Source organism: Ictalurus punctatus, chromosome 7, assembly GCF_001660625.3.
Source record: "Ictalurus punctatus breed USDA103 chromosome 7, Coco_2.0, whole genome shotgun sequence".
NCBI classification, from domain to species: Eukaryota; Metazoa; Chordata; class Actinopteri; order Siluriformes; family Ictaluridae; genus Ictalurus; species Ictalurus punctatus.
This window is the reverse complement of record NC_030422.2, coordinates 31701381-31845559: the sequence shown is the minus strand read 5'-3', so window position 1 is coordinate 31845559 and position 144179 is coordinate 31701381. Positions and strand designations below refer to the sequence as shown.

Below are 144179 nucleotides of genomic sequence, written 5' to 3'. Positions count from 1 at the left end.
GACCAGTAGGAGGAACTTCTTTTTTCTGTCCCCTGAGTTTTACTAAGCCCAGTCTACTTGCAGCTTGTTTCTGTCTATTATTCAGTACTCTCCAGACTTGATTGTAACCATAACACTGGGGCTGCCTTGAAATGTTGGCTGGTTACTGCACTGTTCATACATGGCATCTAGGGTGGTAGTGCCAATTAACAGATGAATTTCACTGTTTGAATTGACATCTGGAACAACTAAAGCAATTGTAGGTATCTCTGGTTCTGAGTAAAGGAAATCTTTGGGGAACTTAGCGCAGACTTCAAGGTACTCCAAGCAAGGTACTAACAGACCATTTGCTCCTTCAACATCAAGCAATTGGTCAAGAGGGCAAATGGGTGGACCAGAAAGATAATTATTATAGAATGACTGTGCCTTAGTTTTGATCTGAGAATTTGTATCTAAAATAGTTGCTGTCAGTCCCAAATACTTGGACAACTGTAGTGCATTTTTCTCCAATAAGCTGCCACGGCAGCTTCCTAATCTGTTGGACAGTATGTCTTAACTGTACATTACTTGAATGTGGACATGAGCTACGCATGTCCTCTGTGTGTCCTGCAATACAGGCCTCAACAAGTTTAAATCATGTCATTCTAGTGCACCATTCTGCATGTACCAAGCATGCTGGTTTTCTCTAAGCTCCCTTTTCTTAGCTTGCACCAGTGTGGGGTTTGGTGCATTACTATAGAAGGAAGCAATATGGCCATCCTCACTGCACCTAAAACAATACCAAGGCTTTGGCTTTGAGGTGGAAGCAGGATTTTTTGTTAACTGCTTATTATCTTTTCTGTCGTCAACTGGCTTTGGTTTGTCACACTTAGGAACTTTTGCTTGATCAGCTTTCTCTTCTCTGAGGGCCAGAAGATTTGCATCTTTGGTTTGCAGTTTATCAATTTGCTTTTACAAAGGCTGTACTACCACTAAGGGAATGTAATCACTTTCAACAGGTAAGTCAAAGTTTGTCAAACATAGATTACATGCAGTCCTCTTCAGTGAGCAGCACGAGTAAGAATTCTGGGAAAGTTGGAAGGTTAAGTTTGCATCATTCAAGCTGGAGATTTGAAATTAGGGAATTATTCCAGCATCAACAAAATAATTTCAAAAGCTGTTTCTCTGATTCAGTGTCTGTAATGCCATTGCTTTGTACAAAAGAACTTAATCCTGTCTGAATATGATGTAGATAATCAGCTGGCTTTTCCCAAGCACTCTGATGATGATTGAGAAATGCAGCAAAAAGCTCATCCACATCTTAAACAGCAGCAAGGTGGAGTCAAGAAGGTCAAGATAAGCCTTGGGTGAAGCTAGAGGACCTAATGGTTTAATTATATTAGAAGCTGGAGGTGAAAGGCTTTTAATGATATTCCTCTTCACCTGTGCATCATTAGTCATGGGATCATTCAAGTAGAGAATGACTGTTCCATGCCCAGTAACATACTTGACTTTTGATGAGGAACTTTTTTTTTCCCAGTTTCATTTTTATTGAACATTTCTGCTGAAAATTTCTGCTGTACATTTCTACTGAACATTTCTGCTGAACATTTCGGCTGAACACTTCTGCTGAACTAAACATTTCTGCTGAACATTTCTGTTGAACATTTCTGCTGAAAATTTCTGCTGTACATTTCTACTGAACATTTCTGCTGAACATTTCGGCTGAACACTTCTGCTGAACTAAACATTTCTGCTGGACATTTCTGCTGAACTAAACATTTCTGCTGAACATTTCTGTTGAACATTTCTGCTGAACTAAACATTTCTGCTGGACATTTCTGCTGAACATTTCTTGTTGAACATTTCTGCTGAACTAAACATTTCTGCTGGACATTTCTGTTGAACATTTCTGCTGAACTAAACATTTCTGCTGGACATTTCTGCTGAACTAAACATTTCTGGTGAACATTTCTGCTGGACATTTCTGCTGAACTAAATATTTCTGCTGAACATTTCTGCTGAACACATCTACCAAACATGTCTGCTGAACATCACCTTTTCTCTTCTCTCCTCCCCTCCCTTTCCCGAATATTCCATTGAGAAGAAAACAAAAAACAAATTGAGCAACACACAGCAGTAAACATTCACAGGTTTTTAAAACCTTTTTTAAAAAAAAACAACTTGTCCATACAAACCCTCATTGTATACCTTATTCTCTCAAGTTTTAGAAAAAACATCACGTCCTTTAGCCACTGGGAGATAGATGGGTATTTAGCAGACTTCCAATGCAACAATAGGGAACGTCTTGGTATAAGGGATGTGAAAGCAATAACATCCTTTGGTATCGAGCTCAATGGAACTGAGGCATCCGGAATCCCAAATACAGCAATCAATGGGCAAGATTTTAAATCTACCCTGAGAATAATGGACATGATGGTAAAAAAAATAGACCAAAAACCATGGAGATCAGGGCAGAAGAAAAACATATGGCCAAGATGGCAGGGAGAGCCATGGCATTCATCACACTTGTCCTCTACGTCCGGATACATCACAGAAAGTCTCGACTTGGACAGATGGACTCTATTGAAAACTTTGAACTGTATAAGTCCAAGACGAGCACAAGAAGTGGTAGACTGTACCCTACCTATAGCATGTTCCCAACACTCCTCACTTATCTGTACTCCTAACTCTGTTTCCCACGCATTCTTAATTTTGTTACTCGACTCACTACCTAGCACCAGACTAAAATCATAAATCCTAGAAATCATTCCTCTCTGATGCGGATTGTTTGAAAACAAGCTTTCCCAAGGCTGTTCAGGAGGTGCAGAGGGGAAATCAGGAAAACATCTAGAAATGAAATTCCCAATTTGAAAATACTGAAAAAAATGCATCACAGGGAGCTCATAAGTGGATGCCAGATTGGCAAAGCCATCAAACACACCATCGGCATACAAATCTCTAACTTGTTTAATACCCTTGTCATACCATACTGAAAATGTGGAGTCCAAACACGATGGAGGAAATAGATGGTTGTTGACTAAAGGACCCAAAGAGGATGCACCTACAAATTTAAAGCGCCGTCTAAATTGATACCAAGTCATAAGTGTGTTGAGGACAACTAGATTATCAGTATATAGGGAGAGTTTTGTAGGTAAAGAGGAGTAAAGCAAAGCAGGTAAAGAGGATTCCCTGCAAGAAGATAGTTCCAATTTAGACCAAGAAGATCCAGGAGATTTAACCCAGTAGCAAAGTTTATGAATGTGCGCAGCCCAGTAATAGAATTGAAAATTGGGTAATGCAAGTCCTCCACTAAGTCTACATTTCTGCAATAAAGATTTACTAACCCTTGGTGGCTTACCTCCCCAAATAAATGTACTAATTATCTTATCCAATGATTCGAAGAATGATTTTGGCAAAGAAAGAGGCACTTGCTGGAACAAGAAAAGGAACTTCTGTAATATATTCATTTTGACGACACTGATCCTGCCAATTAGAGAAAGGGGTAAGTTACCCCAACTCTAAATGTTAGATTTAACCTTTGAGATAAGGGGAGTGAAATTAGCTGATAAAAGATTAGATAAAGAACGTGTCACGTTGATACCTAAGTATTTAAAACCTGACTGACTAAATCGAAACGGTAAATCTGACTGTTGGAGAGAAAATGCTGCAGTATTGACAGGAAAACAGTCACTTTTATCTAAATTTAATTTATAACCAGAGACAACAACGAAGGACTCCAGAACACCCAAGACAGCTGGCATAGAGGCAATAGGATCGGTTACATACAATAACAAATCATCAGCATATAGCAACAATTTGTATTCTACACCGTATCGAACTATTCCTTTAAACAAGGGAGAAGATTTTAGTACAATAGACAGCGGCTCGATAGCGACAGCAAAAAGCAGAGGTGATAAAGGACAGCCTTGGCGACACCCACGTCCGAGAGCAAAATAATCCGAATAAATATCGTTTGTCTGAACCCTGGCATTAGGGGATGAGTAAAGGAGGCGAATCCAAGAAATAAACTTATCCCCAAATCCAAACTTCCTCAAGACTGCAAATAAATACTCCCACTCAACCCTATCAAATGCTTTTTCAGCATCTAATGAAATCACAATCTCAGGGAGCACAGACGAATGCTTTGAATAAATTATATTAAAGAGTGTACGGGTATTAAAAAACAATTGACGCCTTTATAAAACCGTTCTGCTCTTCAGATATAATATAAGGGAGTACATTCTCTAAACGAGATGCCATTACTTTCGCCAACACCTTTACATGTGCATTAAGCAGAGACAGCGGTCTGTAAGAAGCGCAGGAGGATGGATCCTTACCCTCTTTAAGAAGCAGAGCTATCGTGGCTTGTGTCAGAGTTGGAGGCAAAGACTCACATTCCAAAGATTCGTTGAACATAGCCAAAAGCAATGGAGCTAATTTTGCAATAAACGTTTTAAAAAATTCAATTGGAAACCCGTCCGGGCCAGGAGCTTTGTTAGATTGCATAATTTTAACTGAAATTAAAATTTCTTCAAGCGAGAGTTGGGAGTCCAGTTGCATAGCAGTATTCGAATCAATAACAGGGGTACAAAGGTTTTGAAGAAATGCATTCACTTTAGTATTGTCTGTAGGAAATTCGGACTTATAAAGCGAAGAGTAAAACGATTTAAAAGTAGCATTAATTTCCATGGGGAGATTGCTCAACATTCTATTAGCAAATTCCACATCATCAAAGTTTGGAGCGTATACATTTACCAACAACACTTGTCTTTGCATCAGAGTACCAGCAGCTATAATATATCTACCGTTCACATCAGAAATAATGTTAGTGGACTCACCCAAGGCAGTGTAACCTTTGATGATCTTTAATACGTAGGTGCGTTTCCTGTAAAAATACTATATTGGAGTTTAAACGTTTCAAATGTGTAAAAACCTTAGATCTCTTGACAGGATTACCCATACTTCTGACGTTCCAACTAATAAATCTTAAAGGCGTGCCTGTCCCAGCTATGCTGGGATCCATATTACTAATAACCATTTAAATAAAGTAAACCATAGGAATATAAATAGTCAATTAGAGCCGAAGTGGGACCTCCCCCCACCCACCCCCCAACACACACCCATAGTCTCCATAAAACAAGGGAGATAGCAGTGTTTCCCACCAAGAGTTGTCCACAATGTGAAAACAAATCAAAGAGTAATCTGAACTAACAAACAAAATTACCTAAACAAAAAAAATCCAGTAAGAGAAAAAACCCATACTGAATTCAAGTCTGATAAATAGTCTGTGCACATTAACAAATATAATGTCCTTACCTTTTAAAGACTTGTAACAAATAATATAACAGTGTAGCACGTAAAGATGAGGAAATAACACTAATAAAATTAAATAAACAGAGACTCTAACCCGGCCAGAGCAACAAAACAGAGAAGCACATTAATACAGAAGTAGATTTAAGAGGAGTGAGTCCACATAATCTAGACGAAGTAATGCATCGACAATATCTTCAATAAGAATCCGAATTCTGTAGAGCTGGAAGGCCGAGTGCAAAAAAATAATAAAAGAAAAGAAAAAAATACTCCACTATATAGGTGATGCAGTTCACTCCGATATCAAGAGTTTAACATAGTCTCCTGCTTCCTCCGCTGAAATAAAGTCCTTCTGGACACCGTTATATGTAATGCAAAGCCAAGCTGGGTGAAGTATTCCATAGCGAGCGCCCTAAATATCACGAAGTTGACACCGAATCTTGTTAACTGCAGCCCAGGCCCGGGCTGTCTTGGCTGTGTAGTCAGGAAAAACGGATATGGTCAAATCCCTCACTTAAATCTGCTGAATCTCTCTCGCATGGCATAAAATGTCAACACAGTCACTGTGATAGTGGAATCTGCACACAATAGCTCGTGGTCGTTCACCAGGCCTGGGCTTCGGCTGAAGGGTCCGGTGGGACCGGTCCAAAACCAGCTCCTTCTCCAGACCAAACGTCTCTTTTATCAAGGCCGCTACAGCAGCAGTTGTAGATGTGTCAGCACCCTCTGGAACTCCCACTATCCTAACGCTATTGCGCCATGACCTCGACTCCAAATCCTCACATTTATTCTCTAATTGAGTCACGTTCGCAGTGAGAGACTCGATAGTAGTCTTCATATGAACTATGTCATTAGTGGTGAACTATGTCATTTATACTAGTTCACGAGGCAGAGAAGGTCCTTTAGAACCAAACACAGCTGATCAGTACAGAATCACAAATTCTACTTAGTTCATACCTCAAATTATCTTCAAATTGTCTATCACTCAACTTTGCTAATTGTTTCAGCTCAGATAGGTAAGCTTTAGTTGTTGTATTGCCACAGGTTGCGCTGTACATGCTTGCAATACTCTGAATACTATAAATACTTCAGGATCCCCATGACAAGGTCTTGGATAAGGTAATGGAAGAGCTTCTAAAGCTGTCATGGCAGAGCCATGTTCGAATTCAGCTATTGTCTGCGCACAATATGCGGACTGAATATCAGTTATTTCCACTGTTCGAGAGATGCTTCCATACTCATGCAAAAACTCAAAAACTTCATCAACAGCAGTGTTTCATAACCCACTTATCAGGACACAGTTGGATACTTTCAGATTCTCCTTAATTACTACATCCATGTTATCTATATACAATGAATTATATCAAGGCAACAACAAACTTTAGAAAGAAATACTATTTAAGGTAGATTGAAATTCAGTCTAGCTATGCACAATGTTGTTTCAGCACAACCACTGAAGAACTTCAAGATAATGTATATTTTTTTTAGATAATGGAAGGTTCCTGGAAAGTTTGGGTCTTCAATTTGAGCAACATTACAAACTCCTGGCTGGCTCACCAAATTTTATTGTTGGGTCCTGAACGAGTTAGGTTCATGTCTAGAAGACGCTTTTTTGCTGCACTGGAAAAGCAAAAGCACTTTGCATGGACTCCCAAAGGATGAGGATGTAAAGCGTCAGTGGTCAAAGTACATATTAAAAACGATACCACAGCAGTTCAACTCCGACCTTCGTTTGTGTTCCAGTCATTTCACTGATGACTGCTTCTCAAATCTAGCTGAAGTCAACACGGGATTTCCAAAACGATTATTAATTAAAGACAGGGCCGTACCTACTTTATTTGGACCATCTTGCGCTTCTGGATCACAACCTGTAAGTATGATTAATTATTTATGTATATATTTTCTACTGAGTGTTCGAAATGCATAATTTTATGTTATATACATGTACAGCCAGTGCACAGCTGTTAGCCTCTGCTAACTGGCTAACTCACGTTATTGCCAAACTACATATAAACTTACCACTGAGAAACATCCTGTTCTCATTCTCATGGTTGATCTTCCGATGCATCATTATCTCAAATTGGCAAGATAAAACCTATATTATTACAGATACATTAAACTCGGATATGGTAGTGGGCATTTCCTTTCTGACACTGTAAGTGGTAGACCAATCACAACAGACATCTGATCAATCAGAGCAGAGTAGGCTCTCTGAAAGGAGGAGTCTAGAGTGAATGGGTGCTTGAACGAGTTGTTTGTGACACTGGGGGAAAAAAAGGTAACGCTGCAATGTAAATTGTGAGAAAATTAAAATGTGTTTTGACCTTGGATGCATGTAAACCTATTGTATGAGACCTTTAAAACAAAATTAGGCACATTTAAAAACCATAATAATAGGTGCTCTTTAAACTAACTAGCATTCACTGAGATTCAACAAACATTTTCACATCTCCACAATTTGTCTTAAAAATTGGTCCTTGATGTTAAGTTTCTTTAATGATTAAATCAACTTTTTTACACTTAAAACATTGAATGCTGCTTAGTTTATCCAGCTTAGATCTTGCTTGTCAAGCTTCATTTCTCTATATCTCTCCCTGAACGCTCTCTCTCACAGACACACTCATGCACACACACACACACACATGCACACACACACACACACACACACACACACACACACACACACACACACACTCACAGACACACACACACACAAACGCCACGAGGGGGAAGGGAAGGCCACATTTCTAGCCAATGACAATTCCCTGTTTGAAATACGCAGCAATTGCTAGGCAGATCTTTAGGTTTTAGGCAATACAACAAAAATATTTTGGAGGTATCCTAATGAGAACATCTGTTGATTATTATTAGGGCTGTTGAGCAATTAAAAAAATAACTAATTAATTGTGATTTTCTTCTTAAGACTGAAGCTTTTAATAATGGATATTTCATTGTAAAATCATAGAATGAGTGTAGAATCAACACCAAGGAAATATATTTAAATTGCAATACTATTGTTTAATAGCATCTTTTTTAAATTCTCCTGTGAACCATATATATAGATATGACTTTATTAATCCCCCATAGAGGAAATTTAGGTCAACATAGCAGCATGAAGGAATATAAAAGAACATATATATATATATATATATATATATATATATATATATATATATATATATATATATATATATATATATATATATATATATATACATATATATATATATATATATATATACATATATATATATATATATATATATACATATATATATATATATATATATACATATATATATATATATATATATACATATATATATATATATATATATACATATATATATATATATATATATATATATATATATATATATATATATATATATATATATATATATATATATATATATATATATATATATATATATATATATATATATATATAGCACCAGTAATAGTAATATATTAGTGCCAGTAATAGTGTCTGTATCAGAGAATAAACTCCAGTGTTAAATTATTATAGTATTAATATTTACCCGCCCCATACATCGTGTAACAAACTGTGATTGGTCGTTTTACATGTCCATCAGATGGTCTCCTCCATTCTATGAAAGCTACAATGAGGCTCTTAAAGCCTATGAAGCAATATGCACCAATGGGCATTGGACAAAAATCAACTGGTCATGCGACATCACTACTTGTTTTTCAAAATTTATTTTCCAAATAGTGTTACTGGAAAATCTATACAGTTTCTACTAGTGTCACTTCTTTTATTTAGCTACTTCCCAACACTGCTGAAATTATTTATTTTAAATAATAGGACCTGTTTAAATTAAAACATGTCTAGAAGAATTGTAAAAAAACAAAACAAAAAACTATTAAACCAATACACTCAATAGTGTCATCACGAATGTCTATTCTGCTACTATACCTTAAGAGGTAGATGTAGGGTAAACACAATTTCCAAAAATACTAACAGAATTCACACATTTGCCACATTTGATCTCTCCCAAAACCAGTTTCCTAAATCTGTTAACAGCTCTAACAATATAAAAGTAATGTTAAACTTTTCATCTATAGCACTATGACAGTATGTTACACAATACATAAAACAGTTAATGTCAGAAATGTTCTGAACACAAAGTTACCTGTGATGATTTAAAATGAAGACTGAAAAAGTTTTAAACTGGAGATCATATCCTGCTGACAGGAAAGGAATTCTGATTAGAAAACGACTTTGCACTTAGCTTTCATTTCCCCAAAGTGACATCATGAGGCCACTCCCAGAGTTTGGCTTTTTCATGGCAAATTTCTAATACACATTCTTGCCATCAGATGGCAGACATTTGCCAATACAGTATAACCTTTATATGAGACCAGAGAATATTAACATCCTTTATAGGCCATAGTGATTTAATTTGCACTGTATAGCTAGCTAAGATTAACAGGTTTTATATATTGATCCTGTATTTAGTGTCAATACATTAAATCCAACAGGTGACTATAGAATTTTTAGGAACTGAAACTGAATTCTTTATTCACTTGGGGGTGACCACAGAATGACCTATAAATATTCTTTTAATATCTCCAAATCCGAAGCAGCACAAACTAAGCGTTTATCAGCACAAACCAGCACAAACGAAGCACAAACAAACGAGCCTATTTGAGTGATCTTGGAGCATGTGTGGGGCTGGTGACGTCACTTAAATGTCTAATATTTTAAAATGAAAGCAGCACAAACGAAACTTTTATCAACACAAACCAGCACAAACGAAGCACAAACGATTGAGACTATTTCGGGTTAATTTGGAGCATGTGGGGGGGCTGAGTGACCCCAGAATGACCTTTGAATATTCTTTTAATATCTCCTGACCCGAAGCAGCACAAACGAAAATGTTTACGGCACAAACCAGCACAAACGAAGCACAAACGATTGTGAATATTTTCCTGACTTTTGGTCGGGGGCCCAACTTCACGCACGTCCAAGACATCAGTTTTTGCCAGACCTTTTCCCACCACATCCAGTTTAAATGAAAAAATGAGCTTCTGCCTTTTACTGCATTGACTTACATTACATTACATTAAGTTGCTTGTCATTTTATCATCATGTATAATTCTAATGAAAGAAATGAGCAGCAATGGCTGGAACACTGTTGCTTTAAAGAGGATGCTTTCAAATGTGTGATCTATTTTGTTTATTTTGAACAGGAACATGTACAGGTTTGATCTTAGGGAGAAGAGCTTAGAAGAACAGAAAAAAACAGGATAATATCAGTCAGTTAACAATCCAATTCAGCTAATACAGTTAGAAATACATTTAGCAATACATTCTGCATTTAGATCTGCTTTTACCGCAAAATAATTTGGCAAGCCATTAAATAACATTCTTCTTTATTTACATGAAAGATGTTCACAAGAATTATAAGGTTAGTAAAAATGTAAGATCATTAATGTTGTTTAAGACATGTGTTAACTAAATGTTAACAGAGGTTTAAATCTAACAAAATATTAATAGACTAATTAACATAAATTATTGTCATGTAAAAGAGGCTGAGATGGATGCAATTGCAGATAACAGAGCTTTAATCTAAGACAGTTCAAGAAATCCAAAATACTACGCAGAAAAAGTCACACAACAGGCAGGGTTTAGACGATGAGGAAACAGGCTTAACTACTATAGGCAATTGCAAGAAACGTAAATCAAAAACTTAGCAAGGTCAAACCAGTACAATTAACAGGGGAAATAGGCCGCATCAGGTGCGTCCACAAAGAAAAAAACAAGACTATATTTTGCAAACTGTGGTTGACCGCAAGTTTCCTTTAAAGGATGCTTGTGTGTGTATGTGATTGTGAACAGGTGGGCTTAATCAAAAGTCTGAGACTGCGAACAAGACAGAGTGTGTGAGCTCTGGAAAGTGTTGTCCGGGGTGGCCATGTTTATAGTTTGCAATATGTGTTGGGAGTAGGCTGATTAGTTTGACCTGACAATGATCAGTGGTGGTGAGTTTTTACTACCATGATTACTGCAGGGGCTGAAGAATGGATAGATTTTCTTCATAAAAGTCTGACCAGTAAATGAGTAGATATGAGACATGGCTTCAATATCATAGAAGGAGACTAGGCCCTCCTCATAATCCACAAACACCCCCACCTTCTGAGGAGCCTGTTTCATGGTGATGTCACAGGCTGAAACTTCTGTTTCTTTCTACAGACACACACACCATTATCCATTTTCAGGACAGGCTGTTATCTCCCCCTTTCTCTTAGCAGCCTCTCGGGTCACTCCTAATTCCCACTCAGTCTTCCCTCTGACCTGCACCTCATAGTAAAATGTCCCTGAGGAGAATCCCTCCTTTCCCAGCACACAGACACAATGATTAAACCTCTCTGGGTTATCAGGGAGAATCTGTTGATCGTCTCCACATGTACCTCATTTCCTATCATGAAAAACATGATGAATCTGCTGAGCGCAAGGGATATTTCCCAACACAATGTGCACATGCTTATATTGTGACATGTTTTTGTTTTGGTCTTTTCTTTCTTTTCTTTTCTTCTTCCCGTTTATATACGATTCTAAGCCTGTTTCCCTGTGCCTGTGTAATAGTTGTTGTTTTTTTTTTTTAGCTTACTCCTGCCTATCATTGTGATTATGGATTTGCATGTTTTAATGTTATCTGCTTGTGTATTGAAACCTGCTGTTGATTATAAATACATTTTTCTTTGGAGAGTCCCTAATGATGCCTCTGAGTTTGCATGCTTGTTTTCTCTTTTTTTTTCCAGCAGCTTCTTTATTAGGAGCTTTCCACTGTGTAAACTCTTGTTACAATCTGCTTGTTATTCGCATAGGGGAGAAAATAAAAGCCTCTGTTTGGTGATGGTAGGTGAGGAATTGGGCCAGGTGACATGCCTCATTCTTGGTCACTTCACAACTTACCATTGGCTGCAGCTGGATACAGGTTTGTAGTTATGTAGTTCAAATTCATTTGATTTTATAGCTTTTATTATTTCCTAACAATAATCTTTACAAAACAAGCAAAACATATTTACAGGATGCTAGATGTAGATTCAGATCATTCCTGAACAAGCCAGAGACATCAAAGGTGTGGAAAAACTCCCTGAGATGACGTGAGAAGACACTTAAGAGCAGTGTTGTCCACAAAGAGCTGGTGTGGGTGAAGGTTTTCATTCCAATCAAGCAGGAGTCACACCTGAATACACCGGTTTAATCAGTTGAGCTTTGCTATTAACAGACTCAGGTGTGGCTTCTGCTTTTTTGGAATGAAAAAAATGCACCCACACCAGCCCTTTGCGGATAAACTTCCTTAAGAGGAACCAGACTCCTGAACATGTCATCTTCTGGGTGACAGCAAATAATAGGTTTATAAATCACTTACTCCCACAGCCCTTTATTCAAATCAAACAGTACTAAATGCCTTGAAAGTACATTCTGAAAGAACACATTGTGAACAGGAGTCTTGGAATAAGCACAGGTAATTCATTACACTTCGACACCTCTATAATATGAACTCAAACAATGTGTATTGAAAGGATGAGTATATTGTACGGTATCTCACAAAAGTGAGTACACCCCTCACATTTTTGTAAATATTTGATTATATCTATTCATGTGACAACACTGAAAAGAAATGACACTTTGCTACAATATAAAGTAGTGAGTGTACAGCTTGCATAGCACTGTAAATTTGCTGTCCCCTCAAAATAACTCAACACGCAGCCATTAATGTCTAAACCGCTGGCAACAAAAGTGAGTACACCCCTGAGTGAAAATGTCCAAATTGGGCCCAATTAGCCATTTTCCCCTCCCCGGTGTCATGTGACTTGTTAGTGTTACAAGGTCTCAGGTGTGAATGAGGAGCAGGTGTGTTAAATTTGGTGTCATCGCTCTCACACTCCCTCATACTGGTCACTGGAAGTTCAACATGGCACCTCATGGCAAAGAACTCTCTGAGGATCTGGAAAAAAAAAGAATTGTTGCTCTACATTAAGATGGCCTAGGCTATAAGAAGATTGCCAAGACTCTGACACTGAGCTGCAGCACGGTGGCCAAGACCATACAGCGGTTTAACAGGACAGGTTCCACTCAGAACAGGCCTCGCCATGGTCGACCAAAGAAGTTGAGTGCACGTGCTCAGCGTCATATCCAGAGGTTGTCTTTGGGAAATAGACGTATGAGTGCTGCCAGCATTGCTGGTTGAAGGGGTGGGGGGGTCAGCCTGTCAGTGCTCAGACCATACGCCACGCACTGCATCAAATTGGTCTGCATGGCTGGCGTCCCAGAAGGAAGCCTCTTCTAAAGATGATGCACAAGAAAGTCCGCAAACAGTTTGCTGAAGACAAGCAGACTAAGGACATGGATTACTGGAACCATGTCCTGTGGTCTGATGAGACCAAGATAATCTTATTTGGTTCAGATGGTGTCAAGCGTGTGTGGCAGCAACCAGGTGAGGAGTACAAAGTCAAGTGTGTCTTGCCTACAGTCAAGCATGGTGGTGGGAGTGTCATGGTCTGGGGCTGCATGAGTGCTGCCGGCACTGGGGAGCTACAGGTCATTGAGGGAACCATGAATGCCAACATGCTGTGTGACATACTGAAGCAGAGCATGATCCCCTCCCTTCGGAGACTGGGCCGCAGGGCAGTATTCCAGCATGATAACGAACCTAAACACACCTCCAAGACGACTAATGCCTTGCTAAAGAAGCTGAGGGTGAAAATGATGGACTGGCCAAGCATGTCTCCAGACCTAAACCCTATTGAGCATCTGTGGGTCATCCTCAAACGGAAGGTGGAGAAGTGCAAGGTCTAACATCCACCAGCTCCATGACGTCGTCATGGAGGAGTGGAAGAGGACTCCAGTGGCAACCTGTGAAGCTCTGGTGAACTCCATGCCCAAGAGTGTTAAGGCAGTGCTGGAAAATAATGGTGGCCACACAAAATATTGACACTTTTGGGCCCAATTTGGACATTTTCACTCAGGGGTGTACTCACTTTTGTTGCCAGCGGTTTAGACATTAATGGCTGTGTGTTGAGTTATTTTGAGGGGACAACAAATTTACACTGTTATACAAGCTGTACACTCACTACTTTACATTGTAGCAAAGTGTCATTTCTTCAGTGTTGTCACATGAAAAGATATCGTCAAATATTTACAACAATGTGAGGGGTGTACTCACTTTTGTGAAATACTGTAAATAACCACAGGAATGTCTTTATGAAGTTATGTACAAGTCTACAGTATGTATAAGATTATCGACTGAAGTAAGGCCTTGGACATGCAGTTCTTTAGGGTATCCATGCGGGACCATCCATAGCAGCAGAAATTGAGACAAGTGTAGAAAAAGATTTTTATAGGCTATAATAAATGCATGATAATTGTGATTCATTACATGTTTTACCAACTCTAGTCATGGAGGACAAATCAGGAATCATGATTATCACAATTTTGTGCATTTTGACAAGTTCATGTTTAAAACCTATTCTTGGACTTGAGTCAATGGGTAGATGATCAGTGGTGCTGAGTTTTCACCTCCTTCATTGAGACAGGGGCTGAAGAATGGATAGAGTTTCTCAGTGAACGACTGGCCAGTGAAAGAGTAGATATGCGATTTAGCTTCAACATCATAGAAGGAGATCAGACCCTCCTCATAATCCACAAACACCCCCACCTTCTGAGGAGCCTGTTTCAAGGAGAGAGGGATGGGAGGAGAGTCCAGAGCCTCATATTCAGTCTTATTATGCCAAGACACCGACCAAAATCCATTTTCAGGGCAGGCTGTAATTTCCCCCTTCCTATTAATAGACTCTCTAACAACTCCTAAATCCCACTTAGTCTTCCCTCTGACCTGCACCTCATAGTAAAATCTCCCTGAGGAGAATCCCTCCTTTCCCAGTACACAGATGCAACGATCAAACCTCTCTGGGTTATCAGGGAGCTTCTTTATTATGTTTTCACATGTGACCTCTTTGCCATCATTAGTTAGGGTAAGAGATGGATTTGCTGTGTCAGGATCCAGAGTCACATCCACTAAGATAAAGAAACACAATTTACACTTTTTTTTCCTGCTCCAGTATACAGTCTTTATACTTCTGTAGGCACACATAGCAAATAAATCCCACTGACCTGCATGTTGCTGCATTCTTTTTAGTTCTGTTTGTAAAAGAGAAACAAAGAATATTACTTGCTTTTATAATTTACCTACACTGTAAAACACTAAAAAAGAAAGTCCACCTGCTGCCTTAGAAACGTGACTAAACTCAACTTGAAGACAACCTTTGTTTCAACTCAAATAGTTACATTTTACAAGTTTTCCAAGTCAAGACAGAAAACCCTTTGTTCCTTAAGAATTGACTTATGAGTATATACTTACCAATATGGACAAACTTGTCCATTTCATCATTAAGTACTTCTTGTATTATTTTTCTCCTCAGAGTCTCCAGACTCAGATGAGAGTTAATTGTGACGTCAGTCCAGTCCTGGGTGTGTGGAGGGCTGCACAGTGACGGGTAAATCTACAGTACAGCAGGAGAGAGGAGAAATCCCTCAGCATGGGGACTGCTGTCCTGTCATGTGCTGCATTGCTATTGAGAAACAGAGGGACTCTGACCTGTAGGAGGTGGAGGTGATCCTCAGTGTGTGAGATCTGCTCCAGCTCAGTGTTTCTCCTCTTTAGCTCAGTGATTTCCTGCTCCAGCTCTTTAATCAACTCTTCAGCCTGCTTCTCTGCTGCTTTCTGCTTCTCCTCCATCGCCTTTGGCACCTCAGCTGCACTTCTCTTAATGCCGTGCATCAGTTTGCTGAAGATCTCCACACTGTCTTCTTTCTCCTTCTCTGTGTTTTTCTAAATGAAACAAATTAAATTTATATGCAATGATTCTTTTTTTTTTTTGCTCAATCAATGGATTTTTTGTAAATTTCTTTATAAACAGATTTTTGTGGAGAGTCCTCAAACAAATCTCTTCACGGTGTAGATAAAGTTTTATCAAACTTAACAAAAAAGGGAAAGAAATAAAATCTGATTAATGCAGTATCTAAATTAAATAAATGGTATTTATTATTCTTACATTGTAAAGTCCTTAGTAGCAACAATTCCATCCATCCATCTGTTTTCCCTACTGTTTATCCTACACAAGGTTGTATGGGAGCTTGAAGCCTATCCCAGCCAATCATCCTACAGGATATGTCTTTGGACAGGGGTGTCACGGTTTCCCCTTTAAGCAGCGCGCGGTAGAGCATGTGAGCGCGCGTGCACGAGCAAGGTGCGCGTGCACGAGCAAGGTGCGCGAGCACCTGCTTTTCGTTTATTGACAGTCGTGACATCGTGTACATTGAACACGTGCTTTTCTTATGTTTCTAACATTTTGATACGCTGGTTTCTCCGCTCCCAGTCCCTCGCTATTGTTCATGTTTCTTGTTTTGTATATCAACCCTGTAATTCCGTGACCACTACATTGTTTCCGGCCGTGCCCAGTTCATGCCTGTTTGCCGATCGCCTGACCTATGCATGTTTCTGGATTACATTTGTGGATTACGATTTGCATTTACCTTCCTGTGTCACTCATAAATAAAACCGTCAAACTGCAATTGCATCCATCCTTATCTTCGTTACGTCTCGAGACATGACAAGGGGGAGGAAGCCTGCGTACCCAGAGGAAACCCCTAAACACATGAAGGGATTTGGACCCCCAGCACTGGAGGGGCGAGGCAAATGTCTTTTATCCACTAAGCCACTGTGCCCCCACAACAATTCCTTGGTCATCAGCATCATTGTTGTGGAGCTAATCATTTTGGAACCAATGCACTGCTTTATGTTCTACTATGTGGGATTTTTTTTCAAAAGCCAGACTTTTAGCACTCTCTAGAAAATCTGATCAGTCTGAGTTTGAGACTAACACCGTTTTGGTCAAACGTTTTTAGATTCATGCACGTTATCATGGATATGCCATACATAATCAAACCCTTAGGAATGAAAAGAGAGATTATCAGAAAAGGCTTAACATGAAGAAATATTTTCTGACGAATATCTTCCGTAGCCTTATGATGGTCATAAAGAAAAACTTCTTGTGAAATAGGAAGTTATTAATTACCCAGCTTTCAACATTAACTGGTTCAAATTTGGTGTAGTTTTCTATACGTTTGCACATTAAAAATGTATTGTATCCACCTTTAGTGTGTATAATTTAATTGTGCCCATGATTTGTGTTTTAGTTGGTGAGGTATCAGTACATGGCTAGTACACATCCAGTTTAAGTGTGATGGTCAGGTTTCAGATACTTTTGGCCGTATACTCTACTGTATGTTTTAATATGAAGACTCACTTTATTGAGCTCTATAGAGTGTCTGATTTCTTCAATCTTCCTCAGTCGTTCCTGGATCATCTGCTGAACTACCCAGTGTAACATCCACAACTCAGTCTAGGAGAAAACAAATATACAGTAATGACTTTTTTTGCATATTTAAAATGCACATGTTCTAAATTCTAAATGTCTCTCACCTTATTATTTTCACTCTCCTCCTCTATAGGAACAGTGTTGTGAGTTTTGTGGTCTCCCTCAGTACAGAACTGACACACACACATCTGGTCGTCTCTACAGAACAGCTCCAGGGGTCTGTCATGTTTCTGGCAGATGTAGTCCTCCAGGTTCTCCACAGGCTCCATCAGTTTGTGCTTCATGAGTTTAGTTGTGGTTTTATGGAGCATCAGATGAATATTACAGTAGGAAACGCCACAGTGCAGACAGGACTTTAGAGCTTCCAGCTTCTCCTCAGTGCAGGAGTCGCACAGAACCTTTTTAGCCTTGAGGGGAACCTGCTTCTTAAATGCAGCAGCAAGTCCAGAGATGAATGTATTTACACGTAGTTCAGGTCTTTTAGGGAATTCCTCCTTACACACTGGACACTGGCAGTGTGAACTGCTGTCCCAGAACTCTTTGAGACAGATCATACAGAAGTTGTGTCCACATGGAGTAGAGACTGGATCAGTGAACACATCCAGACAGATGGAGCACTGGAGCTGATCTTCACATAGGACACTGCTGGAGGAAGCCATGACTGACACAGCAGACGGCGAGAGTGAGGTATTATTTAAGACCACAGAAAACATCCAACACTTAACACACACAAAGCTGTCGAACATTGATTTGCCACATTTGATCTCTCCCAAAACCAGTTTCCTAAATCTGTTAACAGCTCTAACAATATAAAAGTAATGTTAAACTTTTCATCTATAGCACTATGACAGTATGTTACACAATACATAAAACAGTTAATGTTAGAAATGTTCTGAACACAAAGTTACCTGTGATGATTTGTAAAGGAAGACTCAAAAAGTTTTAAACTGGAGATCGTGTCCTGCTGAAAGGGAAGTTATTCAGATTAGGAAACGACCTTGCACTTAGCTTTCATTTCCCCAAAGTGACATCATGAGGCCACTCCCAGAGTTTGGCTTTTTCATGGCACATTTCTAATACACAGTTTTGCCATCAGATGGCAGTCATTCGCCCATTACCCTTTGATTCTTATATGCAGTCTAAACTTTGTTATTTTTACAGGACTAACATGTAGGCCATAGCGTATGGCAACTTTTATATATAGATCCTGTATTTAGTCAAAAAATGGATTGCAACCGGTGTCTATCGTACAGTATTTGTAGGAACTGAAACTGAACATGCTGGAGTTTCATTTGCCTTTATTCTCAAGAAATCAGTTGTTGCCAGACCTTTTCCCACCACATCTAGCTTAAATAAAAGAGGTTTATTAAAGAGCTTCTGCCTTTTACTGCATTGACTTACATTACATTAAAGTTCTTGTCATTTTATTATCGTGTATAATTCGAATGAATGAAATGAGCAGCAATGGCTGGAACACTGTTGCTTTACAGAGAATACTTTCAAATGTGTGATCCGTTTTGTTTATTTTGAACAGGAACATGGACAGGTTTGATCTTACAGAGACCATATAAGAACAGAAAAAAAAGGATCATATCAGTTGGTTAACAATCCCGTTCAGCTAATACAGTTAGAAATACATTTAGCAATACATTCTGCATTCAGATCTGCTTTTACACCACCGAGGATTGTTAAACGATTTGGAAATCCATTAAATAACATTCATTTTATTTTTTATTAATATGAAAGATGTTCACAATAATTATAAAGTTAATAAACAGGTAAGATAATTAAAGTTTAAGGCATGGATTTACTAGACGATGTTAACAGATTTCAATTCAACAAATATTAGACTAATTAACAGGACAAATGATCAGTGGTGGTGAGTTTTTACTACCATGATTACTGCAGGGGCTGAAGAATGGATAGATTTTCTCAATAAAAGTCTGACCAGTAAATGAGTAGATATGAAACATGGCTTCAATATCATAGAAGGAGACCAGGCCCTCCTCATAATCCACAAACACCCCCACCTTCTGAGGAGCCGGTTTCATGGTGATGTGAATAACAGGAGAGTCACAGGCTGAGAATTCTGTTTCATTCTTCAGACACACACACCAGTATCCATCTTCAGGACAGGATGTTATCTCCCCCTTTCTCTTAGCATTCTCTCTAACCACTCCTAAATACCACTCAGTCTTTCCTCTGACCTGCACCTCATAGTAAAATCTCCCTGAGGAGAATCCCTCCTTTCCCAGCACACAGGGACAAAGATCAAACCTCTCTGGGTTATCAGGGAGATTCTGTTGATCGTCTCCACATGTACCTCGTTTCCTATCATCAGACAGGATAAGAAATGGATTTGCTGTATCAGGATCCAGAGTCACATCCACTGAGAGATGAAAAACACGATATACATTTACTGTAACAGTACACATTGTAATAGTGAATATTTATTCATGTGATCAGTGAAAACTCACCTTTATATTGCTGAAGTCCTTTTAGCTCTGTTTGGAAGAGAATAATCGACAATATTATATGCTGGTAGAATTAAATATGCAGTAATTAAATGCTTAAAATTACAATGTGGCACTAAAAACATTAACACCAAAATATACAAAGTATTCATTATGACCTGCCTAATATACTGTTGGTCCTTTGGCATGCTGCCAAAACATGACTCTACAAGACCTCTGTAGGTGTGCTGTGGTACCATGCACCAAAATGTTATCAGCAGATCCTTTAAGTCATGTAAGTTGCTAAGTGGAGCCGCTGCGGATCTGACTTGTTCTACCACATCCCGGAGATGCTTGATTGGATTGAGACATGGGGAATTTGGAGGCCAAAGCAACACCTTGAAGTGTTTGTGATGTTCCTCAAACCATTATTGAACAATGTGTGCAGTGTGGCAGGGCGCATTATCCCGCTGAAAGAGGCCACTGCCATAATATTGTGTACCTGGTCTAGACAACATTTAGGTAGGTACCATATGTCAAACTGATGTCCACCAGCTAAGCAATGCACACTCACCTGGCTGTCCATGTGACGTTAAAGAAAACAGGACTCGTCAGACCAGGTGACCTTCAAGGTCCATTTCCAGTGCTAACATGTTCCTATTGTAGGTGCTTTCGATGGTGTACAAGGGTCAGCATGGGCACTCTGAATAGTCTGCAGCTATGCAGTACCATACAAAGCAGGATATGATGCACTGTGTCGTGACACATTCCTCCTGTAACCATCATTAACATTTTGAGTACCACAGTAGCCTATCTTTTGGTTCAGACCAGACGAGGTAGCCTTCATTGCCCTCAAACATCAGTGAGTCTTGGGCACTCAGCACCCTGTCAGTAGCTACTGTACTCACCACTTCTGACTGGGAGCACTCCAAAAGTCTTGTCATTTCAGAGATGGACGATGGACCTCTGACCCAGTTGTCTGGCCATAATGATTTGGCCCTTGTCAAAGTCTCCTGCACCCAACACATCAACTACGAGAACTGACTGTTCACTGACCGTCTAATATATCCCAGACCTTGTCATGTGCCATTGTTATGAGATATTCACTTCATCTGTGAGTGCTCATAATGTTTTGGCTCATCATTGAACAAAAATATCTGTATATAATGCATTTTTGGTACTTGAATCTTGATGACTTCAACAGCACCACTCCATGGCTTTAAGTTTTATTTTTTTAACCTGTCCTTGACAAATTAGATTTTTTTAAATAGCAACTTAAGCAGGGAAAAGGAATAATGCACTAGCCTAGTTCTGCCTAATAGACCACTTTACCCAAACACAGATCATATGAAACACTAAATACTTACTGATCTCATCAATCTTGCCTACTTCCGTACTGAGCATCTCCTGAATCATTATTCTAATCAGAGACACCACAGTCAGATGACGGTTAATGCTGAAATCAGTCCAGTCCTGGGTGTGTGGAGGTATTCGGAGTGACGGGTAAATCTACAGTACAACAGGAGAGAGGAAAAAAAATCCCTCAGCATGGGGACTGCTGTTCTGTCATGTGCTGCATTGCTATTGAGAAACAGAGGGACTCTGACCTGTAGGAGGTGGAGGTGATCCTCGGTGTGTGAGAGCTGCTTCAGCTCAGTGTTTCTCCTCTTTAGCGCAGTGATTTCCTGCTCCAGCTCTTTAATCAACTCTTCAGCCTGCTTCTCTGCTGCTTTCTGCTTCTCCTCCATCACCTGAAGCAGCTCAGCCTGGCTTCTCTCAATGCAGCGCATAAGAGCACTGAAGATCTCCACACCGTCTGCTTTCTCTGTGATTTTCTAACAGGAGACCAATAAAATGAATTAAGAAGTTTATGCTTTAATTACCACTAAAATCTTATTTTACACTCACTTTATTGAGTTCTATAGATTTTTTGATTTCCTCAATTTTCCACAGACGGTCCTGGATCATCTTCTGTACTTCTGCTTGCATGAACCATGACTCAGTCTGTGAAAAAAAGACAGTCATACAAACATTACAGATTCTTCTATGGAAGTTTGATCATGTTTAATTAGTTCTCTAAATCTTTGTCACCTTCTTTGATCTAACTTCCACCTCTATAGGAACAGTGTTGTGAGTTTTGTGGTCTCCCTCAGTACAGAACTGACACACACACATCTGGTCATCTCTACAGAACAGCTCCAGGGGTCTCTCATGTTTCTGGCAGATGTAGTCCTCCAGGTTCTCCACAGGCTCCATCAGTTTGTGCTTCATGAGTTTAGGTGTGGTTTTATGGAGCATCAGATGAATATTACAGTAGGAAACGCCACAGTGCAGACAGGACTTTAGAGCTTCCAGCTTCTCCTCAGTGCAGGAGTCACACAGAACCTTTTTAGGTTTGAGGGGAACTTGCTTCTTAAACGGAGCAGCAAGTCCAGAGATGAATGTATTTACACGTAGTTCAGGTCTTTTAGGGAATTCCTCCTTACACACTGGACACTGGCAGTGTGAACTGCTGTCCCAGAACTCTTTGAGACAGATCATACAGAAGTTGTGTCCACATGGAGTAGAGACTGGATCAGTGAACACATCCAGACAGATGGAGCACTGGAGCTGATCTTCACACAGGACACTGCTGGAGGAAGCCATGACTGACACAGGAGACACCATGAGAGTGGATTTAGACCACAGATAACTTTACACATTATTCATGAAAATTATCCAGAACTAAAGCTCTCAGTGTCGTGCTGTTAGAGTAAAATATAACTTTCTCTGTGTGAGTAAACACATAAAATCCACTTGAACTGTGACAAACTCAGTGCACTTTGAGCAGTTAGTAAATGACAAAACAAACAATAGTTACTGATAGAAACAGGAAGTAGTAACTGAAATATACATTATAGTCATTCTGAAATATATATTAAAACCCTTTATATTATTTTTTTTACATTGTACGCTTGCATTTCCGGTATTTGTTCGACGCTGTTACTTACTCACAGAAGTGCTTTACTGTTTACTTTAAAATCATTTAGTCAGTATTTCACTTTTCCTGCTCACTTACAGTTTAGCTGCTGTGCTTTTAGTTCCTTGAAGAAAGACTGCAAAAGCTTCAAACTGGAGATTGTGTCCTGCTGAACAAGGACACGTTTTTACACTTTACTTTCGTTTCTCCTGAGTGACATCTTAAGCCAAGCCCCTGTTCTAGGGTATTTACTTGTTACGCAGTTACATATTTTGGCCACTAGATGGCAGACATTCACCGAATAAACTGCAGAGAACAATTTCCCTTTCCCATAGAGAACACAATCACACCAAACATATTCAGAAATGTGGATTATTTAAAGTCCTGTTTTTAACGTCTACCTGATCTGAATATCCTGTAAAATTATGTTTAATAATGTTTAATAATGCATATTAATGTATAATAATGCATAATATAGTATAATCATGTATACTAATGTTTAATAAAGTATAATAATGCTTAATAATGTATAGTGTTATTATTCATCTAAGTGAGCCGGAAATGGATGCAAATACAGAGAGTTTATAATGAAGAATCAGGCAGACAAATCCAAATCTTTAAGTAGGGGTGTAATCACAGCACAGGCAAGGTCAAATCATTTTCCCAACAGCCTTCTGGCTCGTCCACTTGATCTCTAGCAAACTGCAGATGGGCAGCAATGTTCTTTATGGAGAGCAGTGGCTTTCTCCTTGCAGTCCTGCCATGCACCATTGTTGTTCAGTGTTCTCCTGATGGTGGACACATGAAAAAGAACATTAGCCAATGTGAGAGAGGTCTTTACTTGCTCAGAAGTTACCCAGGGTTCCTTTGTGACCTCACAAACTACTGTGTTACTACAACAGAGAGTGCTACTGCACAGAGTTCAGTGATCCTGTCAGGATTACAGTGAGAGGTATGTCATGATTTTTCCCTTTTTCACCACAGGTCTGTTAGAAGGGATGAGAAAAAAAATATTGCTTAATTATTGTAATTCCTTGTTAATCCAGGATGTTGATCTTGAAATACATATGTTTTAAAAGTATTTGTCATTTGTGGCTGGTGCAAATGCAAAACATTAAAAAAGTTATTTAACAAAGAAAAAAAAAAACAGTTCAAGCTGTAACTTTACATTTTCCAACATGGGAAAGTCTTCAGGACAGAGGAGTTTATGATTTGCAGTTTCCTTGTAACATAACAAGCTGTGTGTTTGTTCTTTATTCATTAAAAGATTGAGAAAAAAGAGAGGGCTGGTGAGGGAATGACTGTTTATAGCTGCTATAATGTAAGTGAGAACAGGAACTAACTTGTTTACAGACATTCCACAACAATAAATGTAACTATAAACGGATGAAAAGTAAAATGTGTCATTCAGTAATAAATAAAATAATAATAATTATTGTCAAATTGCTGTGGTTTAAAAGGAATAAAACACACGATTACATGCTGTTATAGGAAAATAATCTGTACTTCAGGGTGGAAACAGTAACTCGGCTTCATAACACCTCCACATCACTCAGTATTTTTCTATAACAGTGTGAGACTGAGTGTTTTATTACTTACTTAAACTTTGTTAAAAGAAGGAAAAATACACAGAATACAGTACATCTGAAACCAGAAACTCCAATGTGTGAGAAATGTAAGAAATTATCTTCACTTCCTTACAGTCTAACAGCAAAACAAATTAAAAAACGACGGTCAAGCAAAACAGCAGCGTCACATGTAGCGTCTTCGGCTAGGGATTTGTCTTAGAGAAGATTTAGACTCAACTCCCCACTCTCACCTTAACACAAAGATCAGAGAGTCAAACTAAATCTACCAAGTCCCAAAGTGAAAAAGGGAGAGGTGCACTTACCATTGGGTTGAACAAACACCAGACACGAGGTTGTGTGATTACTCACAGGTAACGCGGCTCAATATACATACACATATACATCCATATACATATACATCAATATACATATACATATACATCCATATACATATACAGTGTCTCACAAAAGTGAGTACACCCCTCAGATTTTTGTAAATATTTGATTATAACTTTTAATGTGACAACACTGAAGAAATGACACTTTGCTACAATGTAAAGTAGTGAATGTACAGCTTGTATAACAGTTTTGTTTTTTTTGGTTTTTTTGCTGTCCCCTCAAAATAACTCAACACACAGCCATTAATGGTCTATGATCCTCTGTACCGCTGGTGCCGCCTCATTTAATCTAGTATTTTATATTTGTAGAATAATTTTAATTTGCAAAACTGTCTGTGTGGTTTGCCTAAGAGAGTGTCATATTTGTATTGTAGTATTGTGTGTTTAGTATTATTGTGTTATTGTGCGTGTTGTGTTTCAAGTTATGGGAGGGTCTCCGTCCAGCACGGTTCTTCCGTCTCCTGGCATGACAACAAGAGACTGCATTGAGACCGTGTTAGGCGGATTCTATACAGTTCCATATTTAGATTGTGTACACGGCTGGTCAGTTGCATGCGCGCCGCAGCTTCAAATTATTTCACTCCGTGGTTCCTTTGAGCCGCGGGTATTTGCTCAGATCAAACGAATGATGTATGACGGGGAAGGTGATCCGGATTGGGATTATGAGTATATGGCAAAATGTTATATGGGATGGCTTCGCCTACTCCCCTTATGGAATAAACATTATAATTTGAAAGACAAACTCCCTAAAACATTTCATGTGAATGATAAGACACCTCGCAGCACCACGTAGAACTAAAGTCTAAAGCCTAAATTTGCTCCGATTTCGAAGCAAAAACCCACTCATGATAAACCGCCCACACACACAGCGCGCGCGCGCTGTCCTCTCGTGCTCATCTCCCACTGACCGGTCCTGATTATCGTTTAGGCACATCATGTCATTATTGTAAGAAACCTGGCGACTGTCGTATTAAAAAACGAGATCAGCTGCAAAAGAGAGGTCGAGGTCCAATCAAACCATCAATCAGATACGTTTCCACCTCCAGCTCCTTCTTATTATCACAATCAATAGAGAGCCACAGAGCTCTTGTGACTCTTGTGTGTGCCGATCAAACTTACACGGAGCTCCAAATCATTCTTTTAATTTTAATTTGCATTCCGTGTGTTTCCCTGTTTGGAAAATGAATGAAAGTGTTTTGAATTCCATGATGACATTACTCCTAACTTTCCCAAACAGTAGCTGTTAAGTGTTTCTTTCTTGATTTTTAGTTGAAACTAGTTTTAGCATCAGCTTCCAGATAGGAGCTGTACCTGCAGTTCCTTGCTGCTATGAGCTGTTTATGTGTTGTTCGATTAGAACAATTTCAGGTATGCGTAGTCACTTTCAGTCGCTAGTTGCTCATTCACACTATTAGACTTTGTTTTGAATTAAAGAGGCATGCTCAGCTGTGAAGTACTCCCAACACAGTACTTGTGAACTAGTAAATGCGGAAGCGGAAGTGTCACCGCTCACGTGAAGCCCTCGTCATGTGAAGACCGAGCTCGTGTATCCACCGAACAAAGACATAACTCATCCTGCTAAGTAGCACTTTCTTCCTTTCTCCTATCTCTACCCCCTTTTCCCCTGCTGTTTATCTGTTTACACACTAACATGTGTCATCAGTTTATCCCTGTTATTTACCACTGGATCCATACAGAGAACACTGCAACACTCATTGTCCTGGCCTCCAACTTCAACTTCTCCCATAACTCACGCACCAGCAGATGAGGTGGTGGTACAGGTTTACTTCTCTCCAAAACATGGAAATTTACACTTCTCTCTCCCCCTTGCTGCAACACTTCCTTTGAATTTCATGCGGTTACAGTTACTGACCCTGCCAAAATGTACTTTCTTGTTGTTTATCGTCCTCCAGGTCAACTGGGCAAGTTTAATGGAGAGCTTGCCATGCTGCTGTCTACCAGTCCGGATGACGGACTTCCTCTTGTGGTCCTTGGTGACTTCAACACTCACCTAGCAAGCCACATGCAGCTGATTTTCTCACCCTCCTGCCCACAATTGACCTCAAGCGGTTCGCTACCACAGCAACTCACAATGCCGGCAAACAGCTCGAGCTCATGTAACCCTCAATTGTCCTCCTACTCACCTCTCTCAGAGACTCATGTCTCAAAACTCCTCCTCTCTAGCCATCCTACAACCCGTCCTCTAGGACCTATCCCTTCTCACCATCTTCAGTCCAGCTCTCCCGTGCTACTACCTGCACTCACACACATCTTTAACCCATCTCTCTCCACCAACACATACCCTACCTCATTTAAGCTGCTTAAAAAAACAACACTTAATTCTGCTGCTATTGACAATTACAGACCAGTCTCCCTCCTCCTGTTTCTGTCTAGAACCATTGAAAAAGCTGTTTTAGTTAACTCTCCACATTTTTCATACAGAACAACCTCCTGGACACCTAGCAGTCTGGCTGCAAGAGCAGTCACTCCTCAGAGACTGCTCTGCTTTCTCTCACTGAAGCCTTACGACAAGCAAGATCAGCCTCAAGATCATCTGTCCTCATCCTACTTTAACTCTCTGTTGCTTTCTACACTGCAAATCATCAGACCCTCCTGTCAACTCTCTCCAGCCCGGACATCACCGGAACGGCTCTGCGCTGGGTGGAATCCTATTTCTCAGGCAGATCCTTCAAGGTATTGTGGAGGGGGGGTGTATGTGAAACTCATACATGTGGGTCAGTTCTGGGTCCAGCTTTTCTATTTATACTACAACTAGCAGGCCTGTGATTGAGTCTCATGGCTTCTCATATCACTGCCATGTGTTACGAAACGGGACTGGAGGCGGATGCAGGTGCAGGTCTCACTCTTTATTAAACACAAAACTCAGGATTAAAGTAAACGCGGTCTTCACCGGGAAACGAGAACATTTGAGGCATGGAAAACAAACACAACTACTGATCCAAACAATACTAACAAGGATCAACCAAAGACGGTATAATACTGAGCGAAATGCTCAGTCACCCAGGCATTTAAATAAAGAACATCATTAACTCAAAGCATGGACACCTGGGGCAAATTAAAGTCACTTAACACAAAATGCTCAATCGGGAAGCGAGCGAACAAAAACAATGTCACGTGACTCATCAGGAGCCGAGCCAGTGCCCTCTGCTGGCCGTGACATAACACCATGCTTGTTACCTCAAAACTACACTATTGTAAGACAGTACTCCCAGGCCTCCCAGCCAGCTCAATCAAACTTCTTCAGATGATTCAGAATGATGCAGCAACATGCCTTGTGTTCAACCACCCAAAACGAACCCATACCCACCCCTCTTCATCTCCCTCCACTGGCTTCCTGTAGCTGCCTCCATCAAATTCAAGGCCTTGATGCTCACATACAAGACATTGGCTGGAAAAGCACCTCCCTACCTCAACAGTCTCTTTGGAGATTATGTTTCATCACACAACCTGCGTTCAGTTAACGATCAACACCTGGTCGTGCCTACTCAGTGATGCATGAAGACCCTTTCCAGCACCTCCAACCTGACTGTCCCTCACTGGTGGAAAGAACTTCCAACCTCAATCCAGACAGCAGAATCTGTCATTATGTTCAAAGACCAGCTAAAGACCCACCTCATCCATGAACACTTAACCCCCCCCCCCCCCAATAAAACAATCTTCTACTTCTATTGTCCTCCATTTTGATATAGTACTTTTCTTGTATTTCCTCATTTATAAGTCACTTTGGATAAAAGTGTCTACAAAATAAATAAAATGTAAATGTAATACAGTCTAAGTGTGGAACAGAAGGGAACAGGAGCTACGACATCTGTCTCAACTAAAATTTAAAGATTATATATTTACATCCCATCTCTCTCTCTCGCTCTCTCTCTCTCTCTCGCTCTGTGTGTGTGTGTGTTTGTGTGTGTGTGTGTGTGTGTGTGTGAACACAGGAAGCGTAGGGTCTGTAATTTTAGCTCTTGTGTTTCTGTGGACAGGGTGAAGTCTATGCTCATTTTTGTCCCCGTGCACCTTGCGTGTTTAAATTATTCTCAGGTCTGGTTTTTCCCTCTCTTAGTTTCTTGACTTACATCTCTTGCTTTTGCTTTGTTTAGTCTGTTTGCTCGCATGACCATTACCTGCTTCTCTCTCTCTCTCTCTCTCTCTCTCTCTCCCTCTCTCTCTCTCTCTCTCTCTCTCTCTCTCTCTCTCTGTAAGAACACAGGAAGTTGAAACTTTACCACACACCACTGCTCTGTCAGTCAGTCAGTCATTAGAGAGACAGGATGGAGTTCAGTCCACTCGCTGTGATGCTCTGTGAGTAAATGTTCTCTTTGTGTCTTCATTAGAGTGAGTGGTGGGGTATAAAGTTGTTCATCTGCAGTCTGAATGTCCTGAGTGATGAGCTTATTGTGTGATTAGGACATTGTGTGTACTTCAGCATGACTGCTCAGGTGGATCAGTGTATCCATATCTGTTATGAGAAGGGTTTAGTTTGATGTGTAACTACTCTCAGTAACTATGATAGTTCAACAGGTAAGAGTACAAGTAGAGCAAGTTTAAAACACAGGGTTTAAATAATCTAATGAGTGTAAACGAGTCTGTATTGTTGGAATCTGTAGCTGATCTTCTGTGTCCTGCTGTCATCTGCTGCTCAGTGACAACCTCTCATGATCATTTGATCTGCTAAAAGAAAATGACTGGATGGTGTTTGTACTTTCACCAATGGAAGTCAGGGTTGTGACTAACTGAAATGTCTTTAGCTGCTGTGGTGAGACTCTGGTGGTGTTTCCTGTGCCCAGAAAGGTTTAACAAAACCATGTTAGTGTTAACGAGACTTACTGAGAGAATGCCTTATAATCTACATTCCATTTTTGTTTCTATTATGGTCTGTTCAGGGAAACATCTCAGTACAGCAAGTTAAATCTAATGCACAATAATACCAAACTGATGCATGTTTTAATCACCATGACTGATTATGTACTTATTTAAAGTCTTTAAAACCACAGCAGACAATATGAAAGAAAGAAAATTAGCTTTGTGTACACACACAGGGCAGTGACAGTGTTATAGGCCTGAGAACAGAGCCGAGTTGCTGTTGTAACTTCTAGTTCAGTGATATGTGTTCAGCAGTGAAGGGGAGTAGGTGTGAAGCTGAATGTGAGAGAAAGTGTACACACCTTTAATAAAAATGTGTTTCTTTTTACACAAAATGATCGACTGCTGCTTTGACTCTACCAAAACACAGGTGTGTACAGACTGTTCTCAGTGTACATGAGCAGACTGAACGGTGATAAGATATATTTTAATCAGTTCTGTTTAAATCTATTACAGTGTAGATAAGGTCAGGATTAACATTATACCGCAGTTACCACTAGAGGGAGTCAAAGGCATTTTAGTTTTACTTTTCAATCACTGGCCTCCACATACTGAGTTATTTCCTGTAGCCTTCCTGTCAGCTCCAACTAGTCCCTTACAAAAAAACCCTACAGGAATCATGCAGGAATATTATGCAGATATCCTACAGGATTTTCAGCTCATTTCCAGGAATTCTATGAAGAAAAAAATATATATGCAGGAATTATACCCTCCGGGAATTATGTCCTGCACTCTCAGAAAGGATTGGTTAATATCCTACAGATCTTTGTGTTATTACTATTTAATTTTGTGTTAAATTATCCAATAAATGTGTTTTTTAAAAGGAAAAAAAGTACAGAAGAGTCAGGAAAACGTGTTAAATTATCGTCCAATCAAGTTGCGAACTGCGGTGCCGATGTCATCATCCAAATCTTAACTCGCCTCAAAGTGAATGTTCGCTGCTTTGACCTTTTGATTGTGACCACAGAGTCTGAGTCCTGAGACGAGGAAACTAAATGACCGCAGGTGTGGTGACAGGCCGGAGGCTGGCGCACGAAAGGGAAAGAGCGCTCCTCCCGCGACTGCCACTGTGGTGCTGAAGAGACAGCTCCGTTTCAGCACCACCAATGTTTTGGACAGCCGGAGGGTGCATAACTGCGAGGCGGGGCCGCTGACACACACACACACGGCTGGCGGCTGATGATCAGCGTGGCTGCCCTCCATCATCTAGCAGCCGACGGGAGAATATAAAACGGCCATCCTCCACTAGCAAAGGGAGAGAGGGCTCCCAAGGCATGCATGCTAATTTGTTGTGTGTTTCTTGCAGAAGATTCCAACACGACAGAAAACTTCACCCCTTGGCTGCACATGCGGCGTTTCCTGACTGCAGAACGGGATCCCAGCCGCTTGGTAAAACCACTTCACCCTACGGCATCACCTTTGCATCCACACCCTCTCAGACTTTAAATAAACTCTCCATGTTTGACTCTTAAACGGCCTCCTGTGTGTCTATGCTCTGCCCACCGCTGGCTAGGTTCCCTACAGTGGTGGAGGATGCGGGCTTGAGCACAGACCCACCCACATAAAAGAAAAAAAAAACAACCCACATTGGGAAAAAAAATGGATCCCTTGCTACAGCACCTCATGGAGACTAATCTCCAGCAGCAGGCTGTGAAGCAGCAGCTCACCCAAAGCCTGCAGATCACAACCCGTGAGATTCTGGCGCAGAAAACAATGACCCCTGCGGCCGCAACACCACTCCCTGACCCCGGCCGAGAAGCTCGGCGCCTTCTTCCACACCTGATCCCAGAAGGCGACATCGAGGCCTATCTAGAGGCCTTCGAATGGGTCACCCACCGAGAAGAAAGGCCACGCATCCTCTGCCTGCTGCTCTCCGGAGAAGCATGCATGGCGTACTACGACCTCTCTCCGGAGGACACAGCGGACTACAGAGAAGTGAAGAGGGACATCCTAGCATGGTGTGGCAAACCCACCACCAGGCGGCGGCGGAGTTCCATCGATGGAGCTACAGGCCTGGAGTCAAGCCACGTGGACAGATAGACACCCGCCTGTTCATCACCAAGAAGTGGCTCCAACCAGACCGAGGCGCCGAGGTTGCAGAGAAAGTGGCCATGGATCGGTTCCTGAGAACTCTACTTTCTCCCAAAATCCATCCAGAGTCATGAATACATACTGGTCATTGTGGTCTATGCCACCCGGTACCCTGAGGTGGTGTCACTACACAAAACCACATCTCACAACATCGCTAGAGAACTGGTGCTCCTGTTCAGCCATTTGGGGATCCCAAAGGACATACTGACAGACCAAGGTATGCCTTTTATGTCGAAACTAATGTCTGATCTGTGTCGGCTGTTGCAGGCAAAACACCTGAAGGCGTATGTCTACGACCCACAAACTGATGGGTTCGTCGAAAGGTTTAACCAAACCATGAAGCAGATGCTGCGCCAGGTGGTAGACGAGGAATGGAGGAACTGGGACCTTCTCCTGCCTTACGTCCTCTTCTCTGTCCGGGAGTGCCCCCAAGCATCCATGGGCTTCACACCCTTCGACATCCTCTTCGGATGGAGACCTTGAGGACTACTGGACGTGGCACGGGAAGCGTTTGAAAAACAGCCCTCCCCGTTCCGCTCAGTGATCAACTTCGTACAAGAGATGCAGGAGAAGATTGATCGAGTGGCCCCGATCATCCAGGAACATATGAGAGCTGCCCAGGAGGAACAGAAAAGAGTGTACAACCGCACAGCACAGCCACAGGAGTTCCAGCCTGGCGATCAGGTACTCCTGCTAGTGCCAAATAGCACCTGTAAGTTCCTACCAAGGCACATTTACAGTCCTCGAGAGGAAGGGCACCGTGAACTATCACCTGCAGCAGCCCGGTAGGTGAGCAGAGACAAAAACGTATCACCTGCTGAAGAAGTGGGTGGAGCCGGCCCCCATATTGTCTGCGTTCGCTGCTCAGACACAGATCACATCGAGGGCGTCTTGGTCCAGCAGGGGGAAGACCTCACCACCACACAAAGACAGAAGCTAACGGAGTTGGTGGGCCAGTTCACCGATTTCTTTTCTACCTCCCCAGGGATGAAGCAGCTGGTCCATCACAAGTTCAAGACCTGTCCAGGATTGGTGGTAAGACAGCGGCCCTATCGTGTCCCGGAGGCCCGCCGCAAGGCTATCGAGGAGGAGGTCGACCGGATGCTGCCGGACAGCATCATAGAGGAGTCCAACAGTCCCTGGTCCAGCCCCATCGTGGTCGTGCCAAAGCCCCACGGAAGTATGCGCCTCTGCAATGACTTCCGGAAGCTGAACCAGGTCTCAGAGTTTGACAGCTATCCCTGTCAAACTCTGGAAAGATTGGGGATGGCCTGGTTCATATCCACCCTGGACCTGACAAAAGGGTACTGGCAAGTAGAGCTGACCCCAGAGGCAAGACCGAAGACAGCCTTCAGCATGGCAAACGGCCACTGGCAGTACCGGTTTCTCCCCATCGGGCAATACGGAGCACCCGCAACATTCCAGCATCTGATAGACATTGTCCTGCGACCCCATCACCTTTGCACACACACACCCTCACGGACTTAAAATAAACTCTACATGTTTGACACTTGACACTGTGCTCTGCCCACCGCTGGCTAGGTTCCCTGAACAGGTAAGTTAGTGTCCATAACTATTTAGTGTTAATGCTGCTGAAAATGTCTAATGAATGTGTGATATTTAGGCAGGGAGCTCTTGAAAATGTATTCGTTGGAAAACAGTAACTCAGCGATTGAAGGTAAATGATCACTGAATCATTTACACAACCAATTTGATAAAACACTCGTGAACACTCGAGTCGTTCATGACTAAAACATGTCTTATTATCCTAAAATGAGCATGGTTACTGAAAGGAAATATCTTCTATCACGTACTCGTTTATATTATGAACTGCTATCAAATACCTATGATGAATGTAATCATTTAATTACCTCTTTAAATAAGCTGATCAACTGCTATCCTTGATTATATCATTATGTATTTCTGTGTCAACATGACACAGGACTTATTTTGCATTATGACTATGTAAACCACACTTTCTAAAAGTTAATAGAAGTTAATGGTAAAACAGGCTGGAAGGCATAACGGACGATCTGACAGGCATAATCTGACATTCCTGAGATCCGTGAAATCTAACAGCTGCATATTTACTAAAAGACTTCAGAAACTGTTTAAGCAGTGTGTTTTCCCCTCTCAAAACAGATAACATTGTAGACTACATAAGTGGCCATGATGACTTAGTGGTCAGCTTGTTTGCCTCACATCTACAGGTTGGGGGCTCAATTTCCACCAGGTTCTCTGGTTTCCTCCCCAAGTCCAAAGACATGTGTTTTAGGCTGATTGGCATTTCCAAATTGCCCATAGTGTGATTTTGCCCTGCGATGGGTTGGCACCACGTCCAGGGTGTCACCTGCCTTGTTCCTCTGGAGCTACAGGCTCCCTGAAACCCTGTGTAGTATAACTGTTACACAAAAGGGATGGATGGATTTAGACTACATAATACAGATTTTTTTTTAATTTACATGAAATAAGAGGTCCTGCAGGATAGTTTAAGTCTGTAGCAGTCCAGCAGTAATTATAAAATCCTGCAGGATTTTTCTCTTGTACAGCAAGTGTCCTGGACATTTCTGCATAATTCCGCTGAAGGCTCCATTCTAAAATAGGATTATCCTGCACAGTTTGTCAATGTGTCATGCAGGATTTTATTATTCCTGCAGGATACCAGCAAACCCTGTTGGGTTTTTGTAAGGGGTCTGGCCATTCATCCATTCATTTATAGTGCAAAATGTAACAGTCTTAATATGAAAAATATGGGAACAGGAGCTACAACATCAGTATCAACTAAAATGTAGATGTGACACATGCGCACATTCTCTCTCTCTCTCTCTCTCTCTCTCTCTCTCTCTCTCTCTCTCTCTCTCTCTCTCTCTCTCTCTCTCTCTCTCTCTGTGTGTGTGTGTGTGAGAGAGAGAGAACACAGGAAGTGTGAAGACTTTACCACACACCACTGCTCTGTCAGTCAGTCAGTCGTTAGAGAGACAGGATGGAGTTCAGTCCACTCGCTGTGATGCTCTGTGAGTAAATGTTCTCTTTGTGTCTTCATTAGAGTGAGTGGTGGGGTATAAAGTTGTTCATCTGCAGTCTGAATGTCCTGAGTGATGAGCTTATTGTGTGATTAGGACATTGTGTGTACTTCAGCATGACTGCTCAGGTGGATCAGTGTATCCATATCTGTTATGAGAAGGGTTTAGTTTGATGTGTAACTACTCTCAGTAACTATGATAGTTCAACAGATAAGAGTACAAGTAGAGCAAGTTTAAAACACAGGGTTTAAATAATCTAATGAGTGTAAACGAGTCTGTATTGTTGGAATCTGTAGCTGATCTTCTGTGTCCTGCTGTCATCTGCTGCTCAGTGACAACCTCTCATGATCATTTGATCTGCTAAAAGAAAATGACTGGATGGTGTTTGTACTTTCACCAATGGAAGTCAGGGTTGTGAATAACTGAAATGTCTTTAGCTGCTGTGGTGAGACTCTGGTGGTGTTTCCTGTGCACAGAAAGGTTTAACAAAACCATGTTAGTGTTAACTAGACTTACTGAGAAAATGCATTATAACCTATATTTCCATTTTTGTGAGTATTATGGTCTGTGCAGGGAAACATCTCAGTACAGCAAGTTAAATCTAATGCACAATAATACCAAACTGATGCACAGCACAAAAAAATATGATCACTAATCATTATTTTCCTATCTGTGTTAAAAATAAGAGAATAACTGCAGAAACAAACACTTCTCATTAGTCCTGTACTCACACAGAGCAGTGACGGTGTTAGAGGCCTGAGAGCAGAGACCAGTTCACGCATGTGGTTTATTTTCTATTTTAATGTAAATATTTAAATGTGATTCAGTTTCAGCCATGAAGAAGGGGAGGAGGTGTGAAGGTAGATGTGTGAAACAAAAACTAACACTTGAATTTTTATATGGTTTTATAACCCTTCATAACACTTTTGATATGGTGGCAAATTTAACTCCACTGACACTCACTGAGCTCTTTTAAAGACAAAAGTTGGCCAAACTGAAAATCACCATTTAAAGCGAGAGTCTCCACAGCAGGGCCAGTTGGAGACAAAATGACTATCCAGAATGATAAGATTTCTGAACATACCCTCACTGGCCACTTTAATAGGAACAGTATGCAGTTACTGGAACACTATGCTATTACTATCACTGGGTCTATTATATTATTACTATACTGTTACTATACTCTGCTGAGTGAAAGGTCATAAAAGAATTCATGACGTTACATATGTCCATTCTCTTTCTCTCTGTAAGAACCAGGAAGTGGTCAAGCTTTAACACACACCACTGCTCTGTCAGTCACTCAGTCATTAGAGAGACATGATGGTAGGTAAGAGTAACAAGTAGAGCAAGTTTAAAACACAGGGTTTACACACTAATACCTTTTTTTTTTTTTTTAATAATCACTAATCATGATGTACATATCTGTGTTAAAAAATAATACAATGCAAAAAATGTACAGAAACAAACACTTCTCATTAATCCTGTACTCACACAGAGCAGTGACAGCGTTAGAGGCCTGAGAGCAGAGACCAGATCACGTGAGCGGTTTATTTTCTATTTTTATGTAGTGGTGCAAATTCAGTCATGAAGGGGGGGGTGTGTGTGTGTGTGTGTGTGTGTGTGTGTGTGAATTTGCGCACTCTACCTGTTGCTTGTGGATTGAATTGTGCTGACAATTGTAAGTGCCCACATAATTTCCTTGCCCTCTGGAGCCGACTTGAGGAGCAGAGATGAGGCTGGGGCTGGTTCACCAGGGTCATTAGGCAAGGCCCAGGCTTGTGAAGTTGAGTTGTCAGCTTTAGACTGGGGCTTGACTTGGTGGGTTGTCTCGTGTGCCTTTCTTGAGCCTTTCTGGAGCATGGAGGCAGAACGACGTCCTCAGCTGAGCAGGAAAATAGACTGATGTCCTCAGCGGCATGGGAAAGTGGAGGGATGTTTGTAGAGAAGCCTGGCGTCGTGATGTCCGAGGGAGAGTAGGGAAGCAAAGAGGAGCTCTTGGCTGCATCGGGAGGCAGAGAAATGTCCTCAGCTGAACAGGACGTGGCTTAAGTCTCTTTGACCTTGGACAGAGATGCGGCCATCTCTTCGACCTCAGACTGGAACTTGGTGTAGAAGGTCACCTCATCGACCTCAGACAGTAACATGGCTTGGGAGGCCGTCTCATTGAACTCATGCTGGTGCTCTGGAAATGAGGCTGGCTCGTAGGTCTCAGGTTGGAGCTCTGGGAAGGAGGTAGCCACGTTGGCCTCCAGCTGGATCTCGGCCAGTGAGACCACCTCGTGGGTCTCAGGTTGGAGCTCTAGTAGTTGGTGATTGTAGAGATGCACCGATGTATTGGCTGATAAGCAGTATCATTGGGTTACCGCCCCCTCTACTAGCACTGCTCGTTCTGAATTAAAGGGCCAGTACACCGCTGAAAGATTTCAATGAAAATGAGTTGTAAAAAGGTATATATTGGTATATATTACACAGAAAAATATTTGTAGAGTAGTATATTTCATATGTAGTTAATGTTAATGAGTTAATATCATCAAAAAATGTTTATATTAGGCCTATATATTACCAGTTTGATGTTCAGCGATGAAGTAGAAATGCTTTTGTTTGTGGTGAGTGAATGTGAGACTGTCAGGAGGTTTTTTTTAGAATTCAGTCAATGTTAATATGAATTAATAACATTCAATAAGTTGAGAAATCTTACTTTAATCTTCAGAATTGTGTTCATGTGTTAATGTTAATTAGAGTAATGTGTTATCTGTTTATGAGACCAGTTACTGTGAAACAACTTGTTGAAATGGAGAGAAAAAAGTTTTTATTTGCATTTCCTTCAGAATTGTGGAAGTTATTATTATTCATTTAAAAGAAGACATAAAAGGCAGAACAATCGGTTATCGGTTATCGTATCGGCCGATATCACTCTGAATAATCGCTTATCGGTATCGGCTGAGAAATTTAGTTTCGGTGCGTCTCTAATAACCACTTTTGAATATGAGATTGAATGTGATTGGTTAATTCTGAATACAGCCACATCCCCAATTATAAAAGGGTGTGCACACTTATGCAACCAGGCTATTGTAACTTTTTACAATTTTTTCCCTAAAATGCTTCTGATTTAGTTTTCCACTTAAATTTGATACATTGTAATTTCACATTGAGGGTGGGAAAAGGTCTGATATGATTTATCTTAGTTGCATTTTTATATCACAAAAACCTGCCATTTTAAGGGGGGTGTGTAGGGTCCACTGTGTGTGTACATAATTGACATTAAATCATGAACAATACTAAACATTCCCCTTTTCATCCAGTATTATAAAGCCTTTTAGACATGGATATACAAATATATTTTTCTGTGCAATATATATATATATATATATATATATATATATATATATATATATATATATATATATATATAGTCAACTTATCTTCATTTAAATGTTTCAACGGTGTACTGGCACTTTAATTGAATGCGAAAAAAGAAAATTTTTACTCAATGCAAAATCTCCCGCTTCACTGCTGCAGCGTCCGGTGTAAGATTTTAGCAGTGACCATCGGATATTTTTAAACTATCAGCCAATGTCCCATATCTGGAAAAATAGCCTTTATTGGCCGATACAAGTGAATGGCCTCGCAGGTTCATTCATGCGACTGGCCTCACAAAAAACTCATGCAGGTTGCGGGTGTACTCTGGACTCCCAAACTCCTTTATCAATAGTCCCACAAACTGAGTTACATTGTAAAGACCCTTGGATTTGGTATGGGCCAGATGCTTGGCCAACAAGCCGGGACATTATGAACCCCAGCCACTGCTTCTGGTCAGACTTTGGGTGCGCCAGGCTCAAAAAAATGTAATTGGCAGTCAAACAGAAAATACTCAGGGTAGCCGAAAAATCCATCATAAGGATCTGGGGGATCCGTGGCAACCCAGTGAGGTAGCTTGACAGAATTGAGTCTTGGTAGGGTGTTCTTTATTACCTCGGCATGATGTCACCTTCGCTTTCCTGCTGTTTCCATGTTATCAGTGAAGTATTGTGTCACGTAATGTAGGAGCAGGACAGAAGCAAGTGCAGGTATCGCAGTTTAATGGAACAAGAATTCCAAAGAATAAGGCAGAAGACAATAATCATGAACATGCAGAGATCAGGCAAACAGCACAAACAGGGCAGGGCAACGAGACGAAGTCATAAACGTGAGCAAAGTCAAAACACCAGAATAAACAGACATAATAGAAGGTTTGGTAACGACAGAGACAAGGCAACTGAGCGTACACTTCTCAAAGACTAAGTGTTTGAACAGTCTCTATTATAGTGTGGTGTGATGTTGATTGTGATCAGGAACAGGTGTGTGTGATTAGTCCTTATGAGAAGGTGACGTGTCTGTGTGTTACATTGGGAAGTGTAGTCCTCTTTGGCCATGTTTGTAGTTGTTGGTGCATTCTGGGAAATGGAGTCACTGGTTTGCTGTGATATGACATTAACCAGGATTAACAGGATTCATCAAATTTCCATCTCAAGAACCATGCAGAAGAAAAAGCGAGGCATTTTTCATTTTTCTCGGCCTTTGTATGAGGACACAAATATTTCACACTTTTTTTTCCCTGATGTACAGACATTATCCACTCCTTAATCCTCGTTTCCTCTCCCAATCTGTAATATTTTTCTAAAATTTATTAGGGACTGTCTGTAACGTTCCTAAAGAAGCATTTATTTTCTGACACATCCTTTGAATTTTTTATTATGTTTTAAAATGGGTCCGTACTTGGTTTCATTTGCTTTTCGCAGAAGACCATGGCAAAGATTGAGCACTTCATGTAAAATTTGTAAAATCTCTTTTCCCACAAGATATAATGCAATCTTTACCAACCTGTCAATTCAGAGAATTCAGAACTGTTTATTTCATGTATTTATTTGTTTTTGTTTTGCTGCTGTTCAATTTGTAAAATATTAAACTCAGGTTAGGGTTAGGGTTAATTTTTGGATGTCTAAGAGAATATTTTTTATCTCCAAGATGAGATCAGTATGACCCTTAAACTGTGACTGTCCACTTTTGAGTGTGTTGGAGAGAAAGAGGAAAGAAGATCAGATACAAAGTCTGTATGTACTAAAAGAGAAGTTAATGATATTATATACACTTCTATCTTTTTATCCTTGTCGTGTGATCTGACTGTAAGAACACAGGAATTAAAGAGACTTTAACACACACCACTGCTCTGTCAGTCAGTCAGTCGTTAGAGAGACAGGATGGAGTTCAGTCCACTCGCTGTGATGCTCTGTGAGTAAATGTTCTCTTTGTGTCTTCATTAGAGTGAGTGGTGGGGTATAAAGTTGTTCATCTGCAGTCTGAATGTTCTGAGTGATGAGCTTATTGTGTGATTAGTACATGTGCAGAATGTTACAGTGTGCAGTCTGTTGGTTTTATGTCCCAGAGCTAAGTTTTTCACACTTCAATAAAGTTAAATAAAGGGGGAAAACACTTTAATGAGCAGAATAGTGACCTTTAAGTTATTGTAGTTTTTGTTTATTTATTATTAAGAGAGCTTAGAATGTATTTCTTACAGATGGTAGTTTAGATTTCCTGAATAAGATTTAATCTTGTGGGTTCGGTGTCTAAAATGTGCTGTTTTCATTAATACACTGAATATTTTCCATTTTTACATCATGTTCTGTTTCTGTTCCCTTTTTAGTGCTGATTTCACTTATACCAGTGGCCCATGCTCAAGGTGATTTATATATAGTTTATCCTTTATACTGTGTTTATAATTTATTTGTTTTGGGGCTGAAAATCTGTGCACAATTGATTGTCACAATCAAATGTGTTGATTTATGTACATTCTATTTGAAAAGCAGTAAAATACACAGAGAACCCAAATGATGCCCTGTCTGTTTTTTTGTTCTTGAAAACAATTTGCGCTCCCTTCTGATCTCTCCCCTGTGGAGAAGCAGTGTTTTAAATCATGTAAATGATGTACATGATTAGGTTCAATGAATAGGAAAGTGTATTTTCACACATATCTACTGTAATCTACCTCATCAGACAGTGATTTATCAGGAAGATGTTACTCGTGCCCCAGTAAAAAGGGTCTTGAGACGCCCCTGAATAGTTTTACACTGATTAAATGCCTTAACATACTGAATATAAAACAGAACACGTTTAATGACAGCAGCACATGGTAACAACTGACATAAATAATGCTAAATAAAATGTCCCATGATGCCCCTGATTTCTTAATAGTAAGTAGGTTACACATATCAGTATCAACCAGTAATAATAAACATGTACTCGTACTCTGTCTAAATAAATTAAATGTACACGTGGGATTAGTTTATGTAAGGTTTATTAACAACAGAATGTTTTATAGGGAGGCCTAAAGCTGTGGTGTTCATAACGCCTGATACACATGTGTTCATTGGAGAGACAGTTACTCTCAGATGTGACGTACAGGGAGGAGGAGACACTCAGTGGACATACAACTGGTATAAGAATAACGGCAGACTTTATGCACCTAGAAATAGATTCTACACAGACAACACAATGCAGGAGATCAGAACCGATTCTGTTGTATACTCTGACCGTGGTATCTACACCTGCATTGGAGTTATCATTGGAGGACAGAGGAGTGACTCTCAGAGCTCAGAGATCAGTGATGCTGTTACACTGACTGTATCAGGTGAGTCTGTGGGTGTTTTTTATTTCTTATTTAATATATTAACATTATTTTTTCGGGTTTAGATTTTGATCTGTCAGTAACTGAGACCCTGTTTGTTTAATGTTGACTTTCACTTCCCTGTCTAGTACACACAGATCTCTTTCACAGGAACCATCATCATGATGGCGAGGAGGAGGTGGGAACCGGCTGAACGTAAACATGAACTTTAAAAATAAACAAAACTGAAACATAACATAAACAAAAACTGAACTCAAACACAACGTGCACGTGCGTCTCTCTCCCTCTCTGGTGCTTCCAGCTGCTCCTTTATCGCTCTCTCCCACTGATTGGACAACTCAGTGCAAGGCGTGCGATCTTGCAGCCTGGCCCCTCCCTCCTCCTCGTCACACTATCCAAAATGTTTAATAAAAATCTTTTTTCTTATGAAGACTTGTAGTCCTTAACACGCAGTAATTTCCCTCTCTTACTATAATACTTTGTTAGAAGCACATGAAATATGTTCATTACATAAAATCCTTAATATTTAATACATATTTTAACCTACAGAGGCCGCCATTACGAGACATGCGCACTGCACTCTGAGTCGATGATGTGAAATGGTTGCACTTGAGCACTTAAAAGAATTAGCTGCTAGCCTCCGCAGCAGGAAAAGAACTCCACACTGTGCTGCTTTTGGCTGTAATTTTCTAGTTCTTGTGTTCTGTGATACAGGGGATATCTGTAAATATAATCAAACCCTTAAGCATCTTGTTAGTGAGTTTTTTCTGTCAATTCTCATAACGTAAAGCTCGTGTAAAATTAGCCTAAAACGCCTAGCCAAGACATACCCAAAGTAAAATTAAAGCAGTTCTTGAACCATTTGGAGTACATGATCGCCTGACCTGTGCCTGTGTTCTGTTCGCTGATTTTCGTTCATAATTTGGATTTGTCTGCCGGTCCTTTAAATGAAGCGCCTTTAACTGCACTTGCATCTGTCTCTACTTGCCATATGTGACAGATGGACTGAATTGAAAATGATCATTAATGTTTCTCAGCTAGATCATTATGTTTAGATACGGAAGGCCTGTAGATATTTTTTGGGAAAAAGTCCTCTGTCATGATCTTACTGTAGGAAGTTACCAATTTTTAAGATGGTGCTGCAGGATTTGTGCAGGATCCATCAAATTCAATCCAAAATCAGAAAATAGTGTTTAAGACTTCAATCTAATCATGATTTTAGTTAAATGGAAAATATACTGAATACCAGCCGGGTAAGAACACGTACGAAAACGTCTTGTATTAAATGTTAAATCTAAATGTTTGTTTTAGACACAAAGCATATGTTAAAGCACAGTGAATCTACTGCTTATGTTATAAAGAGAAAAGCAGTTCTGACTTCTTCATCATTTCATACCAACAGAACAAACCACACCGACTGTGAGAGTGAATCCTCAGAGCTCCGTCTACACTGGAGACACCATCACTCTGACCTGTGAGCTGCAGTCGACTGGATGGGAGATTCAATGGTATAAAAATAATCAGCAGTTACAGCCTTGGAGCACTGAACACATATACACACTCAAAGTGACAGACAATAATGAAGGAGAAACAGAGTACAAGTGTCACGCATGCAGGAGAAACTACAACTACAACTGCTACTACACACAGCGCAGTGATCCTGTCAGGATTACAGTGAGAGGTATGTCATGATTTTTCCCTTTTTCACCACAGGTCTTTTAGAAGGGATGAGAAAAAAAATATTGCTTAATTATTGTAATTCCTCGTTATTCCAGAATGTTCAAAATAATCTTGAAATACATATGTTTTAAAAGTATTTGTCATTTGTGGCTGCTGCAAATGCAAAACATTAAAAACATGTTATTTAACAAAGAAAAAAAAAACAGTTCAAGCTGTAACTTTACATTTTCCAACATGGGAAAGTCTTCAGGGCAGAGGAGTTTATGATTTGCAGTTTCCCTGTAACATGACAAACTGTGTGTTTGTTCTTTATTAATTAAAAGTGTGAGAGAAAAAAGAGAGGGCTGGTGAGGGAACGACTGTTCATAGCTGCTATAATGTAAGTGAGAACAGGAACTAACTTGTTTACAGACATTCCACAACAATAAATACAACTAGAAATGTATGAAAAGTACAATGTGTCAGTCATTAATAATAATAATAATAAAATCATTGTCAAATTGCTGTGGTTTAAAAGGAATAAAACACACCAGGACATGCTGTTATAGGAAGATAATCTGTACTTCAGGGTGGAAACAGTAACTCGGCTTCATAACACCTCCACATCACTCAGTATATTTCTATTACAGTGTGAGACTGAGTGATTTATTACTTACTTAAACTTTGTTAAAAGAAGGAAAAACACACAGAATACAGTACGTCTGAAACAAGAAACTCCAATGTGTGAGAAATGTAAGAAATTATCTTCACTTCCACTGGACTGGAGTATAACTGAATATAAAGGGTTTAATTATAGTGTGTTGCTGTTGTGTGTTGCTTGGCAACCATTCTGCTAAATAGTGCTGAAGAACTACATTTCTAGGCAGAAGAAAGATTATTTGATATCAGTTAATTATTGTATTTTGTGTTGCTGTTTGATTATGTTATGAAACCTTGTCAGGTATATGTAGTAACCATTTTCTAAAAGCAGTAAGTCCCACAAGGCCATGGCTTACAGTGATTTTAGAACAGCTAAAGCCTGATTTGCATGGTGCAGAGAAAAACCTTTTGATCGGAGACAAATCGGCAAGCAATCGGCAGTCGATTGTAATGTGTGACCTACGACACATCAAAGAGGCTCGCCGAAACATCGCCGATGCATCACCGACGCCAGACATATATTTGGCATGGTAAATATCTGGAGCTGTCGGGTGACTCCACATCCTGTGGGGTGAAAACTGTCGGCACAGGCAGTGATTATGGTGATGACCTACAGACAATGAGAGAGCAAGGCATGGGGTGAGGTCACAGTGTGGAAGGGAAACCCGTGAGTGCTAATCCATTCTTCATCCACTTTCTTTCTCTTATCCTTTTTGGGGTTTCTTCTGCACAAATCATCACATAAACAGCTCGCAACTCTTGCTTCTGTCCTACGTCCATCTTCAAATAAACAACTCCTGTTTCACGAGTGGCTTTCATGTCATATATCCGTGTCCCTTCTCGCGTGTGTTTTCATGACAAAACGTAGTTTGGACACCAGATAGAGTCGTCAGGTGACAGTCGTTGTCAGATCCTGTAGTGTGTGACCCTCTGTTCCCGACCAATCACGTAGTGTGAACACCACAATGACAAGTCATGTAGTCTGAACAGCACAGCGATCTGCTGACGGTGAAAGTCGTGTAGTGTGAACTAGCCTTTAGCTGTCCTAAAATCACTGCAAACCACGGCCTCATGGGACTTAGTGCTTTAGTGCACAGTAGGTCTGAAACCAGAAATCTCCAGTGTGTGAGAAATGTAAGAAATAATCTTCACTTCCTTACAGTCTAAACTCAACATACTGTAATTAAATAGAATAATAATTAGTTACGAATACTATATATGGAAATATCTTGTAAATATAACATGGTGACGTGTGTAATTAAACACCTGAACTACACAAACTATTTAAAAATTTTACAGTTTAAGCACAAATTAACAGTAAATAAAAACATAAAATAATACACAAATCCTGCCCCATGCTGTAATCTTAATTATGAAAATAATTTTTCATTTCAGTTAATCTTTGAAAATGTGAACAAATTGTGTGAGAGTCATACTGAAACTGTTTCACTAATGAAGACTGGGTTTCTGTGCGGAAGTGTGTATTTATTAATAGTAAACGTGACTATGTAATTTAGAGATATAGTAACACTCATCTAACTACACAGTATTCATATTTTATCCATAGTTAGTGTTTGTAACCATTACTCACCCCTTAGTTGGTCTTTTGTAGTTAAACAGGGCTGTAAAATAAAGTGTTTCTGTAAGAAATTATACTTAATTATAGTTATACTGAGTGAGTGTGTGAGGGATTTATGGGGACGCATGAAAATGTGCAATTAGACATTCATGATAAAGTTCTTACAGTGAATTAAATAAATCTATGAAAAAGAAAGTTTAGTATTTCCTGTGTAACAGAGAGAGCAAGGGCAGTACTGAGTGTATCTCCACAGAGCTGGCTATTACAGTTGGAACATCTTGCATCAAATGTTAAATCTAAATGTTTGTTTTAGACACAAAGCATATGTTAAAGCACAGTGAATCTACTGCTTATGTTGTATAGAGAAAAACAGTTCTGACTCCTTCATCATTTCATACCAACAGAAAAACCCACACCGACTGTGAGAGTGAATCCTCAGAGCTCCGTCTACACTGGAGACACCATCACTCTGACCTGTGAGCTGCAGTCGACTGGATGGGAGATTCAGTGGTATAAAAATAATCAGCAGTTACAGCTTCTGAACAGTGAAGAAGCAAACACACTTAAAATGACAGTCGATAATGCAGGAGAAACAGAGTACAAGTGTCGCGCATACAGGAGAAACTACGAGAGAGGGTACTACTACGGCTACTACTACTACTACCACTACTACTGCACAGAGATCAGTGATCCTGTCAAGATTACAGTGAGAGGTATGTCATGATTTTTTTCCCTTTTCAGCACAGGTTTGTTAGAAGGTGTAAGAAAATACATTTCTTAATTATTGTAATTCCTTGTTATTCTAGAATGTTCAAATGATCTTTAAATACAAATGTTTTAAAAGTATTTGTCATTTGTGGCTGGTGAGATCCAATGCAAAAAACTAAGAAAAATAAAGAGGTAAAGCTATAACTTTAAGATTTCCATCATGGGAAAGTCTTCAGGACAGAGGAGTTTATGACTTGCAGTTTTCCTGTAACATGACAAGCTGCATTTTTACATCACTCAGTATTTTTCTATAACAGTGTGAGACTGAGTGTTTTATTACTTACTTAAACTTTGTTAAAAGAAGGAAAAACACACAGAATACAGTACGTCTGAAACCAGAAACTCCAATGTGTGAGAAATGTAAGAAATTATCTTCACTTCCTTACAGTCTAAACACAACATACTATATTAAATAGAATAATAAGTAGTGACAAATACTATACATGGAAATATCTTGTAAATAATTATAACATGGTTACATGTGTGTAACTAAACACCTGAACTACACAAACTGTTGTAAAGTAATTTTTTTAACCACAAATTTACAGTAATTAAAAATATAAAATAGTACACAAATCCTGCCCCATGCTGTAATCTTAATTATAATCTTTCATTTTAATTAATCTTTGAAAATTTGTAAAAATTATTGTGGGTGTGAGTCATACTGAAACTGTTCTGAAGTCTGTTTTGAAGGTTTTTGTGGGAAAATGTGTATTTATAAATAGTAAACATGACTATGTAATTTAGAGATATAGTTACACTCCTCTAACTACACATTATTCATATTTTATCCATAGTTAGTGTTTGTAACTATTACTCACTCCTTAGTTGGTCTTTTGTAGTTAAACAGGGCTGTAAAATAAAGTGTTTCTGAAAGAAACCATGACAGCTGACAAATTATTTTGGAAATCACACAAAACATCACCGAGTGTTTTTTTTTTTTTTTTTTTTTTTTTTTTTTGTTGTTTGCACAACCCTGTTTCTTTCTTCTACCGGTGACAGAATCACAAATGTGTCAGGGCAATGATAATCATTATTCCCATAACGACTACAGCCTACACTGTCCCGTACAGTTTAACTGGATCTATATGTGGTGTTTAAAATACAAATAAACATTTAAGAGTTAATATTAATAGATCTCAAAGCATATAAAAAATAAACAATTTATTTGTAAATTAGCTAATAGAGTTGATAAAAGCAAACTGCTGCATTCACTATTCCACTATTCCTACATCATCATTATACACTCATGACAAAAAAAATCATCATGTACAATTAGACATTCATGAAAATCTTCTTACTGTGTATTAAATAAATGTAGATAAAATGTTTTGTATTTCCTGTTTACAGAGAGACCAGGGGCAGTACTGAGTGTATCTCCACAGAGCTGGCTGACTGAAGGAGACTCAGTGACTCTAAGCTGTGAGATTACAGACTCCTCTACAGACTGGACATTCAGCTGGTACACAGCTGTTCCCTACAGAGACGACTTAACTCAAATAAAACATAATCATGGCTATATCATGTATGTGGAGCTCCTCTCAGACAGCAGCAGAGGATCTGGAGGCAACTACACTCTCAGTCCTGCTGCTCTTAATCACACAGGAGTTTATATGTGCAGAGGAGAGAGAGGAGAACCAGCCTTTCACACACAGTACAGCAATCCACAGACACTATGGATCACTGGTGAGGAAAATAACAGTGGGTTTAGGTTAAATATAAAGGTGTGAGTGTGTGAATGTAAGAAGAGATTCATGCAACATTTATTTATTAATATGTATAAGGAAGTTAAAGCATGCTGAGTGCTGGTAGAATTTCCCCCTTTGTGACATTGGTGAAAAAAGCCATGTGCTGTGTTTGTGTGCTGTCTCCGTCCCTCATCTAGTCAATGGTTTATTTTCCTGGAAACAAAGAGGACTAAGGAGATGATTAAGGATTGAGGATCTATGGGCAGGAGGATTTTATTATAAAAGCCAGAAAGCCAGAACAGGTCAAAGAGATGTGACTGAATATACAAAGAACATGTTAATAAGAAGCACAATATTCTGGGGTTGTTTTGTTTGTTTGTTTGTTTTCAGAAAGCTTGCCAGAAAGACAAGACCATGCCTGCTTCAGGTTTAAACATGAATACAAACACAGATATGGCTATTAGGAGAAATACACAGTTGCAGATACAGATGATGTCATTATGTTACACTGTTAGTGAACACAATACAAATAGCAGAGCTGTAAAACAGGCAAGGGTCAAACACAGTAAAGTACAATATAAGAGAGCAGAGGGAAAATCCAAAAGAGTAATCAAAAGCAAAGGGTCTAAACACAGCAATGGCAATCACAAATTAAACATGGCTCTGAACTTTACATTGTGTAAATGCATGTGCTGGCCTAATGTAATCTACAGTGAGGAAGAGACCTGGAGGTGATGTGCTAGAGCTAGGCTAATACCGAGATGATGGTGATGTCTGGTGGTCATGTGATGTTGATGTGATGCCCTGATCATGTGCACCTATTCCTAGTTTCACCTCAAACTCGTTCTGTATTTATTCCCTCTGTGTTGTTCTGTGTCTTTGCTGATTTTTGTTCCTTTGCAGCAGCTGAAGGACTTTCCTGTGTTCCTAGTCCCAGTTTTCATTTTATTTCTCGGTTTTGACCTTTGCCTTTTTGCAGCATTTATGAGTATGGATGATCGCGTGTTAAACCTGTCTGTGTTATAACCCATGCTATTGTTAGGTATACTCACACCACAAACCTAATTTCCCATCCTGCACTGCGGCCCACAAACATGGCCACCATGCACTTCAATTCACAGATTACGCACACCTGCATCGCAGTCACAGTATAAAGGGACTCTCCTTTCATTCACTCGGGGCAAATTATATGTGCCGTTCCTCTTGTCTGTGACTTTGCCAAGCCTGTTTATCGCTCATGGTCATGTTATTGACCTCTTTTTGCCCAGTGTTTTGATAACCTGTTTGTTGATCGCCCAACCTTTTGCTTGTTTCTTGATTCTGAGTTTTGCCCACGGTTTGGATTTGTCTGCCTGGATATTAATAAACATCTTTGCCTGCTTTTGCATCTGTCTTCTTGCTCCATCTCTTGACAAGTATACACTGTGTCTTTGATTACAAAACCATAATTCTGAACACACATGCCCTTCTACCAATGTATTGCATATTCCTCTTATTCTTATTTATGTGGCTCTCATCTCTGTTTAAGGTGAATCTCCTCCAGTCTCTCTGATCATCAATCCCAGCAGAACTCAACACTTTACTAATGACTCTCTCTCACTGAGCTGTGAGGACCAGAGTAAATCTACTGGATGGAGAGTGAGACGATACACACACAGTGAGAGAGTGTTAGATTGTTCAAGGGGATCAGTTACAGGATCTACATGTAAAATCAGCTTCCTCTCCACATCCTACACTGGAGTTTACTGGTGTGAGTCTGAATCTGGAGAAAACAGTAATCCTGTCAACATCACAGTGCATGGTGAGTCTTCATGTAGTGTGTTTATTGTTAAAGGAAAATGTTTCATTACAGAATATTCAGAACTCTGAGTTTCCAACTGGGAGACCTGTTCAACAAGAAACAGACATTATTTTCCAGACTGAGTAGAAGTACATGCTTACCGATACCCACACTGATCATGATAATGACATGAGTAACTTACTGAGTATTAATCAATCAGGGATGTCATAGAACATTTTATTTCTCTCTGTTTATGTTGAATGCTGCTGTGTACAGATAACTCATTGTACTTAGATGATATTTAATATGCTATGGATTTAAACAGTGTCTTTAGTAGAGAGTGAAGGTGGAACCTGAGTTGTATCAGTGAACTTGGTCATTACAAATGAGTGCAAAGTGCTGTGACTTTCAGCTTCACTCACAAGCAAAGTGTAGACGGTGGGGAGCGAGGGGAAAGGAAGTGCACATGGCTCAGTGCTCAGTGCTGTCATGTGTGATAGTTTCTCTGCACACTCTCTTCACTGCTCCACTCTCACAAATACCTTTGTGCACAATTAATGGCACCTTGAGTTCATTTTTAATTTTCATGTTCACTAATACCGCTCTGTACACTCAGGTGGGCCACCCTCACACTCTCTATTAAACATAATGTTTAAACAGCATAATGTGTTTTCTCAGGTTACTCATGTTGTAGGAAGATGCTGTAGTTTCTCCTCTTGATATTTTCACAGAGCCCAGTTTGCCGTCTACTTTACTTTGATCATTAATCATGAAATACTTCCATATCACTTTCGTTTTCTGTCATCTTTTCTTTAGTATAACAACATACACGAGGCTTATGTCACATAAGAGTAGCACGTAGTAGCACATAAGATGTTGGTATCAGAGTGCTTTTTTTTTCTTTTTTCTTTTATTTTTAACAACTACCTAAGCACTACATCAAGCAACTAGCATGATGATACCTGATACAGTTCCAATTTGTCCATAATTCAGACTGTGGAGACATTCCACTGGGTTTAAATTATTAATAATTTAAATAATGTAATAATTTTAATTTGAGAGTGTCACGAAACAGACTGGAGGCGGATGCAGGTGCAGATCACAGTCTTTATTACTTAACCAGAAACAAATAAACAAACACAGGGAGTGCGGTCTCTACTGACTCTACACACTCTGGTCCCCTAGCTACGACTGCTAGCATGCTACACATTAGCACATACCCGGATACTTCCTTCACTTGGCGAACTAAACCAACTATAATACTGCGCGATGTGCGCAGTCACACAGGGGGTTTAACTAACAAATATAATTAACTCAAAACATGTGCACCTGTGGCAAATCAGAGACAAACTTAACTCAGTGTCCAAGCGGGAAGTGAACGAAAACAAAAGAGTCATGTGACCAGTCAGCGGCCGTACCGCAGTGCCCTCTGCTGGCCGTGGCGTAACAGAGAGCATTTATTTGTATTGTACATGTGATTTTCTGTGTTCTAGATGGGGATGTGATCCTGGAGAGTCCTGTCCATCCTGTGACTGAGGGACATCCTCTGACTCTACGCTGTTTATATCGATACCCAAATTCCTCAAACCTCCGAGCTGATTTCTATAAAGATGGATCAGTTCTCCAGACACAGACTACAGGAAAGATGATCATCCGAACTGTCTCAAAGTCAGATGAAGGTTTCTACCACTGTAAACACCCAGAGAGAGGAGAGTCACCGAAAAGCTGGGTCTCAGTCAGAGGTGAGAAATCATTTCAATATTCATTTAAATACAACTGTGACTGAATGTGTTGAACTCAGTATCTTTACATAATGTAATCTATAGTGCTGAGTTTATGAAAGTCTGTGTAAAATATGCAGTGTGTTCACATGCTGTTGTGTGTCTGTGTGTACTAGTGTAAATGGATTTATTTGTACTGCAGTTTGAGTAAAACATACAAACAGTTCATCATGAATAAAGTGTTATTATAATGATTATTTTATTCAGCGTCAGGTCCATCAGGTGTGGAAGCTCCATTCTCAGTGCTCATGCTGATCAGTAGTGTAGTGACGGCCTCTCCGTATCTGCTGGTGACCATCATTCTGCTGGTCAAATGTTACAGAGCTCGAGGTAAGAACTCTTTCAGTACGTTTCACATAATGAACAAACTAACTTTAATTACTGCCAGAAAAATATTTTCACTTAAAGAAAAGTAGAAATCATTTGAGAAGCAGTTTAAAAATAAGTGTTTTAAAATGTTTTCAAAAAATGCACTTACAGTAAGATTTAAATGTGAGTATGATATGATATAAAACACAGCATTTCTGTTTCTGCTGAGGTCTGAGGGTGAATTTACACGTGACAGACGCTTCAATCAGTGTGACAAAGCATCTAAAAAATTACAAATAACTCCAAACTTTTAGAAAATACACATCTTGTCACATTATTTATATTTAAAACACATTGTAACTTACATAACAAATATATTGTAGCTAATATAATATATGATGGATATAATTATTCATGCAGGCATTAGATAATGACAATAATAATACACAAGGTTTTAAAATGAAGAGGTAGCATTTAATAGAGCAATAGGACACTAATAAAGTGTTTGTAATAATTGATAAAGAATCTCTGACCTACATTTTGCAGTTACTGAAGATGACTGAATGAATGATGTTTATTTTCTAACACATCTTTTCCTGAAGCTCTGTCACGTGTCACTTCACTGTCCTTCATAAGCATTAAAACAAACACCCTTTAAACTGTGTTTAGGACGATATCAAATGCAGCTCGGTTGATTTTCTGCCATAAACACCTGGAATAAACTTTGAAATGAAACAAATGACTTTTTAAATGTCTTTAACAGCTCACACTGATGAAGAGAGGATTGAGAATGCAGTCATAGAGGAGTGAGCAAAGTTCATCTGTAAAAAGAGGATGCATTTACTGTCAAATAATTTCATCATTTCTTGTTCTTTAATGCTTTGTGGGATTTTAAAATAATACTGATTTGTCATTTTGATGCCATGCTGTTATTTGCTCAGCATCTTATAGACACCTTCATTGTTCTGACTGGATTTGTTTAGCTGAAGCCTGCAAACCTCCTCATGAGGTGAAAGTTACCATGTGTGTATCTCCAATAACGCTTACATGCTGCTAATGCAATGCAGAGTAAAAAATGAACAAAGACTCTTATAAAAATATTAATCAAGGGGAAATGTTGATGCAGAGAGTGTATATGGTTTAAATTGCGTTATTTCAGAATGAAAATGTGCAGTGTAATGTTTTCCAGTGTAGGTTGTATTTTCTGTAAGCTGACTACAGTCAGAGCGGTTGGTGAAAAGCCCAGTGTTACTGGAGTTAAAGTAAGTTAAGCTTTGTATGGATGCGATATAAAAACAAGGTCATTGACTGTCATCTGAAACATGGTGGGAACTAATATTGTGTTTTGTGCCTTCTCAGTATTAGTTCTACCACTACTGTATTTGTACTGCTGTGTTTTCTATTTTTTTGTGAGATTAGCTCTAGTTGGATAACGAGGAGTAGATTTACAATCTCAGTTACACACTGTTGTTAGATTTGTTCGACTTTTCAGCTGTGTGAACTTTAATTGTAGTTGTGTGAGGAGATTTGTGGATGAAATGATTTGATCAATTCAATAAATGCATCATTATCAGTTCACTGAATTATTTAACCTGGTAGCAATAATGTATCATATGAAGTACAAGTAATACTCTGAGAAAACTCTTGTGCCTTTGTCAATATCAGCATTTTTACCATTTTGTATTTTTATACAATGATGTACTTTTCATTGTCGTATACTGTCTCTTGTCTCCTGCTGTAAGATTGTAATTTCCCACATGGGATTAATAAAGTGTTATCTTAAAAGCATAAACTGGATCCTGCAGTATTATTCAGTGAAAGTAGAGGATGTCAGTGCAGTAAAGTTCAGGAGTAAATGAGGAATCAAACAGAAGTGATATTACTCTTTCTGCGTGTCTACACACTGGTACACTGATGTACAGGACTAACATAACACTGAAAATGTCCAAAACACAACACAGGACATTAACATTACAGCAGTGGCAGTGATTCAGACAATCAAAGCTACTTATAAAGTGAAACACAAGGTTTCACTGTTAAACCCTGCTAGATAACTTCCTCATGAGTGCATTTCTTCCCAGTCCTGCAGAGGGATTAAACAGTCAGGATTAGAGGTGTGTAAATGAAGCTTGTATCTAAATCAATATTGTATATGAGCACTAACACAGTCTACACAATTGGGGTGACTTTTTGGCAGGTTTCTGCAGTGAAGAACATCACACACTTCTTCCAGGGGAAAACTGTAACAGGAAAATAGTTTCATGTATATTTTACTGTGTAAATAAACATTTATTTCCTTTTGTTACTGTAAGAGGCGAGGCCACACCTCCAGCAGCCAGCAGAGGGCAGTAGTGGTGTACAGTGAGGGCTGCCATTCAGGAAAACTCAGTTACCCAGAATTCTCCAGGCTGATTAACCTGGATTTCCTGCACCTGCCAGGCAGGATACTTAAGGACAGCTTTTGATAAAGCTTTGTAGAGGTGTCACTTGCATGGCATAGCAGGCCAGGCCTTTATCTGAGGTAAGGTTTAAAGGGTAAAAAGAAAAAGGAAGATAAGAACTAAAAAGAAATAGAAAATGAACTGAAAAGAAAAGCAGAGGAAAGAAAGGACTAGAGAAAGTGCCCCAATCACACCCTAAACTTTTATTTCACCAATATATAAACCCTGTTTGGCCATTTATTTATAATCAAGCAGGAGTTTTCACTCTGCAGTTGGGTTCACACTGAACCGTATCGTAACAGTTACCATATCATTTGTGTATGAGATTCTAAAACTCAGGCTGTTAGATGTCATTAGCTTGTGTTAGGAAGGAAACAGAAGTGATATTCAGTGAGAAAACTTACTCTGGGCTTAACTAAAGCTTGACATGCTCCACCTCCAACTCTGCTCCTGCTCGACTGCACAAACGTTTATCATGTCAGCAATCACAAAAAATAATTCAGTAACAGCATCATACTGACAGTTAGTGTTCGTATTAGGTTTGGCAAAAAAAGAAAAAGCCATGTCCGTAAATATTTGGACACTGAGTAAGTTACTGTTATTATCTCTGTGATGCTCTGTGAGTAAACTTTCTCTCTGTGTCTTCATCAGAGTGGGTGGTGGGGTATAAAGTTGTACACAGGACAGTAGTATAAGAGGAGATAATCATCACTAATAACTGAATATGCCCATGTGCAACTAGAACCAGGGGTTGTGTTACCCGAGACCTGCTCCTGCTACAGATCCCAATTACATAGCTGTTTCTCCTAAAGATAAGTGAGAAAACTTATATAAACATTAACATATTATAAAGTGACCATCGAGCCCTGAACATGACCCGATTAACTAGTTTATCGATATTGTGTTCATTATCAAATGCAACTTAAACACACTATCTAGCTAACTAAAAAAATAATAATGTACATAAAATGCTTATTTTAATCTGGAATATACCATTAATATACAGTTCAGATTCACTGTCACTCATGTACTTCAGTACCTAAACAATGTTCAAAGTGACAACAGGAACACTACTGTTCATTACCGGATATGATGACATGTGCAGAAAGTCATTGTACCTACCTGGAAATAATAATGTAAATAAAATTAGCATTAACATTTAATATAAAGAATACATTAATTTTCATCACAAATCACAAAAGGACACATTTTAATTTCATTAAATCACTTGATGTTTAATAAAACTGTGTTAAATACATGGGTGTAGGAGACATTATACATGGGGAGGACATGTCTCTACCACACTTCAAAATCTAGGTTTTGTCCCCCCACTTTTTCCTAATCTCAAATTTTATTTCTCTTTGCCTGCCTGTCTCCGAGGATTTCTGAGTTGGGCAGTCTCCAAATTAATCCATTCTGCAACTTTTAGAAACATATTTCATTTTTTTAAAAGAAATTTTACTAGAATAAGTGCATTATTATACATATATTTGTTTTTAAAGAACTTTTACTATAATAAGTGCAGGGGTCAGACTCCAGTATCTAGGGCTCTCTGAACTGTTTAGCTGTTGTCAAGCTTGACGAGAGCAACGCGTCTGTCACTGCAAGATAACAAGCAAAACCTCTATTTTCAGAGAGGTGTCTTCTCTTACACAATGAAAGTGGAATGGATTCATTAGGAGATGACGCGAATATTTCGTGACCATCAGTGGAAAAAAACTCGAGTCCTGAGGTGAAGGCGGTTACGACACAGCATTCAGACTCTCTTGAGCACATGAACATACAGATGAAAGATTCACCACTTTGTATTTGAGGTAGGATATCGTAGCTATTTCAGCCCATGACATACAAAGGTTGCTCTAACTCTGAACACACTTAAGGAATGATTCTCGAATTGCTAGTCTGAGCAAGTCTATTAACAGAACGAACATTAACTGGATAAACAAACGCGCGATAATTATCACCGTATTCACCTTTTATTTTCTTCACCGCTTCCGGGTTTATTTAGGGTGTACTCGTGCTCGGATTGGTTCTTCGCGTGATGACGTAACGAGGACTGATGATGATTGATGTGGTTGACAACCAATAGCACGATCCTCAGAGTTTGTACAGCAGTGAAAGTGAAACTCACCAAACAAGATATACACGATCGAGTCGTAACGTCGTAAATCAATGCGATTGGTCATTAGAATAAAAAAGTCATGAAAAGTCATTAGAAATGAGCATTTAAGTGCTTTTTTTTATTAACAAAAATAATAAAAAAAGTATTTTGGGGGGAGCATTCCCCTCCCTTCCCTATCATTTCATCGCTCCTACGCCCCTGGTTAAATATCATCTACACAGCACACTGCATTTTGAACTCTATAATGGGAAAAGTCTCTGGTTACCAAGTTAGATGTCATTTTAAAAGATTAAAAGTTGAATGTGATGATCCATGACTATTATTTACTAATGATTCACTGCATTAGCAACACTGCTAAAGTCTCTAACACAAGCTAATACTGAACCATTAACTTCACAGTGCAGGTGGAAGATAACTACATTAGACTGCACGGCAAGAAAAGTAAACAAATGACGCTATTAGTAAACACTGCAGTGCTCTAAATATTTAAATCTATTATACAACAAATCGCCTGATATATTTCAGGTTTTATAAAATATTACAGGGATTTTTAAGGAAATTTCTTAGGGAACTCTCACATTTCTCCTTCATGGTCCTGGCTTCAGGTGGACAGGACTGTACCATCAGAGGAGAGAAAATAGGGAGTGGAACCACTTCTAAATAAATGTTACTCACAGTGAGAGTGTACACACCTTTAATAAAAATGTGTTTCTTTTTACACAAAATGATCGACTGCTACTTTTACGAAAACACAGGTGTGTACAGACTGTTCTCAGTGTACATGAGCAGACTGAACGGTGATAAGATGTATTTTAATCAGTTCTGTTTAAATCTATTACTGTGTAGATAAGGTCAGGATTAACATTACACTGCAGTTACCACTAGAGGGAGTCAAAGGCATTTTAGTTTTACTTTTCAATCACTGGCCTCCACATACTTAGTTACTTCCTGTAGCCTACTAGGAACCGATCCATGGCCACTTTCACTGCAACCTCGGTGCCTCGGTCTGGTTGGAGCCACTTCTTGGTGATGAACAGGCGGGTGTCTATCTGTCCACGTGGCTATCCATCCAACTAGTCCCTTACAAAAAAATCTACAGGAATCCTGCAGGAATATTATGCAGATATCCTACAGGATTTTCAGCTCATTTCCAGGAATTCTATGAAGAAAACAAAATATATGCAGGAATTATACCCTCCAGCAATTTTGTCCTGCACTCTCAGAAAGGATTGGTTAATATCCTACAGATTTTTGTGTTATTACTATTTCATCTTGTGTTAAATTATCCAATAAATGTGTTTTTTTAAAAGAAAAAAAAGTACAGAAGAGTGAGGAAAACGTGTTAAATTATCGTCCAATAAAGTTGCGAATTGCGGTGCCGATGTCATCATCCAAATCTTAACTCGCCTCAAAGTGAATGTTCGCTGCTTTGACCTTTTGATTGTGACCACAGAGTCTGAGTCCTGAGACGAGGAAACTAAATGACTGCAGGTGTGGTGACAGGCTGGAGGCTGGCGCACAAAAGGGAAAGAGCGCTCCTCCCGCAACTGCCGCTGTGGTGCTGAAGAGACAGCTCCGTTTCAGCACCACCAATGTTTTGGACAGCTGGAGAGCGCATAACTGCGAGGCGGGGCCGCTGACACACACACACACACACGGCTGGCGGCTGATGATCAGCGTGGCTGCTCTCCGTTATCTAGCAGCCGACGGGAGAATATAAAATGGCCATCCTAGCAAAGGGAGAGAGGGCTCCCAAGGTATGCATGCTAATTTTTTGTGTGTTTCCTGCAGAGGATTCCAACACGACAGAAAACTTTGTCCCTTGGCTGCACATGCGGCATTTCCTGACTGCAGAACGGGATCCCAGCCGCTTGGTAAAACCCCAGCATGGCCCCGGCAGCCTGACCGCTTCACCCCACGGCATCACCTTTGCACCCACACTCTCTCGGACTTTAAATAAACTCTCCATGTTTGACTCTTAAACGGCCTCCTGTGTGTCTATGCTCTGCCCACCGCTGGCTAGGTTCCCTACAATGGTGGAGGATGCGAGCTTGAGCACAGACCCACCCACATAAAAGAAAAAAATAACAACCCACTTCGGGGAAAAAAAATGGATCCCTTGCTACAGCACCTCATGGGGACTAATCCCCAGCAGCAGGCTGTGAAGCAGCAGCTCACCCAAAGCCTGCAGATCACAACCCGTGAGATTCTGGCCCAGAAAACAATGACCCCTGCGGCCTCCACACCACTCCCTGACCCTGGCCAAGAAGCCCGGCGCCTTCTTCCACACCTGATCCCAGAAGGCGACATCGAGGCCTATCTAGAGGCCTTCGAATGGGTCACCCACCGAGAAGAATGGCCACGCATCCTCGGCCTGCTGCTCTCCAGAGAAGCATGCACGCCCTCTCTCCGGAGGACACAGCGGACTACAGAGAAGTGAAGAGGGACATCCTAGCATGGTGTGGCAAACCCACCACCAGGCAGCGGCAGAGTTCCATCGATGGAGCTACAGGCCTGGAGTCAAGCCACATGGACAGATAGACACCCGCCTGTTCATCACCAAGAAGTGGCTCCAACCAGACCGAGGCGCCGAGGTTGCAGAGAAAGTGGCCATGGATCGATTCCTGAGAACTCTACTTTCTCCCAAAATCCATCCGTAGTCATGAATACATACTGGTCATTGTGGTCTATGCCACCCGGTGGTGTCACTACACAAAACCACCTCTCACAACATCGCTAGAGAACTGGTGCTCCTGTTCAGCCATTTGGGGATCCCAAAGGACATACTGACAGACCAAGGTATGCCTTTTATGTGGAAACTAAAGTCTGATCTGGGTCGGCTGTTGCAGGCAAAAAACCTGAAGGTGTACGTCTACGACCCACAAACTGATGGGTTCGTCGAAAGGTTTAACCAAACCATGAAGTAGATGCTGCGCCAGGTGGTAGATGATAAAGGGAGGAACTGGGACCTTCTCCTGCCTTACGTCCTCTTCTCCGTCCGGGAATGCCCCCAAGCATCCATGGGCTTCACACCCTTCGACATCCTCTTCGGATGGAGACCTCGAGGACTATTGGACGTGGCACGGGAAGCGTGGGAAGAACAGCCCTCCCCATTCTGCTCAGTGATCAACTTCGTACAAGAGATGCAGGAGAAGATTGATCGAGTGGCCCCGATCGTCCAGGAACATATGAGAGCTGCCCAGGAGGAACAGAAAAGAGTGTACAACCGCACAGCACAACCAGAGGAGTTCCAGCCTGGCGATCGGGTACTCCTGCTAGTGCCAAATAGCACCTGTAAGTTCCTACCAAGGCACATTTACAGTCCTCAAGAGGAAGGGCACCGTGAACTATCACCTGCAGCAGCCCGGTAGGTGAGCAGAGACAAAAACATATCACCTGTTGAAGAAGTGGGTGGAGCCGGCCCCCATATTGTCTGCGTTCGCTGCTCAGACACAGATCACAACGAGGGTGTCTTGGTCCAGCAGGGGGAAGACCTCACCACCACACAAAGACAGGAGCTAACGGAGTTGGTGGGCCAGTTCACCGATTTCTTTTCTACCTCCCCAGGGACGAAGCAGCTGGTCCATCACAAGTTCAAGACCCGCAACATTCCAGCATCTGATAGACATTGTCCTGCGACCCCATCACCTTTACACACACACCCTCACGGACTTAAAATAAACTCTACATGTTTGACACTTGACACTGTGCTCTGCCCACCGCTGGCTAGGTTCCCTAAACAGGTAAGTTAGTGTTCATAACTATTTAGTGTTAATGCTGCTGAAAATGATTAATGAATTTGTGATATTTAGGCAGGGAGTCCTTGAAAATGTATTCGTTGGAAAACAGTAACTCAGCGATTGAAGGTAAATGATCACTGAATCATTTACACAACCAATTCGATAAAACACTGAGTCGTTCATGACTAAAACATGTCTTATTATCCTAAAATGAGCATGGCTACTGAAAGGAAATCTCTTCTATCATGTACTCTTTTATATTATGAACTGCTATCAAATACCTATGATGAATGTAATCATTTAATTACCTTGTATTCATTTAATTACCTCTTTAAATAAGCTGATCAACTGCTATCCTTGATTATATCATTATGTATTTCCGTGTCAATATGACACAGGACTTATTTTGCATTATGACCATGTGCTGTGTGTTTTGTTTCAATCTGTCTGACACCTGGACCAGTAGAAACCGTCCACGCACTGCTGTTATCAGTGTATAAATACTTTTGGTTTGCATGAATGAAGTGGGATGTCTTTATGAGCATGCAAGAAGTCAGTGTGTGTTCATTTTAGACCCCCCAGGCCTGAATGCTCCACGGTAAACCACACTTTCTAAAAGTTAATAGAAGTTAATGGTAAAACAGGCTGGAAGGCATGACGGACGATCTGACAGGCATAATATGAGATTCCTGAGATACGTGAAATCTAACAGCTACATATCTACTAAAAGACTTCAGAAACTGTTTAAGCAGCGTGTTTTCCCCTCTCAAAACAGATAACGTTGTAGACTACATAAGTGGCCTTGATGACTTAGTGGTCAGCTTGTTTGCCTCACATCTATAGGTTTGGGGCTCAATTTCCACCAGGTTCTCTGGTTTCCTCCACAAATCCAAAGACATGTGTTTTACTCTGATTGGCATTTCCAAATTGCCAATAGTATGATTTTGCCCTGCGATGGGTTGGCACCACATCCAGGGTGTCACCTGCCTTGTTCCTCTGGAGCTACAGGCTCCCTGAAACCCTGTGTAGTATAACTGTTACAGAAAAGGGATGGATGGATTTAGACTACATAACCTGCAGATTTTTTTTTTTTTTAATTTACATGAAATAAGAGGTCCTGCAGGATAGTTTAAGTCTGTAGCAGTCCAGCAGTAATGATAAAATCCAGCAGGATTTTTCTCTTGTACAGCAAGTGTGCTGGACATTTCTGCATATTTCTGCTGAAGGCTCCATTCTAAAACTTTTAGGATTATCCTGCACAGTTTGTCAATGTGTTATGCAGGATTTTATTATTCCTGCAGGATACCAGCAAACCCTGTTGGGTTTTTGTAAGGGGTCTGGCCATTCATTCAACCCCCCCAGCCCCCCCCCCCCCCCCCAAAAAAAAAAATCATTATTTACCCCTCTGTGTTCATAATAAGTGCAAAGATGTGCAGAAACAAACACTTCTCATTAGTCCTGTACTCACACAGAGCAGTGACAGTGTTAGAGGCCTGAGAGCAGAGACCAGTTCACGGATGTGGTTTATTTTCTATTTTAATGTAGTGCTGCAAATTCAGCTGTGAAGAAGTGGAGGAGGTGTGAAAGTGGATGTGTGAAACAAATAAGTAACTTTTCGCAGTTGATATGGTGGCAAATATAACTCCAGCTCGAACCAGGCCATTCACCTGTGACCTCTCTCATCATCAAGGCATTTCTTTGTATTTGTTTGTTTAATCCAGTATGTGTGTGTGTGTGTGTGTGTGTGTGTGTGTGTGTGTGTGTGTGTGTGTGTGAAAATCCCAGGAGATTTCATAAAAGTTTCTGCATGAGTTAATGAATTATGCTGCTGTCACATCATTGGCTGACTGGAAAAGTGCAGGTGAATGAGCAGGTGTACAGGTGTTCCTAATAAAGTGGACAGTGAGACCCTAATGCACATTTAAATATTTTGGCTATTTACAGCAGTGTTTATTCTTTAATACAAGTGATTTTAATACTAGGACAGTGAAACATTATAGGTTTTATAGTGCAAAACTTAAAACAGTCTTAATATGAAAAAAAAGGGAACAGGAGCTACAACATCTGTATCAACTAAAATGTAGAAGTGAAACATGCACACATTCTCTCTCTCTCTCTCTCTCTCTCTCTCTCTCTCTCTCTCTCTCTCTCTCTCTCTCTCTCTCTCTCTCTCTCTCTCTCTCTCTCTCTCTCTCTCTGTAAGAACACAGGAAGTGGCTTTAACACACACCACTGCTCTGTCAGTCAGTCAGTCGTTAGAGAGACAGGATGGAGTTCAGTCCACTCGCTGTGATGCTCTGTGAGTAAATGTTCTCTTTGTGTCTTCATTAGAGTGAGTGGTGGGGTATAAAGTTGTTCATCTGCAGTCTGAATGTCCTGAGTGATGAGTTTATTGTGTGATTAGTACATGTGCAGAATGTTACAGTGTGCGGTCTGTTGGTTTTGTGTCCCAAAGTTTTTCACACTTCAATAAAGTTAAATAAAGAAGAAAAACACTTTAATGAGCAGAATAGTGACCGTTAAGTTATTGTAGTTTTTGTTTATTTATTATTAAGAGCGCTTAGAATGTATTTCTTACAGATGGTAGTTTAGATTTCCTGAATAAGATTTAATCTTGTGGGTTCGGTGTCTAAAATGTGCTGTTTTCATTAATACATTGAATATTTTCCATTTTTGCATCATGTTCTGTTTCTGTTCCCTTTTTAGTGCTGATTTCACTTATACCAGTGGCCCATGCTCAAGGTGATTTATATATAGTTTATCCTTTATACTGTGTGTATAATTTATTTGTTTTGGGGCTGAGAACTTTCTGCACAATTGATTGTCACAATCAAATGTGTTGATTTATGCACATTCTATTTGAAAAGCAGTAAAATACACAGAGTACCTAAATGATGATTTTTTTTTTCTTGAAAACAATTTGCACCCCCTTCCGATCTCTCCCCTGTGGAGAAGCAGTGTTTTAAATCGTTTAAATGATGTACATGATTATGTTCGATAAATAGGATAGCCTATTTTCACACATATCTACTGTAATCTACCTCATCAGACGATGATTTATCAGCAAAATGTTACTCGTGCCAGTAACATTAGTAAAAAGGGTCTAGAGACGCCCCTGAATAGTTTTACACTGATTAACTGCCTTATCATACTCAATATAAAACAGAACAAGTTTAAGGACAGCAGCACATGATAACAACTGACATAAATAATGCTAAATAAAATGTCCCATGATGCCCCTGATTTCTTAATAGTAAGTAGGTTACACATATCAGTATCAACAAGTAATAATAAACATGTGCTCATACTATGTCTAAAAAATGATATGTACACGTGGGATTAGTTTATGAAAGGTTTATTAACAACAGAATGTTTTATAGGGAGGCCTAAAGCTGTGGTGTCCATAACGCCTGATACACATGTGTTCATTGGAGAGACAGTTACTCTCAGATGTGAAGTACAGGGAGGAGGAAACACTCAGTGGACATACAGCTGGTATAAAAATAACAGACTCACAGACCGCACAGTGCAGGAGATCAGAACCGTTTCTGCTGAATACGGTCACCATGGTGACTTCACCTGCAGAGGACAGAGCAGTGACTCTCAGAGCTCAGAGATCAGTGATGCTGTTACACTGACTGTATCAGGTGAGTCTGTGGGTGTTTTTTTATTTCTTATTTAATATAGTAACATTATTTTTTCGGGTTTGGATTTTGATCTGTCAGTAACTGAGACCCTGCTTGTTTAATGTTGACTTTCACTTCCCTGTCTAGTACACACAGATCTCTTTCACAGGAACCATCATCATGTCTTGTGCAGGTCTTTATATTAAGTTTGCAGTATAATTGTGGTGAGTCAGTCTGATTAATAATACACAGCGAACATTAAGGAAGAAGGCAGTAAATCTCACCTTGTGTTGCCTCTGTCATTATCTGATTTATTATCTGATCATTTGAAGCATTGGATTTATAAGGTTTTATCTGAGAATTCTGTAATTTTGAGAGAGTTTGATGATCAGCATCGTCCACATCAGTCTGTGTCTCATCACATGAGGTAGAAGTCACTCACAGCATTTAAATACCAGCCTCATGATCTTCTCTTAACTTGACACTAACACCGCTGGGGAAATAATCCCTGATTCACTTCTGTTCTCTTCACTATGGTTCTAGTTATTAATGTCTTTGTATTGAGGCATTTAAATATTTTATAACTTTATCTGCTGTTGTCTGTACAAAATGTGTGAGCACTCCTCTCTGTTTTAATGATGATGTGATGGAGCAGGAGCATCACAGACATTCTGACAGACACTATCTGATTACAAACTGAACTGATTAGACTTCTGTCTGTTTCTATGTAACTGTCTGTAACAAACTTCACAGACGGGCGAGGAGGAGGCGGGAACCGGCTGAACGTAAACATGAAGTTTAATAATAAACAAAACTCAAACATAACATAAAACACAAAAAACTGAACTCAAACACAATGTGCACGTGTGTCTCTCTCCCTCTCTGGTGCTTCCAGCTGCTCCTTTATCACTCTTTCCCACTGATTAGACAACTCAGTGCAAGGCGTGCGTCCTTGCAGCCTGGCCCCTCCCTCCTCCTCATCACACTCTCCAAAATGTTTAATAAAAATCTTTAAAAAGCACACTTATCTAGAGAGGTTTTAAATGTCTTTTGACATAGTGACTGTATTTACTGCTGTGTTTGTTAAAAGGAATCCTGACTATGAAGACTTGTAGGCCTTAACACGCAGTAATTTCCCTCTCCTACTAAAATACATCATTAGAAGCACATGAAATATGTTCATTACTTTAAAAATCCTTAATATTTAATACATATTTTAATCTATGGAGGCCGCCATTACGAGACATGCGCACTGCACTCTGAGTCGATGATGTGAAATGGTTGCACTTGAGCACTTAAAAGAATTAGCTACTAGCCTCCGCAGCAGGAAAAGAACTCCACACTGTGCTGCTTTTGACTGTAATGTTCTAGTTCTTGTGTTCTGTGATACAGGGGATATCTGTAAATATAATCACAGGCACAGGTCAGGCGATCATGTACTCCAAATGGTTCAAGAACTGCTTTAATTTTACTTTGGGTATGTCTTGGCTCGGCGGTTTAGGACTGAATTGAAAATGATCATTAATGTTTCTCAGCTAGATCATTATGTTTAGATACAGAAGGCCTGTACATATTTTTTGGGGAAAAAGTCCTCTGTCATGACCTTACTGTAGGAAGTTACCAATTTTTAAGATGGTGCTGCAGGATTTGTGCAGGATCCATCAAATTTCAATCCAAAATCAGAAAATACAGTGTTTAACACTTCAATCTAATCATGATTTTTGTTAAATGGAAAATATACTGAATACCAGCCGGGTAAGAACACGTACAAAAACGTCTTGTATCAAATGTTAAATCTAAATGTTTGTTTTAGACACAAAGCATATGTTAAAGCACAGTGAATCTACTGCTTATGTTGTAAAGAGAAAAGCAGTTCTGACTCCTTCATCATTTCATACCAACAGAAAAACCCAAACCGACCGTGAGTGAATCCTCAGAGCTCCGTCTACACTGGAGACACCATCACTCTGACCTGTGAGCTGCAGTCGACTGGATGGAAGATTCAGTGGTATAAAAATTATCAGCAGTTACAGATTTTCAGCACTGAACACACATACACACTCAAAGTGACAGACAATAATGATGGAAAAACAGTGTACCAGTGTCGCGCATGCAGTAGAAACTACTTCTACTACTACACAGAGTCCTACTATGACACAGGAAGGAACCTCTACTACTGCACAGAGTTCAGTGTTCCTGTCAGGATTACAGTGAGAGGTATGTCATGATGTTTCCCTTTTTCACCACAGGTCTGTTAGAAGGGATGAGAAAGAAATATTGCTTAATTATTGTAATTCCTTGTTATTCCAGAATGTTCAAAATAATCTTGAAATACATATGTTTTAACAGTATTTGTCATTTGTGGCTGGTGCAAATGCAAAACATTAAAAATATGTTATTTAACAAAGATTAAAAACAGGTCAAGCTGTATCTTTACATTTCCCCTGTAACATGACAAGCTGTGTGTTTGTTCTTTATTAATTAAACTAGTGAGAGAAAAAAGAGAGGGATGATGTGGGAACAACTGTTTATGGCTGCTATAATGTAAGTGAGAACAGGAACTAACTTGTTTACAGACATTCCACAACAATAAATGTAACTAGAATTGTATGAAAAGTACAATGTGTCAGTCATTAATAATAATTTTAAAAATCATTGTCAAATTGCTGTAGTTTAAAAGGAATAAAACACATGAGGACATGCTGTTATAGGAAAATAATCTGTACTTCAGGGTGGAAACAGAAACTCGGCTTCATAACACCTCCACATCACTCAGTATTTTTCTATAACAGTGTGAGACTGAGCGTTTTATTACTTACTTAAACTTTGTTAAAAGAAGGAAAAATAAACAGAATACAGTACGTCTGAAACCAGAAACTCCAATGTGTGAAATGTAAGAAATTATCTTTACTTCCTTCTTCACTTCCACTGGACTGGAGTATAACTGAGTATAAAGGGTTTAACTACAGTGTGTTGCTGTTGTGTGTTGCTTGGCAACCATTCTGCTAAATGGTGCTGAAGAACTACATTTCTAGGCAGAAGAAAGATTATTTGATATCAGTTAATTATTGTATTTTTTGTTGCTGTTTGATTATGAAACCTTGTCAGGTATATGTAGTAACCATTTTCTAAAAGCAGTAAGTCCTACGAGGCCATGGCTTACAGTGATTTTAGAACAGCTAAATCCTGATTTGCATGGTGCAGAGAAAAACCTTTTGATCGGATACAAATCGGCAGTCGATTGTAATGTGTGACCTACGACACATCAAAGGGGCTCGCCGATGCATCACCGACGCCAGACAGATATTTGGCATGGTGAATATCTGGAGCTGTCGGGCGACTCCACATCCTGTGGGGTGAAAACTGTCGGCACAGGCAGTGATTGTGGTGACGACCTACAGCCAATGAGAGAGCAAGGCATGGGGTGAGGTCACAGTGAGGAAGGGAAACCCGCGATTGCTAATCCATTCTTCACCCACTTTCTTTGTCTTATCCTTTTTGGGGTTTCTTCAGAACAAATCATTGCGTAAACAGCTCGCAACTCCTGCTTCTGTCCTACGTCCATCTTCAAATAAACAACTCCTGTTTCACGAGTGGTTTTCATGTCATATATCCGTGTCCCTTCTCGCGTGTGTTTTCATGACAAAACGTAGTTTGGACACCAGATAGAGTCTTCAGGTGACATTCGTTGTCAGATCCTATAGTGTGTGACCCTCTGTTCCCGACCAATCACGTAGTGTGAACACCACAATGACAAGTCGTGTAGTCTGAACAGCACAGCGATCTGCTGACTGTGAAAGTCGTGCAGTGTAAACTATCCTTTAGCTGTCCTAAAATCACTGCAAACCACAGCCTCATGGGACTTAGTGCTTTAGTGCACAGTAGGTCTGAAACCAGAAATCTCCAGTGTGTGAGAAATGTAAGAAATAATCTTCACTTCCTTACAGTCTAAACTCAACATACTGTAATTAAATAGAATAATAAGTAGTTACGAATACTATATATGGAAATATCTTGCAAATAATTATAAAATGGTGACGTGTGTAATTAAACACCTGAACTACACAAACTATTTTAAAATCTTACAGTTTAAGCACAAATTTACAGTAATTAAATACATAAAATAATACACAAATTCTGCCCCATGCTGTAATCTTAATCATGAAAATAATTTTCCATTTCAGTTAATCTTTGAAAATGTGAACAAATTGTGTGTGAGAGTCATACTGAAACTGTTTCACTAATGAAGACTGGGTTTCTGTGGGAAAAATGTGTATTTATAAATAGTAAACATGACTATGTAATTTAGAGATATAGTAACACGCATCTAACTACACATTATTCATATTTTATCAATAGTTAGTGTTTGTAACTATTACTCACTCCTTAGTTGGTCTTTTGTAGTTAAACAGGGCTGTAAAATAAAGTGTTTCTGTAAGAAATTATAGTTAATTATAATTATACTGAGTGTATGTGTGAGGGATTTATGGGGACATGTGAAAATGTGAAATTAGACATTCATGAAGTTCTTACAGTGTATTAAATAAATCTATGGAAAAGAAAGTTTTGTATTTCCTGTGTAACAGAGAGAGCAAGGGCAGTACTGAGTGTATCTCCACAGAGCTGGCTATTACAGTTGGAACATCTTCCATCAAATGTTAAATCGAAATGTTTGTTTTAGACACAAAGCATATGTTAAAGCACAGTGAATCTACTGCTTATGTTATAAAGAGAAAAGCAGTTCAGACACCTTCATCATTTCATACCAACAGAAAAACCCACACCGACTGTGAGAGTGAATCCTCAGAGCTCCGTCTACACTGGAGACACCATCACTCTGACCTGTGAGCCGCATCATTCAACTGGATGGGAGATTCAATGGCATAAAAATAATCAGCAGTTACAGCCTCTGAACAGTGAAGAAGCAAACACACTTAAAATGACAGTCGATAATGCAGGAGAAACAGAGTACAAGTGCCGCGCATGCAGTAGATACTACTACCACTACTACTGCACAGAGCTCAGTGATCCTGTCAAGATTACAGTGGGAGGTATGTCATGATTGTTTAATTCCTTGTTATTCTAGAATGTTCAAATGATCTCGTAATGCAAATGTTTTAAAAGTATTTGTCATTTGTGGTGGTGAGATCCAGTGCACAAAACTAAGAAAAATAAAGAAGTAAAGCTATAACTTTAAGATTTCCAACATGGGAAAGTCTTCAGGACAGAGGAGTTTATGATTTGTAGTTTCCCTGTAACATGACAAGCTGCATTTTTTCTATATTATCTAAAATAGTGGGAGAAAAAAGACAGGCTGGTGAGGGAACTGTTTATAGCTATAGCTACTATAACGTAAGTGAGAACAGGAACTAATTTGTAATCATTGGCAAATTGCTGTGATTTAAAAGGAATAAAACATGAGGACAATAAAATAATCTGTACTTCAGGGTGGAAACAGTAACTCGGCTTCATAACACCTCCACATCGCTCAGTATTTTTCTATAACAGTGTGAGACTGAGTGTTTTATTACTTACTTAAACTTTGTTAAAAGAAGGAAAAACACACAGAATACAGTACGTCTGAAACCAGAAACTCCAATGTGTGAGAAATGTAAGAATTTATCTTCACTTCCTTACAGTCTAAATACAACATACTATATTAAATAGAATAATAAGTAGTGACAAATACTATATATGGAAATATCTTGTAAATAATTCTAACATGGTTGCATGTGTGTAACTGAACACCTGAACTACTGCTGGCTCAAATTTAGCCTATTACCCAAAAACACTTAAAATTCAACATAGAAGCCAATACTCACATCTACCTCTGAGCCCAGTTGGAGATAGAAAAAAAGACACCAGCCGTGAGTGAGAAGAAGCAGGGGTCCTGCTTTATTGGTTCCGTTCCACCACACGAGATCCACACCGATGAGAATTCTCAGAAGTGATCTGATACCCTGAGCTTAAGCTCCAGTATTTATACTGTACTTACACAGTAAATAACCCATATGTTTCAAGAAGACTATGATATCACTACCAATAGGGTCAAAAAAGAGCTCATCTACCTTACTCTTATGTTCCAGAAAAGGGCCATTCCACTTACACATAGAATCAAAACCAAGGGATTTCTAATAACCCAGAAAATCAAAACCAAGGGATTTTAATAACCCAGAGAATCAAAACCAAGGGATTTGAATAACCCGTAAAATCAAAAGTGGAGAGACAAAGCAATCTAGAGTGACCTCGGTCTTACTATTATCTCGCGGTTTACCTTATAAATGGCTCCTCATGGTTCTCTCTTAAAATTAAGGCCTTCCTTGCGAGCCTGCATTTCTAGTTTATAATTTATTTTCGTATTTGCTCTATATCTCTATTTTATATATAGTTATACTGCTTGAAAAACGGTTTACTGTACTTCCTACTTCATAATATCATTATATTACCCTTCTACTGTCCTACATATCCTATTATTCTGTTTTTTATAAAGATATATATATATATATATATATATATTATTATAAGATAATAATTATAATATCTTATAATATAAGGTATAATACCCTTATAATATCTTAATATTCCTTTTTATTATTCTTATAAAGTTATAGTAGTATGTGTGTGAGAGAGAGAGAGACAGAGACAGAGAGAGAGAGAGAGTGTGTGCGTGTGTTATGTCTACATGGCTGCCCTTGACTGTATGAGTGTGTGTGTGTGTGTGTGTGTGTGTGTTTTAGCACTCCTCAGCTCGTATACTTGTTTTTGACTTTTTTTTACTAATAAACCATAGTGTATTACTCTTAAAGATCTAAGATCTTTAAAGTGTGAATCCAATTCAATATTCAATATCAGTCAATATCCACCTCACACCGCTTCTGTGTGTCCTGGTGCCCGTCTTTTCTTCTTCTCCCCTTTACTGGATACTAGGTCTCCCTCATGTTTATTTCATGTCATTTTTATCCACAACATTTCCCCCCTCTGAGGCTATAAAGCCTCATACAATACCCTAATTAAGCTGGTATCTGTGGAAAAACTGGTTCTGCCGCACCCCATGGCCGTCCCCCGCTAGCTGTCGCAGGATTACTCTAACGAAGCCATAATCCCTGCGCCCGTCCCCGTAATCAAATGGGTCCCTTACAGTAACCACTTCTACACAACACTGATCCGAATAGGAGCTGAGGAGGTTTTGTAGACCTGGCGGGAGACGTGCTAGCGTTGTGCACCCCGGGGTCTCATAGTAGATTGGCAGCTGGAGAATGGGCCTTAGGACCCCCCTACGTCCACTTTGCGCCAGACATATGTAGATGTGCCTAGCCATAACTCTTAACCCTTAACTTACTTCTCCTTTCAACTATATATATATATATATATATATATATATATATATATATATATATATAATATTTCGAATCTAACTACCTTGATTATACGTTTGTTTGCCTTGGAATATGTCCTAAAGGGGCAGTAAAGTTCTTTCGCACATTGTTCTTGATACACACCTCACATCTTTTCAATGCATAGTCCACCATACTGGCCAGAAATGGGGACCACCATTCCTGATGGATTTTTCGGATAGTTCGGTCCTATGGGCGTGATCCAAGCCATGGGCTTCTTTGATCAAGAGCGGGAGGTAACAGGCTGGGGCTATACACAATCCTTCTATGCTGTGCCACAATCCAGTACCCGCCTCTTTTTTCTCCCCCCGTTTTATCCACGACGATACTTCAGCCACACCTGCTTCTGCAGCTCCACTAAGTGGGCCACATTGTCTACCTGCGATAAGACCGATAACAGGGTGGCATCCCTTTTTCCATGTTATCGAGAGCCGTGCTGTAATAGGTGATGGCCTGTTTTCCCATCCCTTGTTGCTGCTGAGTTAGGACGGCCGATGCGTACCCCTTTCTTTCGGATACATAGAGGTGAAATGGTTTGCTATAGTCTGGGTTAGCCAATGCAGGAGCGGTCATTAAGGCCATTTTAATATCTGTGAGTGCGGCTAGAGCTTCAGGAGTCCAGACGAGGGGGGCATTTGGCTGTGATTGGTCTGCTGCCTTAATCATATCCCGTAATGGTTGAACCCTTAGCGCGAACTCACATATCCATGGGCGACTGAACCCCGCCATTCCTGGAAACGCCAACATCTGTCGCACGGAGGTTGGCTGTGGGGCCTTGAGTATGGCCTCTACATGCTTTGGCGCTATAGTACGGCTTTCTCCCTCTAACACATGACCTTGGTATTCCACTTTTTGTCTACAAAATTGCAACTTTTCTTTACTTAATTTGTGGCCATTTTCGGCCAAGATTCTTAGAACCTTTAGGGAGTCGTGCTGGCATTGTTCTTTGGACGCACTACAAATCAAAAGGTCGTCGACATATTGCAAGATGGTGCTACAGCTCTCCAGGGCTGAGAGGTCTTGAGCCAGTACCTGATTAAATATGGATGGGCTTTCACAGTATCCCTGCGGAAGTCTAGTGTATGTGTACTGCTGCCCTTCATACGTGAAAGCAAACAAATGCTGCGAGTCTGGGTGCAGTGGCACACTAAAAAATGCTGAGCATAAGTCTATGACAGTATACCACATGGTCCCTTCTGGAATGTTCGACAATAGGGTGTGTGGGTCTGGCACTACTGGTGTTTCAGGTATCACGATTTGGGTAATAGCACGCAAATCATGTACTAGCCTCCACTTCTCTGAGTCAGGTTTTCTAACTGGAAAAATGGGGGTATTGCACTGACTTCGCGTGGAGATTAGCACTCCGGCCTTTACCAATCCGTGTATTGCGGGCCGTATGCCTTCTCTAGCTTGCGCTGACAACGGATACTGTTTCTGGTAGGGCAACCTTGCATTTTCTTTTACCTTAATCTGAGCTAGGTCAGCGGATTTAACAAACCCTACGTCGGTCGGATGTTTTGTCCATAGCTGTTCTGGAACAGTTTTCAGTATTTCCTCATTGTCCTGATCTTTTGCTGCCTTAACTGCCATTTGCAAACCACTTTGGTCCGTGCTCGTGCATATGCAGACACTAGTGGCCACGGCGGTGTCAACTGCTGTTATTGAGATTCGCACAAACTTTCCATCAGGCGACTTGTGCAGAGACAGATTGGTAGTTGGCTTCCACTCTTTTACTTCTTTCGCCTGCCCTATCATTGACCCTACATCTTCCGGTTCAAGGCCTTTGGTGACCATGAGTGTGACATGGGGCGCTGTCCCTTCCAGCTGATAGCAGTTAGTGATTCTCTCTGGGAGCTTGATCATAGCCGCCACTCCTTGTAGGCCGCTTATTATTTCCATGGTTTTAATGTCCATTACTTGTCCCTGTTCCATGTCTTCCCAAAGCTGAGCATATTCCTGGTCTCGTCCACCGTCATCATATTTAATAGTGCAATATAAAGGGGCCTCCACCTCTGTGCAATCGGGCCGCATGTACTGTAACCATGGTTTCCATTCTGCGTATCTGTGCCAGAGTTCCGAGTTGGATGGATCGGACATCTCTAACCAGTATACCATCCTCACATTATGGGCGGTGCTAGGTGGCTCGTGCAACAGTAGGTATTGTGTGGATATTGATTTGGGGAATGTCACCCAAATCCCAGTCGCCTCACACTGTATCTGAGCTCCCAACTTACACAGGGCATCACCTCCCAGTAGGTTAACAGGCGCTCCTGGCGAATATAACGGGGTGCTTGTATTGTCACGCCATCCAGAGTTAGTTCTTGAGGCTCGGTGAATCGTAAGGTCTGTATTTTTCCTGAGAAGCCCATAGTTTGAATTGCCTTACAGGTGAGGGGGAGCTGTGAACCTTCTTTCCCTATGCTTGAATATGTAGCTCCAGTGTCGATCATGAAAGACGCTTGCAAGGTGTTTCCGATCGTCACTGTAACAGTTGGCTCTTGTTCTGGGTGCAGTGTGGTGACGGACTGCATGAGCTCCCCCTCAGGCTTCTCTAGGCCTCCTCAACTCTGGCTGGGTCCCAACTCCCCATAGGGGCCATACATGGGGCCACCTGGGGGTACTGGGGGTAGCTGTTGACACCGAGGTGGCATTCCATAGCTCTCCGGCGCTCTCAGTCCAAGCACCTGACCTTCTTTCAGCCCTATCCACGAGGTCTCCCCAAGTTGGTCGTGGGACACGTGGACAATTTCTCCTGAAGTGGCTAGGATCGCCGCATCCCCAACACCCTTCAGTTGCCATATTTGGTCTTGGCAAAACTCGACCCCGTCCATATCCTCGTCCCCTCCCCCAGGCAGGTGGCGTCCCCGGGTGCATGGGGGCCCTCATATGATATATGTAATCCATCTGGGCGGGGTGCAACATAGTAGTTATGTGTGGGACTTGCTGTTGTGGATGGGCCTGGTATCCACTGGCCAGCAGCAAAGGGTCAGCCTGTGCTGGGGCTGCCGCTTGTGGATGGGGCACCATTACTGACGCTTGTTTAATGTGTTCCTTCCTCCGTTCCTTCTCTTCCTGTTTAGTCCTGGTCAGTTCACCAAGCTGTGCCTTACAGAGTTGGCTCATTAGGGTTTCAGTGGCATCTTTAGCTTCTTTTTTCAGCTTTCTGTGTTGCTCCACGTGATGGGTCACATGTGCCAGAAATGAAGCCCACTCCATTGCGTTGAGCCCCACCACTTCCTCTAACTTCTGCTGTACCTCCCCAGGGAGAGCCTTCTTCAACAGCAGTTTGAACAGTCCCACACTTGCCACTGAATCGTCCCATTTGGTACCCGTTTCATCCCTCCATTTATCTTGAAACTCTTGTATGAAGGTTATCACATTTTCTTCATCTTTCAGTTTTATATTTTCGAGCTTCCCAGAGTCCATCTTAGCTGGAAACATACTCCTCACAGTGTCCCATATTTCTTGTCGGTACAGGCCAAACAGGATGGCGTCAGCCTTGGGGTCGTCTATCAAATCCCTGTGTTCTGCCCCATCGAAAAGTTCTTCAGCTCGTCCCTTGCCCACGGTTTGGCAGAGAATGACTTTGATATCGCCAATCGCCAGGTGCTGTCCTGATGTTTTTTCCTCAAACTGTGTAATCTATTTCTGCCCCCCTTCAGACATGTTGGGTAGTCGTTGGATCAGGCCCGTTAGGTCCATGAAACTCCAGGGTGCATACTGTAGGGCTTTTCCTTTAACCATGAGGGGCATCATCTGACCTGGGGGTGACCACCCAACCTGATTAAGGCTGGGCTCCGACTGGGAGCGGGCATGCGCTAAGTACGCTGTGATACCAGGTTCGAATCTCACCGGGGCTTCAGGCTTGCCCTACTCCGTAGTGATCTAGCTCCTCTAAGCTCCAAGTCCTCCTCCTCCTCACTGACGTCTTGTTCAACTTTTCCTTCGTTGTCTGTTTCAGTCCCCTCGCTCTCAGTCCCCTCTTGTTTGTCCAGATCCATGTCTGAACTCACTTGCTTCTTCTTCTGCTGGTGGTATATTAGGACCTTTGAGGCCGTACTCAGGCTCATCACATGTTTTCCTGCTGACTGGTTCAGTGCTCTTCTCGACCTCTGTGATTTTGATTCTCCCAAACGGGGCTTGTGCGCATACTTATTTTTCACAGCAGTCGCCATTTGGAACGCTAGACCGGCGAGCTTTTTCAATTCATCCATTTTACCCACGCCGTATGATATCCCATCCTCCAATTCCTTATCCTCCTCATATGGGGAGAGCACCCCATCCCTCTCTATATGGACCACCTTGTCTCTCGGCTCCCCTTTTTCTCCTCCTCTGGTATGTGGAGCCCCTTGAGCTCCATTTTCAACCTCGTGCCCTCTCTCACTCCTACGACCTTCTTGATTATCACTGGTATTATGCTCCTCCCGCTCCTGTATTTCCTCCAGTTTCTTGTCTCTTTGCTTGTGCACCATCGGCCGTGGCCCTGGCCTCGGGGTGCTACTGCTGGTGGGAATCTCCCCGTGCTCCGGCCACCCCGGAGTGTGGGTCCAGTCTTTCATATACTCCTGTAGTTTCCTGTCCCTCTCTTTGTTGCCTACCTGTGGGAGGTCCAGCCGTGGGCTTTCGCTCTCGACCGGGGTTCTATTCTCCTATCCGGCAGCTCCTTCTTCCATTTTGATAGGTTCTCCATCCTCCCACATGCGATGCCTCATTCTTTGGTATCCAGTGAATGTTCCCTGTATGTCCACCTCAGTTTCCTTCCATTCATCTTCTCTGTCCTCCAGGTCTTGCATCATGTAGAGCCCGGCAGGTGGGGCACTTCCGACAGGTCTCACTGGAGGGTGGTACTGAGGGTTATATGAGGGCGGGGCCTTGGCCCATTCCTTCTGAACGGCCTCTTTTATCTTTTTTCCTAGGCTTGCTTCCCTTTCTTCTTTCTTCCGTACCACCGCCTCTGCTCGTTCTCTGCCATCTATCCTTCTCCTTCTCCTCTTTCCCTGCCTTCATAAACCAGTCCACTATCTTCTCTGTCTTCACACATTTCTCCCTCACTCTCAAGCCTTTTTTCTGTTCATTCCATACAGCTAATCTCTCTTTCATTATCTGGCATAGCTGTTCATCAAGAGTACCTTCCTCGGGCCATTTCCACTCACCACTGTTGTAAAGTAAATTTTTTAAGCACAAATTTACAGTAATTAAAAATATAAAATAGAACACAAATCCTGCCCCATGCTGTAATCTTAATTATAATCTTTCATTTTAATTAACCTTTGAAAAATTTTACAAATTATTGTGGGTGTGAGTCATACTGAAACTGTTCTGAAGTCTGTTTTGAAGGTTTTTGTGGGAAAATGTGTATTTATAAATAGTGAACATGACTATGTAATTTAGAGATATAGTTACACTCCTCTAACTACACATTATTCATATTTTATCCATAGTTAGTGTTTGTAACTATTACTCACTCCTTAGTTGGTCTTTTGTAGTTAAACAGGGCTGTAAAATAAAGTGTTTCTGTAAGAAACCATGGCAGCTGACAAATTATTTTGGAAATCACACAAAACATCACAGAGTAGTGTTTTTTTGTTTGTTTGTTTGTTTGTTTGTATGTTTGTTTGTTTTTGTTGTTGTTGTTATGATTGTTGTTGTTGTTTGCACAACACTGTTTCTTTCTTCTACGGGTTCAGAATCACAAATGTGGAAGGGCAATGATAATCATTAGTCCCATAAAGACTACAGCCTACACTGTCCAGTACAGTTTAACTGGATCTATATGTGGTGTTTAAAATACAAATAAACATTTAAGAGTTAATATTAATAGATCTCAAAGCATATAAAAAAATTAACAATTTATTTTAAATTAGCTAATAGCGTTGATAAAAGCAAACTGCTGCATTCACTATTCCACTATTCCTACATCATCATTATATACTTACATATAATGATGTAAACGTCATGAGTATACATAATCATGACAAAAAAAAACAAAACATCATGTGCAATTAGACATTCATGAAAATCTTCTTACTGTGTATTAAATGAATGTAGATAAAATGTTTTGTATTTCCTGTTTACAGAGAGACCAGGGGCAGTACTGAGTGTATCTCCACAGAGCTGGCTGACTGATGGAGACTCAGTGACTCTAAACTGTGAGATTACAGACTCCTCTACAGACTGGACATTCAGCTGGTACACAGCTGTTCCCTACAGAGACGGCTTAACTCAAATAAAACATAATCATGGCTATATCATGTATGTGGAGCTCCTCTCAGACAGCAGCAGAGGATCTGGAGGCAACTACACTCTCAGTCCTGCTGCTCTTAATCACACAGGAGTTTATATGTGCAGAGGAGAGAGAGGAGAACCAGCCTTACACACACAGTACAGCAATCCACAGCCACTATGGATCACTGGTGAGGAAAAATAACAGTGGGTTTAGGTTAAATAGTAAAGGTGTGGATGTGTGAATGTAAGAAGAGGTTCATGCAACATGTATTTATTAATTAGTTAATTAGCAAGTGTTGAGTTTTGCTGGGATTGATGATCAGAGAGACTGGAGGCGATTCACCTTAAACAGAGAAGAGAGCCATGTAAATAAGAATAACTGTGTTCTTCTGTGTCTTTGCTGATTTTTGTGCCTTTGCAGCAGCTGAAGCTGAAACTTTCCATAAGCAAAACACTAAAGCCAAACAAATTAAAAAACGACGGTCAAGCAAAACAGCAGCGTCACATGTAGCGTCTTCGGCTAGGGATTTGTCTTAGAGAAGATTTAGACTCAACTCCCCATTCTCACCTTAACACAAAGATCAGAGAGTCAAACTAAATCTACCAAGTCCCAAAGTGAAAAAGGGAGAGGTGCACTTACCATTGGGTTGAACAAACACCAGACACGAGGTTGTATGATTACTCACAGGTAACGCGGCTCAATATACATACTCATATACATCCATATACATATACATATACATCCATATACATATACACATATCATTCACCCACCGGATAATGTTGCAATCACTGAACGCCCTCTCCGCCTCCAACTCACCACAATGCATGCGCCACCAGCTGCATATACATATATATAAATTATATAAATATACTATATATATATATATATATATATATATATATATAAATTATATTAGTCTTGAGATGTTCACCTCATTACACCGTGAGCAGAGCCACCGTGAGCAGAGCCATTTCTGAAAACAGAAATTCCAGGGAGTGAGGAACTCCGAATCACAAAGGCACATATGCGCTTGCCAAAATAAAGGTTCTTAAATAACAGGGTAGCTCCCACCTCATTGGTCTGCCAAAGCCATCCCCCAAGCAGGGCCAATGGGATAGTTAAATCACTTATACTGCCACACTCTCATGAAAAAAAAAACATCATGTGCAATTCATAAAAATCTTCTTACTGTGTATTAAATAAATATAGATAAAATGTTTTGTATTTCCTGTGTAACAGAGAGACCAGGGGCAGTACTGAGTGTATCTCCACAGAGCTGGCTATTCTCTTTTAAATAACACAGTTTATATGCACAGTGTTTAAATGTTTAAATTCAGGTCTCTTTCTATCTTTGTCTCAGGTTCTAGAGCCAGTGGTGGAACAGTAGGAGTGGCTGTGGCTTTGGGATTTTTATTCATCGCTTTACTGATTTTAATGATCCTGCTGTGGTCCTACAAAAGAAAAAAAGGTCTGATAACAGCTTCACCTATTTTAAGTAGAACATAATCAGAATTTCTAAAGAATAACGCTAATTTTGATCTATCACATAATTGTGGAAAAATAACTAAAGGTTACTGATTACAGTGTAAGAAACAGTTTAAATACAATGTAGATTATAAAATAAATAAAAAGGTACTTGCACATAGTAAATATAGAATACTATCTGTAATGTGGTAAATATGACATTCATATTATTCATTAATATTATTATTATTATAAACCCACAACCTGTTGTAAAGTCACATTTACAGCTAAATAACACAATTTCATAAAATACGGTAGAAGAGCTGATGAGGGTTAAGAAAATTCACTGTGATGAGAATATATGCAAATTCTTTTAAATAAAAATACCATACAAAACCTGCTACTAGCTTTAATCTTAATTATAAATTGTTGTTGCTGTTGTTTTTTGTTTTTCATTTCAGTTAACTTACAAATTATTTTGGGTGGGAATTTTACTGAACCTGGTTTATTAATGAACTCTGCATTTTTATCATTTATTAAGTCGTATGGCTTTATTACAGGTTGTGCAGTTCAGACATGTAGTTACACTCATCTACCTACATATTGTTATTAGAATTATATCATAATTAATATTTGTATCTATTCCTACTGTATAATTGATCTTCTGTAGTCACGCTGTTTATTACACTGTAATCAGCGCTGTGTAAAATAAAGTGTTTCTGTTACCATTTACACCCTGTTCAGATGTAGAATCTGTCTCCTTCTATAGAAAATCAGACATCAGAGCAGAATCAGATCCGGTCAGGAGCTGAAGACTCTCAGTCAGGACACACACCACTTCAGGCTGGTCAGACACTCTGTCAATCACTGTTTATTTCTAAATTTACTAATCATCTCTGTAATAAATATAATTCAGTAAATTCATTTGATTTGTTTGAAATCTGTTATGTTTTGTAATCTACAGTCACATTTACAACAAGTTCAGTTCATCTTCATTCTGTTTTCTGTAGGAAGTGAAAATGTTTATGCCGCTGTGGATCAGACAGATACGAGTGGAACAGGTAGCTTTATTTCATTTCAGACATTTCCTCTTGCATTAGGAGAATTAATTATAGATTAACTCTATACAGTAAAGTACAGAAGTGTCTTGTAGTGATTAACACACTGCACTGTGTTCAGGTGAAGCTGCAGCTGAGAGCAGAGAAGCCATTTACGCACAGGTCACGAAGAAAACGAAGACAAACAGGAACAATGGTAGAGTATTTTTAATGCTACAGCATTTCATGGATTTATTAAAAACAAAATCATCAAATAACTCTTGAAGTCTTCAGAACATTCAGTCATTTAATACATAAACATCCAAGCATCTGAGGTCATGACCTACAATTTTCCTCCAGATCAGACGAGTCAGTTCCATCACAGGCTCCATTAAAAAGCAGGCATGTGTTCTACATAGCACTAATCACAAAGTTATCACACAGTGAAAAGATGCCACAGGCTGAATGATAAAGGAAGCTGAAGGAAGTAAACTCTAGAGATTAAAGATCTACCCTAAAAAAACAGCTAGGGTTCAGTGTGGTTTTGGCAGGAGACTGATAATGACTTATGTTATGTGTGTGAGTTATGATTGATGTATTACACGGCTAAAGATCATTGGGATGGTTTTGTTCTCTGCTGCTGCAGGTGCTGATGCTGAACCCGATGTTGATGATGTGACTTATGCTGAGATTGAACTTAAACCAATGAAAAAAGCAAAGAGAATGAAAGGTAGAGCAAAATGACGACATTTTATTTCGTGTCATAGATCACCTGATTCTACTCTTGTTCTATGTAATGAATAAAACACTCTGCTGTGCTGTTATAGGAAAATAATCAATGACAGTGTGGTGTGATGAAGCAGAGTTACTGTTTCAGAGTTCCTACCCTGAAGGTGATGATTTTCCTGTTACAGCACATCCCAAAGTGTTTTACCACAGCAACGTCCCTATTTAATTAATTAAACAATGACACATCAGACTTTTCGTCCATTTATTGTTGTGGGACATCTGCAAAAGTTAGTTCATATTATCACCTGTGTAACAGCACATAGGGACTACTAAGGCAAAAGAAAAAAAAAAAAAACTGCAATCTGTCATGTTACCAAGCATGACAGAAAATTTCCTGACTGTTACATGGCGCTGACACTGGAGACTCCTTCCATAAATGTTAAATAACTTTATTACAGAAAAGTCCAGATAAACAATTACATGTTTTTTTTAGTAAATAACAACACACTCCTTAACCTACTTATTTAAATAATCTGTCAATTTATTGATGTAATCTGTTACTATAGAAATTATAACGTACTAGAATAAAGGCATTAATATAAACCAGTGATTTTCAGTTGCACTATTGTCAGAGCTGCTGTTATAGAAAATTAATCAATGCCTTCTGACCAATCAGAATCCAGAATTCAACACTGCTGTGGTCTAATGTATTTTAAATGTGTATGATTTAATATCCAGACCATTTTCTATTTAGATGAGCTGTAATGTTTCAGGAAATTAATTCAGGATATCTTTATTCCAACTAGAAAATGCCAGTGTGGGAGATGATATTGTCTACTCAGAGCTGAAGCACAGCATGGAGGTAAGACTCATGACATTTACAGTATGAAGCTTAAAAGACAGACCAAACACCATGAAGTAATAAATATATTTAAAGGTGTATTGGGTAGAATTTGTCATCTAGCAGTTACAGTATCCATGTACACAAAACCCCGCCTCACAGAATCTGAAAGAGTTCGTCCATGTTAGTTTGGTAGCTGTCTAGATAACTTTCCATCATCTCATTCTACTTGGACAGTTATGACATAGTTAACTATGAACATGCAAAATCCTGACACGCGAAATAACGTACTGATTTCTTGCTGCGGTCACTGATTCAGAAAGTTAACTAGTTTGTATCATCATTGATGGCAATATCAGGAGAAATGTATTTATAAACGTATTTATTACAATCTCTTTCTTTCTCTCTGCAGTGAGACATGTGTCTGTGTACACTGATGAAGCTACAGTTATCACACAGACAGCTGGAAAACTGGCATTTGTGTTTGTCTTCTGTTTTTCCTAAAATGCTCAGAAAGTAGAATCTGCTCATCTACTTCCTGAACACAGGAACATTGCTTATTATTATTTTTTTTCTTTTACTGCTTTTCTATTTCTACTTATCCTGTTCAACGTGCACAAATACAATTAATTTAATATACATGTGGCTCATTTGCGCATTAAAAATAATAATAATAATAATAATACAGTTAATTTTTTTGAATGTACTTTCAAATGGATACATTTAAAAGTAAAAGAAAAATAAAATATGTATTTTAGGGTGCAAAACATTCGTATAAAATTATTTTAAACATTTTTTTTCCAATTTAAAGCATTATTTAAGGTGAAACACGACACTGTAAAATACTTATTTTTCTGTTCCTCATATACTAATCCCATTGAGCGTACATTAATAATTAATTTAATACACATGTGGCTCATTATATTTATTTTTCTTTTACTCATAAATTTACACGTCATTGCTTTTGGTTGGTTTTTGGTTGGATACAAACACTTGGTATCTGGCACTGCAAATACCAAAGAAGAAGAAACCTGAGTGAAGTGTGTAAGGCTTGTCACCATTTTCTTACACAAAGTAAGTTATTCTTGTTCACGTACAAAGCTTCACAGAGGAAATAATGAATTAAGATGAAAGTAAAGTTGGGTCGGATGAATATGTATATTTTTGGTTTTGTAAAATGCTGTCCTGGAGCATTGCTGCCACACACACACACACACACACACACACACACACACACCTTTTTAAATACATGTTGCTTTAGATTTTTTTTTCTCTTTATATCTTATATTTTTATAAACATTTTTATATTGTTTTTACATTTACATTTACACCTTTACAAATGACCTGATGCTTTGTAAGTCGTCTCACCGTGTTCATAAATGTCACCTGAAATGACTTTGTTTGTGGTTTAAACAGTGTTTGTATAATAAAAGGTTTAATGCATGCATGAGGTACGAGACAGAAAGGATGCTTACCTTAGAGAACTCGTTTTGTAATTCAGCAATGTTTAGATAAAATATAAATAAAAATTTACAAGTCTGAATGAAATGTGAGTTATCCATGCCACTAAAACAAATAAAACTTTCCTTATTACATATGCATTTATGTCTTTCCATTCTTTGTGGTGTTTATTTTAGACAGGCCAGACAGTGAGGTTGATAGCAGTCAGGCAGGGCAGCAGCTTTCAGCAGATAGTCCACATTTATAACCAGGCTACTGTAAATGTGTTTATATTGTATTGTAATTCACAGTTCAAACAAACAGCTGCCTGAGAAACATCTGCATTAAATATACATTTGTGCTGAAAGGCTTTTAGCAGAGTAATAACCACAACACTGACAGTAACCAGTAACAGAACAGGAAGCAGGCCCATGGATTTAATTTAACACTAAAGCTCGCACTTTGAAGTTCCATACAACTTTATCAACCTACACTAATCTATACCATATACATTTTTATTCTCACTCAAGAACAGAGGTTTAATCATTTTGGCTTCATTCATTCATCTTCAGTAAGCGGGTTATACTGGTCAAAGTCATGATGGATCAAGAGCCTACCCTGGAAACACTGGTGACAGTGGGTATAATTAAGAGTGTCACGATTCTGTCTCACATTTCCTGCGTCCCAGGTTCAATCCTGAGCTCAGATTACTATATCTGTGGATTTTCTCATCATCACCTCATATCCATTTAGGTTTCCTCCAGTCACATACCACTAGAGGGCAATAAAGACAGGATTTAATTCTTTCAAATGCTGTATTCCATTCCTTTCTCCTTTCCTTGTGTTCATTAGCAAATACAACTTAAACACACTAGCTAGCTAACTAAAGGTGGAAAATGTAGGGAATTTTTAACTGCTTACCTTAATCTGGAATATACCATTAATATACAGTTCAGATTCACTGTCACTCGTGTATTTCAGTACCTAAACAATGTTCAAAGTGACAACAGTAACACTACTGTTCATTACCGGATATGACAACAAGTGCGGAAACTCATTGTACCTACTTGCAAATAATAATGCAAATAAAATTTGTATTAACATTTAATATAAAGAACACATTAATTTTCATCTCACATCACAAAAGGACACATTTTTATTTAATTACATTACTTGATGTTTAACAAAACTCTTAAATACACGGATGTAGGAGACTTTATACATGGGGAGGACATGTCTCTACCACATTCAAAATCTAGGTTTTGTCCCCCCACTTTTTCCTAATCTCAAATTTTATTTCTCATTGCCTGCCTGTCTCTGATGATTTCTGAGTTGGACAGTCTCCAAATTAATCCATTCCACAACTTTTATAAACATAATGTAATAGAAAAAAAAAGAGCTTTGACTATAATAAGTGCAAGGGTTGGACTCCAGTATCTTGGGCTTTCTGAACCGTTTGCCTGTTGCCAAGCTTGACGAGAGCAACGCGTCTGTCACTGCAAGGTAACAAGCAAAACTATGTATAGATTTTCAGAGAGGTGTCTTCTCTTACATAATGCAACTGGAATGTCTTCATTAGGAGATGACTCAAATATTCCATGACAATCAGTGGAAAAAAAGGTGAAGGCTGTTACGACACAGCATTCAGACTCTCTTGAGCACACTAACGTATAGATCAGGGGTCTCAGACTCGCGGCCCGGGGGCCAATTGTGGCCCGCAGAATGATATTTTGTGGCCCCCTACTTGAAATCAAAGCTTGTTGTTAGTGCGGCCCGCCCCCACTAACTTTTTCTCACATGCACTTGCGTGAGTCATTGCCCTGGGCGTTTTATATTTTTTAACACTTGTGGGCTACCATAGCTCAGACTTGTGACAACAACACGAATTATCAACGTTGGTCACTTGAAACGTGTTTTGGGAGTGTTACCCAGTGCAAATACTTTTTTTTTGTCACCCAGTCGTCTTTTTCAAAACCTGCCATGAAGAGAAAGGTTGGCAATGAGCACAGACAATTTCAGGAGATGTGGGAAACTGAATATTTTTTTGTAGAGCACAGGGGCATTCCGACGTGTCTAATATGCACAGATAAAGTTGCGGTGCACAAGGAGTATAACATCAGACGTCATTACTCAACTAGACATGCTGAGGAGTATGCAAAATACCAGGGAGATGAGCGAGAGGACTGGGTCGCCAAACTTAAAACATGTCTACTGAGGCAACAAGATTTTTTCAAGAAAGCAAGCAAAGAGAGTGATGCAGCAGTCGAAGCTAGCTACGTAGTGAGTGAGATGATTGCTAAGGCAGGAAAGCCATTCAAAGACGGCGAGTTCATCAAACAGTGCATGTTACAGGCTGCAAGTATAGTCTGTCTGGAAAAGAAAGGTCAGTTTAGCAACATCAGCCTTTCAGCCAACACAGTGGCAGAGCGCATTTCTGACCTGTCGGATAACATTTACGATCAACTGCGTGAGAAAGCTAGACATTTCCATTCATACTCAGTCGCTCTTGATGAGAGCACAGACGTCACGGACACTGTGCAGCTCGCAATATATGTCCGTGGTGTTGATGACAATTTTGAAGTGATGGAGGATTTGCTCACAATAATTCCAATGCATGGCCAGACCGCCGGTCAGGAGATATTCCACCAGCTGTGTGATGCCATTGTGGATGCCGGCTTACTATGGAAGAGTTTTGCTGGAATAACAACCGACTGAGTGCCATCAATGACAGGGAGGAGAAATGGACTGGTGGCACTTGTTCAAAGAAAACTGGAAGAGGAGGGTGTTGAAGAGGCCATTGCTTTGCACTGCATTATCCATCAGCAGGCCCTTTGCAGCAAATGCCTTAAGTTTGACAATGTGATGTCTGACGTTGTGAAATGCATCAACCATATCAGATCCATGGGCTTTTTGGAGGAAATAGAGTCAGCATATGAGGATGTGCTCTACTTCACTGAGGTATGTTGGCTTAGCAGGGGGGACATCTTGAAGAGGTTTTTTGAGTTGAGAGCAGAAGTGAAAGCCTTCATGGATAAGGATGGGATGGCTGTTCCTGTGATCCCAAATGGCTAATGGACTTAGCTTTTCTTGTTGACATCACACAGGAGCTGAATGTACTGAACAAGAAGTTACAAGGCTAGGGCCAGCTTGTCAGTGTTGCATATGACAGTGTCAGAGCATTCTCTACAAAACTTGTGTTATGGAAAGCCCAGCTTTCTCAGACAAACCTCTGCCATTTCCCAGCATGCAAGGCGCTCATGGATTCAGGCACACCATTCAGTGGTGAGAAGTATGCTGATACCATTCTAAAGCTACAGGAAGAATTTGATCACAGGTTTGCAGACTTCAAGACACACAGAGCCACGTTTCAAATTTTTGCTGACCCGTTCTCCTTCGATGTGGAAGATGCCCCCCCCTGTGGTTCAGTTGGAGCTAATTGACCTGCAGTGCAGTTCTGAACTCAAAGCCAAGTTCAGGGAGGTGAGTGGAAAAACAGACAAGCTTGGACAATTTATGAGAGAATTGCCCCCCACGTTCCCTGAGCTTTCCAAGATGTTCAAGCAAATCATGTGCCTTTTTGGGAGCACCTATCTGTGCGAAAAGCTCTTCTTCACTATGAACTTTTATGAATCAAAGTTCAGGTCCAGACTTACAGATGAGCATCTTCGAGCCATACTGAGGGTCTCAGTTGCTTCCTCCCTCAAGCCAAATGTGGCTCAGCTGTGTAAGAGGAAGCGCTGCCAAGTCTCTGGCAGCAAGGAGTAGGAGGAAGTAGGAGGATTTGAGTCAGGTGATTGACAGGGCCATTCTACCACCATGATTATTTTTCCTTGAAACCAATTGAGAGTTTCCTTTGCTGTATGCTTTGGATCGTTGTCCTGCTGGAAGCTCCACCCATGTCTTATCTCATCATCGTGGTGGATGGCAGCAGATTCTTCTCAAGAATCTCCTGGTAAAGGCCTCCATTCATCGCTCTTTCAATTATATGAAGTCTGCCAGTACCATGCGATGGAAAACAGCCCCACACCATGATGCTTCATCTCCAAAATTCACTGTTGATATAGTGTTTTTAGGGTGATGTGCAGTGCCATTTCTTCTCCAAACATGGTGTAGTATGACAGTCAAAAAGTTCAATTTTGCTCTCTTCTGACCAGACTACACTCTCCCAATATTTCATAGACTTGTCTAAATGAGTTGTAGCAAACTTTAAATGAGCTTCAACATGCCTTTTCTTTAGTAATGGAGTCTTGCAGGATGAGCGTGAACAGGGAAGTGCATTGCCTATTGTTTTGTCTGTGGTGATGGCACCGTTGTAGACGGATCTGCCTCTGATATGGAGTTCTCAACCTCCTGTTGCATTGTATCTCCTATCTCAGCAATCAAACAAATTACACCCAGTAACAAACTATAGCTCTTGGTGACTTCTTTCCAAATATTATTAAAGCGTTCCTCAGAGGACAAGAGTGACATCTCACACTGCAGAAAGATCCCACAGAGACAAGAGAAGAACAAGAAAGGAGAGAGCAGAAGAAAAGGCAGGAAGAATAGAGTCATCGGGAATGCTGATCACTGACAACTACCACATGATCCTGCAATCTCTGAGTGCCCAACAGATTGCTTTAGCCACAATGGCTGATCGACGTTGGGACTGCCATAGAGATGTTCAGAAAAAGATAAGAAAAGTTATAAGAATACGTAGAACTTTAAGAACTAAAATGTATATAGAAAATATTGCTGTTAATGCAGCTAGCACACAAGTCTGTTACTGAATGAAAAATCACTTACTGACCCACATGAACATGGCCTAAACCCAGGTCTGGCACACATGTCAACTGAATGAATACAAAGTGTAAAAAAAAAAAACAACAACAAAAAAAAAAACAAAAATAAAAAAAATCTGTACAGCTTTTGCTTGCATGTGTGATATGAAAAGTGCAAGGTGGTGAAAAGCCTTGTTTTTTTATATGCCATAACTGACACACGACTGATTATAGGTCACTGAGGCATTATGAAGCCAACAGATGGGCTCAACAGGATATTGTGGGTTAGCCTAACATCCTGTACTGAAGTGACTGAAAAACACACACATATGCTTAAAGAAATGCTTAGCATATGTATACTCGTTTCTCTTTTCTGAAGGACAGCCCATAACCTGTCAACGTCTAACTTGTTGCTAAGGATACCAATGATTCTGATGTTAAGCATCCGATGTGTCTGGGCAATACTATATATTGCATGTGAAACTGTTTGTTCTTTGCAAGGACTTTTGTGTTGACAATTTATGCCACATTTATAGTTAATTACTGTATTGACAATTGTTGTCCTGCTTGGAACTATTCTGCAATAAACCAAATCCTCTTAGGTGGAGATTTGTAAAGTTTAGAAGTGACTGGTGAGTCCTCTCTTACTATGATAGATTAAGACTAGAGTTTATTATTTTCTTCATCAATTTGACTGAAGAGTGAGCCTGAAGCATAAGGCCGCTCCTGCCCCGGAGGCTCAGACCTTGACCTAAGTAACAAACCCTCTCACTATGATGTAGACTTGAACAAGGTTTATATTGTATAGCAGCAAGCTAGTATGGTCTTTTCGAGATAGAAAGCTCACCTTGAGCAAGTTGTTTGGGGAATTTGTTGCATATTAGCCAGAACCCCATTGAGCACCTACTTCCTCCAAGTGTTTCTAGAGCACTTTCCGAGTGGTCCTTGGCTCTTGAGCTACTCTTCTGACTATTCTTCTGACTCCCTGGTCAGAAATCTTGCGAGGATCTCCTGTGCGTGGCCGGTTGATGACGGAGTGATGCTGCTTCCACTTGCGGATAATGGCCCCAATGGTGCTTACTGGAAGATTCAGAAGTTTTGAAACACATCTGTATCAGATTCCATCAATATGTTGTGAAGGTCTTGGGAGAGCTCTTCGCTTTTACCCATCATGAGATGTTTCTTGTGTGACACCTTGGTAACAAAAAGCCTTTTTATAGACCATCAATTTACTAACCCAACTGATATTAATTTGCACAGATAGAGGGTATAATTTCTTACGGATTTCAGCTGGTTGCTTGCCTTACCTTGCCTTGGAGAACTGCTTATTCTTAGCATTGTCATGGAAATCATGAAATGGAGGTTAGGATGGATGCAAGTGCAGATAAGAGCTTTATTATAGACTAGATAGGCAGATAAATCCAAAATGAGAAACAATAGCGTGGTCAACAACAACAACAACAAACAGGCAAAAAGTAAATGGTGCACCTATATAGCGCTTTACACTGTGTCTCACTCATCCATTCATAAAAAAAACGCATGTCAAAAATGTTATAAATTGATTTGCATTTTAATGAGGGAAATAAGTATTTGACCCCTCTGCAAAACATGACTTAGTACTTGGTGGCAAAACCCTTGTTGGCAATCACAGAGGTCAGACGTTTCTTGTAGTTGGCCACCAGGTTTGCACACATCTCAGGAGGGATTTTGTCCCACTCCTCTTTGCAGATCTTCTCCAAGTCATTAAGGTTTCGAGGCTGACATTTGGCAACTCGAACCTTCAGCTCCCTCCACAGCTTTTCTATGGGATTAAGTTAACACTAACAACAGTCTGGAGACTGGCTAGGCCACTCCAGGACCTTAATGTGCTTCTTCTGAGCCACTCCTTTGTTGCCTTGGCCATGTGTTTTGGGTCATTGTCATGCTGGAATACCCATCCGCGACCCATTTTCAATGCCCTGTCTGAGGGAAGGAGGTTCTCACCCAAGATTTGATGGTACATTGCCCCGTCCATCGTCCCTTTGATGCAGTGAAGTTGTCCTGTCCCCTTAGCAGAAAAACACCCCTAAAGCATAATGTTTCCACCTCCATGTTTGACGGTGGGGACGGTGTTCTTGGGGTCATAGGCAGCATTCCTCCTCCTCCAAACACGGCGAGTTGAGTTGATGCCAAAGAGCTCCATTTTGGTCTCATCTGACCACAATACTTTCACCCAGTTGTCCTCTGAATCATTCAGATGTTCATTGGCAAACTTCAGCGGGCATGTATATGTGCTTTCTTGAGCAGGGGGATCTTGCGGGCGCTGCAGGATTTCAGTCCTTCACGGCGTAGTGTGTTACCAATTGTTTTCTTGGTGACTATGGTCCCAGCTGCCTTGAGATCATTGACAAGATCCTCCCGTGTAGTTCTGGGCTGATTCCTCACTGTTCTCATGATCATTGCAACTCCACGAGGTGAGATCTTGCATGGAGCCCCAGGCAGAGGGAGATTGACAGTTCTTTTGTGTTTCTTCCATTTGCGAATAATCGCACCAACTGTTGTCACCTTCTCACCAAGCTGCTTGGCAATGGTCTTGTAGCCCATTCCAGACTTGTGTAGGTCTACAATCTTGTCCCTGACATCCTTGGAGAGCTCTTTGGTCTTGGCTATGGTGGAGAGTTTGAATGATTGATTGCTTCTGTGGACAGGTGTCTTTTATACAGGTAATAAACTGAGATTAGGAGCACTCCCTTTAAGAGTGTACTCCTAATCTCAGCTCGTTACCTGTATAAAAGACACCTGGGAGCCAGAAATCTTACTGATTGAGAGGGGGTCAAATACTTATTTCCCTCATTAAAATGCAAATCAATTTATAACATTTTTGACATGCGTTTTTCTGGATTTTTTTGTTGTTATTCTGTCTCTCACTGTTCAAATAAATCTACCATTAAAATTATAGACTGATCATTTCTTTGTCAGTGGGAAAATGTACAAAATCAGCAGGGGATCAAATACTTTTTTCCCTCACTGTATATATGCATGACAATGTCCTGTGCACAAAGTAAGGTCCATAAATGCATAATGATGTTGATGATGTTGTAATAGTGGAACAGTCTTTTCTTATAGTCAAAGTGTTGGATGTGGAAGAAATGAGCAGGAGTAAAGACCTGAGTGACTTTGACAAGGGCCAAATCGTTATGGTCAGATGACTGCATCATAAACAGCAGTGTATTTGCAAATATTTCTCACTAACTTATTTTTTTGTAGTTCCCCTGTTTATTACACTGTAATCAGAGCTGTGTAAAATGTGTTTCCTTCACTATTTCACCCTGTTCATCTGTCAACCTCCACAGAGAAGCAGCAAAAATAAATAAATAAATAAATGAATAAATAAATCAGACATCAAAGCAGAATCAGAGCTGGTCAGGAGCTGAAGACTCTCAGTCAGGACATACACCATTTCAGGCTGGTCAGACACTGTCTAAATGACTGTTTATTTTTTAAATCTTTTAATAAAAACCCATATACAACCTCAATTCCAAAAAAGTTGTGATGCTGTGTAAAATGTAAATAAAAACAGAATGCAATGATGCAAATACAAATCTCATAAACCCGTATGTTATTCACAACAAAATATAGAAAACATATCAAATGCTTAAACTGAGGAAATGTACCATTTTAAGAAAAAATGTATTTCACGTGACCTCTCTTTCTATCTCTCTCTGTAAGAACACAGGAAGTGGTAAGGCTTTAACACACACCACACTGCTCTGTCAGTCAGTCAGTCATTAGAGAGACAGGATGGAGTTCAGTCCACTCGCTGTGATGCTCTGTGAGTAAATGTTCTCTTTGTGTCTTCATTAGAGTGAGTGGTGGGGTATAAAGTTGTTCATCTGCAGTCTGAATGTCCTGAGTGATGAGCTTATTGTGTGATTAGGACATTGTGTGTACTTCAGCATGACTGCTCAGGTGGATCAGTGTATCCATATCTGTTATGAGAAGGGTTTAGTTTGATGTGTAACTACTCTCAGTAACTATGATAGTTCAACAGGTAAGAGTACAAGTAGAGCAAGTTTAAAACACAGGGTTTAAATAATCTAATGAGTATAAACGAGTCTGTATTGTTGGAATCTGTAGCTGATCTTCTGTGTCCTGCAGTCATCTGCTGCTCAGTGACAACCTCTCATGATCATTTGATCTGCTAAAAGAAAATGACTGGATGGTGTTTGTACTTTCACCAATGGAAGTCAGGGTTGTGACTAACTGAAATGTCTTTAGCTGCTGTGATGAGACTCTGGTGGTGTTTCCTGTGCACAGAAAGGTTTTAACAAAACCACATTAGTGTTAAATAGACTTACTGAGAAAATGAGTAATAACCTATAGGAAACCTTTTGTTACTTTTATCACACACACACACAGACACACACACATACACACACACACACACACACACACACACACAAACGCACACACGCACACACACGCACACACGCACACGCACACACACACACGCACACACACACGTGCTGTTAGAGGCCTGAGTTGGCTGTTGTGGTTTTACTTTTTTTTAAGCTCAGCGGTGTAAAAGGGGAGGAGGTGTGTAGGGAGATGTCTGAGATATGTTTTTCTAATACAGTCATGCTCATAAATTTACACACCCCTTGCAGGATCTGCAAAATGTTAATAATAAAAAAACAAAGAGGGCTCATAAAAACTGCATTTAGGTTATTTATTTAGCACTGCCCTGAATATGCTACAGTGGGGGAAATAAGTATTTTTTTATAAGCATTTTTTAGTAAATATATTTCTAATGAGCAGCCGCATGGTGGCTTAGTGGTTAGCACGTTCGCCTCACACCTCAAGGGTCTGGGGTTCGATTCCTGCTGGGGCCACGTGTGTGTGTGTGCAGAGTTTGCATGTTCTCGTGCTGGGGGGTTTTCTCCGGCTACTCCGGTTTCCTCCCTCAGTCCAAAGCCATGCATAGTAGACTGATCGGCGTGTCCGTAGCGTATGAATGGGTGTGTGAGTGTGTATGCGATTGTGCCCTGCGATGGACTGGCACCCTGTCCTGGGTGTACCCTACCTTGTGCCCGATGCTCCCTGGGATTGGCTCCAGGTTCCCCTGTGACATTGAAGAAGGAGTAAGTGGTAGAAGATTTTCAATGTGGCTATTCACATGAAATTTTCACCAGACATCAGTATTAACTCAAGAAATCCACAAATATAAAGAATTCACAAGATTCAAGTCCATAAATAAAGTTATGTGGGCAATAGCAAAGAGGTCTCCCAAGACCTTCTCGACCTTACTGTTGCAAAACATATTGATAGAAGCAGATACAAACGTTTTTCAAAGCTTCTGAATCCTCCAGTAAGCACCATTGGGGTCATTATCCGCAAATGGAAGCATCACTCCGTCATCAACCGGCCACGCACAGGAGCTCCTTGCAAGATTTTTGACCAGGGAGTCAGAATAATATTCAGAAGAGTAGCCCAAGAGCCAAGGACCACTCGGAAAGATCTCCAGAAACACTTGGAGGCAGCAGGTACCATCATCACAGAGAAAACAATAGGCAATGCACTCCACTGCTCACGCTCACCCCACAAGACTCCATTAGTAAAGAAAAGGCATGTCGACGCTCGTTTAAACTTTGCTACAACTCATTTGGACAAGACTATGAAATACTGGGAGAGTGTAGTCTCATCAGACGAGAGCAAAATTTAACTCTTTGGCTGTTATACTACACACCATGTTTGGAAAAGAAATGGCGCTGCACATCTCTCTAAAAGCACTACACCAACAGTGAAGTTTGGAGGTGAAGCATCACAGTGTAGGGCTGTTCTTCATCACATGGTACTGGAAGACTTCATATAATTTGAAGGAACAATGAATGGAGGCCTTTACCGGGAGATTCTTGAGAAGAATCTGCTGCCATCCACCATGATGATGAAGATGAGACGTGGGTGGACCTTCCAGTGGGACAACGATCCAAAGCATACATCAAAAGAAACTCTTGGTTTCTTTCAGAGAAAAAAAAATCAAGGTGTTAGAATGTCCCAGTGACCTGTGAACAAGATTTAAAAACAATACGTTTAGAAGAATGGGCCAAAACCACACCTGAATACTGCAGCCCATTAATTTCTTCATATAGGAAGCATCTTGAAGCTGTCATTACAAAAAAAGATTTCCTCATTAAAATTCCTCATTATATTTCCAATGAGGCTATTCATTGAAAAATGAATATTCATTGAATATTAATTGAATATTCACAAAAAGCTTGACTAAACAAATATGTTTTAAGCCTGGACTTAAACACTGAGACTGTGTCTGAGTCCTGAACACTAATTGGAAGGCTGTTCCATAACTGTCCAACTTTGTAAGAGAAAGCTCTTCCCCCTGCTGTAGCCTTCATATTCATATGTACCAACAAATAGCCTGCACCATTTGATTGTTATATACATACCGGGAATGTGGCTTGGATGGATTTTCCCTCACAGATAAGCCGAATGCCAAGTCGACAGGTAACTCATGTTGACGCCCGAACATTAGCTCATTCGGGGTGAATCCTGTGACCTCCTTCCTTGTATAATTGTAAGCATGCACAAGGGGCTTAACAAAGTCTTTCCAGTGTGTTTTGTCTTGTTCCTCCAAAGACCTGAGCATATTAAGCAAGGTTCTATTGAAATATTCTACAGGGTTTCCCCTTTGGGTGGTACGCTGTAGTTCGTAACTTATGAATGCCTGAGACTTCACAGAGTTCTTTGATTGTGCGAGCTTAAAAATCTGGCCATTCAGGAATACCATAATGTACAAAGAAATTCTCCCACACACACTTTGCGACATTTCTTGCTTTCTGGTTCGGTGTATGGACAGCAACAGCATATGTTGTGAAATGATCAGTTATCACTAAAATGTCCTTGGTGTTGCTTCTATCAGGCTCTATAGAGAGGAAGTTTATAGAGACCAGCTGCAAGCGTCTGGTGACTTGGATATTTACCAATGGTGCGGCTTTTACAGGTAACGCTTTTGACGAACACAACGGGTGCATGTCTTTACTTTTCGTTCAACTTCAGCTGCCATCCTTGGCCAGTAAAATCTGGATCTTACTAGATCAATAGTTCTTTCTATACCCATGTGACCGAGATTGTCATGTGAACTTTTTAAAATAACAGCTCAAAGTTCTTCTGGCAGGACTAATTGATAAGTGAAGTTTTATTTGTCCTGTCGCCTCCTGCAGAGGACTCCATTCCTCAACTTTAGGCGTGTCCACTCCCACAAGAGGAAAGGAAGATCAGGAAGCTCACATCTCACTGTGGGAGGAGGCTTTTCTCCCCACTCCATTTGGTAGATTACTTCTCTCAGCACTGGATCAGCTCTTTGCTTTACAGCTAGGTCTGTATCTATTCCTCGAGGTATGACTGGAAATCCACCAAACTCCTCTTCTTGTTCGAAGCAGTCAAGTACAGCATCTGGATACAGTGCAAGAGATTCAACTAAGGTTAAGCTTGGACACTCTTGTGTGTGTTGGCAGACAAGTTTTTCACAGATAGCTTTGACCACTTCATCACTGTAGTGAGGACACTCATCATCTACTAAATGACATTGCACAAATAGATCAATGCCCTCTTGCTCTTTCTTGGATATGTGGTCATTTATCAGCTCTGTTTGAGGATGTCTAGAGGGACCATCCGCATCTAGATTTTGTCTTCCTGCTCTGTACTGTAACTTAAATGAGAAAGTAGAAAGAGCAGCCAACCACCTATAACTAGTGGCATCAAGTTTAGCTGTTGTGAGGAGGTAGGTCAAAGGATTACTATCTGTTACAACAGTGAACTGACTGCCATATATTTAATCATTAAACTTTTCTGTCACATATATATATATATTTAAGTGCTAAAAATTAAAACTTAGGGACTTACTGTGCGACAACCCCCTGCTAGCAAATGCAATGACACGCATCTGTCCCCATGCTCTTGGTATAATGCAGCACCTAACCCTGTGGTACTAGCATCTCTATGCAGAGTATATGGTAGTTTAGGATTAGCAATGCCCAAACCTGTTGGCAGGTGGGTATCCAGCGGTTGTTAAAGGGCTCTTTTGGTGGAAGTAGTACTTGCTTTTCTCTTTCACTTTGGCACCTTTGCGAAGTGGTGGGTATCCTGCAGTCAGATCGTTGAGTGGTTAAACAATCTGGGAATAGTCTTTAACGAATCTCCAGTAATAGCCGGAAAATCCGAGGAATAATCTTAACTCTTTGAGATTATTTGGACTTGGCCAGATTTTTAAAGCTTGGATCTTTTCAGGATCTGTTGCTACACCATCCTCTGACACTATATGCCACAAGTAGAGGACAGATTTCTGGAAGAACTTGCACTTTTCAGGCAATAGTTTCAAACCGTACTGCTAGAGACAACCGAGAACATGTAGCAAGCGGCTCTCGTGTTCTTCTAATGTGTAAGAAAATATTATCAAGTCAGCCAGGAAGACGAGTACTTCCTTGAGATTAATGTGCCGCATACACTTCTCCATTAATCTCTGGAATGTGCTTGGGGCATTTGTCACTCCTTGTGGCATACGGTTAAATTCACAAAACCCCAAATGACATGTGAACACAGTTTTGGGCTTGACTGCTTCTTCGACTTCAATCTGATAATAACCAGATTTAAGATCTAGCACAGAAAACCATTTTGACCAATTAAAGCTGAAAATATCTCCTCAAGATTTGGTAAAGCATATGCATCTTTCAACGTCTGGAGACTCAACATCTGGTAGTCAATGCATAACCGGACATCGCCATTTTTCTTTCTAACAACCACTATTGGTGAAGAAAAAGAAGATTCTGACTCTCTGATTACTCCATTTTTACAGGAGCTCTTTGCAGATGTTTTCGAACAGCATCTAGGTCTTTGGGATGTATTGGTCGAGCTCTGTGTTTAAACAGAGTTTCATCGCTCAGGTTGATGCGATGTTTCACTTTTTGAGCATGTGCAAAATCTAATTCATGTTAAGCAAAGACCTCTGGCATGCTCTCAAGCTTTTCATTGATGCATTCCTGCCACACTTGGGGTAGTGGAGAATCACTAAAGTTAAAACAGGTTTTGACTCTCAATCAGGTAAGTGTTCACTTATTGTTGAACCAGAACTTGATACACTTTGTTCTTTTGAATGTACACTCTGTACGGCATGTAATTCAGCAATTACACATTTGGGTGGTATTGTCACATTATGCTCAGTCTCATATGTAAGCACAACTGGTAGATGGCAGGGCTGATGTGTTGGTAAGGTAAATAAACAGCTTTTAACTACTATCCCACCAGGTAAGTATGACATAGCTGGATGCTGCACTACAACCCATTTATCTGAATGAAGCCCATGAGCAGTAAGTGACCTTTCTAACACTACTTATTGTCCTGCAGGAATAACCGCATGTTCTTTGCTTTGAGATCTCACCAACCCAAGATTACCATCAGGGGTTTGTTTTTGTCTTAGTTCTAAGGTTTTTAAAACTGCCCTGTAACCAAAAGGAGAAGGCTGATGGTTAGAGGATATAAACTTTGAGTACTGCTCATGGAGCACATCAAGAGTATTTGTTCCTATTAAAACTAGGGATTCTGTGTGTACTTTAACATCTGGCACAACCAGTGCAAGAGTTGGCACTTCAATATCATTCTCAATAAACTCTTCTGGGAAGGTAACATTGATTTCAGATTGACCATTTACACCTTCGACTTCTAGTAAATCGTCAAGGGAATGAATAGGCTTTTCTGATAAGTGCTGCTCATGAAAAGACCGGGAAACTGTACTGACCTATGAACTGGTGTCTACTAAGTAACTACATGGTTTACCTGCTATATTGACTTGTGCAGTACATTTTGTACCTATTAACCCTTTAGGTAATCTTGTTCGTTTTTCAGCTTTTTGACACTTTAATGCGACATGTCTCAGTTTGGGACATTTCAAATTCACTTCAGTGCCAGTCTGTCCCACGACAGGAACTGGTTCTAGTTTAAAGCTGCAGATGAGTGACTATTTTGGGTTTCCCAGAGGCATTGTTTATCTTTTAACTGCTTGCGCTTGGTGGCAACGAGTACAGAGTTTGGTTCATTATCACAAGTGGATGCAATGTGACCATCCTCACTGCAAGTAAAAAAAATACCAGGGCTTAGGTTTGCCTGTTTGTGTTTTGCTGGTGGTTGTTCGAGGTTGAGAAACAACATTGTTCGGATTTCGTTGCTCTTGTACTGGTGTGGTTTCATTTGTTTCCTTCTGGAATTCTATCTTTGACTTCTGGCGCTTAGCAGTCAGAGCTGTCAGTTAACGCTGAAGCTCGGCGATCTGCTTCTTCAGCTTTTGTGTTTCAGTGCCCATCCATGCCCTTTGTGCGAGTGAGAGCACACGTTGTTTGGAAGCACCTAAATGTTGCTTCAAGCGGGTAGCTTTTGCATTGTACTTGTCTTCTTCAGTACGAAGGAGTAGCAATAGCACAGCAAAGAATGGAGGATTTATTTTTTCTGTTCTAACTGTAGGTCTGCAATCAGGTTATTATCCCAACATCCTCTGCAAAATTGCTTGAGAAGGTGTTGGTCTGCTTTCTCAGGATTAATACCACCTCGTTTTATTGTCAAGCTCAAAGCTACTTGTAGTCTGTGCAAGTAGGCAGATGGTTTCTCAACTGAGCCTTGTAAGGTCCTCATGAACTTGGCAAAAAGTTAGTCTCCGTCCTCAACAGAGCTAAAACTAACAGCTGAATTTAAGTTGAAGGTGGAGTTTCAGGACTTAAATACTGGATTACACCGGCTCCTAGAGGCAGGAGGCTATCAAGTATATTTCTAGATCTGTGTAGGTCTGACACTGCTGGATCTTTTAGAATCAGTTCAAAGTTAGACCACCATGTGTCATAGTCTTCTTCACTATTGGGTTGAGGACATTTTCCTGAAAATGCTCTGAGCCTCATAGGTGCACTGGGAGTTTCTCCACTTCTCACTATATGTTCTACTACCACCTTTTGGACTTCAGGTGGTGTAAGTACATATGTGGTGAGTACAGTGGTTTTGATCACATTTGAAGATGTTTGTGGTAGTTGGGTCTCAACATAAGATGTTCTAGGAGCTGATGCAGGTGTCATGGATGTAACCTCTGATGATGGCTCCGACAGCACCTCAGGTAAACCAGCATCATCTTTGGACTCAGTAGGAATGATAGCCTCACTCATCTGAGTGAGCATCTACTGGAACACTACTTCAGTCTTTATCTCTAAGTTTTGCAACTTCCTTCAATGTAACTCTGGGTGGCGCTGCGTCCTACCTACTTTAAGTAGATGCTCGACAGTGATTTTACATGATAACTTACATTAGGATCACTTGACAATTGATGAATGTAAGGTAATTGGGGCTCAAGAGATTTTAGGGCTGATCCACTTTGAAACTCGAATATTTCATCTTGGTGAAACGGTGAACCGGGTTTACTAAGAATAATTTGTCTAGCAATAGAACCATAGTTTTTTTCAAAACATCAATTAGTCCTTCATCTACCTCTGTTCTAGTTAATCCACTGATTATCAGTGAGGTTGGAATTTTCATTCCCTGCTCTTCAATTATTTCCATGTTCTTAATGGTGTAATAGCTTGCACATTGGTATGCATGTTCAAGATTAACTGTTATTAGTTCAATAGCACCACCTCCTGGCTGGCTCACCAAAATTGTAGCATATATTAAAAATGTAGTATATAGATGATGTGTAGACCAGATATCAGAATAATACATGGGGACGTAGGAGGTAGTAGATTGAAAAAATAACAGTGACAGCACAACTGATAAGGTAAATATAGAATGATTTATGCACAATTTAAAGTAAGTGAAATTAAACATGCACCGTACATATATAATACCCTAGGGTGCACCCTCTAAGTTAAGCCTTAGATTATATATATATATATATATATATATATTTACAATTAACATTCTAGCATGTTAAAGACCTGGGTGGAGGGTTTTGTGGGTAGGACGTGCAGTAAAAGTTTGAGAGTCCATTGGTCATATTAACATATTAAACATATCAAACATATTTGTTTATTTACTGAAACACACACAGAACAGGATTGAGCTCATTGTTGTAATTTAGTTTTATACTTTACTTATTATTGAAAAAGCTCAACATATTGTATTTCTTTCAGATGGTTAGATTTATCCTATAATTTAATGTTTTTAGATGTGTGTGTTAAATGTGCTGTTGTCAATCACACACTGAATCTTTTCCATGTTTTCATCATGTTCTGTTTCTGTTCTCTTTTTAGTGCTAATTTCACTTATACCAGTGCCACATGCTCAAGGTGATTTATATATTTATATTTTCTCTATATTCTGTGTACATGTTTAATTGGAGCTGAGAAGGTTGTGTTTGTACTGTACCATGCATGTTTAGTTTCACTTTGTGCTCTTGGTGCATTCACACACTCTTTATTTTCTGTTTGTTTTTTTTTTTGTTTGTTTGTTTTTAAATTACTTTTACTTGTGATGAATAGTGTGATACAATTAGAAAAGACTGAGCAACAATATGTGTTAAATGAATCTGTTCACCTCTGTACACTTGGGGTTTACTTTATATATAATTTGTTAACACTGGAATGTTTTTACAGGGAGTCCTAAAGCTGTGGTGTCCATAGAGCCTGATACACATGTGTACAGAGGAGAGATTGTTTTTCTGAATTGTGACATACAGGGAGGAGGAGACACTAAGTGGACATACAGCTGGTATTGGAATAATGACACACTCGACTTTGACAGATTCCGCGTTTCAGATATAGACATGTTCTATACAGACAGCAGAATGCAGAAGATCAGTATCAGGATTGTTAGTGACTATTACAGTGGTGACTTCACCTGTAGAGGACAGAGCAATGACTCTCAGAGCTCAGAGATCAGTGATGCTGTTACTCTGACTGTAGGTGAGTCTGTGTCAGTAACATCTGGATTTTATAGTTTTACACTTACAGTGTAATTGTGGTAAGTATTGAAGCACAATGTGGAGAAAAATGTGATGTGTGATAAACATTTAGGATGATGCAATAATAATATGTAATGCAATAAATTCAAGATTAAAATCTGCAATATCAAACTTTCCAATTTATTTTAAAAAGCATCATGTTTAAATCTCCAAGCCAGTCACCAGGAGCTGTACTTTAATTGTTTTCGGTGTTGTACCAAATTTCTACTCCCTGGCAGAATCTGACTCCTTCCTGTGCATACAAAGTAGGAAGATTTAAAGCATTTTTTTGTATGACCCCACGTTTATTGTTCTATTTCACACTTTAGTGAAATAACAGAGATTAGCTCTTCTTCCCCCCAATGTTTCAATTCACTTGTCGCCTTAATATATTTTACATATTAAACATTAATTCTAAATCCATTTTGTGGATTGTGGATGTGAGATCTGATGAGTCATATTGATAAATGAAGACTGCATTTTTGTAAGAAAATTTTATTTAGGTGTAAATGTGATGTAAAAATAGTTCAATTCAGACCTGTAGTTACACTCATCTAATGACTTAGTTTTGTATCCATACTGTATTTATTAACCAGTTGATCTGCATTACACATTCATAAGATTGTTATTGTGTATAAAGTAAATGTACAGATTTATAATTGTGTATTTCCTGTGTAACAGAGGACCCACAGGTAGTACTGAGTGTATCTCCACAGAGCTGGCTGACTGAAGGAGACTCAGTGACTCTAAACTGTGAGGTTACAAACTCCTCTACAGACTGGACATTCAGCTGGTACACAATTTATCCCTACAGAATAAAAAGAGACCATTGTGGTGATATTGTCTATGGAGACTCCTACACTATCAGTCCTGCTGCTCTTAAACACACAGGAGTTTATATGTGCAGTGCAGATGGAGGAGAACGAGTTTATCGCACATATGACAGCAACAAACAGCCACTATGGATCACTGGTGAGGAAAATAATAACAATAGTGTAATGTTGGAGTGTTGAATATAGTGTGTATGTAAATGAAATAGTTGACTAGCCCTAAGCACTGGTAGAGGATTATTCTCCTTCAAATAGCACTGTTTAATTAAACAAGGTGTAAATGTGTTCAGTGTAAGTTATGTCATGAAAACACAATCATAATAACACATGTGAATTATAATGTTCTGTGTTTAAGGTGAATCTCCTCCAGTCTCTCTGATCATCAATCCCAACAGAACTCAACACTTTACTGATGACTTTCTCTCACTGAGCTGTGAGGACCAGAGTAACTCTACTGGATGGAGAGTGAGACAATACACAGACAGTGGGAGAGTGTTAGATTGTTCACAGTGGGGATCAGTTACAGGATCTACATGTAAAATCAGCTTCCTCTCCACATCCTACACTAGAGTTCACTGGTGTGAGTCTGAATCTGGAGAAATCAGTAATCCTGTCAACATCACAGTGCATGGTGAGTCTTCATGTAGTGTGTTTATTGTTAAAGGAAAAGGGAAATGTTTCATTACAGAATATTCAGAACTCTGAGTTTCCAACTGGGAGAACTGTTCAACAAGACACACTGAACTGGTTTATCTCAGTAATGTTTTGAAAGTTCTGAATGTTTTGTCATTTTAATATTACCTGAAGACAGCAACAGAACGGCACAGTGGAGTTTCTCTCATGAGCTGAATCAGCTACGGTAGAGCAGGTAAAACACTGAATGAGGCTGTAATGTGACTCTACACAACTCTAGTTTTACACTCCTGAAGAGTTTCCATCCAATTCAACACCACAAACACAATAACACTAATGAGTTTCACACTAAAATCAAGTAGTGTTGATCAGAGTTTGTTCAAATAACTGCAGTCTCTGTAACTTTCAGTCAGTAATGGCTTTATATTATATTACAGATAAATTATTTTTATTATAGAATTACACACCTTATACTAGGGATAACTTGTCTGGATAAGTGTCTGGATAAAGAAATATTCATGCTGTAATCCTTTTTGCTGTACATGTGATTTTCTGTGTTCTAGATGGTGGTGTGATCCTGGAGAGTCCTGTCCATCCTGTGACTGAGGGACATCCTCTGACTCTACGCTGTTTATATCGCTATACAAATTCCTCAAACCTCCGAGCTGATTTCTATAAAGATGGATCAGTTCTCCAGACACAGACTACAGGAGAGATGATCATCCGAACTGTCTCAAAGTCAGATGAAGGTTTCTACCACTGTAAACACCCAGAGAGAGGAGAGTCACCGAAAAGCTGGGTCTCAGTCAGATGTGAGAAATCATTTCAGTATTCATTTAAATACAACTTATCACGAAATCCATGGAAAGAAGGTTTAGGAAGGATGCAATCGCACATAAGAGCTTTATAGAAAAGAGGCAGGCAGATAAATCCAAATTGTGAAACAATAGCGTGGTCAAAATAACAGGCAACGTGTCAGGTGATCAAAATACAGGCATAAACGAGGCAAGGCAAGAATCAAAACCGAGGCGTAAACCAAGGTCAAAACTCAGCAAGGCAAAACACGAAAACAAGACTTGGATAACAACAGAGACTAGGCAGCTGAACGTTTACTTAGCAAAATCTTCAACCCTTGACAGGAACTGGGCTTGAGAGGTCGCCTCTTCAACCTCAGACAGGAACTGGGCTTGAGAGGTCACCTCTTCAACCTCGGACAGGAACTGGGCTTGAGAGGTCACCTCTTCAACCTCGGACAGGAACCTTTGCTTGAAAGGTCGCCGCTTCAACTTTGGACAGGAACTTGGCTTGAGAGGTTGCCTCTTCGACCTCTGACAGGAACTTGGCATGATATGTAGTCTCTTTGACCCTTGACAGGAACATGGCTTGAAAGGTCGCCTCTTCGACCCTTGACAGGAACTTGGCTTGAAAGGTCACCTCTTCGACCCTTGAAAGGAACTTGTTTTGAAAGGTCACCGCTTCGCCCTCGAACAGCAACTTGGCCTCTTGAAGGATCTTGACTTTATGCTGGAGCTCTGGAGCTGAGACAGCCTCATGGGTCTCAGGCTGAAACTTTGGGGTTGAGGATGCCATGTTGACCTCTGGCTGGAGCTCAGCAGGTGAGACCTCCTCGTGGGTCTCAAGCTGGAGCTCTGAGGGCGCCACGTTGACCTTTGATTGGAGATCAGCAGTTGATACCTCCTCGTGGGTCTCAAGCTGGAGCTCTGAGGTCGCCACGCTGATCTGCTGATAATATGTAGTAAACGGCACATCTGGTTCATCTCTGAGATATGGCTCCCCCACAAGACCCTCAAAGATCGCCCAGTATTCTGGGCTGCCAGATTGACACTCTCCAGTCCCCAGGATCCCATGGCTGCTAAACGCTGTGCCTACTGGCGTGCTGGCAACCGGGACAACAGGAACCCTAGACATTGCTTCTCGTCGGGCTTGGGGTCCATTAGGCTAGAAAATATTTCTGGCAGTCCCCCAGAAAAAATTCAGGATCACCTGACAAACCATCAAACAGCTCCGGGAGATCAGTTCTCCTCCACTGTGGAAACTGGATTGAATTCACAGCAGGGATGGTTTGCTTAGTATTCTTTGGCTGTCATCTCCTCTATCTTCCTGCTGCATCCATGTAGGTGAAGTAACCTGTCACGAAATCCACGTAAAGAAGGTTTAGGACGGATCCAATCGCAGTTAAGAGCTTTATAGAAGAGAGGCAGGCAGATAAATCCAAATCGTGAGTCTAAATAACAGGCAAGGAGTCAGGTGATCAACATACAGGCATGAACGAGGCAAGGCAAGAATCAAAAACGAGGCATGAACAAAGGTCAAAACTCAGCAAGGCAAAACATGAAAAGAAGGCTTGGATAATGACAGAGACTAGGTAGCTGAACGTTTACTTCACATAATCTGAGTGTTCACAAAGTCTCTTATATAGTTTGGTGTGATTGTGAGTTTGGTTGGGACCAGGTGTGTCTGCATAGTGTTCCGGAGAAGGTGTGGGAATTATAGTCCATGGCGGCCATGTTTGTAGGCCTCTGTGCAGGATGGGAAATGTAGTCACTGGTTTGCTGTGACATGACAGTAATCTATAGTGCTTAGTATGTAAGTACATGTACAATATGGGGGCGCAGGGTGTCTTAGTGGTTAGCACGTTCGCCTTACACATCCAGGGTTGGGGGTTCTATTCCCACCGTGGCCCTTGGTGTGCAGAGTTTGCATGTTCTCCTACTGCTGCAGGGGTCTCCTCCGGGTACTCCGGTTTCCTCCCCTAGTCCAAAGACATGCATGGTAGGTTGATTGGTGTGTCTAAAGTGTCCATAGTGTATGAATGGGTGTGTGTATGTGATTGTGCCCCACCTTGTGGCTGATGCTCCCTGGTATAGGCTCCAGGTTCCCTGTGACCCTGAAAACAATAAAGTGGTATAGAAGATGGATGGAAGGATGGAAGGATGTAAATATGATAAATAAAACTGTGACTGAATGTGTTGAACTCAGTATCTTTACATAATGTAATCTATAGTGCTTAGTTTATGTAAGTACATGTACAGTATGGTATTTGTGCACGAGTGAACATGGATTTATTTCTACTGCAGTTTGAGTAAAACATACAAACAGTTCATCATGAATAAAGTGTTATTATAATGATTATTTTATTCAGCGTCAGATCCATCAGGTGTAGAAGCTCCATTCTCAGTGCTCATGCTGATCAGTAGTGTAGTGACGGCCTCTCCGTATCTGCTGGTGACCATCATTCTGCTGGTCAAATGTTACAGAGCTCGAGGTAAGAACTCTTTCAGTACATTTCACTTAATGAACAAACTAACTTTAATTACTGCCAGAAAAATATTTTCACTTAAAGAAAAGTAGAAATCATGTGACTCACTATTACCATAAAAAAAAAAAAAAAACATTTTGAAGTGACTGAAGACGACTGAATGAATGATGTTGATTTTATAACACGTCTGAGGCACTGGCACTTAAATGCAGTTCGGTTGCTTTTCTGTCATAAACACCTGGAGTAAAATTGTAATGAAACAAATGACCTTTTTCTTTTCTTTAACAGCTCACACTGATGCATACAGAATCCAGAACGCAGTCATAGAGGAGTGAGCAAAGTTCATCTATAAAAAGAGGATCCGTTTAATGTAGAAATCATTTCATCATTCCTTTGGAGTCATTTTGTGTATTGTAAATAATACTGATCTGTCGCTTTAACATCATGCTGTTTGTAGCTCAGCATCTTACACGCACTCGTCTTTCTGACTGGATTTGTTTAGCTGAAGCCTGCAAACCTCCTCATGAGGTGAAAGTGAACATGTGTTTAGTCTCTAATAAAGCCTACATGTTGCTAATGCAAAAACACGTGTGAAATAAATGTGTCTGCTATTGGAGTGACTTTCATCCCAACATCGTGACCTGCACATTACAACCTCAAAACGTTTCATGTAACATTACTGATGAACATTTTGGTGTGCGTTATTGAGAGCAGACTCAAGGTGTGTATTTTTATATTTGGTTTGACTTTTCTTTTCAGCTGTGTGAACTTTAATTGAAGTTGTGTGAGGAGATGTGTGGTTGGAATGTTTTGTTCAGTTAAAACCTTCAAACAAATGCACCAGTATCGATGAAGACTATGTGCACAATATATAATAAGGGTTATATATCATTTTCTTCACTGCGTTAGTTAACCTGGTTGCAATGATGTGTGAAGTACATGTAATATAATGAGAAAACTCGGAGCAAATACTCTTGTGCCTTTTAAATATCACCATTATATTTTTAACATTTTGTATTTTTTAAAATAGAAAATAAAAATAATCTTTACCAAGACAATGTGTACTTTATTTCTCGACAATAAAAATGATGAAGATGTGAGAAATGTGAACAAAAATACACTGTTAATGTTGGCTGTGTACATTTTTAAGTAAACTACTCTGGTTAATGACGTCAGTATGTGTTGAGGGACACGGTGGATAGATTAGGTAGATAAGTTAGATAACCATCTGTTAACTTAGCTAGTGATGGAAAGTGCTCTTTCAGCTCTTCTGCTGGTGATTGAGTACGCTAGTCATACTTATCATTAGTTACTGGGGGTGTAACGATACGCTCCGGTCACGATTCAAATCAATTTACAATACTGACTTGATTCGATTTTTGTCTGTATAAAAGTAAATAAATTACAAATACCTATGAACAGAGGTTTAATATTGTTCACAAAATGTACTACAGGTTCACTATATCTTAAACATAAATTAATAAATGTATAAATTCTTCCCAATATTTTGACTGAATAAACAAAGTGTCTGACCCGGGGAAAATGTTAATATCATATTGAATATCATATTGCTCTAATAACAGAGAATATCAGGTTTAGAGACCAAAATGAAGTTTATTTCCCAGGCTTTTGGGGTCAGGTCCACCATTACCCGTTTTGAGGGGAAAAAGTCATAATATATTATATTACTAGAATAAAGTCTGAATTTTTCAAGAAAAAAATAATACTATGACATAATGGTGCGTATCACAGCAACAAAACTAGCCTAAAGAAAGATGTTACTTTACAAATAAAGAAATAATTCATCTTCTGCCGCATCCGCACCAGATAATTATTAGTATTATAACTTTAAAACTCTCACTGTGTGGTAAGGAAAATGATTAGAGGAAATGAATGAAGACTCAGGAGAGCGCGACCTCTGGTGGTCAGTCATGGCACTGCGGGGAGCGAGAGTGACAGATCATAGTGTGGAGACAAGCTCCGCGCACTAGTCCCTTATTTACATATTCTTTGCACACACTACTCTAATTTTCCCTCATAGCTAATCTAATTTACATGAAACACACCCTCATTCATGCAGGTGTAAAAGTAGAGAGCCAATAAAAGGAAAGAATTTACAGACTACAGTTTTCCAAGATCTGAGGAATTAAATATTTATTTCATTAAAGGATTAAAGGAGGTACAGAATGTCAATAAGTTTTAAATTTTACATAATTTTACATTTTGCATTTATTTTGTGTGTACGGATGTGGAAGCTAACTGCACAGGCTGAAATAAAAAACAAACCAGATAAATAAACAATATATATATTTAATATATATATATATATATATATATATATATATATATATATATATATATATATATATATATACCGCCAGCCTGTCGCCACAAATATATCTATACTGTATTTCTTAGCGCTTTATTCATAATATACACTTGATATAGAAACAACCTTCAGAACGTTGAAAATTACAGAAAATAAAGTATACTACTTATTTCTCTAGATATTGCCAAGAAAAAATAGCTTGCATTATTAAATCTGAGACGAATTTTCATTGCATTTTCTTTAAAAAACATATAGAATGTATTTGAGTAAATGTGATTTAAAGATCAGTTACAGGAGTGATGATGGATCCTGACAGGATTAGACCACTTTAGCACGGAGGATCATCACAATAAGAGCAACAGTAAAACATTTACATTTTACAAATAAATAAAATGTAAACATCATTTATTTTTAACTTAAAACAAATGCCAGATAATAAAAGCACTGTTTTCATTTTGATAAAGAAATAAAAATCAGTTTTAGAAATTTATATTAGACCAGGAGGGTGGCTGGATTCTCCCTTAGACATAGGGTGAGAAGCTTGTCTATCTGAGAGGAACTCAGAGTAGAGCCACTTCTCCTTTGCATTGAAAGGAGCCAGTTGAGGTGGTTTGGCCACCTGGTAAGGATGCCCGCTGTGCGCCTACCTAGGGAGGTGTTCCAAGCACGTCCAGCTGGGAGGAGACCTCGGGGAAGACCCAGGACTAGGTGGAGAGATTATATCTCCACACTGGCCTGGGAACGCCTCGGGATCCCCCAGTCAGAGCTGGTTAATGTGGCCTGGGAAAGGGAAGTTTGGGGTCCACTGCTGGAACTGCTGCCCCCAGCACCCGATAACAGATAAGTGGTTGAGGATGGATGGATGGATGGATATTAGATTTGACTAACAGGACAGATGATCAGTGGTGTTGAATTTTCACCTTCATCACTGGGACTTGGGCTGAAGTACGGATAAAGTTTCTCAGTGAAATTCTGACCAGTGAAAGAGTAGATATGAGATTTTATATCAACATCATAGAAGGAGATCAGCCCCTCCTCATAATCCACAAACACCCCCACCTTCTGAGGAGCCTGTTTCAAGGAGAGAGAGACAGAGGGAAAGTCGAGAGCCTCATATTCAGTCTCATTCCTCAGAAACACACACCAGTATCCATCTTCAGGACTGAGTGTAATCTTCCCTTTCCTGTTAATGGACTCTCGGGCCACTCCTAAATCCCACTCAGTCTTCCCTCTGACCTGCACCTCATAGAAAAATCTCCCTGAGGAGAATCCCTCCTTTCCCAGTATACAGACACAATAATTAAACCTCTCTGGGTTATCAGGGAGATCCTGTTCTGTGTCTCCACATGTAACTTGTTTCCCATCATCAGACAGGATGAGTTCAGGATGAGCTGTATCAGGATCCAGAGTCACATCCACTGAGAGACAGAAACACAGCGTACATCAGTTTTATCATTGCACAGTGTGTAACAGTGAAGAAATATAGATTTAGTCATGTGATCAATAAGAGCTCACAAACCTGCATATTGCTGAATTCTCTTCAGTTCTGTTGGGAAAATAATATTGGATAATTGGAGAGTTTAAAATTATGAGCTATAACAAAGTACTGTAACAATAAAACTAAAACACAAACATCATATTGATCTAAATATTTTATTACAGATTACACCACAGTGCTGTTGAGTTCTGATTGGTATTGATTACTTATCTAGAACAGCAGCTCTGACAGTAGCGCAGCTGCAAATCTTTTTCAAATTTTCAAATCTTTCATCAAATTTTGATATAAGAACAAAAAAAAAAAGAAATTTGATATGTATACATTTCTGAATCAACATATTCTTAGAGATCATTAAACACTTACCAGTCCAATCAAGCTTCTCCATTTCCTCACTGAGAGTTTCCTGAAGCTGAGACAGAGCTCTCCTCAGAGGCTCCAGACTCAGATGAGAGTTAATTGTGACGTCAGTCCAGTCCTGGGTGTGTGGAGGGCTGCACAGTGACGGGTAAATCTACAGTACAACAGGAGAGAGGAGAAATCCCTCAGCATGGGGACTGCTGTCCTGTCATGTGCTGCATTGCTATTGAGAAACAGAGGGACTCTGACCTGTAGGAGGTGGAGGTGATCCTCAGTGTGTGAGATCTGCTCCAGCTCAGTGTTTCTCCTCTTTAGCTCAGTGATTTCCTGCTCCAGCTCTTTAATCAACTCTTCAGCCTGCTTCTCTGCTGCTTTCTGCTTCTCCTCCATCACCTGAAGCAGCTCAGCCTGGCTTCTCTCAATGCAGCGCATCAGAGCACTGAAGATCTCCACACCGTCTGCTTTCTCCTTCTCTGTGTTTTTCTAACAGGAGACACATCGAGCTAAATGATTTTATTTCATATGATTATATCAGGATTCTCCTAATGTGTTTTTATAAAGACGTTATTGTGTAGGTTAGTTAATAGACTCACTTTATTGCATTCTACAGAGTGTTTGATGTCCTCAATCTTCTTCAGTCACTCCTGGATCATCTGCTGAACTTCTGCTCGTGTCTTCCCCAACTCAGTCTGAGAAAAATATATATAATGTATAAACTTATTAAAAATAAAGGTGATAAATATGCATCATTAATTTTCAGTCTCTCACCTTCTTCTCTCCACTCTCCTCCTCTATAGGAACAGTGTTGTGAGTTTTGTGGTCTCCCTCAGTACAGAACTGACACACACACGTCTGGTCGTCTCTACAGAACAGCTCCAGGGGTCTCTCATGTTTCTGGCAGATGTAGTCCTCCAGGTTCTCCACAGGCTCCATCAGTTTGTGCTTCATGAGTTTAGCTGTAGTTTTATGAGGCATCAGATGAGTGTAACAGAAAGAAACTCCACAGTGCAGACAGGACTTTACAGCCTCCAGCTTCTCCTCAGTGCAGGAGTCACACAGAACCTTTTTAGTCTTGGAGGGAAGCGGATCTGCAGCGCTGCTGGATTTCACCTGAACTGACTTCCTAAACGGAGCAGCAAGTCCAGAGATGAACGTATTCACACATAACTCAGGTCTTTTAGGGAATTCCTCCTTACACACTGGACACTGGCAGTGTGAACTGCTGTCCCAGAACTCTTTGAGACAGATCATACAGAAGTTGTGTCCACATGGAATAGAGACTGGATCAGTGAACACATCCAGACAGATGGAGCACTGGAGCTGATCTTCACACAGGAAACTGCTGGAGGAAGCCATGACTAACACAGGAGACACCATGAGAGTGGATTTAGACCACAGATAACTTTACACATTATTCATGAAAATTATCCAGAACTAAAGCTCTGTCTCGTGCTGTTAGAGTAAAATATAACTTTCTCTGTGTGAGTAAACACATAAAATCCACTTGAACTGTGACAAACCCAGTGCACTTTGAGCAGTTAGTAAATGACAAAACAAACAATAGTTACTGATAGAAACAGGAAGTAGTCTCATCTGTAGCACTACTTACCAATTTCTATTTCTCTTTTCCTCCTGATTCCCCTATTTTTCCTCTTGTTCCTTTTCTCTTAGTGTTCACCTGCAGTGGTTTTAATCCCTCGAAGAAAGAGAGAGAAGCTTCAAACTGGAGACTGTGTCCTGCTGAAAGGATCTGGTTTTGGTCATGAAACGGCTTTGAGCTTCAGTTTCGGTTCACCTGGGTGACGTCACAAGCTACACGCCCACTGTTTGACTTTTTCTCATGATATAATTACAAGTTTTTGCCACTAGATGGAGGAAATTCCCCCAGTGAACTACAGCGTCTGGATATTGTGTTTTGCTGCAAAATGTTCAAAACTTTCTCCATCACTCCATTTCACTCCGTAAATATCTGGTGGTTTTTTGTTTGTTTGTTTTGTTTTGAAAGCTTCTTAATATAACAATTTAAGATTTGTATGTGTATGAAGACTGGTCGTTGTGATAGTGTTTTCAATTTAAATAAGGTCCTCTAAAAATGTTTATGCAAATACACCTTCAAATGTCATTTCATGTGTTAGACCTGCAGTCAGAGGATTTAAAATCAAATAATCTGAGGCTCATCAGCAAATGAAGGAATTTGTGGGAAATGAAACAAATTAATTAATTTATGAGTGCACAGAGAACCTAAAACTAAAGGACATAAACATGTGTGTACATTACTGAAACGTGTACACTGCGTCTGTTATTTTATCTGGATATATTTTATTTTCCACACTTTCTCATACCAAACCTCACAGATGTTCAGTGAGATCTCAGCTAACTGCACAACATGAACCTTTTTATTTTCCTTTATTTTATTGATCATTGTTCTCTTTTCATATAGATTTTATATAGTTAAATTAGTCCAGGTAAACACTCTCTGTTTGTGGAAAAAAAAATGTAACTTATAAAACTTAACATGGCTTATTGTACAAAATAACTAAATAAACAATGAACAACAAATCTCTCACACAATCACAAACACAATCCTCTGCCCAAAAGACAGAAACCGGTGATCAAAAATGAACACAATGATTTTCATGTCTGGCTTTTAGAAACCCATCAGAAGGAAACATAAGTTTCGTGTGGCCTCAAGGAACAGAACATTTTTCTGAGTTCTTCTTCATCATAGCCACTGCATTGTATTCTACCAAAAGAATGGCACCATAAACGAAATATAAAGCAGAGTTTCATGTTATACATGTTCTAATAGTTTTTCATAGTAGACAGTAGTTAAACTCAGTACCGTGTGAGAGAACTCGAATATTTCTCGGTCACAGTTTTAACACATTAAACCACCTTAAACTGTTTCTGTTACGGGGCGTAGACGGAGACGAGCGCGGGCGAGCGGAGAGATGGCGTGTGACTGAACACAGAACGAGAGTTGGATCGGGACAGAGCAGGTAAGCTGTGTATCAGGGGCGGAGGCAAAAGCGTAGTGAGAGACGAGCGTGAAGTCGAGCACCAGGGAAAACACTTCTAATGAAATGGGCTTGGTAAACGAACAGAGACGAGGCTGCTGAGCGGTTACTTCACAAGCGGCTAATGCTAGGGAGGCCCTTATATAACCTCAGGTGTGTGCAGGTGTTCGTGATTAGAACTCCGGCGAACTCGAGCGCGGGTATGACTGGGAAGTGTAGTCCTCCTCCGCCACGTCCCTGGGCGGCGCTACACTTTGTGAACTGCCGCGCCAATTTCGCCGTGTCGTAACAGAGCCCCAGCCCCCCCCCCCCCCCCCCCCAAGGCTCACTCCGGGAGCTGAAGTTCCCTGAAACAACCCCCCGTCCCCGTCCGGGGGGCCGGTTTGTCTGGAAGAGCCGCGTGGAAGTCCTTACGCAGGCCTGCGTCCAGAATGCTACACGTGATCTGCGTCTAATCAAATTAAATTGTACATTAAAGCATCCTAATACTATGCTAAATTAGTAGTTTTAGGGTTTGTTATCAGATAACAGAATAGTCTAGGATATGCTACTGGAAGTTAGCAACATAACAAACCACGAACATCCTATTAAATTAATTGTAAAATCCGTTCTCTTAATGCAGTTTCATCCATGGTTGTGGAATTAGAGGAAAACGCTTCTAAACGTGATTTTTTGCAGGTTGGGGGTTAAATTTTATTTAAATATAACATTGGGGCATGTGATAGTGGCTGGTGGAAGTGGTGAAATGAGGAAATCATTTTAATTCCTCATTATACGTGTAATAAATAATAAAATTCCTTGTTGTAGGAAGAGAGCTATTTTTTATACGACTCATCCTACTGATGTATCTTTCAGTGTCCTCATCCCTTCTTTCCTCAATCTTTGAGACGGATATAGGCAGAAGACACGGAACTGCTCATTTTTAAATAGTGAAAATAGATCACTTCAGAATAAGAAATGTTACTACAGTTAGTAGGAGTTCATAAATATTATACCTGTGTCACCTGTAACACTACAGCTGTGATCAGCAGCAATGTGCTTTAGGTTTATAGGTCCAGATGTGCATTGTAGTGCAGGGGCCCTCCTCTTTATGACCACAGGACGATACACAGAGATGGTGTGAATAACATCTGGTCTCAGAATAGTCTTGGCCTTTTCGATCCTGACAAACTGGTCTGCCTCAAAATGTGCCTTCAGAGTGACTTGAGTTTATTTCCCACACACAAGTCCTTTTTGTCTACCCACATACTGTACATGTCCCATAGTGGTTAAATCCACAGTATTAGGGAACACGTTCTACATAGCTAAAAGACAACTAAGAACACGAGACAACGGCCTGAAGACTCTCTGCAGTGAGACAGCACCGTCGCCAGGAGTCTCAGCTCCTGGTCTTTTGCTGTTCCTTATTTTTAATAAACATTAAACTGTCCCATGTTGTGGTCTTTGTGAAAAAGTGCAAATTTACTTAAGTATGATTACCTCACAATTTTTTTCTTGTTGTAATGTTTTGTTATATTTTGATTGCTCCTGCTGATTTGAGCCACTCATTTTTCCTCCACTCCGTGTCAGTGGGGAAACGGTCCATTCATGTTCCTTTCTCTGAGCGACTGGCGCTTCCCCATGCAGCACAGCAAACCATGGTGGACACGATACAAGGGCTACATGGAGGAAAGGACACAGACAAAATGCTGGACATGCTTTTGAGTTTATTAGAAATTTATTTATAAAATACATTATATATATATATATATATATATATATATATATATATATATATATATATATATATATATATATATATATATATATATATATATATATATATATGATTGTGTATGAACATGTTTCAAGTTGTTTTTAATTTGAATATTTATTTATTTATATTATGTATTCATGTATATTTAAATAAGTGCAGGGCTGCTTAAGAATTGTAAACATTAAGATTCATTGAATTTTACATTTCATTTATTTGCAATGGCTTTTCTAAGACAGCAAACATAACAACATTCTTCTGCAGCTGCTGCTAGTCCACTGACCCAGCGCGTTGACCATCACTGATAGTCACATGTCGGTCTCCTGTCTCTTGTCCTGTCTGAAAGGCATAAAGATGACATTCGTGATTGCCCTTGACACACTTATATATAGATAATAAAGATATTCATTCAAAACAAGAGCAGCACGGTCTTTAACCATGGTGTGTTAACAAGGCAGGTAATGCTAATTGACCGCACCGATCATCAAGTATTAGAGGATTTTTAAAAAAAAAAAAAACATTGATGTAAATATATATACATAGTACATACACATGTTAGTGTGTAATATAAATATTTTTAAATCAGTGCATTTATTGGATGATAATTACCAAAAATTACACAGTTCTGTCTCTCTAACTCTATGGATTCAAATAGCTCGCAACGATCTGGAACGATCTGAAGTCTACATGAATCACATGACGATCAAGTGTTTTGAACTTCCGTTGATGCAACTCCCTCTATCAAGGGCTCTGGTTATACCAAAATCAGCACTAGACTATATTACCCATCAGCCTTAGCACATCACATGACCCTGTGACATGTCTCTCCCTCATTAGCATACCTTATACAAGTAGTGTTTCTGCACCTCACAGTCGAGCGTTTGTTGTTGGTGGTGGGTGTGTGTGTGTGTGTGTGTGTGTGTGTGTGTGTGTGTGTGTGTGTGTGTGTGTGCGCGCGCGTGTGTGTGTGTGTTTGTGTAGCCTTTGTGTATTTTTGCCTAGAATCTGTTGTTTCTGTTCATATACTTGTTTTCGTGATTTTACTGTTTGCTTTACATTTTATTTTAAGAAATCTGCACTTTCTTCCATCGCCTCCTGCATTACATGACAGACCCCATTATAATAAAATAAAATACGAAGCTTAAAGTGTGGTGTTGTAACATTATTTCCAGTAAATTAGCTAAAAATTGGAGGTACATGAACTAATTAAAATAGAACAACTGAACAATTCATATGTTTAGAAAGACATTAATATGAGCATAATATGACATTAATAAGGGAAATGGCAGTAGGAATAAATGAGTATCTATATCTATTGCTGTTTACAGAGGGAAATCTAAACCCGGAGCCAGAAGGTTGTATCTGAAACTCAGAATGAAGGGGATGGGCACTGACTGATAGGATAGAAATATTTCTTCACACTGTTCTTTTACTGGAGAGAAAACACTGCTTCAGAACTCCTGATAGCTGACAGTGTCAACTTGACTAGATTTCCGTGTGGAAAATAATGCTTTGCTGACACCCTCTGGCCAAAAGATTTAGTTTCTGGTCTGTGACACTAAAGAGGATGTTATTGTGAGAGGAGCAGGAGGATGAAGTCTGAACAAGTTTCTCCATTGATCTAACTCAGCAAAGTGTTCATTTAACCCTGTGTGTTGCTTATTATTAACTTATTACAGTGCGTTGGGTTTAATATTTAACCCAAATGTTGGTTTATATTTTCCAGAATACTGGGAAATCTTACTATTTACAGAATATGTTGTTATTATTATATTCGGTTCCTTACAGAGTAAAACCTCTAAAGATGATATATAATACACATGATTAGGATAACAGGTAAATAACTTGTATCTATATAGTGAAATAAACTTAGATGTAGAACTAAGTGCTGTACATATGTGCATGGAAAGCGTTTTCACACCGTAAACAGAACAAAACCACATTTTAGCACCTCTTGAAATACTGATGATCACTTATCACTTTATGTGAGCAGCGTTCATCACCAAGAGACAGAAGCAAAAGTACAAAACAAAACTCTTTGTACTCCCCCTCTTCTTTCTTTTCTTTAGTAAGAAACTGCTTGTGTAGGAACAGTTTAAACACTAATATATATTATTTACTAATAATGATAAAGTATTTTCAGATCTGAATTAAGCTCCATATGGCATGAAACATTTCTTGTACCACCTTCCTCTACTGTCACTCTGTTTCTTTATTTCTTTATTTCTTTATTCTTTATGTTCTCCATCTCTCAGTTATCACAGCACCTTTACACAGTGTGTTACACTTTAAAACAAAACATATCGATCTTTGTAAAGTAAAATCTGTTATAGCTTTTACAGTGTAAGTCTTAAAATTCTTAAGTGCCCCCCCGTCCCAGTCTCTCTCTCTCTCCGGCATGCATGTGCGCATGTTCTCTCTGTAAGAACACAGGAAGTTGAAAGTATAACACACACCACTGCTCTGTCAGTCAGTCAGTCGTTAGAGAGACAGGATGGAGTTCAGTCCACTCGCTGTGATGCTCTGTGAGTAAATGTTCTCTTTGTGTCTTCATTAGAGTGAGTGGTGGGGTATAAAGTTGTTCATCTGCAGTCTGAATGTCCTGAGTTGTGAGTTTATTGTGTGATTAGGACATTGTGTGTACTTCAGCATGGCTGCTCAGGTGGATCAGTGTATCCATATCTGTTATGAGAAGGGTTTAGTTTGATGTGTCACTACTCTCAGTAACTATGATAGTTCAACAGGTAAGAGTACAAGTAGAGCAAGTTTAAAACACAGGGTTTAAATAATCTAATGAGTGTAAACGAGTCTGTATTGTTGGAATCTGTAGCTGATCTTCTGTGTCCTGCTGTCATCTGCTGCTCAGTGACAACCTCTCATGATCATTTGATCTGCTAAAAGAAAATGACTGGATGGTGTTTGTACTTTCACCAATGGAAGTCAGGGTTGTGAATAACTGAAATGTCTTTAGCTGCTGTGGTGAGACTCTGGTGGTGTTTCCTGTGCACAGAAAGGTTTAACAAAACCATGTTAGTGTTAACGAGACTTACTGAGAAAATACCTTAAAACTTATATTTCCATTTTTGTGACTATTATGGTCTGTGCAGGGAAACATCTCAGTACAGCAAGTTAAATCTATTGCACAATAATGCCAAACTGATGCACAGCACAAAAAATATAGTCACTAATCATTATTTTCCTATCTGTGTTAAAAATAAGAACAATAACCGCAGATACAAACACTTCTCATTAGTCCTGTACACACAGAGCAGTGACAGTGTTAGAGGCCTGAGAGCAGAGACCAGTTCACGCATGTGGTTTATTTTCTATTTTAGTGCAGTGCTGCAGTTTCAGCCATGAAGAAGGGGAGGAGGTGTGAAGCTAGAGGTGTGAAAACAAAAACTAACACTTAACTGTGTAACTGTTGTTATGGTGGCAAATTTAACTCCACTGACACTCACTGAGCTCTTTTAAAGACAAAAGTTGGTCAAACTGAAAATCCCCATTTGAAGCCAGAGTCTCCACAGCAGGGCCAGTTGGAGACAAAATGACTATCCAGAATGATAAGACTTCTGAACATACCCTCACTGGCCACTTTAATAGGAACAGTATGGAGTTACTGGAACACTATGCTATTACTATCACTGGGTATATTATATTATTACTATACTGTTACTATACTCTGCTGAGTGAAAGGTCATAAAAGAATTCATGACGTTACATATGTCCATTCTCTTTCTCTCTGTAAGATCACAGGAAGTGGTCAGGCTTTAACACACACCACTGCTCTGTCAGTCACTCAGTCATTAGAGAGACACGATGGTAGGTAAGAGTAACAAGTAGAGCAAATTTAAATCACAGGGTTTACACAATAATACTTTTTTTTTTCTTTTACAATCACTAATCATGATTTACATATCTGTGTTAAAAAATACTACAATGTGAAAAATGTGCAGAAACAAACACTTCTCATTAATCCTGCACTCACACAGAGCAGTGACAGCGTTAGAGGCCTGAGAGCAGAGACCAGATCACGCATGTGGTTTATTTTCTATTTTTATGTAGTGGTGCAAATTCAGCCATGAAGAAGGGAGGAGGTGTGAATTTGTGCACTCTACCTGTTGCTAGTGGATTGAAATATGCTGACAATTATAAGTGCCCACGTCATTTCCTGGACCTCTCGGCAAAATGTTCACACAGCCCCTCTGGTTCCAATGCATGTTCCTCGAGGAGCAGACATGAGGCTGGGGCTGGTTGACCAGGGTCATTAGGCAAGGCCCAGGCTTGTGAAGATGTGTTGTCTGGTTTAGACTCTGGCTTGACTCGGTGGGATGTCTCGTGTGCCTTTCTTGAGTGTGGAGCAATGTCTTCTGTGGAGCATGGAGGCAGAACGACATCCTCGGCTGAGCAGGAAAGTAGAGTGACGTCTTCAGCGGCGTGGGAAAGTGGAGGGATGTTTGTAGAAAAGCCTGGTGTCATGATGTCTGAGGGAGAGTAGGAGTAAATGTTCTCTTTGTGTCTTCATTAGAGTGAGTGGTGGGGTATAAAGTTGTTCATCTGCAGTCTGAATGTCCTGAGTGATGAGCTTATTGTGTGATTAGTACATGTGCTGAATGTTACAGTTTTTCACACTTCAATAAAGTTAAATAAAGGGAAAAAAATTTAATGAGCAGAATAGTGACCTTTAAGTTATTGTAGTTTTGTTTATTTATTATTAAGAGAGCTTAGAATGTATTTCTTACAGATGGTAGTTTAGATTTCCTGAATAAGATTTAATCTTGTGGGTTCGGTGTCTAAAATGTGCTGTTTTCATTAATACACTGAATATTTTCCATATTTACATCATGTTCTGTTTCTGTTCCCTTTTTAGTGCTGATTTCACTTATACCAGTGGCCCATGCTCAAGGTGATTTATATATAGTTTATGTTTTATATTGTGTGTATAATTTATTTGTTTTGTGGCTGAGAAGTTTGTGCACAATTGAGTACACAACATGTACCTACATGATGCCCTGTCTGTTGTTTTTTTTCTTGAAAAAAATTTGTGCTCCCTTCAGATCTCTCCCCTGTGGAGAACCAGTGTTTTAAAATATTTAAATGATGTAAATGATTATGTTCAGTAAACAGGAAAGTCTATTTTCACACATATCTACTGTAATCTACCTCATCAGACAGGGATTTATCAGGAAGATGTTACTCGTGCCCCAGTGAAAAGGGTCTAGAGACGACGCTGAATAGTTTTACGCTGATTAAATGCTTTAACATCACTTGACACTAATAATCCCTGGGGAAATAATCCCTGATTCACTTCTGTTCTCTTCACTATGGTTCTAGTTATTAATGTCTTTTATTGAGACATTTAAATGTTTTATAACTTTGTCTGTTGTCTGTACAAAATGTGTGAGCACTCCTCTCTGTTTTATGATGATGTGATGGAGCAGGAGCATCACAGACATTCTGACAGACACTATCTGATTACAAACTGAACTGATTAGACTTCTGTCTGTTTCTATGTAACTGTCTGTAACAAACTTCACAGACGGGCGAGGAGGAGGCGGGAACCGGCTGAACGTAAACATGAAGTTTAATAATAAACAAAACTCAAACATAACATAAAACACAAAAAACTGAACTCAAAAACAAAGTGCACGTGCGTCTCTCTCCCTCTCTGGTGCTTCCAGCAGCTCCTTTATCACTCTTTCCCACTGATTAGACAACTCAGTGCAAGGCGTGCGTCCTTGCAGCCTGGCCCCTCCCTCCTCCTCTTCACACTCTCCAAAAAGCACACTTATCTAAAGAGGTTTTAAATGTCTTTTGACATAGTGACTGAATTTACTGCTGTGTTTGTTAAAAGGAATCCTGACTATGAAGACTTGTAGGCCTTAACACGCAGTAATTGCCCTCTCTTACTATAATACTTTGTTAGAAGCACATGAAATATGTTCATTACTTTAAAAATCATTCATATTTAATACATATTTTAACCTACAGAGGCCGCCATTACGAGACATGCGCACTGCACTCTGAGTCGATGATGTGAAATGGTTGCACTTGAGCACTTAAAAGAATTAGCTGCTAGCCTCCGCAGCAGGAAAAGAACTCCACACTGTGCTGCTTTTGGCTGTAATTTTCTAGTTCTTGTGTTCTGTGATACAGGGGATATCTGTAAATATAATCAAACCCTTAAGCATCTTGTTAGTGAGTTTTTTTCTGTCAATTCTCATAACGTAAAGCTCGTGTAAAATTAGCCTAAACCGCCGAGCCAAGACATACCCAAAGTAAAATTAAAGCAGTTCTTGAACCATTTGGAGTACATGATCGCCTGACCTGTGCCTGTGTTCTGTTTGCTGATTTTCATTCATGATCTGGATTTGTCTGCCTGTCCTTTAAATGAAACGCCTTTAACTGCACTTACATCTGTCTCTACTTGTCATTTGTGACAGATGGACTGAATTGAAAATGATCATTAATGTTTCTCAGCTAGATCATTATGTTTAGATACAGAAGGCCTGTAGATATTTTTTGGGAAAAAGTCCTCTGTCATGACCTTACTGTAGGAAGTTGTAGGAAGACGGTGCTGCAGGATTTCAAATTTCAATCCAATTTGCAGGATCCATCAAATTTCAATCCAAAATCTAATGATAATCTAATGATGATTTTTGTTAAATGGAAAATATACTGAATACCAGCCGGGTAAGAACACGTAAGAAAACGTCTTGTATCAAATGTTAAATCTAAATGTTTGTTTTGGACACAGAGCATATGTTAAAGCACAGTGAATCTACTGCTTATGTTATAAAGAGAAAAGCAGTTCTGACTCCTTCATCATTTCATACCAACAGAAAAACCCAAACCGACTGTGAGAGTGAATCCTCAGAGCTCCGTCTACACTGGAGACACCATCACTCTGACCTGTGAGCTGCAGTCGACTGGATGGGAGATTCAATGGTATAAAAATTATCAGCAGTTACAGCCTCTGAACAGTGAAGAAGCAAACACACTTAAAATGACAGATGATAATGCAGGAGAAACAGAGTACAAGTGTCGCGCATGCAGGAGAAACCAAGAGAGTGGGTACTACTACTACTACCGCTACTACTGCACAGAGATCAGTGATCCTGTCAAGATTACAGTGAGAGGTATGTCATGATTTTTTTTCCCTTTTCACCACAGATTTGTTAGAAGGTGTAAGAAAATACATTGCTTAATTATTGTAATTACTTGTAATTCCAGAATGTTCAAATGATCTCGTAATGCAAATGTTTTAAAAGTATTTGTCATTTGTGGCTGGTGAGATCCAATGCTAAAAACAAAGAAAAATAAAGAGGTAAAGCTATAACTTTAAGATTTCCATCATAGGAAAGTCTTCAGGACAGAGGAGTTTATGATTTGCAGTTTCCCTGTAACATGATAAGCTGTGTTTTTGTTCTTTATTCATTAAAAGATTGAGAAAAAAGAGAGGGCTGGTGAGGGAACGACTTTATAGCTTATAGCTAGTTTATAGCTGCTATAATGTAAGTGAGAACAGGAACTAGTTTGTTTACAGACATTCCACAACAATGAATGTATCTATAAACGGATGCAAAGTAAAATGTGTCATTCATTAATAAATTTAAATTTATAATCATTGGCAAATTGCTGTGATTTAAAAGGAATAAAACATGAGGACAATAAAATAATCAGTACTTCAGGGTGGAAACAGTAACTCGGCTTCATAACACCTCCACATCACTCAGTATTTTTCTATAACAGTGTGAGACTGAGTGTTTTATTACTTACTTAAACTTTGTTAAAAGAAGGAAAAATACACAGAATACAGTACGTCTGAAACCAGAAACTCCAATGTGTGAGAAATGTAAGAAATTATCTTCACTTCCTTACAGTCTAAACACAACATACTATATTAAATAGAAAAATAAGTAGTGACAAATACTATATATGGAAATATCTTGTAAATAATTATAACATGGTTACATGTGTGTAACTAAACACCTGATCTACACAAACTGTTGTAAAGTAAATTTTTAAGCACAAATTTACAGTAATTAAAAATATAAAATAATACACAAATCCTGCCCCATGCTGTAATCTTAATTATAATCTTTCATTTTAATTAACCTTTGAAAATTTGTACAAATTATCGTGGGTGTGAGTCATACTGAAACTGTTCTGAAGTCTGTTTTGAAGGTTTTTGTGGGAAAATGTGTATTTATAAATAGTAAACATGACTATGTAATTTAGAGATATAGTTACACTCCTCTAACTACACATTATTCATATTTTATCCATAGTTAGTGTTTGTAACTATTACTCACTCCTTAGTTGGTATTTTGTAGTTAAACAGGGCTGTAAAATAAAGTGTTTCTGTAAGAAACCATGACAGCTGACAAATTATTTTGGAAATCACACAAAACATCACCGAGTGTTTTTTTTTGTTGGTTGTTGTTGTTGTTGTTGTTGTTGTTGTTGTTGTTTGCACAACATTGTTTCTTTCTTCTACCGGTGACAGAATCACAAATGTGGAAGGGCAATGATAATCATTATTCCCATAACGACTACAGCCTACACTGTCCAGCACAGTTTAACTGGATCTATATGTGGTGTTTAAAATACAAATAAACATTTAAGAGTTAATATTAATAGATCTCAAAGCATATAAAAAAATTAACAATTTATTTTAAATTAGCTAATAGAGTTGATAAAAGCAAACTGCTGCATTCACTATTCCACTATTCCTACATCATCATTATATACTTACATATAATGATGTATACGTCATGAGTATACATAATCATGACAAAAAAAAAAAAACATCATGTGCAATTAGACATTCATGAAAATCTTCTTACTGTGTATTAAATGAATGTAGATAAAATGTTTTGTATTTCCTGTGTAACAGAGAGACCAGGGGCAGTACTGAGTGTATCTCCACAGAGCTGGCTGACTGAAGGAGACTCAGTGACTCTAAGCTGTGAGATTACAGACTCCTCTACAGACTGGACATTCAGCTGGTACACAGCTGTTCCCTACAGAGACGGCTTAACTCAAATAAAAGATAATCATGGTTATATCATGTATGTGGAGCTCCTCTCAGACAGCAGCAGAGGATCTGGAGGCAAATACACTCTCAGTCCTGCTGCTCTTAATCACACAGGAGTTTATATGTGCAGAGGAGAGAGAGGAGAACCAGCCTTTCACACACAGTACAGCAATCCACAGCCACTATGGATCACTGGTGAGGAAAATAACAGTGGGTTTAGGTTAAATAGTGGAGATGTGGATGTGTGAATGTAAGAAGAGGTTCATGCAACATGTATTTATTAATTAGAAAAGTGTTGAGTTTTCCTGGGATTGATGATCAGAGAGACTGGAGGCGATTCACCTTAAACACAGAAGAGAGCCATGTAAATAAGAATAACTGTGTTCTTCTGTGTCTTTGCTGATTTTTGTGCCTTTGCAGCAGCTGAAGCTGAAACTTTCCATAAGCAAAACACTAAAGCCAAACAAATTAAAAAACGACGGTCAAGCAAAACAGCAGCGTCACATGTAGTGTCTTCGGCTAGGGATTTGTCTTAGAGAAGATTTAGACTCAACTCCCCACTCTCACCTTAACACAAAGATCAGAGAGTCAAACTAAATCTACCAAGTCCCAAAGTGAAAAAGGGAGAAGTGCACTTACCATTGGGTTGAACAAACACCAGACACGAGGTTGTATGATTACTCACAGGTAACGCGGCTCAATATACATACACATATACATCCATATACATACACACATACATCCACATACATACACATATACATCCATATACATATACATATACATCCATATACATACACATATACATCCACATACATATATATACATCCATATCCATATACATATACATATCATTCACCCACCGGATAATGTTGCAATCACTGAACGCCCTCTCCGCCTCCAACTCACCACAATGCATGCGCCTCCAGCTCCGCCCTAAAACTATATATATATATATATATATATATAAATTATATTAGTCTTGAGATGTTCACCTCATTACACCGTGAGCAGAGCCATTTCTGAAAACAGAAATTCCAGGGAGTGAGGAACTCCGAATCACAAAGACACATATGCGCTTGCCAAAATAAAGGTTCTTAAATAACAGGGTAGCTCCCACCTCATTGGTCTGCCAAAGCCATCCCCCAAGCAGGGCCAATGGGATAGTTAAATCACTTATACTGCCACACTCTCATGAAAAAAAAAACATCATGTGCAATTCATAAAAATCTTCTTACTGTGTAGTAAATAAATATAGATAAAATGTTTTGTATTTCCTGTGTAACAGAGAGACCAGGGGCAGTACTGAGTGTATCTCCACAGAGCTGGCTATTCTCTTTTAAATAACACAGTTTATATGCACAGTGTTTAAATGTAATTCAGGTCTCTTTCTGTCTTTGTCTCAGGTTCTAGAGCCAGTGGTGGAACAGTAGGAGTGGCTGTGGCTTTGGGATTTTTGTTCATCGCTTTACTGATTTTAATGATCCTGCTGTGGTCCTACAAAAGAAAAAAAGATCTGATAACAGCTTCACCTATTTTAAGTAGAACATAATCAGAATTTCTAAAGAATAACGCTAATTTTGATCTATCACATAATTGTGGAAAAATAACTAAAGGTTACTGATTACAGTGTAAGAAACAGTTTAAATACAATGTAGATTATAAAATAAATAAAAAGGTACTTGCACATACTAAATATAGAATACTATCTGTAATGTGGTAAATATGACATATTAATATTATTCATTATTATTATTATTATTATTATTATAAACCCACAACCTGTTGTAAAGTCACATTTACAGCTAAATAACACAATTTCATAAAATACGGTAGAAGAGCTGATGAGGGTTAAGAAAATTCACTGTGATGAGAATATATGTAAATTCTTTTAAATAAAAATACCATACAAAACGTGCTACTAGCCTTAATCTTAATTGTAAGTTGTTGTTGTTGTTGTTGTTGTTGTTGTTGTTGTTGTTGTTGTTGTTTTTTGTTTTTTTGTTTTTAGTTTCAGTTAACTTCTTATTCTTAAATTCTTAAATTATTTCAGTTAACTTCTTAAATTAAATTCTTAAATTATTTTGGGTGGGAATTACACTGAACCTGGTTTATTAATGAACTCTGCATTTTTATCATGTTATTAAGTTGTAAATATGTCTTTATTACAGGTTGTGCAGTTCAGACATGTAGTTACACTCATCTACCTGCATATTGTTATTAGAATTATATCATAATTAATATTTGTATCTATTCCTACTGTACAATTGATCTTCTGTAGTCACGCTGTTTATTACACTGTAATCAGTGCTGTGTAAAATAAAGTGTTTCTGTTACCATTTACACCCTGTTCAGATGTAGAATCTGTCTCCCTCTATAGAAAATCAGACATCAGAGCAGAATCAGATCCGGTCAGGAGCTGAAGACTCTCAGTCAGGACACACACCACTTCAGGCTGGTCAGACACTCTGTCAATCACTGTTTATTTCTACATTTATTAATCATCTCTGTAATAAATATAATTCAGTAAATTCATTTGATTTGTTTGAAATCTGTTATGTTTTGTAATCTACAGTCACATTTACAACAAGTTCAGTTCATCTTCATTCTGTTTTCTGTAGGAAAATGTTTATGCCGCTGTGGATCAGACAGATACGAGTGGAACAGGTAGCTTTATTTCATTTCAGACGTTTCCTCTCGCATTAGGAGAATTAATTATAGATTAACTCTATACAGTAAAGTACAGAAGTGTCTTGTAGTGATTAACACACTGCACTGTGTTCAGGTGAAGCTGCAGCTGAGAGCAGAGAAGTCACTTACGCACAGGTCACGAAGAAAAAGAAGACAAACAGGAACAATGGTAGAGTATTTTTAATGCTACAGCATTTCATGGATTTATTAAAAACAAAATCATCAAATAACTCTTGAAGTCTTCAGAACATTCAATCATTTAATACATAAACATCCAAGCATCTGAGGTCATGACCTACAATTTTCCTCCAGATCAGACGAGTCAGTTCCATCACAGGCTCCATTAAAAAGCAGGCATGTGTTCTACATAGCACTAATCACAAAGTTATCACACAGTGAAAAGATGCCACATGCTGAATGATAAAGGAAGCTAAATGAAGTAAACTATAGAGATTAAAGATCTACTCTAAAAAACAGCTAAGGTTCAGTGTGGTTTTGGCAGGAGACTGATAATGACTTATGTTTATGTGTGTGAGTTATGATTGATGTATTACACGGCTAAAGATCATTGGGATGGTTTTGTTCTCTGCTGCTGCAGGTGCTGATGCTGAACCCTGGGTTACCGATGTGACTTATGCTGAGATTGAACTAAAACCAATGATAAAAACAAAGAGAATGAAAGGTAGAGCAAAATGAAGACATTTTATTTCGTGTCATAGATCACCTGATTCTACTCTTGTTCTATGTAATGAATAAAACACTCTGCTGTGCTGTTATAGGAAAATAATCAGTGACAGTGTGGTGTGATGAAGCAGAGTTACTGTTTCAGAGTTCCTACCCTAAAGGTGATGATTTTCCTGTTACAGCACATCCCAAAGTGTTTTACCACAGCAACGTCCCTATTTAATTCATTAAAGAATGACACGTCAGACTTTTCATCCATTTATTGTTGTGGGACATCTGCAGAAATTGTGTAACAGCACGTATAAACTGCCGTTCCTTTACCAGCTTTTCTTTTTTTCTCTTAAACTGAATAATAATAATAATAATAATAATAATAATAATAATAATAATAATAATAATAATAATAATAATAAAAACATCTGTTATGTTAAAAGCATAAAGTCCTCTGTCTTGAAGACTTTCAGAAAATGTCAGAAAATTTCCTGATTGTTACACAGTGCTGACACTGGAGACTCCCTGGTGACACTGGTGACTCACTGGTGAATGTTAAACTTCTTACAGGAAAGTCCATATTAGAAATTACATGGTGGTGCGTTTTGTTAAGTCTGTTTATGTAATCTGTTACTATAGAAATGATAACGTATTAGAATAAAGGCATTAATATAAACCAGAGATTTTAAGTTGCACTACTGTCAGAGCTGCTGTTATTGAAAATTAATCAATGCCTTCTGACCAATCAGAATCCAGAATTCAACACTGCTGTGGTCTAATGTATTTTAAATGTGTATGATTTAATATCCAGATCATTTTCTATTTAGATGAGCTGTAATGTTCCAGGAAATTAATTCAGGATATCTTTATTCCAACTAGAAAATGCCAGTGTGTGTGATGATACTGTCTACTCAGAGCTGAAGCACAGCATGGGGGTAAGACTCATGACATTTACAGTATAAAGCTTAAAAGACAGACCAAACACCATGAATTAATAAATATATTTAAAGGAGTATTGGGTAGAATTTGTCATCTAGCAGTTACAGTATCCATGTACACAAAACCCCGCCTCACAGAATCTGAAAGAGTTCATCCATGTTAGTTTGGTAGCTGTCTAGATAACTTTCCGTCATCTCATTCTACTTGGACAGTTATGACATAGTTAACTATGAACATGCAAAATACTGACACGCCAAATAACGTACTGATTTCTTGCTGCGGTCACTGATTCAGAAAGTTAACTAGTTTGTAATATCATTGATGGCAATATTAGGAGAAATGTATTTATAAACGTATTTATTACAATCTCTTTCTTTCTCTCTGCAGTGAGACATGTATCTGTGTACAGTGATGAAGCTACAGTTATCACACAGACAGCTGGAAAACTGGGATTTGTGTTTGTCTTCTGTTTTTCCTAAAATGCTCAGAAAGTAGAATCTGCTCATCTACTTCCTGAATACAGGAACATTGCTTATTATTTTTTTTCTTTTACTGCTTTTCTATTTCTACTCATTCTGTTCAACGTGCACAAATACAATTAATTTAATATACATGTGGCTCATTTGCGCATTAATAATAATAATAATAATAATAATAATAATACAGTTAATTTTTATTTACGTACTTTCAAATGGATACATTTAAAAGTAAAAGAAAAATAAAATATGTATTTTATACAAAAAAAAAACATTTGTATAAAATGATTATTATTATTTTTTTTCCAATTTAAAGCATTATTTAAGGTGAAACACGACACTGTAAAATACTTATTTTTCTGTTCCTCATATACTAATCCCATTGAGCGTACATTGATAATTAATTTAATACACATGTGGCTCATTACATTTATCTTTCTTTTAATCATAAATTTACACGTCAGTGCTTTTGGTTGGTTTTTGGTTCGATACGAACACTTGGTATCTGGTACTGCACATACCAAAGAAGAAGAAACCTGAGTGAAGTGTGTAAGGCTTGTCACCGTTTTCTTACACAAAGTAAGTTATTCTTGTTCATGTAAAAAACTTCACGGAGGAAATAATTAATTAAGTTGAAAGTAAAGTTGGGTCGGATGAATATTTCTATTTTTGGTTTTGTAAAATGCTGTCCTGGAGCACTGCTGCCACACACACACACACACACACCTTTTTAAATACATGTTGCTTTAGATTTTTTTTTCTCTTTAGATCTTGTATTTTTATAAACATTTTTATATTGTTCACATTTACACCTTTACAAATGACCTGATGCTTTGTAAGTCGTCTCACCGCGTTCATAAATGTCACCTGAAATGACTTTGTGGTTTAAACAGTGTTTGTATAATAAAAGGTTTAATGCATGCATGAGGTACGAGACAGAAAGGATGCTTACCTTAGAGAACTCGTTTTGTAATTCAGCAATGTTTAGATAAAATATAAATAAAAATTTACAAGTCTGAATGAAATGTGAGTTATCCATGCCATTAAAACAAATAAAACTTTCCTTATTACATATGTATTTATGTCTTTCCATTCTTTGTGGTGTTTATTTTAGACAGGCCAGACAGTGAGGTTGATAGCAGTCAGGCAGGGCAGCAGCTTTCAGCAGGTTGTCCACATTTATAGCCAGACTACTGTAAATGTGTTTATATTGTATTGTAATTCACAGTTCAAACAAACAGCTGCCTGAGAAACATCTGCATTAAATATACATTTGTGCTGAAAGGCTTTTAACAGAGTAATAACCACAACACTGACAGTAACCAGTAACAGAACAAGAAGCAGGCCCATGGATTTAATTTAACACTAAAGCTCGCACTTTGAAGTTCCATACAACTTTATCAACCTACACTAATCTATACCATATACATTTTTATTCTCACTCAAGAACAGAGGTTTAATCATTCTGACTTCATTCATCTTTAGTAAGAGGGTTATACTGGTCAAAGTCATGATGGATAAAGAGCCTACCCTGGAAACACTGGTCAAAGTGGGTGTAATTAGGACTGATTTTATAAGAGTCAGGATTCTGTCTCACATTTCCTGCGTCCCCAGTTCGATCCTGAGCTCAGATTACTATCTCTGTGGATTTTCTCATCATCACCTCATATTCACTTAGGTTTCCTCCAGTCACATACCACTAGAGGGCAATAAAGACATGTTTTAATGCTTTCAAATGCTTCCGTTCCTTTCTCCTTCTGTTCATTAGCAAATGGGTGGCTGTGGATAAGGTGGTAGAGTGGGTTGTCCACTAATCATAGGGTTGGTGGTTCGATTCCCAGCCCGCATGACTCCATATGCCAAAGTGTCCTTGGGCAAGACACTGAACTCCAAGTTGCTCCCGATGGCAAGTTAGTGCCTTGCATGGCAGCTCTGCTACCATTGGTGTGTGTGAATGGGTGAATGAGACACACTGTAAAGCGCTTTGGATAAAAGAGCTATATAAGTGCAGACCAAAGCAAATACAACTTAAACACAATAGCTAGCTAACCAAGGGTGCAAAATGGAATTAACTATTAACCGCTTACCTTAATCTGGAATATACCATTAATATACAATTCAGATACACAGTCACTCATGCATTTCAGTACCTAAACAATGTTCAAATTGACAACACTAACACTACTGTTCATTACCGGATATGACGACATGTGCAGAAAGTCACTGTACCTACCTGGAAATAATAATGTCAATAAAATTAGCATTAACATTTAATATAAAGAACACCTTCATTTTCATCTCACATCACAAAAGGAAAAAAAATTATTTCATTAAATCACTTGATGTTTAACAAAATGCATGGGCATAGGAGATATTATACATGGGGAGGACATGTCCCTACCACACTTCAAATTCTACGTTTTGTCCCCCCACTATTTCCTAATCTCAAATTTTATTTCTCTTTGCCTGCCTGTCTCCGAGGATTTCTGAGTTGAACAGTCTCCAAAATAATCCATTCTGCAACTTTTAGAAACATATTTCATTTTTTTAAAATTAACTTTTACTATAATAAGTGCATTATTATACATATATTTCTTTTTAAAGAACTTTTACTATAATAAGTGCAGGGGTCAGACTCCAGTATCTAGGGCTCTCTGGACCGTTTACCTGTTGTCAAGCTTGACGAGAGCAACGCGTCTGTCACTGCAAGATAACAAGCAAAACCTCTATTTTCAGAGAGGTGTCTTCTCTTACACAATGAAAGTGGAATGGATTCATTAGGAGATGACGCGAATATTCCGTGACCATCAGTGGAAAAAATCTCGAGTCCTGAGGTGAAGGCGGTTACGACACAGCATTCAGACTCTCTTGAGCACATGAACATACAGATGAAAGATTCACCACTTTGTATTTGAGGTAGGATATCGTAGCTATTTCAGCCCATGCTGATGGTTTGCTGGTTTTGATCGACTGTACAGACTAAACAAAGGTTGCTCTAACTCTGAACACACTTAAGGAATGATTCTCGAATTGCTAGTCTGAGCAAGTCTATTAACAGAACGAACATTAACTGGATAAACAAACGCGCAATAATTATCACCGTATTCACCTTTTATTTTCTTCATCGCTTCCGGGTTTATTTAGGGTGCCCTCGTGCTCGGATTGGGTCTTCGCGTGATGACGTAACGAGGACTGATGATGATTGATGTGGTGGACAACCAATAGCAAGAACCTGAGAGTTTGTATAGCAGTGAAAGTGAAACTCACCAAACAAGATATACACGATCGAGTCGTAACGTCGTAAATCAATGCGATTGGTCATTAGAATAAAAAAGTCATGAAAAGTCATTAGAAATGAGCATTTAAGTGCTTTATTTTATTTTATTTTTTAAAGTATTTTGGGGGGAGCATTCCCCTCCCTTCCCTATCATTTCATCGCTCCTACGCCCCTGGTTAAATATCATCTACACAGCACACTGCATTTTTAACTCTATAATGGGAAAAGTCTCTGGTTACCAAGTTAGATGTCATTTTAAAAGATTAAAAGTTGAATGTGATGATCCATGACTATTATTTACTAATGATTCACTGCATTAGCAACACTGCTAAAGTCTCTAACACAAGCTAATACTGAACCATTAACATCACAGTGCAGGTGGAAGATAACTACATTAGACTGCACGGCAAGAAAAGTAAACAAATGACGCTATTAGTAAACACTGCAGTGCTCTAAATATTTAAATCTATTATACAACAAATCGCCTGATATATTTCAGGTTTTATAAAATATTACAGGGATTTTTAAGGAAATTTCTTAGGGAACTCTCACATTTCTCCTTTTAAAAAAAAGAAGAAAAAAAACCTACACAAGAGTGAGCAAAACGTGTAAAACTATCATCCAATCAAGTTCTGAACTGCGGTGCTGACTTCAACATCCAAATCCTAACTCGCCTCAAAGTGAATGTTCGCTGCTTTGACCTTTTGATTGTGACCACAGAGTCTGAGTCCTGAGACGAGGAAATGAAATGACCACAGGTACGTTAGCGTTCATCACTATTTAACGTTAATACTGCTGAAAATGTCTGATTGAGTTTGTGATATTTTGGCAGGGAGTTCTCGAAAATGTATTCATTGGAAAACAGTAACTCAGCGATTGATGGTAAATGATCACTGAATCATTCATTAAAACACTGAGTCATTCATGACTAAAACATGTCTTATTATCTTAACATGAGCATGCCTACACATCTACTGAAAGACTTCAGAAACATGCAGCATGTTTTTCCCTCTCAAAACAGATCTAACATTTTTTTATATTAACTTTGTAAAATACATAAGTGGCCATGGTGGCTTAGTGTTTAGCACGTTTGCCTCGCACCTACAGGGTTGGGGGTTCAATTCCCACCAGGTTCTCTGGTTTCCTCCCCTTACGTCCAGGGTGTCCCCTGCCTCGTCCCCCTGGAGCTCCAGGCTCCCTGCAACCCTGTGCAGGATCAGTGTTGCAGAAAATGGAAGGATGGATGTAGACTTCATAACCTGCAGAAACAAACCCTTCTCATTAGTCCTGTACTCACACAGAGCAGTGACAGTGTTAGAGGCCTGAGAGCAGAGACCAGTTCACGCATGTGGTTTATTTTCTATTTTAATGTAGTGCTGCAAATTCAGCTGTGAACAGGTGGAGGAGGTGTGAAAGTGGATGTGTGAAACAAATAAGAAACTTTTAGCTGTTGATATGGTGGCAAATTTAACTCCAGCTCAAACCAGTCCATTATCCTCTGACCTCTCTCATCAAGGCATTTCTTTGTCTTTGTTTGTTTAATCTATAGTGCATGCGTTTGTTTGTTTGTTTGTGTGTGTGTGTGTATGTGTGCGTGTGTGTGTGTGTGTGTGTGTGTGTGTGTGTGTGTGTGTGAAAGTCCAAGGAGATTTCAGAAATTTCAGAAATGTTACTGCATGAGTTAAGGAACTATGCTGCTGTCACATGACTGGCTGATTGGAAAAGTGCATGAATGAGCAGGTGTGCAGGTGTTCCTAATAAAGTGGACATTATAGGTTCTATGTGCAAAACTTAAAAATATGGGAACAGGAGCTGCAACATCTATCAACTAAAGTGCAGAAGTGACACATGCACACATTCTCTCTCTCTCTCTCTCTCTCTCTCTCTCTCTCTCTCTCTCTCTCTGTAAGATCACAGGAAGTGCGAAGACTTTACCACACACCACTGCTCTGTCAGTCAGTCAGTCATTAGAGAGACAGGATGGAGTTCAGTCCACTCGCTGTGATGCTCTGTGAGTAAATGTTCTCTTTGTGTCTTCATTAGAGTGAGTGGTGGGGTATAAAGTTGTTCATCTGCAGTCTGAATGTCCTGAGTGATGAGTTTATTGTGTGATTAGGACATTGTGTGTACTTCAGCATGACTGCTCAGGTGGATCAGTGTATCCATATCTGTTATGAGAAGGGTTTAGTTTGATGTGTAACTACTCTCAGTAACTATGATAGTTCAACAGGTAAGAGTACAAGTAGAGCAAGTTTAAAACACAGGGTTTAAATAATCTAATGAGTGTAAACGAGTCTGTATTGTTGGAATCTGTAGCTGATCTTCTGTGTCCTGCTGTCATCTGCTGCTCAGTGACAACCTCTCATGATCATTTGATCTGCTAAAAGCAAATGACTGGATGGTGTTTGTACTTTCTCCAATGGAAGTCAGGGTTGTGAATAACTGAAATGTCTTTAGCTTCTGTGGTGAGACTCTGGCAAATTTACGCGGTTACACAAGCTGTACACTCACTACTTTACATTGTAGCAAAGTGTTTCTTTGCTACAAACAAATTTCTTCAGTGTTGTCACATGAAAAGATATAATCAAATATTTACAAAAATGTGAGGGGTCTACACACTTTTCTGATATACTGTATTTTAATATGATGATAAATCAAATGCACATTTAAAAAACGAGCAACAACAAAAAAAAACAGCCTGTAGGGTTTTGTATGGGGTCTGGCCATTGAACACCCCCCCCACCCCCCGATAATCACCAATTATTATTTTCCTATCTGTGTTAATAATAAGTGCAATAATTGTGCAGAACCCAACACTTCTCATTAGTCCTGTACTCACACAGAGCAGTGACAGTGTTAGAGGCCTGAGAGCAGAAACCAGTTCACGCATGTGGTTTATTTTCTATTTTAATGTAGTGTTGCAAATTCAGCTGTGAAGAAGTGCAGGAGGTGTGAAAGTGGATGTGTGAAACAAATAAGAAACTTTTAGCTGTTGATATGGTGGATAAATTTAACTCCAGCTCGAACCAGGCCATTCACCTCTGACCTCTCTCATCATCAAGGCTTTTATTTGTCTTTGTTTTTTTAATCTATAGTGTGTGTGTGTGTGTGTGTGTGTGTGTGTGTGTGTGTGTGTGAGAGTGTGAAAATCCCAGGGGAGTTCAGAAATTTCAGAGTTACTGCATGAGTTAAAGAATTATGCTGCTGTCACATGATTGGCTGATTGGAAAAGTGCATGAATGAGCAGGTGTACAGGTGTTCCATATAAACTGGACAGTCAGACCATAATGCACATTTAAATATTTTGCCTTTTTACAGCACTGTTTATTATTCACCCATTCACACACACACACAGTAGCAGAGCTGCCATGCAAGGCACTAAGTTGCCCTCGGGAGCAACTTGCAGTTCGGTGTCTTGCCCAAGGACACTTCGGCATGGGTAGTCATGTGGGCTGGGAATTGATCCACCAACCCTACGGTTAGTGGACAACCCACTCTACTACCTGAGCCACAGCCGCCCCAGGAAGGGGATGTTAAAGGGAATGCTTTTGTGTGTGTTAGAGAGAAAGAGGACGTAGTCTGACTGTTAGAACACAGGAAGTGCTGAACCCCCCCCAAGAGTAAGGCTTATGCAGACCTTGGATGGTCATGACGTCAGTTTCAGGCATGAGCATAACTTAGTTTATATCCCACAGGATATAATTCAATCTATAAAAACCTGTCAATTCAGAGAATTCAGAACTGTTTATTTCATTTACTTACTTGTTTGTTTGTTTGTTTTGCTGCTGTTCAATTTGTGAAATATTTGTGGAATCACTACTAATCCCCACCTTTGGATGTCTAAGGGAATATCTTTTTAATCTCCGAGATGAGATCAGTATGACCCCTATGTCCACTTTTGTGTGTGTTAGAGAGAAAGAGAACGTAATCTGACTGTAAGATCACAGGAAGTGCTGAAGCCCTCCCTAAGACTAAGGTATATGCAGACCTTGGATGGCCGTGTCGTCAGTGACTACGTTTACATGGACAGCATTAATCTAATTATTGACCTTGATCTGAGTAAGATAATAATGTGATTAAGGTGTTTACATGAGTCGCTTTTAGAATACTCCAGTCATGTTCTCGTTTTACATGTTATAGATCATAATTAGATTAACAGCACACGTCATTACGTCACCGTGCCACGCCGTCCGACGCCCCTAAAGAATTTCACGTATCAACATAAAGTTCGTCTTTGTTATGGAACCGTATACAGTTTTGGGTGTTTTTATTTAATTTTTTACAAACGCTTTAAGTGCAGTTAATTATTTGTCATGCTGTACATGCAAACAGACAACTGCTTGAAGCCAATGGGTGTGTCCCAAATCGCGTAGTTAATGTCTATATAGTAGCCGAGATACATGTATTTTTCCCCACTACAGGCCTATAGTAGGAAAGTATGCGATTTGGGACGCAGCTGAACTTTGTTGTTCTCCGTAAAACAGTTGCGCTGTCGCGTGTGATCGTGTCCTGTCGCAAAATGCAGTGAAAACTCCCACATGACGCTCATAATGTGATTAAGGTGTTTACATGTCACTACTACACGTCCATAATGCGACTAAAACAGGATTACTCCACCTGTCTTAATTAGATTATTGCTTACTTCGATTATGACCTTAATTAGATTATGGTAAGTAAAAATTGAAAAATTGCTGTTTACATGGTAGTTTCTTAATTAGAGTATGGTCTTAATCGGATTAAGAGTGGATTATCGTTGTCCAAGTAAACGCAGCTAGTTTCAGGCATGAGCATAACTTGGTTTGTTGTGACGTCAACTTCAGATGTAAGGAGAACTTGGTTGGCTGTGTCGTCAATCTCAAGCAAGAGCATAACTTGCTTGGCCATCTCAGCAGACTCAGACATGAGCAAAACTTGGTTGTATGTGTCAGCGAATTTTGACTGAACTTGGAGTGGGAGGTCGCCTCAGACTGGAACCTGACTTTATGCTGGAGCTCTGGAAGTGAGACACCCTCATGGGTCTCATGCTAGAGCTCTGGAAAGGAGGTTGACACGTTGACCACCAACTGGGGCTCTGGAGCTGAGGTCGCCACATTGATCTCCAGCTGGAGCTTGGCACGTGAGACCACCTCGTGGGTCTCAGGTTGGAGCTCTGGAGCTGAGGTCATCACGTTGACATCCAGCTGGAGCTCGGCAGGTGAAACCACCTCGTGGGTCTCAGGTTGGAGCTCTGGAGATGAAGTCGCCTCATTGACCTCCAGCTGGAGCTCTGCTCTTGCTGTCTTGTTGAGCTGTTTGTGGGCATGCCAGCTGCCCTTGAAACATTCCTGAGAGCTGAAATATGATCCAGGTATCCCAAGATTACTGCGTGTAGTACACTGTAGGGTGGCTTCTTTCTGGCAACCCTCGGTATTGGTGCTGGAGTTGAACTGTATAGGCAGCCTTGGTGATCCACTCATAAAAGGTGTGGAAAGGCAAATCAGGCTTGCTCGTCACACTGACTCCTCTCAAAAGTTGATCCAGGTTGTAGCTCTGCCCTGGATGCCCATAAATAGTTCCGCAAACTGAATTACATTGTTCAGGGCACTTGATCTGTACTGGCCAGACATTCCTATGTACACTGGCATGAAGCTCTCCTCGCTCTCCTGCTGCATCCGTAGTGGGTGAAGTATTCTGTCTTGTAGGGAGGTTGAGGATGGATGCAATTGCAGATAAGAGTTTTATTATAGGATATGAAGGAAGACAAATCCAAATCATGAAACAATAGCATGAAACAGGCTCGATTGAGAACAGAATCAAATAATGAGAACTAGAACAAGATCAAAAACAATGAAACATAAAGCTAGGAATAAAGAGTTGATGCACGACAGAGACCATGGCAATTGAGTGTACAACTTTGCAAAGTCATTGTGTTGAAATTGTGTAGTGAGTGTGTGTAAGATTGGTAACAAGTGTGTGTGATTAGAACTCCGGAGAAGGTGAACGTGTGCGTGTGAGGGAAGTGTAGTCCTCTTTGGCCATGTTTGTAGTTGGTGCATCCTGGGAAATGAAGTCACTGGTTGCTGTGATATGACATCTGTGCACAGAAAGGATTAAATAAAAAAATAATAATTTGCATTAAATAGACTTACTAAAAAATGCCTTAAAACCTACATTTCCATTTTTGTGAGTATTATGGTCTGCGCAGGGAAACGTGTCAGTACAGCAAGTTAAATCTAATGCACAATAATACCAAACTAATGCACAGCACAAAAAATATAATCACTAATCATTATTTTCCTATCTGTGTTAAAAATAAGAGAAATAACTGCAGAAACAAACACTTCTCATTAGTCCTGTACTCACACAGAGCAGTGACCGTGTTAGAGGACTGTGACATTGTTTGAGAGAGCATAGACCAGTTCATAAATGTGGTTTATTTTCTATTTTAATGCAGCAGTGCAGTTTCAGCCATGAAGAAGGGAGGGAGGTGTGAAGCTAGAAGTGTGAAAACAAAAACTAACAACTTTTTAACTGTTGATATGGTGGCAAATTTAACTCCACTGACACTGTTGCAAAGTCAGACATGAAGAATGGGAGGAAGTGTGAATTTGCCCACTCTATTTGTTGCTAGTGGATTGAAAGGTGGTGAAAATTATAAGGGGCCACAGCATTTCAGTACTTCACAGGCCTCTTGTTATAACTAGGTAACAAGGCAAATAACAAGGTAGATCATACTAATTGAAACAGAATTTAAGCAAAACTACAAAACATTGATGCAATTTCCCAACCATTGCTGAGCCTTACAGAGTTACCACTTTACAAGAAAATGTTTGGAAATAAATAAGAAATCAGGATTTAAAACAGCAGAAAAAGGTTAGAGAGGTGAGAATTAGTGGGAAGGAGACCAGAGGTTAAACACTTTCTTAACGAAGAAGTGTTTTAAGTTAAATAATTTGTAACACATTTGTTTTTCAGGCTGTTCTTAGTAGCTAAAATGAGGTAGCTAACATAGTTGGCTTGGTATTTAACTGAGTATGCTTACACTAATAGAAGGTACACTAATTGTCGAGTATGTTGAAGTCACTCCTGTTCGAGCACAAGGTGCAGTGAACTGAGTGCACAGTGTTTTTTTTGTGAGAGCAGAGCAGTGAATTGAGCAGAGAAGCTTCCCCCTTCATCTACCCACAGACCTACAAAAGCATGTTTATTTAAAACACATGTGATTGACGTGTAAAGGACTACTATCTAATGAATTATTAGAGAAACCCTGTAATAGACAGTGGAGAGTCAAAAACATAGTCATCCAGTGTACAGTCTAGCAGCTCATTCTGAGTGGTTTTAGACATAACTTTATTCCACTGTGTTTGAGGTAATATCATTAACCAGGATTTACAGGATTCAGATAAATTTCCAGCCCGATTACCTCTGAAGAACCATACAAAATAAAAAAGCGAGGCATATTTCATTTTTCTCAGCCTTTGCATAAGGAATAAATTATTTCACACATATTTCTGATGTACAGACATTATCCATTCCTTAAACCTCCTTTCCTATCCCAGTCTGTAAAATTTTGCTGAAATTTATTAGGGACCATCTGTAACTTTCCTAAAGAAGCATTTATTTTCTGACAAATACTCTGAAATTTTTATTGTTATATAATTAAAATGGGTCAGTACTTGGTTTCATTTGCTTTTAGTGGAAGCCCATATAAAATATTGAGTGCTTCATGGAGCCTCTTTATACTAGAGACAATTTGTAAAACCTCTTTTCCCACAGAATATAATGCAATCTATACCAACCTTTCAATTCAGAGAATTCAGAACTGTTTATTTCATTTACTTACTCGTTTGTTTGTTTGTTTTGCTGCTGTTCAATTTGTAAAATATTTGTGGAATCACTACTAATCCCCATTTTTGGATGTCTAAGAGACTATCTTTTTAATCTCCAAGATGAGATCAGTATGACCCCTATGTCCACTTTTGTGTGTGTTAGAGAGAAAGAGAATGTAAGCTGACTGTAAGATCACAGGAAGTGCTGAGACTTTACCACACACCACTGCTCTGTCAGTCAGTCAGTCGTTAGAGAGACAGGATGGAGTTCAGTCCACTCGCTGTGATGCTCTGTGAGTAAATGTTCTCTTTGTGTCTTCATTAGAGTGAGTGGTGGGGTATAAAGTTGTTCATCTGCAGTCTGAATGTCCTGAGTGATGAGTTTATTGTGTGATTAGGACATTGTGTGTACTTCAGCATGACTGCTCAGGTGGATCAGTGTATCCATATCTGTTATGAGAAGGGTTTAGTTTGATGTGTCACTACTCTCAGTAACTATGATAGTTCAAGAGGTAAGAGTACAAGTAGAGCAAGTTTAAAACACAGGGTTTAAATAATCTAATGAGTGTAAACGAGTCTGTATTGTTGGAATCTGTAGCTGATCTTCTGTGTCCTGCTGTCATCTGCTGCTCAGTGACAACCTCTCATGATCATTTGATCTGCTAAAAGAAAATGACTGGTTGGTGTTTGTACTTTCACCAATGGAAGTCAGGGTTGTGAATGACTGAAATGTCTTTAGCTGCTGTGGTGAGACTCTGGTGGTGTTTCCTGTGCACAGAAAGGTTTAACAAAACCATGTTAGTGTTAACGAGACTTACTGAGAAAATGCCTTATAATCTACATTTCCATTTTTGTTACTATTATGGTCTGTTCAGGGAAACATCTCAGTACAGCAAGTTAAATCTAATGCACAATAATACCAAACTGATGCACAGCACAAAAAATATGATCACTAATCATTATTTTCCTATCTGTGTTAAAAATAAGAGCAATAACTGCAGAAACAAACACTTCTCATTAGTCCTGTTCTCACACAGAGCAGTGACAGTGTTAGAGGCCTGAGAGCAGAGACCAGTTCACGGATGTGGTTTATTTTCTATTCTAATGCAGTGCTGCAGTTTCAGCCATGAAGAAGGGGAGGAGGTGTGAAGGTAGAGGTGTGAAACAAAAACTAACACTTGACTTTTTATATGGTTTTATAACCCTTTTTAACTGTTGTTATGGTGGCAAATTTAACTCCACTGACAATCACTGAGCTCTTTTAAAGACAAAAGTTGGCCAAACTGAAAATCACCATTTGAAGCCAGAGTCTCCACAGCAGGGCCAGTTGGAGACAAAATGACTATCCAGAATGATAAGATTTCTGAACATACCCTCACTGGCCACTTTATTTGGAACACTATGCAGTTACTGGAACACTATGCTATTACTATCACTGGGTATTTTATATTATTACTATACTGTTACTATACTCTGCTGAGTGAAAGGTCATAAAAAAAATTCATGACGTTACATATGTCCATTCTCTTTCTCTCTGTAAGAACACAGGATGTGGTCAGGCTTTAACACACACCACTGCTCTGTCAGTCACTCAGTCATTAGAGAGACATGATGGTAGGTAAGAGAAACAAGTAGAGCAAGTTTAAAACACAGGGTTTACACACTAATACCTTTTTTTTAATAATCACCAATCATGATTTACATATCTGTGTTAAAAAATAATACAATGCAAAAAATGTGCAGAAACAAACTCTTCTCATTAATCCTGCACTCACACAGAGCAGTGACAGCGTTAGAGGCCTGAGAGCAGAGACCAGTTCACGGATGTGGTTTATTTTCTATTTTTATGTAGTGGTGCAAATTCAGTCATGAAGAGGGGGTGTGTGTGTGTGTGTGTGTGTGTGTGTGTGTGTGTGTGTGAATTTGTGCACTCTACCTGTTGCTAGTGGATTGAAATATGCTGACAATTATAAGTGCCCACATCATTTCCTGGCTCTCTGGGCAAAATGTTCAAAAAGCCCTCTAGTTCCAATGCATGTTCCTCGAGGAGTAGACATGAGGCTGGGGCTGGTTCACCAGGGTCATTAGGCAAGGCCTAGGCTTGTGAAGATGTGTTGTCAACTTTAGACTGGGGCTTGACTTGGTGGGATGTCTCGTGTGCCTTTCTTGAATGTGGATCAATGTCCTCTGTGGATCATGGAGGCAGAATGACGTCCTCAGCTGAGCAGGAAAGTAGAGTGACGTCCTCAGCGGCGTGGGAAAGTGGAGGAATGTTTGTAGAGAAGCCTGGAGTCGTGATGTCCAAGGGAGAGTAGGGAAGCGAAGAGGAGTTCTTGGCTGCATCGGGAGGCGGCGATATGTCCTCAGCTGAACAGGACGCTGCTTAGGTCTCTTCGACCTCGGACAGGGACACGGCTTGGGGGTGGCTGTCACTTCAATCTCTGTCTCGAACGCAGCTTGGGGGGGACATCTCCTCGACCACTCTCAGGAACGCGGCTTGGGGGGCCATCTTTTCGACCTCAGAGTGGAACTTGGTGTAGAAGGTGACCTTGTCAACCTCAGACAGGAACATGGCTTGGGAGGCCATCTCACTGAACTCATGCTGGTGCTCTGGAAATGAGACCGCCTCCTAGGTCTCAGGTTGGAGCTCTGGGAAGGAGGTAGTCACGTTAACCTCCAGCTGGATCTCGGCCAGCGAGACCACCTTGTGGGTCTCAGGTTGGATCTCTACTAGTTGGTGAATGTAGAGATGCACTGATGTATCGGCTGATAAGCGGTATCGTTTCCTTCAGAAATGTGGAATTTATTATTATTCATTAAAAAGAAGGCATGAAAGGCAGAACTATCGGTATCGGTTATCGGTAACGGCCGATATCACTCTGAATAATCGGTTATCGGTATTGGCTGAGAAATTTAGTATCGGTGCATCTCTACTTATAATGTCTACAACAAAAACAAATATACATATATTTCAAATAAACACAAATATAAAAAGAGACCCAAAACAAAATTAAAGCAAAAAAATTTTTAAAAATCTAAAAATATCTCAAACAGAATAGAAAAGGAAACATGAACGCCTTCATCTCCGAAAATATTTTTGGTCTTACATTTAATAACAAACTCGGCGGAGCTCACTGTCGACTCGTGTTCCGTAATGTTTTCATGAATTTCAGAATGTGTGCAAAGGATTGTGGGTGATTGGAGGATGTGAAGGATACACTGATGCATCCTTCAAAATCAACCGAATGAAGGCCATGAAACGTAGGCTGCCTTCCAAGGATCCTTCAACTTGAGATGGCCTTCGAAGGCACTTGATGACATAGCAGCCGAGATATGCAGCCTTACTAGGATAGGATGCAGTCTTCCATTTGAGTAACACCCACTGTGTAGAATAGTGTATTCCATACCAAGCCTTATTTCAGAGTGTTTGCTTCAAGGTTACTGTAAGATCACATTTCCTACTATACAGTCATGGGAAAAAGAAGGAACACCCTCCTTCTTTTTTTATATAAAAACTCCTTCTTTTTTGTTTTTGTTTTGTTTTATCATGGCCTAAATAACAATTGTGAGGTCCACACCAACTTCTACAAACAAATAAGCTCAGGTGACGACAATAACAAAAATAACAAAAACCCTACGGATTTCAAAATGTTGTGTTTTTTTTTCCCCCTAGAAAGTAAAACAACATTCAGAAAACATGTGGGGAAAAAATAAGTACACCCTATAATTCATGTAGAACATGTAGAACCATCTTCAGCAACAATAACTTGAAGTAAGCATTTTCTCTCACATCGTTTTGGATAAATTTCGGCCCACTCTTCTTCACAACATTACTTCAGTTCAGTGATGTTTGAGGGCATTTGTTTATGCACAGCTCTCTTAAGATCCCACCGCAGCATCTGAATGGGGTTGAGGTCTGGGCTGTGACTCGTCCACTCCAACACGAGGACAGCAAACTCACAGCACAAATACTGATAGAGTACAGCAGCGGCGATGGAGAAACATAAACAAAACATGCTACAGGACAGAAAAATCTCCTCAAGCTAAATATGAAGAACGTGTGTGTGTGTGTGTGTGTGTGTGTGTGTGTGTGTGTGTATTCATGTAAGCCTGTTTTCTGCATAAGCTGTGAGTAGAATGCAGTCGTGTTGTTTAATCGCAAGAATATATTTACTGGATTTTTGGCGTATAATCTGAGAACACACCATCACACAAACTGTTAGGGAATTCACACCACAGTGTGTACAGGATCTGTACAGTCAATTAGAAATACGTAAATAAGCATTATGAGTGTGTACGATTGTCCAGTGATCAGAGCAGTAGCTGGTTTCTGAGCATGTGCAGCTCAGAGGTGAATTTGCCGGCAGCAGGCGCGTGACTCCGCCCTCAGTGGCACCTGCATTTGGTTTGTTTCTGATAGGTTGTAAAACTGCGGTAAGAGCTTAGAGAATTTTTCTTGAGTTACAGAAAGTTTTGCAGTGAAGGAGAAAGTGGCCTCTATCTCATCCTTATAGTGGCAGCACCGTCTTTCTTCCTTTGGAAGCCACGTTTGTTTGTGTCTGCCTTTCTCTATGGTGAGGCCGTGATCACTGATCACCTGGAGTTTGTAAGGATCTGTCTCTGGGTCCGATAACTTTGTTTTTTACTTTCCCAGTGGTCCAGATATGCATTTTTATTAGATTTTATGATTTGGTTTATTCTAATTTGGTTTAGTTTAGTCAAGCTAGTCTGAAACTGATTGTTAGATGTTGGTTGGTTTGTGAGTTTCAGAGCCAGTTGACAGAGGGGACCGGTTTTAGGGCTTAGTTCTTGGGTTTTAAGGGCATTGTTTTGAAGTGTATTAGAGGAGCTTGATTTT

General features: G+C 39.6%; 6 protein-coding genes, 2 long non-coding RNA genes and 1 pseudogene across 10 annotated transcripts in view; 5 read left to right on the top strand and 4 right to left on the bottom strand.

Annotated features, from left to right (window-relative positions):
- Positions 1 to 18701, bottom strand: part of LOC108268232 (E3 ubiquitin-protein ligase TRIM39) — a 27977-nt gene extending 9276 nt beyond the window's left edge. The window contains exon 1 of one of the 2 annotated variants that reach the window (XM_053681709.1): positions 18591 to 18701. The gene's annotated coding sequence lies outside the window, so the exon portion shown is untranslated. Of the gene's footprint in view, positions 1 to 9425; positions 9549 to 18590 lie in introns of those variants that run through there. The other variant, XM_017473083.3, reaches the window with a different exon arrangement.
- Positions 12122 to 17455, top strand: LOC128633076 (uncharacterized). Its single transcript, XR_008396738.1, has 2 exons — positions 12122 to 12233; positions 15724 to 17455. It is a non-coding gene; the product is annotated as an uncharacterized LOC128633076 (long non-coding RNA).
- LOC124625987 (E3 ubiquitin-protein ligase TRIM39) lies at positions 14420 to 18697 on the bottom strand. Its single transcript, XM_017473085.3, has 7 exons — positions 18591 to 18697; positions 17787 to 18343; positions 17611 to 17706; positions 15900 to 16133; positions 15663 to 15804; positions 15416 to 15442; positions 14420 to 15319 (listed from the first exon to the last, which is right to left on the bottom strand). Exons 2-7 carry the CDS (start codon positions 18339 to 18341, stop codon positions 14769 to 14771), a joined length of 1605 nt encoding a protein of 534 aa, XP_017328574.1. The 5' UTR covers positions 18342 to 18343; positions 18591 to 18697; the 3' UTR covers positions 14420 to 14768.
- A 485-nt stretch (positions 18702 to 19186) lies between the features above and the next one.
- On the bottom strand, positions 19187 to 23350 carry LOC108268236 (E3 ubiquitin-protein ligase TRIM39). Of its 2 annotated transcripts, XM_053681718.1 has the most exons (7): positions 23194 to 23350; positions 22227 to 22783; positions 22044 to 22139; positions 21743 to 21970; positions 21503 to 21644; positions 20160 to 20186; positions 19187 to 20071 (listed from the first exon to the last, which is right to left on the bottom strand). In XM_053681718.1, exons 2-7 carry the CDS (start codon positions 22779 to 22781, stop codon positions 19533 to 19535), a joined length of 1587 nt encoding a protein of 528 aa, XP_053537693.1. In that variant the 5' UTR covers positions 22782 to 22783; positions 23194 to 23350; the 3' UTR covers positions 19187 to 19532. The 2 variants fall into 2 exon arrangements, with proteins under 2 accessions (XP_053537693.1, XP_017328585.1); XM_017473096.3 differs by lacking the exon at positions 23194 to 23350 and having other exon boundaries at positions 22227 to 23187.
- Positions 23351 to 46179: 22829 nt separating this feature from the next.
- LOC128633115 (low affinity immunoglobulin gamma Fc region receptor II-a-like) lies at positions 46180 to 53717 on the top strand. Its single transcript, XM_053681863.1, has 6 exons — positions 46180 to 46324; positions 47730 to 48065; positions 49596 to 49868; positions 51341 to 51589; positions 51836 to 51958; positions 52701 to 53717. Exons 1-6 carry the CDS (start codon positions 46180 to 46182, stop codon positions 52745 to 52747), a joined length of 1173 nt encoding a protein of 390 aa, XP_053537838.1. The 3' UTR covers positions 52748 to 53717.
- A 5710-nt stretch (positions 53718 to 59427) lies between these two features.
- Positions 59428 to 106495, top strand: LOC108266115 (uncharacterized). Its single transcript, XM_053681862.1, has 9 exons — positions 59428 to 59794; positions 59951 to 60243; positions 62910 to 62982; positions 63621 to 63887; positions 101400 to 101690; positions 101904 to 102179; positions 102745 to 102993; positions 105345 to 105467; positions 105750 to 106495. Exons 1-9 carry the CDS (start codon positions 59428 to 59430, stop codon positions 105794 to 105796), a joined length of 1986 nt encoding a protein of 661 aa, XP_053537837.1. The 3' UTR covers positions 105797 to 106495.
- LOC108268211 (uncharacterized) lies at positions 77243 to 83186 on the top strand. The gene is made up of 8 exons (XM_047156540.2): positions 77243 to 77673; positions 78850 to 78957; positions 79723 to 79800; positions 79964 to 80014; positions 80133 to 80207; positions 80637 to 80720; positions 81526 to 81581; positions 81973 to 83186. The coding sequence occupies exons 1-8, from the start codon at positions 77511 to 77513 to the stop codon at positions 81973 to 81975; spliced, it is 618 nt and encodes a 205-aa protein (XP_047012496.2). The 5' UTR covers positions 77243 to 77510; the 3' UTR covers positions 81976 to 83186.
- A 1346-nt stretch (positions 106496 to 107841) lies between the features above and the next one.
- LOC108266108 (nuclear factor 7, ovary-like) lies at positions 107842 to 111429 on the bottom strand (annotated as a pseudogene).
- A 14090-nt stretch (positions 111430 to 125519) lies between these two features.
- Positions 125520 to 128430, top strand: LOC108261307 (uncharacterized). Its single transcript, XR_008396737.1, has 6 exons — positions 125520 to 125913; positions 126077 to 126122; positions 126241 to 126315; positions 126745 to 126828; positions 127701 to 127756; positions 128148 to 128430. It is a non-coding gene; the product is annotated as an uncharacterized LOC108261307 (long non-coding RNA).
- The last annotated feature ends 15749 nt before the right edge of the window (positions 128431 to 144179 follow it).

What these genes read in the sequence shown, in the direction of transcription:
- LOC124625987 (XM_017473085.3), bottom strand. Translation starts at nt 18,341, where the DNA reads ATGGCTTCCTCCAGCAGTGTCCTATGTGAAGATCAGCTCCAGTGCTCC. An exon ending in ATCACCTCCACCTCCTACAG is followed by an intron (nt 15,805 to 15,899) that starts GTCAGAGTCCCT and finishes GCTGTACTGTAG; the next exon opens with ATTTACCCGTCACTGTGCAG. An exon ending in GGACAAGTTTGTCCATATTG is followed by an intron (nt 15,443 to 15,662) that starts GTAAGTATATAC and finishes TTTTACAAACAG; the next exon opens with AACTAAAAAGAATGCAGCAA.
- LOC108268236 (XM_017473096.3), bottom strand. Translation starts at nt 22,802, where the DNA reads ATGGTGTCTCCTGTGTCAGTCATGGCTTCCTCCAGCAGTGTCCTGTGT. An exon ending in TGGAAGTTAGATCAAAGAAG is followed by an intron (nt 22,140 to 22,226) that starts GTGACAAAGATT and finishes TTTTTTTCACAG; the next exon opens with ACTGAGTCATGGTTCATGCA. An exon ending in AATCTATAGAACTCAATAAA is followed by an intron (nt 21,971 to 22,043) that starts GTGAGTGTAAAA and finishes GTCTCCTGTTAG; the next exon opens with AAAATCACAGAGAAAGCAGA.
- LOC128633115 (XM_053681863.1), top strand. Translation starts at nt 46,180, where the DNA reads ATGACAGTCGATAATGCAGGAGAAACAGAGTACAAGTGTCGCGCATAC. An exon ending in TGTCAAGATTACAGTGAGAG is followed by an intron (nt 46,325 to 47,729) that starts GTATGTCATGAT and finishes TCCTGTTTACAG; the next exon opens with AGAGACCAGGGGCAGTACTG. An exon ending in CAAATGTTACAGAGCTCGAG is followed by an intron (nt 51,959 to 52,700) that starts GTAAGAACTCTT and finishes TGTCTTTAACAG; the next exon opens with CTCACACTGATGAAGAGAGG.
- LOC108266115 (XM_053681862.1), top strand. Translation starts at nt 59,428, where the DNA reads ATGCTGCGCCAGGTGGTAGATGATAAAGGGAGGAACTGGGACCTTCTC. An exon ending in GCTAGTGCCAAATAGCACCT is followed by an intron (nt 59,795 to 59,950) that starts GTAAGTTCCTAC and finishes TTCGCTGCTCAG; the next exon opens with ACACAGATCACAACGAGGGT. An exon ending in ACAGCCACTATGGATCACTG is followed by an intron (nt 101,691 to 101,903) that starts GTGAGGAAAATA and finishes TCTGTGTTTAAG; the next exon opens with GTGAATCTCCTCCAGTCTCT.
- LOC108268211 (XM_047156540.2), top strand. Translation starts at nt 77,511, where the DNA reads ATGTATGTGGAGCTCCTCTCAGACAGCAGCAGAGGATCTGGAGGCAAC. An exon ending in ACACACACCACTTCAGGCTG is followed by an intron (nt 79,801 to 79,963) that starts GTCAGACACTCT and finishes TGTTTTCTGTAG; the next exon opens with GAAGTGAAAATGTTTATGCC. An exon ending in GAAGACAAACAGGAACAATG is followed by an intron (nt 80,208 to 80,636) that starts GTAGAGTATTTT and finishes CTGCTGCTGCAG; the next exon opens with GTGCTGATGCTGAACCCGAT.